Consider the following 123695-nt stretch of genomic DNA (forward strand, 5'->3'; position numbering starts at 1 on the left):
ACTCCAGTCATCCAGACGAGGCCTGTGTCCAAAATCAATCCCAGTCAATCCTCCTGAGGAGGCCCGACCCTGCATGCCTTTACACCCGCCATCAGAGCCGACCTTTCTGCTGGAGGCCAGAGCAGTGAAGCAGGCTGCAGGGTCGGGACACGAGACTGAGTCACATCTTAGCAGGCGGTTTGGTACTGGGTCATGCCCCGATCCCATCCATGATCCCCATAAACACCAGGGCATGACGGTTTCACCTGTAACCTCTCTGTTTGGTTCATATTTGAAAGAGAGTTTATTGCTTCCTGTTTCCTGACAGCATTGAAACCAAACAGACGCCCCATCTCTCAGACTAATTAGTCATTGGTGAGAGTGTGCTGTTGGGATAGAGTGAATGTTTGCGCTTCGAGCAGCAGCTAATCTGGAACTGATTTAAGGAGGTGCGCTGCCTTCAGCATATGTATGAGTCTGAGAGGACTTGCGCACATGTGATTGCATGATCGGGGCGACGTTCTCTCCTTCTCTCTTTCTCGCTCTCCCTGACTCTTTCCACCCCGCTTCTTGGGCAGATATGAAGCAACAAGCATTCTCAGCAGAGCTAGGTAGCCTGTCGCTTCCTCCGAAGTGCCCCAGCTGTGCTAATAAATTCCTTTATGAAGTGGGCGTGTTTGGGTTCATGACAATTTGACAAGCCTTCCCGGCTACAGAGTTATTAGTGGCCAGCCGCTCAACTCTGTTGTCTTTTGGGATTTCCCACTTTTGAAAGAGAGGAGCACTGCTTTTCGTGGGGACTGACGCGAGTGCGTTTGCGAAGGAGGCTTCCAGTGGTATCAGTCATTTAGGTTGTGACACTGTGAGGTCACGCCTTGGCTTTCTCCTGGCCGTGGAGAGTAATCGGGACCAGACTTTGGGGTCTGATAGACAGGCTTAACGGGACGGAGGCACTAATAGAAAACACACATCGCCAGTACCACCAACCACAGGGCCTCCTCAGCGTCACCGATTGCATCCACACACTGAAACGCTTAAGTTGGCGCACTGAAATGTCAAACGATATATGTCCGTCGCAATGACAAATTCCATCTAGTCGTCTCTGACTGACAAAGTCGCATGCCTTCAAACCCGTATGTTGTCGAACCATTCGTGTCTGAATACTCGTGAACACGTTCATCGAAAAAAATCATTTTGTTGCCGCCTTCAAACTTCAGTCGAGATATTTCCGGCTTGGTGGGTCATGTGCTAGAGCTAACTAAGTACCGACAGGACCACAGTGAGTAGGTGTCAGGGTCATACCACAGCCCAGTGCTAGACTAGACCACAGTGACATTTATAGCCACCACCAGCACCTGCTCCAGCTCCCGTCGTCAGGGCCGGCTTCCCAGCCTGGTGGGGCTGGCTCCTCTCTGAGCCTCCCTCGTCATAAACATCAGCCTGCATGACTGAGTGGTACTGCTCACTGGCCTGTCAAACTCTGCAGTCTCACCTCAGCGTGGGACTGGCCGTGCCAGCACACTCACCGGTGCCCTCTCCGACTCCCCGCCTCACAAGCACCGCTCCTCCTCCGGAGTGTTTACAAACACGCGCCACAGGAATCCACCTGGCAGGCCGGACGGCAAGGCAGAGTGGGAGAGATACGCTGCGTTCTGGGCACCGACTACAAACAGCAGGAATTGACGGTGATCTCCACTGTTTGGACCCACATGCTGGAGGCTGGAGGAGAATGCCTTTCGGCTGCTCTGTTGTGTTGGTGTGTTTGTTTGGGTTCTTGTTTGGTACGTAGCCTGACACCGCTGTTGAAATGGGTTGAAACCACAGGATGTAGGGTAGATGAAAGGCCCCAGTGATGATGTGGCCGTGCCCGCCAACGTGATATCACTGGTGCTTAACCTTAAAACCCAGGAACCTGGGTTTTAAATATCTAGGGATATTTTAGTATACAGCTGACTCTGACTCACCCCCTTCTCCTAGACCTCACACACACACACACACACACACACACACACACACTTGGCATACCCCGGTGAATCTACCAGTCTGTCCAGACTCAGAAGTAAACACAAGGCCTGTTTCACTCACCAACATTCTGGACATACCACGGAGGCCTCCGGAGGGCTGGTCTGTTCACACACATTCACACACTCACGCACTCGTACCCATACCCCCATGCTCCTACACACACAATCACACATATAGGCTGTGTGGACAGAAAATATTGGACATTTGTTTGTTTGTATGTTACTCAGTGTGTTCAGTTCAGTTAGTTAGTGGAGGCATCCAGCCACATTCAACATTCTGGCACAATATACTGCTTCCTAAAGACGCAGTAGCTTAAACAGTTAGGACTTTTGACTACATTTGTGTACAGATTGGGAAAGTAAAAGTGTGTTCTTGAGAAAGAAAGTCGCACAAATTCAAGATCTTGATGTTGATAGGTATTGGAGTCAGCAGGTGGGAAATGAGTTTCATTCCAAAGGGTGGAACACAAGAGGGAAAAAAGCATCCTGGCCTAATTTAACCAGCAGCATTGAATTATAGAAATTTAATTTGAGCCATTAATTTAATATTCTAGCAATGTCATTCTCAACAATTCCCTCCCTAACAAAATAGCACAGAGTAGGAGAGACTTAGAGAGGCCTCTAAGTAAACCAAATAGTTTTTGAACGAGCCCATTGGTGACGTAGCGACGCTTGCAGGGCGGTGTTCTCGCGTAAGGAGAAAAAAAAACTCGGGGGTGCCACATCTGGAATAGTGGCTCCGTAGTTAGAGAATCAAGAGCGGGATCTTTGCTGAAGTTCTTCTGCTCTTCACTCGCGACTTCTTACAGAAAACATCTCATCTTGCCTTTTTTGTGAGTTAGAATATTTTGAAATGTTTTTAACGTTTTTCTTATTCCTTTACTGTGTTACTGTGTTGTGTCCTTATGTTTTATTTTATTATTGTACTCTTTCCTCTTACGGATTTGATGTTGGCTACTTGATTCACGAAGTGTATTTTTTATTTTATCTTGGCGTCTATTTAAATATCAACTGAGAACAGTTCGATGATAATTAATTTAATGAGACGAACCTGCACATTATATTCAGACCGAATTTTTAGTATTTCCGTATTTTCCTAGTACTCACGTGTGCTTAGAATAACCGTATCCTAACGGTTAATGCTCAGCACATAGACAGCCTACGGTGGAATGTTTGTTTTACAGATGCAGAGTTGTTTTCACTCTTGTATTAACTTATGATGAACTTATGATGAAGTTAGTCCTTCATCTCGAGCTTTGGTCTCGACTTAACTCTTTATATACCTTTGCATTTATATATATTTTTTTTTTATTTTTTTATTTTTTTAAGTTGGATCATCTGGATATTATCTCCTTAGTTTACATTGATATTTTACTATGCTGAATTCTCTTAAAATCAATTGAACTTATTAGGTTAAAAGATTGCGGGAAGGTTATTGCAAAACGTACGTTTTTTGAGTGAAAAGTCAATCCCCATGCTTTTACGCATGCATGTAAGAGGATACTTTCCGATCTGAAGTAAACATTGTGGTGAGCCGAGGGGAAGATATTGCGCCACCTGGTGTCAAAATGAACATTCTTGGGTTGTGAGATGTATAATAAATTGCTTGACAGTTTTTCATCGATATTGCTAGATCTACCTGAAAATGCGTCAAATCCTTGCCGGTGTGCTTATCTTGCACCTCATCATCCTGATCCTCCTCTTAGTATCAACAGCTGTCAATGTGAGTAAAATACCTCGGATATGATGTCTGTTGGGTGTGAAGTTAAATGTAATGTCGAATTCCAGCTGCATGGTTAATCTGCAGGTGCTATTATTATAATGTTTTTCTGTAATGTTGGGATTTAGGCCTGGACTGTTGGTGCAAGTAGCACGGATCTGTGGTATGCCTGTCGCACAACCAACGGGGGGTACCACTGCATGCCCACCAGCAACGAAGGTTTGTGAAAAGCCTCACTGTTACTGTCACCACTGCCGGTAATCCCCATCACAGTCACCACTGCTGTGGGTCTAATCTGAATGTTTGGTGTCGTGCTAATACGTCTCTCTTCTCTCCCTCCCTCCCTCCCTCCTTCCCTCCACCTCTGGCAGACTGGCTCCAGGCTGTGCAGGCCCTCATGATCCTCTCTGTGCTGTTCTGTTTCTTCTCCCTCGTTGCCTTCATATTCCAACTCTTCAACCTGGTCAAAGATGGCCGCTTCTTCTTTACCGCCGTCTTCCAGATACTGGCCAGTAAGTACCGAATAAGACAGGCGCGCACACACACACATACACCAGCAGAGTAGATCGTTTTTATATGCAGGCAGATGAACAGACGTATATGCAGGCAGGCAAAGCAGTAAGGCAGAAGGTCATGCAGGCACATAGCCAGGCAGATCACACCCTCAGCAGATGTCGTAAATGGAAGCCTCAGTGTTAGGCTGTATATTTAGGAAAGGGTGAAGCTGCTGTCCACTGTCATTAGATGGCAATGGGCACAAAACCATGCATGACGAGTACACCAAAAGTGCCCTTATTGGTATTCCTCCCTTCCCACTCCCACTTCTACTCTACTTTACTCTACTCTACACGTGTCCCTCCCCAGGCCTGTTTGTGATGTGTGGAGCCATCATCTACACAGTGATGAGCCCCCAGTCAGACCAAGAGGAAAACACCTTTGGCTATGCCTATGTGTTGGCCTGGGTGTCCTTCCCTCTGTGCCTGATCAGTGGCCTCATCTACATCATCCTGAGGAAGAGAGAATGAGAGGCCTGTCCAGAGGCCCAGAACACACCAGAACACACCAGAACACACCAGAACACACCAGAACACACCAGAACACAGCGCTGTGGCCACAGACCCGCTGGAACCCTATGTACAGATGGGCCCCTTGGAGAACAACTGTCCTGCCACGATACTGTCCAAAGATGTACATAGTGTCTGTGGTTTTTTAGACATATTTATGACATTTTGACATGCCTTTTGTACATAGTGTTGTTGACTTGTTTCCATGGCAGAGATCATGACTCTTACTACATATTCTTTTTTTTTTTTTTTTTTTTACAATGATGTCACTTTTCAAAGAAGCACATTGGTGTTCTTTGATGAAGGCAACCGTAAATACTCACATTCTAAATTGAACCATTTCTATGTGTTTTTGTGTGTTTACAAGCTAATTGAGACATTACTTTGAAGTATTCTTGTATGTGATATGCCAAATGAAATTGCTGTTTGTTTTATACATCCGATTTTGAAATGAAAATGGTGCTATGTATTTGCCATTGTCTTTTGTGTCATCGTCAAATGATTTTAACAGTGTTAGTGTTTTATGTCTTGTGCTATGCTCTGCCCATTCTGGACACAGGCTTATTGCAACCTTCTGTTTATATTCTTATAAATAAAACTATGGTAAAAACCTTGGATGACTGTAATTGACTGGTAATTCATAATGTTGACTTGATTCACTTCTCTGACCTAGATGCAGTGCTTGATTTCAACCACATGGTGGCATCACAATACTGGCTATTTCTGTCCAGCAAGCAAGAGCACCAATTGATAATGAGCTGGTTGATCAGGTGACTAGTGTTGAATCAGGTTTATTAAATTTAGTCGGAGCAAAAATCAACAGGCAGGTAGTTCTCCAGGATCAGGGTTGGAGACCCCGGATTCATATTATATTTGGGCAAAATCTCAGCCTTCTGGACACCGGCCATTTAATTGATACTATGTCTGGACAAAATGTCAGCCTTCTGGACACTAGCTTTTCATTTGATATTATATCTGGACAAAATGTCAGCTGTCTAGACACTGGCTTTTCATTTCATATTATACCTGGACAAGAAATGTCTGCTGTCTTGACAGTTGATTCTTTTAAATATCAGGGCTCCCCAACCCTGTTCCTGGATACCTACCTGCCAGTCGGTTTTTGCTCCAACACTAATCTAGCACAACTGATTTTACATGTAAGCAATCTGGATTAATTGCTGTAAGCATTTAAGGCTAAATCTAAAGCTATTCATTTATTTGTATTATCTGGGGGGCAAATGTGTTTTTGAAGCTCAGTCAGATGACTTACAGTTAGTGGAGGTGTCTTCATGTAAGTGGTTTACGTTATTCAGGCTGTAAACAATCATACTGAATTGAACAGTCCTGCAGGGCCATGTCGATCACTGGAAACTTGGCAACAGACACATGCATGTTTCACCACAAATCAATGGGTAGGTTAAAATGTGGTGAGGGGAAAAATGGCTGAACTCGCACTTCTAAAAATATAAATCAATAAAACATCTTGTATTAAAAGCAGACTCATTTTGAGCTTATTAGCATAAGCATTTGTGGTACAGTAGAACCTCATCATGGAAATTATGCAGTCACTACTTCCTTCCAGTTTTAATATCCATCAAATCCTGCTCTTAACTGCCTCTGCCAACAGGTTGGATGTAGTGGCCATTCCACAGTGTAAAATCTCCATGTTCAAAAGAAGGCAAGTGATTACATGATATACTTATTTCTGGACTGTGATGATAGGATTCTTGCACGGTGTGGAGGAAGAGATATCGCTGTTACATTCGCTACACTATTAAGGATCTTATTTCCACGTTAAATGATTGAAGCTGATTACCAGGGTTCTGTGGTGCCTGGGCAGCCCATACCCATGACCTACCCTAGCAGGGGATCACAGAGCTGGGTACAGACACCATGGCACTAACACTCTGAATAACGGGAAAACAACAAACAGGCTGATCTGTGTATGACATGAAGAAAGACGTTTTCTTTGAATAGGTGCCCCTAACTGTATGGATGGGAACCACTTAACCAGTCTTACAATCCACATGGTTCCTCCAGCTAACCATCAGCAAAGTGAAGGATGGAGGAGTTTATGTGTTAAAGGATACAGTTCTCTAAAGAACCACTTGGGGGCGGCTGACACCCATTGTTCTGTCACAAACAAGCATTTGGCAGGTTATGACAATTCAGTTGACGATGAATAAACAGATGCAAAGGATTTTAATTAAGTGTGATTTTTGCATTCGACCCATTACGCCGGCACTTTCTCAAAGCTCATCATTTGCGAGGGATGTGTCTAATCTTCTCAGTGTTGAAGTGGCGCCATAAAAATTTGCACCACACTGGATTATTGCCACAAAATTATATGATTCGTCTTTAATCTGACAATTGGAAGTCTCAGATCCACAACTATTGGGAAACATGGTTTAGCACACAGCCTAAGCAAGGAAAATCTCAGCAAGTCTGCATGGAATTATGCTCTATGGTTAGATATTGTTCGAGATTGTTCTTCTTGGTCTAAATTCTTGGTCTAAACAGGACCTCCAAAGCTTTAGGGTGAGTCAGGTGGCGAGCAGAGCATCTCCAGCCAGACATACTTATCCACAAGCGACCTGAGCAGACAGTGCAGAAACAAACTCTCTGATGAAAAGCTCTTTAGCCGGAATTCAGGCATGAATGTGTAATCACCATAAATTGTCATACCAATCAGCACCTGATACACACACAGACGCACACACACACACACACCCACAGACACACATACTGGCTACAGTTTGGTATTAACAGTATACATTACCTTTCCACTTAACAAACACACACAAACACCCACACACACACACACGGCTCAGCCCTCTTGCTCGCACGCAGTTTCTCACTGTTTGTAGGTGTTTACATTAGCTCATATCCTTCACCCTCTGAACCGTCTCTCATTTGATATCCATCCCTCTGGCACGCAGACACACCTACACACACGTACGCACACAAACACACAGCGTCCTATCCGTGGGTTGGAGCCCTTGTCACACATGAAGACAACAAACGAACGCAAGCGTTTGCATCTGATACACACAGTCGGTTCATAGGTTAAAAGGGCTCTGCCTAGCTTTATTAGTCCCTCACACAAGAAGGCTGCAGTGAATGTAGTCCACGCCAGGCCCCTGGGCATACTGCTAACATATTGGGGATGTCAAGAGAACTCTGGAGGCCTGTAATGGACTTGTAGCTCCATTTCAAACGTGGTTAACCTTAAGGGTTATTTATGACTGGGGGTAGGGGGGGGTCACAGGGGGGCAGTTAGTATTTACTGCAGGACAGGGGCCAAGGGAGGGGGGAGGGGGGAGGTGGATGGTCACATCCAGAATATTGTCGTCCTGTCACTAGATACTTTGGCTACATACACTACCAGTCAAAGGTTTGGAAACGTTTTAAATGGGAAAATGAGTTAAAACTTTTGACTGGTACTGTACATGCGTACAAACATTTCGTCACCACCACGGTTGAATTTCCGGAACAGGACACACATCTGACGTGTCTGCTTCCGAATGAAGAGTCCTTCCAATTGTCGAGCAAGCGGGAGAGTTGGATACTCCTGAAACACAAGTGTTCACTTGGTGTCGAAGGAAAACAAGCAAGCGCTCTCCATACATCTGAGGTGAGGGAGTCTCCAGTGAGCTGTAGCCTCCACAATGGTGCCGTCAGGAGGCCTGAACAGGGAATGTGTGAAGACTTCACATACCTCTCCACTTGGCAGCAAAGCTTTCCTCGCTTTCTTCCTTTTCTATTTGCTGCTTTTCCATCCCAGGCGTCTGTCTCCGCGGCAACAAAGGCCGGACCTTTGGATGTGGCTAAACGACAGAGAAAATGGGGGAAACGGAGAGTATTCATCCCTGATTTCATCGCGCCCATAAATCTCCAGGATATCAAAGCCCTCCCAACGGCCGCCCCTCCGCCCCTTCATTGTCTCGCTAACACACATTAGGGTGCGGCCGGCTGCCCACTTTGACGGTCTGGGGGGACTGGATGGAGGCAAAGCTGCAGATGTGGAACCCCCGAAAGAAACGAAGGCCCCTGACCCTGCTGTTGGACCCCCTCCACCAGCATCCGCCTCGGCCCTCCCTCTGCCCCCCATCCCCCGCTGCCAAAGGAATCTCAGCTTCCTACTGCTTTCACAGGCTCACGTAGGTTCAGTGGGCGCCACAAACGAGAGGAAGGGGGACGTTGAACGTTTTTCGACTCCACACATGTACATTGTTTGTGGATCCTCACCTGCATGCACATGTTCACACACAGACATACACATACACGCATGCACGTGTTTGAACATACATACCCACACACACACAGAGTAGGTCTGAAAGGGAATGAATGCATTGAGGTTGACATGAGCATGAGCAAAGGCTTTCAGACATACTGAATGACCCATCTTGCACGCTCTTGGGCGTTCCATAGTTCCCAGGATCTCTCCTGGGATTGGTTCACGTGTAATAAGGATTAAAACAAGGCAAGACAAAGCTTTCTAAAGATGTCATCCACCAGAACCGATTGAGAATATTAACAGCCTCATCCCCTGTGGAAATGATTGGATATGAAAGATTTGTTAAGCACTTTTCACAAACAATATGGATTTAGTTCCTTGGTTGTTAGGCCACAATTACAAACCTCAACTACTTCAGCAGTTGAGGTTATGTTTTCAACTGAGTTACGGTTTTAAAATATAATTCATACTCACAAGAAATTGGATCATCTAAAGACAACAATGTTTCCGTGGCTGACTAAACTCTTTACAAGAGTTCCTGTGCCAAGTTAAGTTTAAAACATTGTTTCAAGTAAGTGTTGATTTTCTGAGAACACACAGAATATGTGATACACAAAGAGTAACTGTGTGAAAATAGTTTACATTTCACCTACTTATCACATAGGAAACACCTTCAGATCAACACCCAGCGATCGTATCCATGCTGTTGAAGAGTCCCGCTGAAGCCCATCTGGTTCAGCATGAGCAGCTAGCTGATCATGTTTTAGTGTGAAGGAAAGTTGAAGTGGAATTCTATAATAGATTTTGTTCTCAAAATGCTGGGCCTCTCTGTCTTTTTGTTGGAGCTTTGCTGCTGCACATTAGCCATTGGAGAGACGGGGAGAGATACGGAACCAGGAGAGACTGAGGGAGAGATACCTGACTGATAGAGGTCGAGGGAGTGACTGAGGGAGTGACTGTGGGAGAGACTGAGGGAGATGAGGTGCGATGGTGGAGAGAAGTCTGACAGACTGAGGGGAGCTAGGGGCTGGAGGCTGGACCGATCCCTTTATGGGCCACACTTGCACTCCTCTTCCCACGGAGGGGAAAGAAACGTAGACATGGATAATAGGAAGTTCTTACTTCATCAGAAGTATTTATCCATGAATTAAATCAGAATGAGCTTTAATCGCCGTGTAAGTTCACACAAACAAGGAATTTACTGACGCAGGAGGATGCATACAATAAACAGATATTAATTGAATCTTAAATATAACATAAAAAAGTGGCAGTTTGACTGCAGCCGTTTCTCAGAGGGATAAGCAGGCTGGGGGGGGGGGGGGGGTGATATGACCTGCAGTGGCTGATTAGATGAGGGATGACTGTTGTGGGCCAATGAAAGGTCAGACTGAAGTGGTTGTGTTATTTCGACCTCAATGACCCCGTCCGGTGGTCCCTCCCTGGTGGAGATGGGAGCTGTCTGTCTGGGGGGTCGTGGGGCTGCGGGCTGGAGGGCTGGGCATGAGGCTGGGTGTGGGTCTGGAAGTCTCTATTTGTGTTCTCCGCCTGGATGCCCTGATCCTGTGACTGATGAGCGGTCGTCTGGTGGCCACTGCTGCTGCGTCTGGGTTAATGAGGTCTAGCCTTACACCCCGAGCAAACACTTTACCCCCCCCCGGCCAGCCTTGGCCTTTGAAGATGGTAGGAGACGTGTCTTTGGACTACACTAAAGAGGAGGACAGACACACACACATACACCTGATGACATACAGTCCACAGTCACAGTGACACAGATCCATCTAGATGCTGGGGCTGGTTATCAGCCAGCTTAAGTCCTGTCGCAGGCCCTGTCCGTGGTCCCTATCTGTGTCCTCCATCTCAGTCAGGTCTGCCTCACCTCCGGAAAGAGACGTTTCCGCAGCTGTAAAACATGCCCACCCGGAGCCCTGTTGTGTTTGGATCTGATCGACGATTGTGGCCCCCCCTGCCCCCCGTCCCTGCCCGCCCCCCCCCCAACCCCCCCGCCCCCACACCCCCGCCCTAGCCCTCCTCCACTGGCCAGTCTCAGTGCCTTTGAATCCATTCATTTGGACTTGCTTGTGGTGGGGAAACAAAGTGAGACGATCAATCTCTGCTCATCTGCAGACGCTTCAAGGTTTCGCGTGGTATAAATTCTAAAGGACGGACCATTTGCTGTTGCTAAGTCTGAAACGAGCGCCATGTTTTATTGATCGCCATGTTTTATCGACCGACAAATCGTCTTTTAACTAGGGTTGAGGTGAGACCGCTGAATAGTCGGGGCCCCAGCCAGACTTCATCCAGCCCACTTTCATTTCGTAGACCTGCAGAGAACGAGACAAAACCAGAAGCACCTAGTCTAAACCCATGATAAGACTGGGTGAACTCTTTCATGAAGAAGTTCAGACCACCAAATGTGTCTGGTTGTTCTGGGCGAGAGAGCGAAAGAGAGACAGATGAAAAGAGAAGGCCGATGGAAGGAGGGAAAGAGAAAGACAGAAAGAGAGAGATAAAGACACATGAATGGAGAGAGAGAGGTTAGCCAGAGAGTTGTTTGCCTTCAGAGCACAGTGGTTCAAACAGGGTTCATGGGTTCTTCTCTGTGTCAGCGATGCAAATATTGACACTGACCGCACCATCTCTCCTAATGACCTGATTCATGTCTGACCTCCCAGCTCTCCAGCCTCCAGCCCCCCAACCCCCCGTTCCTCCAGCCCTCCAGCCGTCCAGCCCCCCATTCTTCCAGCCCCCTAGTCCTCCAGCCCCCCAGTCCTCCAGACCCCCAGCCGTCCAGCCCCCCAGTCCTCCAGCCCCCAGCCCTCCAGCCCCCAGTCCTCCAGCCCTCCAGCCCCCAGTCCTCCAGCCCTCCAGGCCCCCAGCCCTCCAGGCCCCCAGTACTCCAGGCCCTAAGTCCTCCAGCCCCCAGCCTTCCAGGCCCCCAGTCCTCCAGCCCCCAGTCCTCCAGCCCTCCAGGCCCCCAGCCCTCCAGGCCCCCAGTACTCCAGCCCCTAAGTCCTCCAGCCCCCAGCCCTCCAGGCCCCCCAGCCCATCATTTCCCCCAGCACCCCAGCAAGGAGAGCAGACCCAGGGCTGGCACACATTGGCTCACGCTGCCCTGAGGACTCTCCATGATGGGAACAGCCACATCCCTAATGATGGTCTCATGAAGGGGAACCCAGACTGCACATGGAGCAGCACTGAATGGTTGTATGTGTTGAAATGAGTGGACTGGGCCTTTCCAATCGACAGTCCAGCCGTGGAGATCCCTCTCATGTTCAGCATGTCAGGCTTATGACCACCAAGTCCTCAGGGCAAACAGCTCCAGGATTTATGTAACCTGCCTGCACTGCATCTGGGGAACTTGTAGGATTGCATCTGGAGGATGTGTGATATGGTACTTATTAACTACATTATTCCCTGGCATGAAGCATAGATGGATTAGGTTAGAATAATGCAATTATAATAAATATACTGTAATCTGTCATATTATCTCATCGTTCTCTCAGTTAGCCCACTGGCTGGCTTGATAATGACAGAATTAGGAATCTAATTACATCAGATTATTCTTATTGATATGAAACTAGAGATCAATATAATTGTGGAACAGGAATCACAATACCAAATAGAATGTGTTACAGATTCAGTTACTCAGTTGTTCAGCTTCACATTTCCAGGTGAGTTTCAGTCTGCCAAGTTCCATCTTAACATCTTCTAAACCATGACATAATGCCCAACCCGAGTCTTTGTCTCTTCTCCAGATGGAGCTGTACAGTGTCGAAAGACAGCCAGCCGCCCTTTGATGCAGTCCTGAATCAACACAGCAAATCCTACACCCAGATCTACCCTTCAGTTCGCTACAGGGAAACACAAGCCATAATACCCTTAATAGAGACATGCCTTGTTAAAGGCAGAGCTTATGAGTGTTTGTCCCCCACCCCCTCACCCCTTCTTCATTGTGGTGACAAGCAGGGGGCTGCCCAACGCCTCGAGCCCGTACTGCTCTGACGAGGAGGGGAAGAGTGTTTCGGGAAACCATGGGCTGGTGGGCGACATGTGGTTAACCAAGAAAACACTTACGTGCTCAGCTGTCTGTCATTGCTCCAACAAAACATGCCTCACCCAAATATTCCAAACAAATGCACTGTAGCTGGCTGGCACGCACCTTGCTACCCCAAGACTTGCCCACACCTATGGAGAGTATCATGTGAATGTTGGACTCGTGAACTGCGTCAGTCCACAACACACTTTTAAATGTGTTTTGATGTAAACATTTGTAGCCATCCACGATGAGGGGTTAGGCCTGTTTTAAAGCGGGATTAACACAGTTGATGGATAGACTTCAAAGGGACCAGCACATTCTTTATCCATCCTCTAAGAACTCTTAAGTGTCACTGGCCAACAATGGTCTTCACTGGTATTATCGAAACTGGCATCTGCTAATGACCCAGTTAACCTTTGACCCCAGAGTCACAGAGGTGGCAAAGTGGCCGGTGGAGCCCAGCATGAACTCTGGAGACACTTTGGACACACACACATCAGGTGCTGCGAAGTCACTGCCATGGCATGGCAAATACTTGTATTTTTGTGAAGTTGAAATATTTGGCACAGGCCTAGACATAATGTATCTTCATTACAGATAGGGACCAGAGTCAGTTTAAATAGCGCGGCATATACTTTTTTTTATGTCTTGTTGAAAGCTTAACGTCAATTTACTGTAGACTGAACTACATTCGAGATTCTCTTTTTTCTCTTTCAATGAGTGTTTTCATGTTTTTCTGTGCGTGACTCGAAAGAAAAAAAGAAAAAAAGAAAGGAAGAGAAAGAGAGTTCTAGTCATTTAGATAAAAAACATTTCATGCCAAACTGGAAGTTCAAGGCTGGGTAAGCATTACTGAGAAACAGGGAGTAAATGTGAAAATAGATTCCTTCATTTTCTCTACTCTCCATGCCAACACGGTTTTCTCCTACACAATAAGCACTGTGTTTTTGGTTATCATCCCTTCAGGTCGCAGTTCAAATGAATGGATGACACATGGATTGACCCCTTCAGTCGGATGTATCATCTATTCTAGATGTTTCTTAGTCTCCTTCAGGCCAAAGCAGATCACTGGTTATAAACAGATGAGCTTATAAATGAGTCACAGTTTGTTTACACCTTTTCAGACATCTGTATCACCTCAAGGATCTATCTGTGTACCAGGGTAAGGGACTGTAGAAACCAAGTTTGTGTTAATTAAGTGCTAAGCTCACTCCGTGCCATAAATGTTCTGTCAAACTGACGTTTTTCTCTCTTCACACCTGTAACCCCAAACTGTTGACAGATTCAGCAGCTTCTTTGGCACCTTGTTCTCAGTTGTGCCCTTGAGCAGCCAGCCTTTTCCATCTGTCATTTCTAAAAGCCTTTCAACAGGTCCAGAGTTCACACCTTATTTAGTAAGTTGCACCAACCGCCTTCTTTCAGATAAGACCAACAGAGCAAACATGATTATCACCAGCAAACGTCCAACGTCTTCATTTCACGGAAGAAGAAAAAAGAAACTGGATCAATGAGGAGAAGGTCGGGGGTTAGGGGAGGGCGGAGGAGAGAATGTGTGCCTTCCATTTATCAAACCGTGAGGACGGTGAGGGGTCATGGATCTGGCGTCGTCCATCCAGAGTCCTCCTGGCAGGGCTTCAAGTTTCTACGCCTCGTCCACAGTACGACTCCAGCTTCCATGCTTCTGACCTTGCTCTGGCGTGTTCCACCTTTGTGGAAACGAGACAAGAACAACGCCTCTGAAAGCCTGTTCCTCTTCTACTTCTGGGAACAGATTGAAGAGCCTCTCTAAATGGATGGGTGCGACAATAAGCTCCCAGAGTTCATTCCCATTGTGCGGATGTGCCGCGTGCTCTTTAGCACTCGGATTTCATATTGTTCATGTTCACAACAACAACAACCTCCCCACAAAAAAGCGCTCACACATAGCGTGTTGATGGAATGCCAACATTCATCAGGCAGTGCCACCTTAATCAGAGAGGCCATCACAAGGTCCATTGATTCTAAGCGGGGTGATGGGAATGTTATGCAAGGACAGAGCTGTATGTCACACATTCCTACCTCTGGCCCCCATTTCCCATGGGCACATACAGCCTCATAAATCTGATCTGGTCATAAAACTCTGCCCTCAGCACAGACTCTAAACACATCAGAACACAAACAAGAGCGCGTGGACACACAAATGCACACACACACACACACACACACACATACATATGCACATGCACACAAACAGTGTACTTTAGAAATGTGATCTGACCAATAAAACTTTATTCCCATCATAGCCGTGACAAAAACACACTCGCACAAACATGTCAAATTACACTGTAAGATTACAACCACACCATTGACTTTGATTACATTTCTTATCATACACTTTTGGAATAACGGACACAGATACACTTTGTACCCACCATAATCAAGCAATAAATCCTGCTCATGAATAAATAATGGGTAAACAAACACACGCATACACATACAAAACCTGTTTTTTTCCCTGCATGCATTTGGCCTCCAACCTCAGGTCCTCTCACCCTGTCCGGTTTGTGGGGTGGCTGATCTCGGTGTGGCCACCCAGGGAGCATCAGGGCCACAGCAAGACCTACAGGGCCTTCAGACCCACTCACCAACACCACTAACGATGGGTGGTGAGTACCGTAAGCCAAGACTAACGGCTGCGGTTCTCCCTCCGGGTCTGTCAGATCTGGGCACAGCCTCAACCCTTGCCTCTCCCAATGCCTGGGACATCTCTCTCTGGTTCACTGCACTCCTGGGATACACTTTCGTTGAACACTGTATATTTTGTGTGTGGCTGGTGAATCTCCTGTCAGTATTTCTGCATCCATATGTCGACCTGGAAGCATACACTGAGATGTCATGGATTTGACTCGTCCTATGCACTCACTGCGTCAGGAGGAGGAAAGAGAAGGGAGATATGAGAGTCTGTGGTTGTGCAGAATTTGTGATGTGCACTTCACTCTGGTCTTAAGAAGCTTTTTGAAAGATTAATTACGGCAAACCGGGCCCGTGTAATGTAGGTCAGATAGTGGGTTTATTTCAGTCCGTTCATTAGCTGCAGGAGCAGCGAGAAAGAGAAAGAGGAGCTCTCGGTGGAGGACAATGACTTGTTGATGAGTAAAATAAGATCCACTGATGTTCAGCATGTGTGGCAGCCTGCTTCGAATCAGATGTGGCTTTGATCATGTGGTTTGCACAGTTTGTTTCTGATTAACATCCAATTTAGATGTTCCATTTTGTGGTGCTCAACCGACCGTCCCCCCGCCCCCCTCCACCCCGCCCTGCCCCAGCAGCCCAGATGTGAACTGCTTCTCCCTCTGGTTAGACCTGCTCCCACAGAGGAGAGAACATGCAACTCATAGATTTCAGTTTGTTTTATCGTTGAAAAAGAATAAGCCTCTGGCACATAGGTATTTCTCAATAAACCTAAGTAGAATAAGCGTAGTCCTCTGAATAGATTCAGAACAATTCATATCAGAATGGACTTTGAGATGTCTTCATACTTCACCATCCCTGGATGAAAGAGCAATGCTTGTCATAATCACAACTGTGCTAGATTAAATTCCAATTCTTACAAATAAAACCACATGCAGCAATTTCTTTTGCAGCTAGTTTTGAACTCTAAACTATGAAAACAGGAAAAAAAGAATGCACAGTCAAATCCTTTATGGTTACAGAAAAATTTCCTATCTAGCCAGCCACCTCATGAAGGAAAAGTCTCTCATCACCCTTTTTCTTTTGGGGGTTTGTACATCTGTCCTTTGATGTTTTGACATACTATACTTAAAACAAATTCCAGTTAATTACATTTTTTGCTTTACATGTTTTATATTCTATTTTAAAAATGTTATTTTAATGTTATAAGTCATTGTGACAGGGTCGACCACAAAAATGTAAATACTTAGCGGTACCTTGTGTGATCTCTGAAAATTACCAATAAAAACGTGACTTGAGAATTTTGCGAGTTCATATAAATTATAATCTGCTAAATATAAAATGACTGGTATGGCTTTGTTATGCAGCAGCTGGAGTGCATGTCAGAGATAATTCCCATTCTTGACTCATTCCTCCGATAAGAAAAATAATTACAGTAATACAGCCACTGCCTCACTGATAACTCTAGATAACATAATTGAACTGGATGGCCATGTCTTGGTTATAATACAAGCCCTTTACTCATCTTTGACCAGTGCCTTCACTGACAGAGAAATAAGGGAGCTCTCTTGGCAGTCGGTCAGAGTCTTAGACCTTCACACCAACCACTCCTAACCAGCGCCCTTGGATGACTCGAAACTGTTTCAACTTCTTGAGAAGAAGACACACTGAGGACAAATTAAGAGACAGTGTGTGTAGAGAGAGTAATAGAGAGTGTGTTTGTGTGACAGGCAGGCAGGCAGGCAGGCAGGCAGGCAGGCAGGCAGGCAGGCAGGCAGAACAACAACAATCTCCTCATCCCACTGTTGAGGTTTCCTGCTGTGTAGGATATTTCTAGCTTTTCACATCGTGTTCCTCTCAGGCTGACTGTTTGGAAAAGCCAGTGTCATCTTCTCATTCATTCAGCATTCACTAAAAGGTGAGGAAGTTTAAAAGGAAAACACAAGTCAACCTAAAACTATTTTCATACCAACAACAACACAACTCTTTGTTGACATCCGGTTTACATCTACCGTACCTAGAGAGTATCCCAGAAAACAGATTATGAGACATTTCCAGGTAAATGAACTCCTCAGCTCACACCCAGTGTTGTAGCAACATTGTCAGTAAGTTATTGCAACATTGTGTCAGCTGGAGAGTTAATTTTCCCGGTTATGTTGCAGATGTGCCACACCCATAATATGGCTTGAGTTGATTAGTATGTGTTTTGAAGAGCCAGGAAGATTGCCAAAGGATGCCCTTTTGCTGTGAATTCCAAATTCTAACTTCCTTAAGCTTCACACTGTACATCCGGATGTTTCCATTCGAGTGGGGAGTTAGGACCCAGAGGGTAAAACAGTTGCCACACATATGACATCCCCTTGATAAACTCCTGCATATGCAGTATAGCCAGGTCCAGGTGACCAGAACAGAACAGCACTTGTCCTATCCTTTCCTGGCCTCCCTTCTCTCTGTTACAGTATGACTGAAACTATTCACAGCCAGCTTTTGGTCTGAAGTGTGACTTTATCAGCCTGAGGGGTGAGGAAGGGAGGAGGGGGGGTGGTACTTTCTCTAGGACTATGGTTGATGGTTTTTTAAACGAGGTGTGACAGATGTGAAGAGTCCATGTATGTAAGAATCACTGTTACATGGCAGAGGTGTTGTGTTTGGTGTCTCTGTGGATGTAGACCGCATCCTCTGGAACTCGATGCCCTCCAGGACACAGGGTGTTGGGGGCAGAGCGGAGGCAGAGGTGGGGGTGGGGAGTGGGGGAGGCGGATGGGGCACTCAATACTCTGAACAGCGAGAGTAAATAGTGTATAGGAGACATGGAGAGAAAAGCAGTTGAGTTGGCTTGTGGATGCGACATTGTGACCTATTCTGAAGATATCTCCTGTGTCAAAACCTGGAGTGAGTTTCCTTTTGCTGACACTCCTCTATTCCATGTTCCTGAGTTAGAACTTGTCCAAGGACTTATTTCACAGGAACATGGAACGCACACCTGGTGACAGATCATCTCATCACCGTGTTTCAGACTCAATTCCAGAGAAAACGTGAGGACCAGAGGGCGGAGGTCAGAATCATTGAACAGTGGGTTGTGCACACGAAGCAGAACCGCATTTCGGTTGCCGTTCAAATCGAGGTATTGTGATGTTTATCAAAACCCTCTCTGTTTGTTGTGCACCGATGGGCGGGTTGTAAAAACAATCAGGGCTGATCGCTTCCTCATCGTGCGATCTAGTCTACCGAGATCAGAACAGGGAAGATCAGAGCGGCATCGAACATAGATCCCGGCTCCACGTAGGATCCTTCCAGCTGGCGCAGAGGGTGGAAACTGGGCTTCGGGGTTCAGCCTGTTGTCTGACAATGTGACTGCATGGGAGGATTCAAAGAGAACATGGAGGAGAGGCAAGTTTTGAAATAATTAGAGGATAATTGCTCGGGCCTTAGATGTGGCTCGATGCAAAGCAGGCTTGGTTTGGGAGGGAGGTTAGGGAGGGAGGTTAGGGAGGGAGGTTAGTGAGGGAGGGAGGTTAGTGAGGGAGGGAGGTTAGTGAGGGAGGGAGGGAGGGAATGAAAGGGGAAGGGGAAGGGCCAAAGAACACATTTTTGTTAAGTTGGGCGTTGTGTGTAGGATGGTTGCATTGTGATTTTGAAATTGTGGTCATGTTCTTTGTTTCATAATTATTATCAATTACGTGATAATCACATACGATGAGTTATTTAAAAAATCTGAACAAACTGAATTTGTGGCAGAAAGCATTCATTTTGAATGCATGCATGTACCTTTAAAGAGAGAGAAAGGCTGTTTATCAGTCAAAGTACAGTGTGAGACCATAGTAAGAATCAGTAGGTCATATGCATATGTTCCATCCAGAGTGTCAGACTCCAGCTTCCAAACAGCAGCGCGAGTTCGGGGAAGTCACCTCCAAAGAGCCGAGAGAGAAGAAGAAAGAGACCAAACTTGTCAACCCGATGACAATGACTGACAAGGAGCCCAGAAACCATGGTAACTCAAAGAATCCGTCTGCACAAGCCCGTGACAAATCAGGACCTTGATGTTCGCTAGCTGCCTTCAGATGGAAGCAGCCAATAAGGAAGGAGAGAGGGTCGGGAACTTGACGAGGCGAGGAATGCAGATCTCCTTGACGCTGTCTAAGAACATGGTAGAATACCTCTCATGTTCTCAACATGTAACGAGGCCTGATCTGTAGCCATGTTGCACATTCACCTGATTCCCTGTCATTGTGTATTCTACTTTGTTCTGATTTGGAGGTGAGAAAATGTAGTGATAAGAACAGATTGATGAACAGATTTCAGCAAAGATACAGCTAACAGACTGTATTTGCAGAAACATGTATGCAGCTCATTGAATTATGCAGCTCTACTATAGTTATTTATGACCCTGAACACACCTCGTAACATGTGTGATACGTGTTTCCTAGTAGGCAGATGGTTCTTGTTACTCAGGACAAACTCCATTTTACATTCTCTCCTTGCTGAAGCAACTATAGTTTTTGGAACAGCAGGGCATTCTGGGATGCTGACAGGGTTGATGGATTGTTTAAGGTTTGTCCTCTGCTGTGTCATCCCTGAACTGCCATAGATCCCCTGTCAAGTTACTCCAACAATCAACAATCACCCAAGACCAACCAACCTCTGTGAAATATTACATCTACCAAAGTCCAGGCCTTTCAGAAATAGGTGGAGGAAATTTTGGAGGAGAGATAAGCAATTCCACTGTATGGATATGAGATAAACAGAATCTGGTGAAAGTGCTGTCTTGGGAAATTCCCTGCTCTGCTCTGGCATTGCTTTAATTTCCGTTAAATCCCAGGAGTAGGAGTTTAACGAACCAATTAATTGCTAAATCAGATAAAATCCCTGAAAGCCATGAAATTATCTCTGTGTTAAGTGTTTAGGTAGCTCAAGGCATAAATGAATGTGATCGGCGCTGTTCAATTGTTACTTTAAGATATGTCTTCACAGCCACTGTAACATATCCTTGATTTAGGAATTCTGAGTAACTACACTCAGTTCTGTAAATGTCCACACATGATGCGATTTTTGAAATATACAGCTTCATTAAATAAAATGTCTTTGACACTGTAAGGGGCAGAAGGAACATTTCTATTTTCAGAGTAGAGTATCATAGCCATTCCACAACGCCTCCATATTATCATCTCTGACATGTGAACAGATCTGAGTTTTGTCTCGAAGTTAACTTTACATTGCAATCCCAACTCTACAGTACATCAAGCTTCGAACCCGGAAATAATCGTGTCCTCACCAGCTAAATGTCAGGAATGCAGACAGACGACAGACAGGCTAGTCAGTAATCCCATAGGGGACCTCCAGCCCCTAACTCCAGATTATGAAGGTGACTCTGGTCCATAGAGAGTAGGGGGCTATGAAAACTCCATCACAGAGAAAGGAGGATTAGACTGGTAAAGCTGAGGAGTCTGAACCGAGCTGGGAGGAAGAGAGACATTATCCTCGCAGCACTGCTATACATGCAGTACCATAGATATATATTTATAAACACTAGATGTCTTACAGCGGAGTCATGGCGTCCATCTTGCTATGCCACTCCATACTTATGAATAGTTATTTAATAAAAAATAAAATAGAATAGAAGAATGCAGTGGCATAGCTACATCTCTGACGTTGATAACAAACCAAACCGTTTAAAAATCGTTTGAAAATCTAGCAAGTTATGGTTATTTAAAAAGTACATGTAGCACCAACCCAACGTTATGGGTGAGCGAGTTCACTGTAGCAAGATGGCCGCCATGTGCGGACGTTCGACTCCGTTGGCCGGCAACGCGGACGAGACATCTAGTGTTTATATATATATCTATGTGTAGTACCAGGACCCAAATTACCTTCCAGGAGTGCAGCCATCTGATGGTTAGCCTGCCAGGGAGATAATGTTAAAAGGCATGCCACCAAAGGGCCCTTAAAGAGGAACAGCCACTGTTAATGGAGACATCCTGAGAAACAGCCAAGGAACCAGGTAGGCCGATGTGGAGTTTGGAGTCCATAAACCTCAACCAGGGAGCCAGGGAGTCCACTATTGAAAGAACTATTTAGTCTCAGAAGGTTCCTCTGGGAAATCTCTGCTGACCGTTTGTAATATATTCACAGGCTTGACTGTCTGCACAGCGTCACTGATAAGATATCCTTCAATCTAGTGTTTATATTGAATGAAGAAAATCTGCTCATAATAATGTGTATGTGGAAAGCCTACTCTGATCACAGTTGGCAACACACTGATGGAAGAAATCTGCACTACTCTCAAACCTGGATTAAGGGCCATGTTGAGTACCATATGTAAAGTCCTCTAATCTCATTTGGCAAAGCCTGAAGCCCACAGCCCTGGCATGGCTTGCATTAAGAAAATCAGTTGCGTCACCCGGGGTGGAAGAGACTTAACAGTTCACAGACAAAGAACAAAAGAGGAGATTTGTCTTCTGGACAATATGTCGGCCGTGGCACTTAAATGGCATGGACACAAGTGTGTCCTTTCAACTTGTTCTGCATCAGTAAGAACAAAACACCTAGGTTTCATGCAAATTATGTAATGTCTCTTTTCATTTTCTGGTGCAGTAGCTTCCAGATACTGATCAGATGCTAGAATGTGGAGAATCACATCAACGTCTGTGGGAAAGCTAAAAGCTACTAATGGAGAGGCTAATTAAAGTCAAACTCATTTGCTAAATTGGAAAATGTGATTACAGAGTGAGGAGTGAAATCTTTGCAGCCTGCTGTTATGGAGTGAGTCATGGTTGAGACATGCATTTAATGTTCACCAGAAAGACCATGTTCCTTTCATGAGTTCCTCAAAATAATGCATGCCCCATGAACACCAACAAGTGACGTTGGCAGCTGTACCAAGATTATTCAAACACATCCACAGAGGAAGGTCAAGCATCTCACAGTCATTTCGAATATATATCAAAAATCAGGCTAAACTCTAGAAACTATTTGTACCCAAAAGGTTTCTGGGAAAAAACCCTTTCTTGAAATACAACTATTTCACTGTTGAAGCCCAATGGGATTTTGTCCCAGTAAAGATTGAACAGCCGGCTGCAGGTAGAAAGTTCAGGGAGAGTAGAAAAGGTTAATCAAATAATTATGATATTCATGATATTGTTATTTTAAGCATTGGCTTCTTACTGGAGTATCATCATATCGTTGTTTTCATGCCTCATTTCATGCCAAGTTAATATCACATTCAGTGGCATGATGTACTGAAGGAGATCTTATGCTGGGTCTGTGACAGAGATGCTGCTCGATGTTTTCTCCTCATGTCTCCTCCCCAAGCCAGCATATCTACTGTACAAACACCTTGTTCTATTTAGACCGGGCCAAGTCACGATCAGGTATCCTTCATCTTCAATTATTTATACATTTTTCTTTAGCAACAGCGTGTTTCTCTCTGGTGCCTCATGTTTTCACTTGAACAAGTGCATCACCTGTTGGCCTGCTGGGACTAGACAATACCAAGTTAGGCAGCCTGTTGGGACAGGAATTACAGCTGGGATTAGCCATGTCAGCACATATGTGACACCCCCCAGTCTACAGCCCGAGTCAGATTAACACTTGCTTTTCCTCCGACAGCAAATGAGGGATTAGGCTATGAACAATGCACTGACAGAAGATGAAGGCTCCGAGTGGAACGTTTCAAACATTGTACTACTTTACACAACCACCCTGTAAATAGCGAACTTTTCAAGGTTCTTCTTTTCACTGTGATCATTGAAATAAAAACAAGTCGAACTAGAAGGATAAGCATCACAGAACCTTTATTATTAAGCAGAGGTCTTCAACCTTGGTCTTCAAGGACCCCCTGTCCTGCACGTTGTAGATGTTTCCCTGCTCCAACACACCTGATTCACATGAATGGTCGTTAACAGACTTCTGCATAACTAGATAACGACCCATTCATTTGAATCAGGTGTGTTGGAGCAGGGAAACATGTAAAACGTGCAGGACAGGGGGGTGCCCGAGGACCAGGGTTGAAGACCTCTGTTTTAAAGCATATTGAGGTGTGTGGTACAACATGATTTCTTTTTTAAATGACTACAAATGCGAAATACAGTGATCAGTTCTTACTCGGACAACCTATATTCTAGCACACAAAAGTTTTGTTTCTTGCACAGTGCAAGGGTGTGGAGTTCTGCTTGTATAGATGCATGTGCTGTAGCTGGGTGCAGTGTTTATGTGAAGCTTTCCATAACCAGTCACCAGTGAAAGAAAGCATCTGAGTCAACACACGAGCAACAGTACAGAACACACTTCACCTCTCGGGGGTGTACTCGGAGAAGGTGTGCTCTGCTCTTTCAGTGGCAGTATGTTCTGTCACTAGGTTCCCCTAGCACCGACATTGGCACCCTTTCCTTACCTTACCCACACCATTATCTTCCTTTCTGCTGCCGTCAGATTGTTCAACGATCACTGCTGACACTGCTGATGAACCATGTCCATAACCACTTCTATGTGCAATATTTATGTATGCAATTACGTGCAAGGATATTACGTGCAATATTTTTTCTTACGTGCAATAACTTGGCTGTATGTCACTCATTACTTATTCATAGTGGCAGCCACCACACTGAACTCGCACTTAAGTCTCACTTACTTTATATATCATGATATTATTTGACTATTTTATACCCTTAGATCCTTATCTTCATATTTTATATGACTCCCTGTATCTTGTATCTTGTGTATTTTCTATTTTCTATATTTAATTGTACTCTGAGTGCTTTTTTGTACTCTGCTGCTGTTGCAAACTGGAATTTCCCCACTGCGGGACAAATAAAGGATTATCTTATCTTATATCAACATCCAGGATTTCTCCAGTCCATTACTTTATATTGCATATTTTATTTCCGGTTGGCTTACTGTGAATACTTCGATGCCCTAGTAGCATATATTGTTGCCCCGGCTATTGTAACAGGAAAATGTATCCCAAGGGATCAATAGATGTTATTCGGCTCTACTCTACTCATGAGTTCTCTCCTTCTTAGGCAGCGCTCACCTTTCTAAACTGGCTGTGACAGTGCCAAGACCAGACTCTACCTGCTGCATATTTTACAGGTGGACCAAGTGGCATGTCCCCATAGGCCTGTAATCTTGGCAGCTTAATGCACATGGCTTTATTATAGTTTACTTGGCTAACCTGGCTTAGGCTTCCTCACAGATTCCTAAGTCTCTAACTCCATTAGTATTCCTGGGTATTCCACTACTTCCCATAGAATGAGAGCTCATCAGACCGCAGAACAGTGCTGGAGAGGATGAGCAATCAGGCACAAAACAGAAGATACCTGCCTCAATTCTCTCTTCATAGACGGATTCGAGTCCAACTGGAATCCTATCTCCCACTGCAGAATGTGGAAGCTGTCGCAGAACAGAGAACAGTACACTGTAGTAACATCCCTCCAATCCAAAACGCAGAACCCTTTTGTGTTGGAAAGCAAACAGTCTTTCTTCACAATGTGATGTTTTGTTTTCTCTCTGAAGCTCCAGTATGTTCCCTGGAGGAGGCTGCCAAGTGGTTGTGTTAAGTCTTCAGTGCTCAGGACTGCCAGGTGTCTGTTCTCTGCTTTCCCAACCTTCAAACAACACCAGTCAGCTTCATGGCAGCCTGAAGGGATGTGTGCTAACAACAATCCCCCAGCTGGGAGAACGGCAATTACCCAACCCCCTGTAATTGCCGAGTTTCCTGAAAACGCTGGCTGGTAGCCTGCTTCCAGAGAGACTAGCTTTATCACCTGCTCCCAGGTAAATGAGGGTGTTTTGCAATGAGTTAAATAAAGGCTGCATTTAAATAGAGAGAGAGATGATTATAATTTCTTGTTTGCTCTGGGAACTGCACTGTACCCTATACCGTCTCATGGATGGGTTCAACAGGATTAGATGTTCAAGAACATTAAACTTGTTGATCAATTCAGCAGCCCACAGAGCATAGACTTAGTCCTTATATAGAGAAACTGTACCAATATGGTGGCCACACCCACATGTAGGGGTACTTAATAATAAAAATAACCTGTGGATATATCTAGATATCAATGCTGTATAACCTGTTGAGTTTAATGATATGTAAAGGCAAAGCATGCTCAAACGACATGAATATATATAAGATCGCTTGAAGACCCGACCATACTTCACATTCTGAGGACCAGTGTCAGGTGTCACCTGGGTCTTTGAGGAACGTCGCTGCTTTCATCTGTTTTCTCATCAGAGTGGTGAGAAACCTAAGTGCTATGCTGCTGTTGTAGCTGTGGTCATGGTGACAAGCCCAGCCCATTTGAGGCAGCAACGGACGGCTTTGATTCAGCACACATCACTAAAACGATGGGTACTAATTAGCCTGTTTGCGAAAGTATGGACCGCATGGTGCTCATGAAATCCCACAAGGTCCCCTGTAGTCTAGTCACCAGGGACCCCGGGTTCCTTCCAACTTCATCATCAATGATCAGAAATAGCAGTGTGAGAGACGAAAAGCTCTGAGGGGCATGTCCAGATGAAGTCAAACTGGAGAAACGTTTGCATCGTATAACTCCAAATGCACTATAGTTAATACACAGCATTGCTGACAAACCTGAAGGTATTTGTGGTTGAAAATATATTTATTTGACTTCAAAGATATAACAATGTCTGTTCCATACTCCAGTCCCCAGTCACATGACTTTCATTATCATCTTTGTAAAAGAAAACATATGGTAACTTAGCATATGCACTGTATTTACATTTGAAGACTTGCAATACATCATCTGACTTCTGGTGTAAAAAAACATGAACAATGTCTGTGTCAGCACAGCACAGTTGAATAAAACTCAACCATACATCGACCAACCTAAGAATTGAGAGCCCTGAAAGAACTAAGCTTTGGAGATCTCCTTCCACCACAACGTAAGTAGGACTATCACACTGAGTTCCCAAGAAACAAAACAATAACTGGGCTAACTGCATCCTTGACAATCAAATATTCAAAACTATATAACTCATAGTCTGAGGTTCTTTTTGATGTCTTAAAAGACAATTTTGCATGGAGATCCATAGTTAGGGTTGTGGCTATCATTAACTACAAGTGTGACCTTGCCTGTTTCAACAGCTTACTGACAGCTACAGACCACACACAACACAATGTGTCCATCTGTCCATGCAGATAAAGGGGTTGTGAAACTGAAACATAAGCTTGTAAGGATTAAAGCTTTGCCCACCATGTTTTTCAAAAAGGTTTGTAGTTTGTCAAAAACACTTGCTATACTGCATCTTCAAAACCTGGGCAGGCCACAGACCACACGGCTGACAACATGATACTGTATGAGTTTCATCATAAACAACTACTCAACAAGAATGTAAAACCTATCTAATTTACAAATGAATAGATTCTCTTCCATAGGAAATGTCTTCCAGGTTATAACGTGAATGTACAATAGTATGTTAACTGTAATTCACTCTTTGATGGATTTTTATTCTATTGCGTGCATCCCCCCCCAAATCCTGAACTGTGCCATTATTCAGAGCTAAGTGACATGATGAGGACGTGAGAGTATTGATTTACCTGGCAAGTGGTTCTGGATCAGTTTAGGCCTGTATCGACCCCCTTAAGTGGGCCTGTGGACCTTCAGAGGTCAAGCAGATGGGATGGGTGAATCACCATCTATTTGTCTCCTCCAAACTTAGTTAACGTTGAACAAAGCTAGAGCAGCATTGTGAAGTCAAGAGATATGTACAGTATTATTCTGGAAAATACAATATTTGACCCTGCTTGTAATACCCGTAACAGAGTACATTGTGCTTCTTAAAAACATTTGAGAACTCTAATATTTGGAGGGGACGATATCAAGATAACTTAAATGAGTAAATAAGCCTGTGAATAGTTAAAGTGAAATGAACAAAACATATTTGAATAGATCATGAATGTAGGCAGCATAGTGAGTTAATATCATAGAAATAAATTATCATAAAATAGAATTCTGTACTTTTTACACAAACACCGTATACTATACACTGTTCAACGATATCTCCATTGTGTTAAAATGACCGAAAAAACACCATGACAGAAAAAGCTAAAGTTATCTCTCAGTCCCAGCCAAAGTCATGTCCAGTCCTCTGGTAAAACTTCCTATTAAAGGGTCTATAGAAGTCCCTTAGCCTCTGCACTACATCTGGGTCAATGTTGGGGTGGGTCCGGCCTTTGGTTTTGCCCAGGCAGTGAGGCTTGCTATTCCCCTCGGGCCTCTTGAGGCAAGGGAAGCCCTTGGTGGGGTTGAAGTGGAAGTGCTTGTTCGTGACCACCCTCCGTATCCCCAAGAAGTCCTGCACGTGGCCCATCTCACCCGCCGGGTCACTGATCAGACTCTCTCCGCTCACAAACAGCAGCTGCTCCATGGGGAAGTAGCGCAGCCAGCGCTCCAGGTGCTTGGCATACATGCCGATCTGCACGGCGCTCCACGAGGTGTCTATGAGACCCGCCGTCACGTTCTTGAAGGTCAGGCTCTCGAAGGAGGGGATGTCGGGCTTCTTGGAGCGGGTCTGAGTGTAGTCGGAGATGGCCCGTGTGACCGGGTCCCGGACCACCACGATCAACTTGGTGTCCTTTGACATGGCGTGGATCCGAGCGGGAACCTCCTTTGTGACGAAGTAACTGGGGGTTTTCTCCATGGTGATTTGGCCCTCCAGCGTTTTAGGCATCAGATCCCTGCGGGGAGACAAAGAAAAAGAGAGAGGAGGGACAGGGAGACAGGGAGAGAGAGATGGTGGTGAGTCACAGGGAATGCTCCACGATTCATACAGTCACGAGAGACACCAGCAGCAGTACCGCTTTATACATGCCATTGTTCTGTTGATCCAGCACCATCACGATGGATAAGACGGTCAGATTAGCCTGGCCTAGACACAGACAGACCGGAGCGGTGCTCATTGTAACCTGTCACTCACTGGACCAAGCGACGTGTGAGATGTGTATAAACCCAGTGTCCTTGACCAGGACTTACTCATCATGTATTTTTGGTTACATTCGCTTCCTCGAACACCACATAGCACATTGGATGTCTTGTAATGTACTTACACTGGACGGTAGTAAAGTTTACAAACTATATTAGTATTGTGATGATTTACAGCTCCCCTTTCAGACACAGAAAAAGCTCAAGTGTAGACATATGACAGAGATATCCCTAAGATTATTTTCCGACGTGAATCCCATTCCTTGGAGTCATGTGCTAAGGAGCTGCCCGCTCCCACGATGGCATCATTTACTGACCGGGTTTGACTCTTTCAGATCCTAAATGAGCCTGTTAACAGCAGCCCTGATGGACTAATGGCTAAAGTGGGCCGGTAGGGATTAGGACTAACCCAAACACACTGGAGCATTAAAGCTGACTGTCTGTAAAAAGAGAGATGGAGGAATGCAGGGTGGAAGGAATACAGGCGGAGAGAGGACACAGAATACCGAGCACAGACAGTTAAGGGCAAAGAGTGTATCCATACGTATACAAATGAAAGGATGAACAATTGTATGAAGTGCCTTCTTGCCTTTCCTGAACGTGTTTAATTTGCCTGCGGACTCGCCCAACTTCAGTCCTCCCATCAACTTGAGATGAAATGAATGGGAACCTTCATTTAAATGTTATTGCTATGGGATAGGTAAATGTAATTAAAATGACAAATGATTATGTTGTATGGCCATCCATTGATGCAAGAAGCAGAAGCTCTAATAAGAAAAGACCAGAGATAATATCAAACTAATTAGTGCTGCAGGAGCAGGTAGGAGACACCCTGTATATTGCAGGGGAGAGCCTAGGGAGGACTCCTGTGTCTACCGGGAAGACTGCACTGGCTTAATCACCAGTGAACACACAAGGGGCTGTGTTGCAATAAGGTGTTTCTCATGCAATAAACCCACAAACCTCCAACTAAATAAACACTCTCTGCATCCAGTTCACTAGAACTTCACATGCGTTCTCTTCCTTTCTCCCTAGAAGGTTTACTGCTGTAGATTACGTTGACATTTGGTCATTTAGCAGACACACTTATCCGGAGCAAATTACAGTAAGTACAGGAACATTCTCCCCGAGGCAAGTAGGGTGAAGTTGCCTTAGGACACTACGTCATTTGGCACGGCTGGGAATCGAACCAACAATCTTCTGATTAATAGCCCGTCTCCCTTACCGCTCAGCCATCTGACCCCCTCTGTAGCTGGTGTAGAAACCCTTTAGAACCCATCCAGGCAACAGGACTGGAGAGAGAGAGACTAACAACTAACATCAGAAGCGCTGTACTTATCTGCTGTATCTCTTGGATACACAAGCTGAGTGCCTCAAGCTTTTCCCGAAGCCTCGAGGGAGACAGAAACTTACTACCAATCAAACTTTCCACTTAGTCCCCAAGCAAAACAAACCTGTGTGAGAGGTGCATGCATTATTCATTTAAACAGAGATAGCGAGAGAACATCCACTCCAACGGTAGGCGAGAGAGATGCCCTTGGGGGGCAGACGCAGCAAGCTTTCGCAATTTGTTCTGCTTAATAAACAATGTTGCCTTGAACAAACAGGTTTTAAGTGTATCTTCTATCTATCAGACAGTGTTAAAAACGGTCACATCTTCACACGTTTGAAGCAGCTTGAGTGTCCTTTGAAAATGGAAGAGAACATCTTTTCAAACTCTGTCCTTCATGCGGCTTCTTAAGTCACCGAGGAGAAAAGCGGGGCTATGAAGATAGCAATAAGCAGAAGGAGAGAGTGAGTAGAGAAAGAGATTAAGAATGTCAGAGAAATGTTAGTTTAAAGAGGAAAGAGGAGATTAGATGGAATCAGGAAAGAGAGGTGGGTAGTAGATAAACCGAAAGATTGCCGAGGTCAAACTCATGACCCACTGCCAGGTACCAATGCTACATCCCTTTTCTACTCTTCAGATATTGGTCTAAAATGCTGTCTTCCTTTACCACTAGATAACCCCCCCCCCTTCCAAAGACCAACACTCAGACACACACGCACAAACAAAACACACACACTAATCCGATAGGGTCTACTTTGGAGCTTTCCTGTGTTTTGTCTGGTGGCTAGTCAGGTGCGTCCATTAAGCTGGCTCCAGGGCTGTTTGAAGGCTTGTCTGGTGTTTACATACTCTTCTATCAGGAAACAGGTTCAAAGGCAGGAATTTACAACACAGCATGTGACATGCAGTTCGCTGATTTGTATAGTACTTACATCTAAGTTTACAGAACAAGCGTTGCCATTCAGACTTACTGGCTTACAGGCTTAAGGCTGACACTTGCTTCATGCTATATACCTAATATACCTTCTAACTGGCCATCATTTGGTCAACCTGAAATGTAGGTACATCCTGAATGTTTTGGTGTGTAAACAATTAGCGATGCTATTGTGCTACAAATCGAAACACGCTGCTTAGGAACACACTCAGTTTCATGAATCAGCTCAGTGCCACTGTGGGAACACCCCCTCCTCCCTTCTCCAGCCACAACAGAGTGGATGAGAGGTGGTGGTATGCAGACACTTCTAGAATAATCGGAGCGAGCTTCGGTTCGACACAGGTTCTAGCTATGAATCAAAGGGAGAAGGATCTCAGGGCGGGGTCTTCCCAGACTCCAGTCTACCTTATCACACGTGTGAATGTCATCATCTCACATGGCACGCCGGGCCTTATTAAGGAGCTCTTACGTCCAATACTGTATCTCTACGGCATTCCTGCCAGTTAAGATAGCGCATGGAGAGCTTTTTTCCCAGGCTGTTTGTTCATGAGCCAACGTGAGGCTGCAGGAGGATTCAAGGCCACCTGGTTCTCAGTTGGAGGGAGGCCCAGGACTGAAGAGAAGAGGAGGTGGAATTTGTCACCATCCTGGCTTTCTCGGTACAACTGTCATACATACACGCTGCCTGTTTCCTGCGTATAAAAAGCATTAACAAATCGTTCAGTGTACAAGAGCAGAACATCAGAAACCACACAGTTGCTTCAATCAACGGATATCCAAATGTATCTGCTTGACCAAGGAAAGCCTACATTTTCACTCAGATAACCACATCTGTGGCAACATTACTGCGGCATTATACAGCAATGCATTCGTCAATGATCAGGTCATAAAGGTATTGTATGTATGGTTAACTGAATGCTTTAGAATCTTTAAATGTCAATCTCCATGGTTCCGCTTCGTCAGTGGATGACGCACTGGCCCAGGTGATCCCAGGTGATCCTGGGCCAGGGCACGGGAAGCGGAGATGGGCTGGACTGATAGGAATCTGTAGCAACAAACAGACTTCCAAAAAAAGTCCAAGAGACAAAGACAAAAGGATGGCTTGAAAGGAGATGGACTGGAGGATTTCAAAGATACACTGACTAGTTGTCACAGCTCCGGTGAAGAGGAAAGTGAGGGAGGAAACTCTTTCTCTCAGAAGACACTCCACAGAGAACAATGAGGAGTATAACAATTCCTGAGAGGATAGAGGAGTGAACAACAGAAGAAAAAAAAACTCTTAAGGTTTCCATGGACGTCAAAGGGGGCTGAAATGCCTCCCCAAAAAATAGCCTTGGCAATCTATTTTGAAACTAAATGTTTAATTTAGGGATTTGATTGGTGAAAGGTCACATACATTCAAATATTTTCATTTATAAAACAAACATTTCATTGTGTCCATTAGTCAGTTTCCAAGCTGTAACACTGTTACATTGTTTCTAAAACTATTTTAGGAATGCTAAAAGCAAGCAAATTTTAAAACCCTCCTACTCTGGCTACCTGATTTTCAGATTGTTTTCGTTCTTTTTCCCATCAATTTGCTGATGCATTAACTTCTGCTGGGAAGAACCTACATAGAAAGCCTTCCTGACTTCCCTATATCCCCAAGTGACCATGAGAACTACTAAGGATGGTGACTCAGCACAACCCGCTGGTGGACTTACATGAACCTCCTCATGGGAAAAGCAACTTTTCTCTCTGAAATCCCCCGGAGGAGAGTCAACTGTCGGTCTAAAAAGCGGAGGCTTAGTGCCCGAATCTCCTCATGGCCGTGTTCCATTGAAGCCTCTCTGCGATGGCGTCATGCTGTGTTTGTCAAAAAGCACTTTCACCCTCCTGGCCACATTTGCATACAAAGTGAAGGAAGAGAAAACACGTTTCACACAATTGTCTGCTCTTTTATCAAGGGGGTTAATGCAAACCTCAGGGGTTCTCCCACATCTCCTTTCACACAGCTCTATAGAACTTTTGCCCTTTCTAAAGACTCTCTTAAATGTGGTGCCCGCTATCTGCCTCTGGCCCTAGCGAAAAACCCCATGGGGCTCTGTTTTTGTATTGGAACAGTTTTCTGACTGTGTCATTGACTTAGGTGACAAAACACACTTTTTGTTTCAGTAAAACTTGAAGCTGTTAAAAAAAAGAAACTTAAGTAAGGATGGGGGAAACATGTACCTGTATTGGAGAGGCACTGGTTTTGGAATCAAAACGAGGGAAATAAAAGGAGGACACTTTAGCTTCAACTGAAAAAACAAACGCTTTAACATACCTTGAATTTGAAATATACATATACTTTATATACAAAGCCCCTCACATTTCTGTAGATCCTGAAGGTAATCTAGCCAGTAGGGAGAGGAGAGAAAAAAGTGTCTGAAAAGTAGCGATGTGACATAAAAGGGGAAAAACAGCGAGGTGAAGAAAAGGGAAACTGTTCCCACGACTTCTGGAGTCCCCCTCCTGTGCTCTGTATGAAGAAGCGTGCACAACTGCCTGACTGCTTCTCTCTCTCTGTCTATGGGGGAAAGCGGGCAGCGTTCAAGGCCAGGCTCCCCCGCTGAGGGAGGCTTCTCCTGTGTGAGCCTGCAGCAGGAGGCACACGGCTGCCCTCCCCAGTGTTGGTCCAACAGTGTGGGCACGGCTCAAAGCCACCATGGGGGGGGATTGGCCCACCCAGCAACCTGCCCTTCTCTCCTCTCCACGGGCCTTCGACCAACAATTAGTCTGTGGTACAACTGGGGAAGAGCGACAGACAATCAAGCCGTATGTACTCAGCGAGCCCTCCTTCTGTCCTCCATTGATCATTCTGTACAACTCTAGAGGAAATATGCTAAAGTCACTTTAGAATCAGGGTTAACTTCTAGCATCTAGCTACTCTGGTTTGATGGTTGTTTTTTTTGGACACACCAGCCCTGTGACTAACCATTGATACGTTGAACCGTAGATACGCATGTGACTTGATGGTGACTTGAATGAGATGCAGGTGGCTGTGTCTCAGAGAAACTAACACGGTGGTGTTAAAGCTAGCTGGTGCATTGAGACAAAGATAAGCAGGGTTTTCCCCCCCTGCACGAGGTGATCATTAAGGGTTGCTTGTTGTGCTGTTCCACGGTCTAAGGTCAACCACCACTGCTCTAGTCTGACTGGGCTTACTCAAGCCAAGATGTTTTAATTAACCAGATCACCACTCCAGAGAAAGGTTTAATTAACCAAGCCTCTAGGTACAACCACACTGCCTCTAATCACGTAACAGTACATCCATCCAATAACAACAATGTTCAACAGCAGGATGTGCCTTTAGTGCGCTGTCAGAAACGGGATTTTCATATTTGACTTCTTGATTTAAGCCTGATACGTGTGCAAATGACCAAACATCATCGCTATTTGGTGAAAACTGTGGTCCTGCATTCATCTATATTCATTCCTCAGTGAGTGGAGATGCACAAAAGCCATCTCAACACACAGTGTCCTAAACCTGTCCGGAAATTCTTGGAGGAGCTTGAGCGAAAAGTCCTTTGAACAAACGCTTCACTTCCTCCTTTGTGGTGATATGAGGGCGGCTTTGGAGCGGTTGTTGGACCCTTTAAAATTGTCTGCTAATCTCTCTCACTCACTCATTTAATTAAAGTTCAGGTGCGCGTCATTGGTCAAGATGCTTGTCCTGAGATGTCTCATCATCGATCCATATCCTTGAGACAACTTTTGATGCTGTGTCCTCAATAACTAATAATTCATGAAACCTTCTTTTAGTAATGCCCTGTAGGGAAATATAACTGTCATAATAAGGGTCATATCAAATATTAATTTAGCAGATGCTTTTATCCAAAGCAAAACACAGGGTATTTGAACCTGTGACTTCTTAGTCTGCAATATAATAATCCACCCCTGAAATATATGTACAGTATCTTTGTCGAAGACTCACTAATTGTGCATCAATGGTTAGTCACTGTAGGTTCAATCATAGCTAGGCATTTTATTCAACCCCCAAAGGGAAATTTCATAATAGCAACATACCACTGGTGTCACTGACATAGGTCTCAATGCACAAATTGAGTATATGGAGAAATCATTTTAGACAAGTCATCACCGGGGTTGAACCCCCTATCACACACAAACAGCAGGCTCTCTGGCCGTTCAGCTGCAGGAGTTTAAGCAGAAAGTAAGTGATGCATCTTTAGGACTCCACCCAAAATCTGAAGCTTTTTGGAAGTTGCTATACAGTCCCCAGGTTTATGTCTGTCTTTGAAATTGAGCCCCAGCCAAAGCTCAGGTTCTAAAGAGAGTTACTGCAACTGAATCCATATCTAGGATTGGTTGAATCTGACCTGGGACTGCTAAGAAATTATGTCAGGAGCTAGGCTCATGATTTCTGGCCATAAACGAGGCACTGCGTGTTTGAACCCAATAAGAAACTCATGTCAAGCTAAATCGCTAGTAGAATGAAATTGTTCCGTGTGTCATGTTTCCTCTAACTGCTGTAGCCCTCTCCTTTTCATAATACAGTTGCTGGTGGAACCCCAGAGACCAAGCATTGGCAATTCTTGGTACTCACGTTGAAGGTCATACCAAGCTAAATAGACAGTTTTGTGCAAAACTATGTTCACAGCCATTACAAGTGTATGACATGTTTACATTCTCTGTGTTTGCAAAACCAATCATCTTTGTTTGCAATGAATCAAGGCTCAGACTTAAAGCCACATCAATGTCTTCAATATGTTTTGAATACAGGATGCAGTTTCATTATGAGCGGTGTCGCTAGATTATATAGTAATATAGTCCTAAAGTTCAATAGTCAACTGTTTATGGCTCATAAGTTATTTAGGTCACACATCATAATTTAAAGCATTTCCTGATTGCTTGATTGGTCCTATAAAAACGTATTTTGTTTTTATAACGTGATCCTTGAGCAGCAACTATCTGTCCCATTGCACTGTCTGTGTGTGTATGTGTGTTTATGTTTTAATCCTTTTTAATTAGCTAATCAGCTAGTGTGCACTGTGCGACACACCACAAAGACCAGATGTCCATCTTCATTTTCGCATGACCATACTGCATCTGAGATGTAATAGCATACACCCTTATCAAAGCTAGTGTAGGCTATCCCTGCGCTGTGCGTCATCGTTCTTCGGTGAACTGAGGAGACCCCGAGATGCACGGTTCTGAGGGGGTGCTGTCTCAACCACCAACCAAAAATGATATACTCGTATATACTATAATCCTTTCAATCGTAAAAATCCAATCAATAAATCATGGATTGTCTTGGTGGAAATTAAAATGAATTATTACATCAAATGAATCCTATGAGTACAATACAATTCTGAATTTCTTTCTCGTCAAAGTTATATTCTATGTAGTGTGCACTTGCTGTGTCAGTTACCTGTACCACTCCAGTCCCTTGTCGTAGTTCCGGTCAAAGAAGTGAGGCTCGGCTCCCACAGCTCTGATGTCTGGATGCACGCGGAGAAACTCCAGCAGCGCCCGCGTGCCTCCCTTCTTCACCCCGATGATAATTGCCTGGGGCAACTTTTTACTTTCCGACTCATTGAAGATACTTGACATGGCATTATTTTCCACCGTCCTCTGCTCACTTCTAATTTCATCCCAGTCTTCTCCTCTGCTGTCTAAATCATTTTCATTATTCAGTAAGTCTCTGGACATCCCTACATCTTTAAGATCAAATTCCACGTCTACTCCGTTCTCCACTTCGAATTGTTCATGTTTAGTCACAGAACCGACCATTACATTTGGCATTGTTGAACAGTAGCCAACACAGCAGTATATCATGTAAACCCACAGTGACAGCATGATGGATAAAACAAAGAGTTTATTTTTCACGGGGGATGATGACACAACATGTAAATTGTGAAATACAGGACTATATTCCATAAGACTGTCGGTAGAGAAGATTCCGTGGAGGCATTATGGGCAAAGTTGTGCGCTCCTCTTCCATCGCTGTAATCCTGGCGAAACGGACAGATCCAACAACTTCAGTGGGTTGTTAAAAAATATTTGTTGATCATTTCCTCCTCTGTAAACAAATAAATGATACCCTACATTCGGTTTTAGTTGATGCAATGACAAAGGTGAGTCCACTTCTTAGTCCTACGTGCGCGTAGTACTACTCCCATCACAAGCTCTCTCCGCAGCAGCGTGTGAGCGCGCAGAAGTCCTGATCAAATGTGTACGTCTGTGGACTGGAGGGCGTATGACTGACAGTAAAATCGTCCAATCCCAGTAGCCTGAAGACATCGCTGCCTTTTATTTGCCAATTACCAGTATATCCATCATTTATACTACTGAATAGGCCGACTCATCCAAATAAGCGCTATTTACTTATACCAAAGTTTAAAACATTATAGCCTGTCAGCTATTTAAAAGGCTGCCTGTTTTGATTCTAGACGGGATAATAATAAATATCAAAATGTATAGTAACTAACAATAAAACCTATCGCAAAATGGACCGTTTATAATCGGAAATCAAACAAGTAAAATGTGGTGAGCTCTAGGTCGAACGTGAAAGTGGTGGTCAAAAACTTGAAATAATAAGTTAATACTATGATTGCATTTTAAACATTATTTTATAGACCTCTGGCATATGGGAAAACATCGTAGAGTCAGTGCAGCATCTGTTTGCAGGTCCCATACTGCCATTGGAATTAGCATTAGAATATCTAAGACTTAAACGCTGCATAGCTCTTTTCTGCGACGCCTGACGTGACGAAGGAAGTGACAATAGTTTAAACAGCGGGCACGACTCTGAAAACATTTGTCACGATGCCAGCAGATGTCCGCTCATCTCCTGTGGATCCGGTTTGAATGCCCACTACGCATCGCTTGTCAGAAGTAGACCGAATAGCTATTTTGTCCACCCAGTCCAGTAGAGAAGGATGTCATAAAACCTTGGCATAGCTATAGTACAATTAGAGGCTACTGTGGGCCTGTGGTAGCAACAATATATTTATGACCTGAGAGACCATAGAAAGAGACCTTCAAGGGGCTGAGTGTGTGCTTGTATTCGTGCGTGCACGTGTGTGTGTCGGTGTGTCGGTGTGTGTATGTGTGTTGGTACTGAGGGTGGGGTCATGGGGGGGGGCGGACCCCCGGCACCCACTAGGTTCATCAGGCTTAGCAGGATTACTACAGCGCTGCCATGTCAGTCAGAGTTTCACCAGAGCCACCTCTCACTAATCCCCTTATCTGTCTCACACCACTAGAAATGCTGTTTGCATATGGATGCGTGTATGCATAGGGATGTGTGTGTGTGTGTGTGTGCGTGCGTTTGTTTGTGTGTTCTTCATTCTTTCCGTATATCGGTTATATTGTGCGGCAGAGTGTGCCGTGGATACCTGTGTACCTCCTTGTGAAGACCTGTTGAAGACCTCCGGGGTGGAGGGGCGGGGAGCGGAGCTGTGAAGGATGGGTGGAAACAGTCCTCGCTTGTCTTTAACCTTGTATTCCATTTCAAAATCCAACCTGCTCCGTCCCATGTCACTTTGGGAGTCACACGCTCCCTTTGGTTAATCCCATCAGACGTGTTCCCTCTATTACCCTCCACATGTGTTTTACGCAAAATCATGCCAACTACTGCTGGTCTGTTTGTGTCATGATCCCCCCCTGTGTTTTGTGCTTGTGTGTGCAGACGTACAAACACGCACGCATCGAGTTATGAGATAAAAACGACACATACTTGTATATGTCCCATCTCCCGTGGTCTTCCTTTAGTTTGCATGGCTCCCTTCTGGAGAGGATTGACACTTCAAAGCCGAGCAGAGCGGAGAAGGAGGAGACAGAGTGGAAAGGAACAAAAGACACCTGAGGGGAAGAAGCATTCTGAAATACACACACACACACCAACGCACACTCTCTTTATCTCTCTTGCACACAAACACACATACATACACAGTGGCATATACGCAACCCCCCCCCCCCATCTCCCTCTCTCCCTCTCTCTCTCTCTCTCTCTCTTTCTCTCTCTCTCTCTCTTTCTCTCTCTGACATACACACGCAAGTTGTGTCCAGAGTTCCGGAAGGCCATGTGTGCTGATTTGTTCCGTATGTTCTGCTTCATGATGCATGGAGACAATACCTCATACAAACACACACACACATGCATGCTTATACAGACACACACGCGCACACTTACACACACACAAAATCAAACACACAAATGCGCACAAAGGTAGAAACGCACATAAACTTATCCGATGCTTGAGTTCTGACATTCAAGGTGTGTATACAGTATTTATAGTAAACCATGTAGAATGTACATTCCCATTCAACAGGAGAACTGCATCTACAAACATACTGTATAGTATCATCATTATATTCATGGTAGGGAGCATAGAGTGGTAGTACTTTGAAACATATGGACTAGTTTCTGTTAAGATTCTGATCTATTACCTAACGCTGTCAACTCAACTGCCTTGCACAGAGCAGATGTCAACCCCTAACTAACAAAAATATCCCATGAGTGTGAATTTGAGACAATTACCACCTCACTACATACTGTGATTCACATGCTAGGTAAGTAAGTATTCATTCTCCATCGTGTGCGTGCGCACAGACACATGCTCCCTGTAGACCAGATGTCAGTGAGGACAGTTACAGATGACAGGATGATTAGACAAGAGCAAGCCTGTATGACTTCATTCTCATCCACTTCCTCAAGAGCGTAAACAAACCCAAGCAGCTTTGGGAACAAAGCGGGACAAGTGCACGTGTGCAGAGCCGGACCCTCACGGTAATGACGGGATCATTAGCTGGGCCAAGAACCAGATCAAGACACCGTTCCAGCTACTTAAAACCTCCATCAAGGCATTTTGCTCTGACTAAGCCCAATTTAAGATGGCTATAAATTCTCTGGAGGACGGCTAAAGTCCATTTATCTTATCTCCTGTTCAGGAATAGATAAAGCTGGGGCAGATTTCCTTCTAGATCCTGTAGAGAAGAACTGATCCACAGGTCTGTTGTGTGCTGGATCCAAAGCTAGCAGGACTGCAGGTTAGAGGGCTAAAGAAGCTTAGATGTTAGTCAGGTCATGTCCAAACACAAGTAATACCTGACCCTGTCAGTCTTATTGTCACAGCATGGACCATATAAATATACACTTTGTATACATAACTGAATTCATTGATTTAAGAACATATACAAATAAACACACTCATGGCTAGAAGATTATTTGACTGTATAAAGCACGGAATGAATTGTTAATGACAATAAAAATATATAAATAAACATACTAATGGAGAGACTGTAGAATGTGCATTCTATAAGTGTCTGATAAGATCACAAAGTCAATGTATGCAGTACAGAATTTACACTGGTTTGGACAGGCAGGTTTCCACTTCTCATACTAGCAACGACAGGCCATATATTATACATCAACTCAAGCTAAGAGCTTTAATTTGCCAAGACAACTGAAATACTCTGCAGCTTTTCAAAAAACGACTGTTTGTTTTGTATGCGTTTGAGATGCATTTACATCACATCCAATTTGAGTGTGAACATTTGCAAAGTACTGTAGGTCTGGACAAATTGATTTTGTTTTACAGCTTTACGCTACTGCTACAACTTTTTTTTTACCAAATAAGGGAAACTTTAAAAAGAGGAAAACACAATCTTTCATAAACCAGAAGGAACGGTTCCTCTAAGATCTCATGGAGTTTCCAACAACAAATGCAGAAAGAATGTCAAACGGATTGTGAAACAGCAGATGTCAGATGCTTTTTTCTTGATGGTGTGAAATGACCTGAGAAGCAACACCTCCTGATCAAATCCTGATAAGATAGTTGTTCTATCCATCAACAGATGGCTGCTCATTAACCTCAGACTTGAAAGATGAACTTGAGAAAATTGAAAATCACATCCACCAAACGGCTCGGTGCTTCCGACTAACGCTAAGGAGCTGTGATGATACAACACAACAAATCCTGTTAAAGAGACAACACGACAGACTAATCCCAGTAAAGATACAATAAAACGGATTAATACCAGTAAAGACACAACACAACAGATAGATACTAGTTGGTCACAACAAAACACCCCACAAACCCTTTAAAGGTAGGAGTTCAGAGGATGATTTCATGGTGTTCTGGATGCCTGTGCGGTGGGTTCAGGGGCAGCACAGGATACCCTCCAAGTTCAACTGGAAACCAGATGACCCCCTAGGGGGCATAACCCGAACCCGTACTTGATCTGAGAACAGGTGCTTTCAACAAAGACATCTGAACCACTATTCACCTCTTGTTGTCAAAGGGAATTTGACTGTTTAACCTTTTCTATGGAACACTCCACATCGAATCAAGATAAGCTTGAAACTATTACAGTACTTGGGCAACCTTGCCAGAAAAATATGGCCGAAGGAGAGAATACTTTGTTTTATTGATCTAGTTATGAAATGCAAGAAACTGAGCAGCAAATTAATTGCGTAAGACATATTGTACTGTAGATTTTTTTCTGGCACCAACCACATGGACATCATGATTAGTTGTCTGCAATCAAGTTTTGATGACTGATTGCATCCATTATTGTAATTGCCCATTTATTTTCAGAATGTCCGCCTGGTGAGGAAGGTTTGAACCTTTCTTGCACATTCTGATAATAATTCTGTTGACCAAATCAAGTAACCCAGACAGTTGAAATGTATAGCCGATCTCATCCTTGCAATTTTTGAAATATAGATTTTAATTCTGTCTTTTTAATTAGTCAGAAATGCATTTGTGTAGCAGGGAACAAAACATGCCACAGAAATTCCCATAGTAGTTTAGATTGCACAGTTCCTGTTGTAGCAGAAGTGTTCAGAGTTCATGTGCGTAGGAGGCTGAGACAAAGACAAATCTTAGTCTGGATGGAGGAGACATAATCGTCCACACGACTTCTTTCAGACATTCTTCACATGCTTTACCTGTCCCACCACCTCCATTTTCCGATCGGAGACATGAACGTGTACGATTCTAGTCAGACAACGTAACATAAAGTCACCTTCAAATCGCTCTGGACACACCTCTGTCTTCTACACCAACAGGCCTTCAACTTCACTCTTCACCTACGCCAACCCTGAGTAACCTCGCCGACATCCAACCACATGACCCAGCGCTGTGCTCCATTGACAGCCTGACCTTAGTCCTCCCCAGAGGCCTTGACGCCAGAGGGCTGAACTGGGGCCCTTCATCTGGGCTGGGATGACAAGGCTGTGTGGTTCCTCTGGCTTAGCTCCAGGCCTCCTTGGTCCAAAAGCTTTAACAGGGGGAGGGGGATATTTTGTACAGGGAGGAATACTGAAACACCTTTTGTTATCCCTTTATAATTTTATGGTGTTGCTGGAGTACCAAACAGGCCAGAATGAAACAGAAAGACGTCTAATGGTCAGACATACGCCAGTGCAGTACAATACACCACTGACGCATTCTCACTCAAATCGGACAGGCTTATCTGTCATAGTAATTGGTTCTCTTCTTGAGCTCAAGAAGCTCAGTCTGCCAGAAGGGTGGCCGTCACACCACGCATGGTACAGCCAGCCCACCGAGGTGAACTTGGCCGCGAGGTGAGCCGACCGCCCTGAGGAGGAGACAAGCCAGAGAATGATCAGAGGCTCTGGGAAATGACAGGCTGCGGACGTGCCCTAATGGAGTTCAAGGCTGGGCTGTAGGAAATGAGGTCAGCACTGAAACCCCCTCCGCTCTGATGAGTCCTGCATTCCTCCGCACACGTCAACAAGAACAGCAACTGATCATTAGACTGAGTCAAAGGCTTTCAGCGAACAACCTTCCATCCTTTTCTTTGGAAACATCTCGAAGCCGGCAAACACACTGTGGCAAAGTCAGAAATGGAGTAGACAATGTATAATCTTACTGGCTAGGATTTCGATCATTCTAGAGCTAACCAAACATGAATATTTCACAACATTGTTCTCTCAGGTAGGCAGGCTGTATGGGATTGAGGCTGCCCATTAGAATCACAGTTATGAATAGTTCCCTGAGTTCCTAAGGCCAGTTGATTTTGCGCATCTTGCCAAATATGCACTTTACTTTACATCGGGATTTTAGGCATCAAACACATGTGATTTATCCATCCATGCAAGTTCAATTTAGCCAAAACACACATGACTCAAAGATATCAAGTGCAGGATTGCAAAACAAGAGCTGAGGGGGCCATTACTCCTACACTGTAAGTGGAAGCAACCACGGAAGTGGTGCTACTGTGAGTGTTCATCCTGTACAGAACATCCCGTGTTTCCCCTGGTTGCAGAGGAATCAGCTGTGATATCCTGCCGGTAAATCTGCCTATCACCAGTGGCTCCCTGCCCAGAGCAGAGCTGGCCCATCACTTGCTACCGTGCCATAAATTGTAGATTCAAGCTGAATCTGTTTTTCAGAGCAGAGAGATACAAAGGGTGCCTCCACCTACATCCACTGTAGATCCTCCTCTTTCTTCAGTGAACTCTAGGTGCCTCCTGGGTCTTTAAACAGGGATGTGTATTGGGACATCGTGGACTACGCTGGATCTAAGTCAGCGAGTGAATGGTATGGAGTGTCTGTCACGTTTAAGTCGTTCAACCTTCTCAGCACTGAACCAGCACTAATACCTGGTGAAAATCAACCTTCCAATTCATCTTGAACCGTCTTCCACGATATGTTGCATTTCCCAAACACTGCGTTCTGATCCCATCTTGTCGTCGAGGCTCTCTGAATAGTGCTGTTGTTGCCGAATAGCACACAAAAGAGCCTTCAACACGAGCCATCATCTGTCTGCAAGTCAACACAGGGTGGTCGGACGCCTCGCATGCATGGGGCCTGCTTACACGCAATTCTTCTTTATTTGTGCCTCACACGCACCTGAGCACTCAGTCACCCACCAGCACGCCACAGCCATACCCTAGGAACTAATTATCACGAGAGAGCCAGTCAAGGAGGCTTAATGTAGCTGCACAAACTGAGGCTGGTTGAGCCTGCTGGATACAGCGGGCTGTAGGGCACCTAAAATAGGCTGGTTAAACTATTGAGTTGCTCTGACAGGTGAAACCTTGTATGATTCTCAAGATTAAGGATTAAACCTGATTCCAATGTTGCAGGACTAAAGAATAAACAAAAATAGAATGGTTGCTGTTGCAAAGTTACTGTTCAGTAGGATTTGGTTTTGTGGTGCGTTGCTGTTTGAATGGTTTGGCTCCGTATTTGATGAGCTGGACTGAAACATTAGATTTGACTGAACATGTTACGGTCAGTGTAGATGAAGAGTTCAGATGGTCAAATAACTGAGCATTGTGTCAAACATGCTTCCAACACCTTTCAGCGCCCCAACATTAAGCTCAGCATGATTCTCAGTATGCATTCTGTTCCACCTTGCCTGTCCGCTGAACTCAAAATAATACCTAACCTGTTGGCAGTGGAAACTGTCATTTTGGTGCTTTTGCTGACTGTGTAACTATCACAAATAACAATGGGATTGAGTGCTGAGTGCCTCAACTCTGGGTTGCTACCTGGCTATCTTGCAGACCAGTGTTTACTGTGGTGTTACTCGACCCATCATTTTCACCCACTTGGTGCAGGTTGAAACAGCCCTGCAGTTGAGACCTGTAATGTGTCTCAGCCTCAGATGTCCCAACGTTTTCATTAGGTCTGGTGCTTGCGACCATTATGGACCCAGCTCAGCTCCCAGAAACGGAACACCCAGTCTGGCGCTGGCTCTGAGGTTTAGCACCTAGACTGTGTATGATCATTCTCTCGCTCTTTCTCAACCCCCTTGTCGTGCACCTCTTTCTTCCCCTCTCTCCCTCCACCCCCCCCCCATCTCTCTCTCTTTCTTTCTACAATCCTACTGGCCACACCCAGGAGCTCTGGACAAGCGGACAACAATGATCTGAGGCCCCTTAATAAACGTGCTACACTTCCTTAATGACAGACCAAAGACCGCTCCCACCCCAGACCCCATACCGATGGTGTCTGATCTAGGTAATAGGATGCTGTGTGTCTGAAGACTGAACACTGGCACGGTGTAAGGTGATCAACCTGGCCTGACTCTGCTGACCACATGCTTCTTTCAAGCTAGTCTGGGGTCGTGACCCTAGACTGAAGTGTCCTATTGCACTCCTGTCCTGATGTGTTCTGTGCAAACTCCCAACACAAGTCACGGCATCACATTGTTTCTAGTGAAAAGAATAAAGGTTTACGAATCTGCAGAAAACCTAGGAAATAATCCCAGTGGAAATCTCTGAGGTCTCAGAGATGTTTAGCTGGCCTCTGTGAAGATGTGGTGGCAGCAAGGGTCGGCAAGATTAAGGAGAGGTCAGAGGTCACAGGCCTTAGAGAGAGGGCTTCATTAGCCTTCCAGCAGAATGGTTGTAATGAAAGCAAATTAGTCCCCAGCTGTCCTGTAGCAGGACAATATGGTCACATGAACAGCAGGAAGGCAGATGATGAATCATCATTATTATGGTACAGGCTTAACAACAATGTTGTTTTGGAGAGTGTTTGTCAAGTGGGTTTACCTTGACCACATGGAGGGACAGTTAAATTACATGAAGGCCATTTATATCTGGTTCACTACCTATCCGACTTCCTTGAAATATACCCTTGAACCTCTACGGACTTCCTGTTTTTCTATGAGACGGCATTACTTCCTTTGTGGGGGATTATGGGTGAGAGAGTTTCTGTGGCAGGCCTGCGGATGTGAGACATCACCCAGGCTGATTTAGATGTGTCCAGAGACTGTCCAACACAGCAGGTTTGGAGGGTCGGGGAGATGTTAAGAGGTCCCTCTGCGAGGCTTCCAGAAATGCTTTCATGGTAGGGGGTTGGACTGTCTGGGTTAGGACTGGGCGGCTGGTCTGGGATGGGAGGGACTAATGAAAACAAATGAGCCAACCAGGTCAGGGGGTCGAGATCAAGGCTCCAGAATCCGCCTCCATTTCCAGCCACAGAGATTAATGAGGCCTCAGTGATAGGCCCGGGTTGCAGCCATTATTCAGTATCGCTTACCTATAGGCCTCTGAAGGCCTGGGGACACAGTGGGTAGCCCACCTGTTAGCCCATTAAGTCTTAATGGACTGTACGTTGCTAGACATAGGGAGCACTGACTGGGGGGCTGAGTCTAGTCAAGAGAAGTGAATTAACTCCTTACAACACTTTTTTTTTCACTGTATCAACACTGTAAACACTTTTGCAGTTGAGATAACACAGGTGAACACACAGTACCTGTGATGCACGCATGAATGTCTTTGTACTTTTATAACCTTCTTCCTCTTTTTTCAGTGTGCACATTTCTCTCCACCCTTGCACCTATTCACAAACTTCCAAAATCATTTTCTAGGTTTGCATTTGTAATTAACAAGATGCCTCAAGGTAGGACATGACAGTTATGTTTCAGTTTGGACATAAACGTACATTTCCCCCCTTGTGAGGCAGTGAGACAGTATGTGCGTACCACTATGTTGGAAAAATAAATAGCTAGACAGTAGGATCTACTGGAAAACCCAGGGATCACAGAGATGACACAGTGACTCTGAGGTCAGGAGGTATATGGAAGTCTTTGAGACAAGACTGCACCCTGCTGGAGATTGGACTTCAGGATTGGCTACACTGAAACATAGATTCAGGCACATGGAAAATCTAACTTAATTAAAGTTGTGAGAAAAGTAGACTTCATAATTGATTTTAGACCATCCTGTCGTCACTGCTTGAGATTGACAAACTTGAATACTACACACATGCCACAATCACAGATTAATTGTAAAATAAAGAAGTACTGACACAAAGAAACCACTAGATGACAGTAGAAGTTAAATATTGGCCGATGTCATCTTTCAGATACGAAACCGTTCACTTTGCAAATTGAAAGCTGTTAATTAATGATCGAATAAACAACCTACATTTTAAATAGACCTATTAGTGTACGATATCACAACATATAGTTATTTAATAACAACCTACAGTACATCATATGTAGGCCTACATGTAACTTAACAGCATAGCACTATTACTCTAGTATTTGAGGATGCTCGTCCCAAAAAAAACAGACATTGACAGTTAAATATACGACTGAGACAAGAGGGCAGGCATGTCATCGCCGTAGATGTTTCAAAGCCTACATTTCCCATACTGCATTGCTGCGCTGTGGCTCCTTGTCATCACGCTGTCACTCTGCCCAAGTGCCCATAGCGGAGAACTGGTTCAGCATCTCTGCGCAGGGTATGGAACGAAAGTGGATGGGAAAACGCAGTGAACAGTTATCATTTTAAACATTTTAAGGTGTTGACATTTGCGATGATAAAAGAAAAATGTGACGGTGTGGATTTTAACTTGTGCCGCTACGTTGCACGAGCCGTTATGTCAAGAAAAAATGTGGAGTCTTTTTTGGTGTAGGTGTTAATGCAGAAAATACAAGATGAAGAAGCAATTCAATCGAATGCGACAGCTCGCTAACCAAACGGTGGGCAGGTAAGCAAAACCTGCTGTATGTCTATTATCCTGGTGTTTTGCAAGTGAGTGTGAGAGTGTAGAAAGATGGAAAGATCTTGCTAATCTGCTAAGTATCTGAAACATGACCAAGCAAATATGTTTAGAATCTAAATGGTCATATTAATATAATCCCCGCATTTGCTAAGCGTTTGAAAAGGGTTGACGAGTTGAAGATAATAACCAATCCTTGTGTTTAGTTTTGCTTAACGCTTTTGGATTACCGCATAGGTAGCCTTCAAGCGCAATGCCCCGATAATCAGCCCGACAGAATACTATCTAGAAAAATACCCCATGCAACCTAAGGTAATATCATTCAATAAGCACAGGTGAAAACGCATGTTCCAATTTAAATAGGCCATCCTGGTGATTGTTATCTTAACCTATTAGGCTACCAACCGTCCTAATAGCTTATGTGCTGATGCAGACGGATGCAGTCTGCGACGTGAGATGAAAATTGAAAAAGCGCAATGTTTTCATTACGCAGTAGGTAATTTTAGCTGTAGTAAGTAAAGAACATCATCTCGCTGGGTGCATTATAACTGATATATAGACATGGGTAAATGCTAATAATATTTCTGCTTTTAGTAATTGAATTCTACCTGAATCGACTCATCCACATTGGCCAACCTACACCCTTGCAGGTCTCTAATACCTTACGCATTCCCTAGACGCCTCAGTCCTCAAATCATATTGTCAATGTTCTCTATGATCTGATTCTATTTATCTAACTAAATAACGAAAGGCCAGACGATTTTACATATTCACCCTTATTTCCTGTGTCACACGTACGCACAAATGAATCGTTTATTAACACGAATCTCTCTACTTATATTGCACTAATGCAGGCCTATACGAGCTGCTCTCACATCTACAGCAGGAATATGTTGTTTCTGACCTTTAACTCTGCTGGAATGTGTGTATCACTCGGCCCCCGCCCTATCTCGCCCTGGGTTTTTTTCCCACCTGACAGGGAAAGCATCTTGTCATGCAGAAGGCATCCTCCCGCAAGGCCAGAAGGTGCTCTCTGCTCCATGCTGCTCCATTCTGGGAGATTAGGACATGGTGTTGGGTCATTAGCTCCTGTGCTGTGAGCTTGCAGAAAAGGGGAGATGGATCCCCCCCAGCCAGTGTTTGCTTTCAAGCTTTGCTGCCGGTGTTTGGGCAGCATCTGGGAGGTGTCAATCAGCTGGATGTTCTATCAGTGCTCTTTTTTGTGTGTGTGTGTGTGTGTGTGTGTGCGTGAATCATTTAGCGCGTGTGTGGGCGGGAACGTGGATGTAGGTGGATGGATGAGTATAGCAGTGTGAGTGTAGGTGCCTGGGCGTGTGTGTGTCGATGGATGCCTGTTTCTGCGTGTGTGAGGGTGTGTAGCCTGTATTGTATTCTTTTCACACGCTGTGCCACTCTCCAGGCCAGCAGGTAGGCAGGCAGGCAGTCAAGCAAGGAGGGAGACAGGCAGACAGCAGACAGGTAAGAAGGTAGGCAGACATCAGGCTGGCAGGCAGGCATGAAGGGGGAGGGAGGAAGGGAGGCTTGCAGGTAAATAGATACTGGGCTGGATATCACCACCCCAAAGACCAGCAAAATATATCCTAAACAGACAGTCCCTGCTAATGAAGAATAGTTAGGGCCAGGCCAGTCATGAGCATTTCAATCTGCTTTCGAGGGAGTGAAAGGAGAAATAAACCATTGAAGCTGATTTGAAAGCAGGTACCGTACTGCTCACCGTATGATCAGTGCAACAACTTGAAAACGGCCCAGTGCCCCGTTCGAGAGCTGAGTTACCCTGCTTCTGTGTGTTCACCTGCAGGTCTAATCCAAACTAGTGACAGTGAGTCTCCCACAGTGGTTGTGTGTGTGTGTGTGTGTAGGGGGGTTATCTGTGTGTATTTGCACAGTATATGCAAGCTTGCGCACGTGTATTTCTGTGTGTGTGTTTTAAAGGTCACATTGTTCCCGCCTGTTTGCGGTGGTCTTCCTGTTTATTTATAGAACCTATTGGCCTCCCCATTCATGTTTTGGTGGAGGGAGGTGGTGTGGAGAGGCACTGGGTGTGGTTGTAGTGGACTGTGTCTGCTTCACCAGGAAGGGTGGCTGTGTCCCTTTAGCAGGGTACGCCTGTTTATCCACCAGAGAATAAAGACCACGTTCCAAAGACGTCGTTTTTGTGTGTGTTTATGTGTGTGTGTGACGGATGTCCTCGTACCTTCCTGGTCATTCCTTACAGTATGTACAGTGTGCGTGCGTGTGTGTGTGTGTGTTCATTTGCCTATGCTTGTATGTGTGTGTGTGTTTGTGTGTGTGAGTGAGTGAACGTGACTGTGTGTGTGTGTGTGTTATTCACAAGGAGACTGCAGCATCAGCAGAGGAAGCCGGCCAAACGCGTGCATGCATGTTGATTAATGAGGCGTCGTAACCAACGCATTTACACAACAAGGACGCCTGGCATGTTACGACTGCGAGTCCTCGCTCTCTTTCTCTCGCTCCTCACGAACCCAACGAGTCACTGCCCATTCTTGTATGCCCCAGAGAACGTCATCATGCTTTTAATGCATGCTGTACGCGTCCACAGACATCACTGGATACACTTCACACAACTGAATGTCATAGGATGTGTATCAGCATTTCCTGTTGAGCTTCAATTCGCCTGTCATATCTGGGTGACGTGACAGCGTCCGTAAACTGTAAAACACACTGTAAGCTTCACGTCTAAGCGGCGGTTGACGGCTCATCCTTCGCTGTTGTTTCCAATGCCCGGTGTGCGTAACGAGCGTACCCTCCATGCTCAAATCTTCCATTTCACAGATGATACAACTCAAGCTCTCGTGCTAATCGAAGAGAGCACTTTGCCGCTAGCCAAACGAAGTGTTAGGTGGGAGGTGTTTCGGTGCGTTTGATCTTTTGACCCTCTTGACGCTCGGCTGCGTTGCCTCCTGGGAATCACAAGCCCCGGCTATCCGACTCTGCCTCTCTGCTGAACTCAATGTATTTTGCAGATGGGGAATAAGATCTCGTCAGTGGCTTCATGGAGTAAATGGATGCGTCGGACAGACCACCACTCTGTTCTACGAGGTCATCGTTATGGCCAGCGTTATCTCTTCCATGATGGCACCTCCCCTATGCAGTGATGGTCTGTAGTGTGTTAATGGCCAGGGGAGAGTGGGCCGTAGAGGAGGGGGAGGTGGGTGGAAGGGAGGGAGGGGGTAGGGCAGGTGTGCTGTGTCAGCATCTCTCCGGTTCTCTCCTTGAGACAGGCGCTGGGGAGCTGCAGGTCACATGGCCGCTGTCTGGACCAATCCGAGCTCAGCTCTGCAGTGGCTCCTTTGGAGACTGTGCAGCCACGCATATTGTGTAGGTTGAGGGGAAGAAGCCCTACTGGTCGACGCTAAAGCAAACTGGGAGCGCCCAAAGGACACTGCAGCTCCACCACAGGATTGCATCTGGTTCATATTTCATAAAGAGCTATTAACGGAAAAATGAAGCAGCGCTAATCTCATTTGTTTTCACACACTTTGACAGATACACTGGATGGAATGCCATGGGGAAAGATGAATTGAGTTCGGCACCACTCTTCTTCACTCGTGACCCATTTCTCTGTTCCCCATCTCCAGGCCTTATTTGGGTCTAGGGCAATCTTTTAAAAGATGGCACAGCACCCACGCCCACTCAAATAAGTCTGTTCTCTACTGCACAGAGGGCTGCTTCACTGCTTGGAAATAACATGTCCTGTAAAGTATCTATTACGTTGCTATTGTGCAAAAGTACTGTAGTATACGGTATTTGTTCACAGTTTGTTATCAGCTCTTGCGCGATGATTGTAAGCTGTGAAGAATTGGTTTTCCTGCGTAGGGTCACCTTAGCCCCCTCTCTGTAACACACTGCACCAATCTACAACAGCCCATTTGCAAATAATAGTGGTGATTGTGTGAGAAATCAATTCCTTCCCTCCCCACCAGTCAATGCCATCCTCACTCAGCTACGATATGCAATTATGAGTGAATAGCAGCCATTTGCAGACTGGCAGAGAAGCGGTGGTCTCTCCAGCTCTATCTCTTTCGCTCGACACCCCTCTCTCGCTCCGCTCTGACGCATTTTCAGGGTGGAATGTGTTACAGCTGAGTTGGCAGGCTGGCTAGCCTCTCATGACGACTCGCTGACAACAGGCAGGCTTCCACATGGACAAACCCAACACAGGCTGGTATTACAGGGGAGGAGAAGGAGAGACAGAAGGAGATGAGGGGGTGTAGATATGGGACTTTGAGTGTGGCGTGCGTTTGTTTTTATGAACGTGGATCGATCGGGGGTGGGTGTGGGGGTAAGGGTTAATAACGATCCTTGTCCTGCTCGCATCCATCCACTGGCTTTGTTTAGCTACAATGGACAAAGAGATTTTGGATTCTTTGATTTCAATTCAGCAAAACCTGTACAGGGTCCCGCCAATGTTGCACCAGGGTAGCTTTGCCAGTGCATAGCTTTCCCTGTGTGTGCGGGGGGTTATCAGTCCCTGCCATGTTCACTGTGACGACGACGCGTGCTGGGAGAGACTGCTGAGATACTGAAGACCGTAGACCTCCAGAGTTGTTGTGGTGTGCTTTCCCTCTCTCAATGTCAGCAGGCAAGGGCAGCAGTATAGAGATCTCTGGAGGACCAATCGTCCTGGATGTAGTCATCCCACTGGCTCAGTGCTTTATCTTTGAAATACAACATGTGTGGATGGAGCCAGAAGAATGACCACCTTCAAACCCCTACAGACAGAATTGTACATCAATACTATATTAGCTTTATAAAGCATCCTATATGTTTATTTTAAAAGGATGAGCCAATGCTTTTTCCTAACGACTACATCATAAGCTGCAGTCGCCCCCGCGGATGTTTTCCATAGCGTTATGGTGTCATACAATGTTTTGACGTTTCGTAGTTTGACAACATTGTCAAAGTGTTTCAGCCATGTCACTCCCAGTATCACAGTGCTGTGGTGCAGAAAGCCTTCCCAGAACCCCACCATGTCACTCCAGTGAAACTCGAACTAACTAGAGGCCAGCACAAGGGGGTTTGTTCGAAAGAGACTTTGTGAATGGAGCGTTTTGACCATCAAAGGAAGTATGATGTAATGGGAGAGTACGGCTCCCCTTCTGTGGGACTGAGTTTTGTTCATGAAAGTCAGTTCAAGTCAAGTAGGACCCGCACATGTACCGTGAAGTCAACCAATCAAAAGGGTGTGTTTGAGAGGAAATGACACGGTGAAAGAGCAGATGTGAAGGAAAGCGGACAGGGTCCGAGTCTTCGCGCTTTTGTTTTCATTTTCCTCCCATCAACCTGTTTTTAAAGCGGGTCTGTCTATCGCGGCTGCCTCGGTTGGCTGTGGTGTGTCGTCGGTGTTGCTAGGGAGGTTACCCAGTCTGTTCCACATGATCTCAGCTCGTACAGGAAGTGACCTCGGGGCCTGGCTGAGCTGCATCTCATGGATCAGGCACCCAGTGAGTGACTGGTGCAGGCAGCCATTTCTACAACCATAAGTAGCATGGTGACTGACAAGCATGCACGTGACTATGAACGTAAACGTTTCGATAGACAACAGCTCAGCTCTGACTCTGTCAGGTAGACGAGCAGACTAAGCATGTGAAGGTATGGTTTGAATACTCCACTGTAGTTTCCCAGTTGGGGAGACAGCCTTGTATGCCCGCTTCCTTCCGTTGAGTAACGACAAATAAGAAACAAAACAGATGTACAAAAGTGTTCACTTCCCAAAGAATTCTTGCTTTGTTTATTTCTAATTCACCAGATAAGATAAGATTTCGATTTCACTGTAAGGGTAGGGTGCCCACCCTAGATTCGCACTAATCTAAATTGATTCATGTCCCCTTCTTTGGTTGCCTGGTAACAGTCAAATGTTTTAAGTATTCATATCCAGCTCATTTCCATTTGAGGTTTCGCCTATCAGCAACACAGTTATTGTTCAATCATAATTAATGATAGAGCAAAATGTGTGAGGAAAAAAAGATCTGATGACAATTTTAAGATGCATATCTTCTGATAGCAGATATTGACATTTGCTCACAGATATGCAGACAAACATGATAGTCTAGTTAGTGCATTTTGTTGAGTTTATTCATAACGAATAAAGTTATTCGAACAAACTCCTGCTTGTCTTCCCCAAACCGTAAATGCTGGGTCAATTAGCTGCAGGCTCTCTCCGGATGTGTGTCTGTATGTATGTGTGTGCGTGTATATGTAGTGTGTGTGTGTGTGTGTGTGTGCGCTTAACACAGTTATTCTTGCATACTTAACAGAGCTGTGACCTAGTTTACTGGACAACTACAGTAAGTGAGTTCCTCTGTTTCAGCAGCTTCTCCCAGTGTGGGCCCTCCCCTGGCACTCATCATTTGGGAGAAACCATTAGGGTCTTGGATTTTCAGGGCATGAAAACAAACTAAAAACACACAACGTGTCCTTGACGTGGCAGTCAGGGAGAGTTCGCTTGCATGAAAACGTCCGTGTGGCTGCCTGTCGGTCGTACGCCAGCACTGCAGGCCCCTCTGTGCCTGTCCCTCCGCGGCTCCCTGCTACCGTTCTGCTCCGCTACCCTCCCCCGTCAGAGCAGCTAGCGAGGCCCGGCGAGGCCCAGGTCCGCTGGGTAGGCTCGTGGGCAGCTGGGGCAGGACGGCTGGGTCCTGGCTCGGAGGGACCTCCCGACAAAGGCATTCCTCCTGGGCGGGAAGGATCTCAAGATCAGAGCGTAGGCACGGGCACCCATCCAAGATGTTCATCGCGACCGGGGAGGCCGTACCAGTCACATTTTGATGATCTGCACATGAATTATTCATGTTTTCATAAGCCATGCACTGTGCAGGAGGCCCACACACCAGGCTGGCTATATTTGTGCAGCCTGAAATTTACATTTAGTCATTTAGCAGATGCTCTTATCCAGAGCGACTGACAGTAAGTACAGGGACATTCCCCGCGAGGCAAGTAGGGTGAAGTGCGGGAATTGAACCGGCAACTTTCAGATTACTAACCCGATTTCCTAACCGCTCAGCCATCTGACTTCCAGAAATGAGATGCATTTCTCGAAGACACGTGTACTAGACAAGATATCAACGCGTGCGGGGAGTGGCGAACACCAGAATACGCACACATGAGCAATTCTTTCTCTGCTTTTTCCCGTCCTATCCTTCCCCCAAGGGCGGCCAGGAGCAGTTGTCGGCCACAACCACCGAGTCCGAGTCGAAAACCTTCCCATGTCGACCTTCTCTCAACGTGGTTTCCTTCAGACCGCGGACTGAATCAGTCCAACTTCTTTATCCGCATTGGGTCGATGTCACGCACCCCGCTGAGATTCAGAGAGGGAGTTGTCGAAGCCCTGCGATTTCTGTCATATGGTCTTAAGTCATTCACCTCACCCCAGCGTCTCTCTATGTTTGTATTGGACACACTTCGAACACTGCTGAAGCTCTGCTCATTTGAAGTGGGGAATTGTCAGAGTCAAGCAGTTCAGGTGGGCAAAGTACACGTTTCCTATTCCATGCCTGTTTTGGTGTGTTTGTGTGTGTGTCTGCATTGAGTCATCAGAAAGCCCAGGTAGAGGAATGCCTGCCTGAGAACTGACAGATGGTTGGTGCAGTTTTCCCAGCGTCTTATACCATCTCACTGAGCACAGCGCCCACACGACTGCAAACAAACCCCCCTGTTTACCCTTCCTCTCAGTCCTCTATCCACACACCCGCCTACTGATACTGAGTCCCACTCAGAGACTACATATCCCCTACTGTGCATCCGAATCTAGCGGGGGAAGCAGTTCTATATCTTCCTGTTTTTCAGCCTTGCCATGTTATTCTTATTTCAGCGCTAGCCTTGATAGGCCCATTAAGTCAGACACTAATATCCAAAGAGGAAATTCCTCTTTGTGAAAACAAACAAGCTCAAAGAGCTGGATGTCGGACTGTCTTTGAACAGATCTGGGCTGGGCTTTGATGCTTTGGTGGGAATGACCTCATGAAAGGTGGTGGTCACTGGAAAGGCTAGCTTTTGATGTCATCCACTGGGTTAGAGCCCTCACTAGCTAATAGCAGGAGCCAGACTTCCTGCTGCAGCTCTCTCCGCGAGCTGGGTCTTGTGCACTGTTAATACTAGGCCACGCTCTATCTTTCTTTTTCTCCCTCCCTCCCTCCCTCCCTCCCTCCCTCCCTCTCTTTATTTTTCGTCTCTCTCTCTCTCCCCCCTATCTTTCTCTCTCTCTCTCTCTCTCTCTCTCGCTCTCTCTCTCTCTCTCTCTCTCTCTCTCTCTCTCTCTCTCTGTGTCACTCTCTCCACTCCAATCCATCTTTGCCCTTCTCTTTCACAGACGCACACATGCGCACACACAGATCCTCCTCCTTGACACCGCAGACGACATACGCTGCGGCCCTTCTGCCTCGTCGGTCCGCCTCAGTCCATCGTCGAGTCCATCCATCTCTGCTGGCCTTGCAGAGCACCCCCCCCCCCCCCCCCCGCTATTAGCATCTCTGCTGCTGCTGTCCCCATCTGTGCGGCAGAGCTCTGCCCCTCCTCCCGCCGGAGTCCCTCAGCTGGCCAGGTCCCCTGTGGGCTCCCTCCGGCGGCCAATCGTAGGCCAGGAGGCTGGCCGACAACCCCCCCCCCAGCTGCTCAGCACACCTCCAGGTTACACGCGGTGCTCGGGAACGTTTGTCACACCCCGGCCTCCGCAGTCCCTTTCTGCTGGGAGGGAACCGAGTGAGAGGGGGGGGGGGGGGGAGGGGGCGGGGAGGTAGGACATGCGAAGAAGACTGGAGGTTGGCCATGTTTGGAAAGCGGTGGTGGTGTGGGATTATTTCCCATTCCCCGCCGCGTTTGCCATCGTATGCCATCGCACTCCCCGACAACACACCACGACGGTTCGGCGCGCTCTCTTTCCATCTCGCTGCCTTTCGCGCCGTATCTTTGTCCTGCGTACTCGCCCCCTTCCTTTCCCTCCAGCGCTAACAGAGCAGAGCACACTGAGCCCTTTTCCAACAGGCTGGTTCTGATTAGATTGATTCGAACATGGAATGACCCAGTTCCCATGGCTTCACGGTCACATCTTGGCCCTGGAACCGGAGTTATTAATCACTGCCATGATTAAAGCCACTTCTTCCGCTTTGAACGCGTGCAATATCAGAACATGCATGAAGAAATGCAGGATTAATCAGGAGGATTAATCAGTTCCCTGCTCATATTCTACAGTATGTATAACAATGTATCTTTTTTAACAATGCATGAGACAGAATATATGATAATATGAAATACCTAGTTCTGTGTCCACTCACTCTTAAGTGAGTGGTGGATTTTAGGCTCCTGAAAGGAATCTAACAAGGGGATAGGAACAATTGCTTGATGTTTTTCATGTATTTTGGGCTTCTGGTCAAATAATAGGACAAAAACAGTTGGCTGCGTAGGCCCATTCTCTTGTTCAGCGCAGAGATAAAGTCTCATTTTGTTTCTTAAATCAATGACACATAATGGCTATTATGCTGATTTGGCTGCTGATGGCCTGGGTCTGGTTGGGGCACAATACCTGGAAGTAGCTGTGCAGACAGGGAGGGGAAGTGAGGAGAGAGGCTGGCTGGTGGAGGGTGCCGAAGGGGGGCGGAGGGGGGGGGGGGGGGGGGGTTGGGGGGGGGGGGCGGGGGGTGCTGAGGGAGGAGTCTACGAGTCAGCCAGGTCAGACACAGGCTACAGTGCCTATTCAGCCACAATCCGATTTCCAGGATGTTCCCTCTTTCCCCTGGACTCTGATTGGGCCGGGTCATTAGGCTCTTGCATGTCTGGGCAGACTGTGGTGCATGGGAGTGATACAAGGTGGATGGATTGTCAGTGTTTGAATCCATCCCGCTCCAGCTCACGCTGGTTAGGTTTATTGGCTCCCAGCAAGTCGCAACTCACTGTGCCCTGAAATGAATGACTGAAATTCATGGCTCGCGTTAACTGCTCCATAGTGGGCTACCGTGTACGTTTTAAGAGTCCAACATGCAATGTGCAGGCAGCGTGGCCATCCATTCACATCAAATGCAAATGTTCAGACTGCTATTCCAGCTACGTCATGACTATCGGGCTAAATTGAAATTCCTTGTTTTAAACGCCATGGTTCCATTATGGCACCCAGTGGTGTGCTCTGTTCTATCATAATAGTCCATTCACGACTCCGACTGATTCATGTCATCTGGGCCTTGATTGGTGACTGCTCATGCCTAAACCCAACGCCATTGGCTCAACCCGAGCTGGGCTCCAGCGTCCTGGCCGGGGGAGCAGAGCCTCAGCCTGAGAACGCCTCGGAGGTATCTCTAGACCCTGTTCAGCAGTGGCCACACTCGCTCTCCTGGGTGTTTGTCTATGGGAGCTCGTGGCATATTACAGTGTCCCCCTCACTCAAGAATCTGCTCTCAACAGCATGCTGATTGCCGCAGTTATTATTTTATTTATCGACTTGAAACATGAGGCAGTCACGGCCTCGGGGCTTTTAGGGAAATGTGCCAACACACTGTCCCCCACACACACACACACACACAGAAACGATGGCCACTCGTGTCATCCGAGGTCATGATATGATCATTTACGCCGTGTAATCTGGCTCCGTTGGAGCCTTCTCAAGGTGTGGTTGGTCTGTTTCACGCAAATGAAAGCCAGATTATCTAGCCGGCAGTGGTGGTGACGTGACGCTGGCCTGTCATCCACCTCATTACTCGTTATTGCAACCTGTTCAGTTTGATGGTGCAGATTCGCGAACCTCTCAGTCCGAATGGGAGAGGTCTTCTATGCATCTGGGTGAGAGGGTTCAGACAGTGAGTGTTTGGCAGAGGCTGTTTGTAGCTGCGGACATGCGGCTATGAAACCCAGGCAGCCCACCTTGCCAATGAGACACAGTTCCAGCAATGCATATATGTCAGCCTGAGCTCATTGCAAACCGTGCAAATCATGTTATTGAACCCATAGAGCGCCTGTGTATTCCCTGTCTGTCCTATAGGACCGGCGCTATCCTCTACGGTATATTGGATTCACAGGGTTTGATCTGGACGACGGCCCAGTGAGGCTGAGAGCAGTTCTCGATATCGTCATGGCCCCTCTTAGAAATGATGAAGTCATTCGTAATCAGCAGGAGCGAGAGGATGTATCAGAGGCCAAGGGCTTCAGAGGGCGCGCTTGTTGTGAAATGTTGTCAGGGAGGTCGAGAGGGGTCAGTGAGGGAGGGGGGGGGGGGGGTTGCATGGAGGTTGGGGACTAGGGAGTCACTCTTTTGGCCTTGTGAGGTGTTTATCTAAAAAAGTGCCGAAAGAAGATATTTGCGTTGGATTTGTGCCAGTTGAAAGTGCAAATGACTTGGCTGGACTCCAACTCGAAACAAGATACTCATAAGATACTGTCACTGCGTGTCACACTCATTTGCAGATTCCTTTCACGGGTTTTATTCATTGTTCTCTTCTTCTGTCATTTGAACCCTGTTCAACCACTCCATCCTGACCTCATGCACTCTTTTCTCCTTCCAGGGCAGAGAAAACAGAGGTCCTCAGCGACGATCTTTTGCAGGTAAGTGAAGAGTACAAAAGTATTTGTTGCCACGCTCAACTGTCACAGCTCGGTAGATATTCCCGGCGGACCTTTCTTGATGATTCTGGCGTGTTTCTTCCCCCGAAATAGGTGGAAAAACGTCTGGATCTCGTCAAACAGGTGACCCACAGCACCCACAAGAAGCTCACCGCCTGCCTGCAGGGTCAACAGGGCGCAGACGTGGAGAAGAGATCCGTCAAGTCTCCGTCGGTAGGGACCTCTCCGACAGCCGTCCCATCGGGCCGTACCGCAGCAACGTGCCCCCTTCCCTACTGTCATAATGCGTTTAGATGCTGCAAGCTGGTATTATGGAACGGTTTAATAAGGCGATGGGATGGGATTGGATTTCGCTAAATGCTCTGTTTTCTCGTAGAAGAAGCTACCACTTACCATCCTAGCGCAATGTATGGTGGAGGGAGCCTCGGCATTAGGGGATGACTCCTTGCTAGGGTGAGCCCTTTTTATAGAATTACACACACACACACACAAGCCTTTTTCTTCCTTTTTATCTGTTTCATTGGTTGAAAGTTTGTCTTTTTCGCTCTCGCTGACCTTGTCCTTTGTTCGGAAGCGTTCTCATTGGTTGTCCCCGGGCCCCAGCTAACGTTGTGGCTGTGTCCCCATCCCAGGAAGATGCTGACGTTGTGCGGGGAGACGGAGGAGAAGCTGGCCCAGGAGCTGATCCAGTTTGAGTTCCAGATCGAGAGAGATGTTGTGGAGCCTCTCTACGTGCTGGCTGAGGTGAACACACAGACGCTCACCACCGATGTTACAGTAAACACATTAACTGTCAATGCCACTCGAACAAACGAATCAATAAAATCCACATTAATTTGTATAAATGTATTTGTATAAATCAAATCTCTCTGTCTCATGAACTTGTGGTCAAATGATTGGTATACAGTCAATATTTTAGTCTTACATTCATCTCCTGTCATGGTTATTCCAAGGTGGACATCCCTAATATCCAGAAACAGAGAAAGCATCTAGCTAAGCTCGTCTTAGACATGGACTCCGCCAGGACTAGGTGAGTATTGTGCCCCTTTCTCCTGTTCACAGATCGGGAAGGCCTGGATAGGTTAAATCATGGGTTGGCAGAGTTTCTCCAGTGTTCTTACCACCCATCCAGGCCTCCTAGATCTGTGGTCGCTAAGCCTCACAAACTGTGCCGTCTCTCTGTCGTGACTACACCATAGATTCCACCAGTCCTCCAAGTCCTCCAGTAACCCTAGCAACCTGCAGCCGGGCGGGGCCAAGGTCGACGCTCTCCGCGAAGAAATGGAGGAGGCGGCCAATCGGATGGAGATCTGCAGGGTGAGTCATAGATCCAGCACGCAGAGTCCAGTCTGACGGTTTCCAAGCACCAGGAAGGAACAGACATAATGCAAACAGGATTTAATTGAATAATGGTTTTCACAGCCGTATCGAGGACATTTCTGGGTGATGAGATAACGAGATAAGATTTCTGAGGCCTTGTTTTTGCTTTGACATTCTTTCCCCCTAGGATCAGCTGTCAGCAGACATGTACAATTTCGTGGCCAAAGAAATAGACTATGCAAACTACTTTCAGACGGTAAGTATGCGTCAGGAATCGGACAACCCGATTGCATCAGCTGTCATATAGAACTGACCGGGCTGTGTCCCTGAACAGCTGATAGAGATACAGGCAGAGTACCACCGGAAGTCTCTAGAGATCCTTCAGAGTGTCCTCCCCCAGATCAAGGCCCACCAGGGTGAGTCACGTTGATGCGCGCGCTGTGCGCGCGTGTAGGCGTATATACGTGTGTGTGTGAATGTGCACGTGTGTGTGTGTGACTCAAACTGCGGTGCGCTGCTACAGAGGCGTGGGTGGAGAAGCCGTCCTATGGCAAAGCTCTGGAGGACCACCTGAACATCAGTGGCAGAGAGATCGCCTTCCCCATCGAGGCCTGCGTCACCATGCTGCTGGAATGCGGCATGCAGGAAGAGGTCAGTCTCTTGCTCCGCCCCCCGCGCGCGTCGACTCGCCGCGCGTCGACTCGCCGCACGGCGACGCCGTCTGTCGCCGCAGGCCGAGCGCCAGCCGGCTCTGCCCGGTCGAAGCCCGGGCGACGTGACATCCTCTCCCCTTCCTGTTTTGTGTTGTGCGCGCAGGGACTGTTCAGGGTGGCTCCGTCGGCGTCCAAGCTGAAGAAGCTGAAGGCCTCGCTCGACTGCGGCGTCATGGACGTGCAGGAGTACTCTGCCGACCCCCACGCCATCGCAGGTGAACCCCGCCCGCGCACACACGCCTCTTCCTGGGCCTGTTTCCATGACGACGACCCGCAAGACTCTTGTTTTTCCACGTAGGCCTGCTCCGCAATAGAAACAACTCGAAAATTGAAAACAGGGAGGTTTTGTCAACATAATCAAGCCGATTCTTCCTGTTCTCGCAGGTTCCTTTTCCCACGTTGCCATTCTCTGATATCATTACCACATGAGCTAGTACAGACCAGCTCAGCATAGCTGCGTCTGGCATACCATTTGTCAAGTGACCTACTAGAGTTTTGCCCTACATAATTTTTTCCTGAAGGCTCTCTCATAATGTTGCTGCCCACCATCAGTCTTGAGTAACCGCAGGCTGAGAGAATGTTTAGTATTCCTCATCAGATGTAGGTTTTCATCAGTGTTCTGGATAGAGAAAACCACCCCTCCCTTTGGGCCTAATGAGATTCTCGCTTTCGTTCTTCTCTCCCTCTCTCTCTCTCTCTCTCTCTCTCTCTCTCTCTCTCTCTCTCTCTCTCTCTCTCTCTCTCTCTCTCTCTCTCTCTCTCTCTCTCTCTCTCTCTTTCTCTCTCTCTCTCTCCTATCTCTCTCTCTCTCTCTCTCTCTCTCTCTCTCTCCTCTCTCTCTCTCGCTCTCTCCCTCTCTATCTATCTCTCTCCCTCTCTCTCTCTCTCTCTCTCTCTCTCTCTCTCTCTCTCTCTCTCTCTCTTCCTCTCTCTCCCTCTCTCTCTCTCTCTCTCTCCCTCTCTCTCTCTCTCTCTCTCTCTCTCTTTCCCTCCGTCCGTAGGTGCTCTGAAGTCCTACCCTCCGGGAGCTCCCAGAGCCTCTGATGGCCAGTGAACTCTACGAGGAGTGGATCCAGGCCTCCAAGTGAGCCATCATTCCCTAAATAACCACAACATCTCACCACAGACATGCTTCATCAAGGAGTTGGATGAAACATCACAAAGGGCTCAGCAGATCAGTCTGTCAGTGTTACGATTGCGGACCCTGATATAACCTGCCTCTGTCCCTTCCAGTGTTCAGGATATGGACAAGAGATTACAAGCGTTGCTGGTGGCCTGTGAGAAGCTACCAACTGACAATTTAAACAACTTCAGGTTCGTCATACCGGCCTTGTCAATGACAGGTCACATTCATGTCGTAAGCTTCCAGTTATCGTGGGTGAGGCATTCAAAATCGCGGTGACACTGCGGCAGCTCCTTTATTGACCCGACATTGAGAGGCCCGACTTGGTACTCGACATTGTCCAAAAGACTCAGGTTTGACTTGTTTTAAATGCTGTTCATCACTGGCATAAAGGCCGGTGTGTTTTTGGCGGTATCATCTTAGAAAGCACACGTCAGCACACGCACCTAAAATATCTACAAATATCTTAGTCTGAGGACAGAACACAAAGACAGTTGAGGCACATCTCTGTGCGTTTGACCGTGTCCTGCCCCAAATATCACATGCTGTTCTCGACGTCAAATAGAGAGCTCACTTCTGCCCACCTTACACACACAGTCTTGTAGGTCAACTTGAAGATGTTTACATGTGACTCAAACGCTCTCTGGTGTGGGTGGTGTGTTGGTTGTGCATGCTTTTAATGTGTATGCCTTGAACTTCCTATCTGGGTTGGAGCGCCTTTGGCAACTCTCACTGAAATATTGATACCCAACAGAGACCTGCAGGGGTAGGGCATGTGTGGCTTTTCCGTTTTGATTCAGTGCAAATGGCTGTTCTGTGTTGTATGACGTTTGTCTTCCATTTTCAAATCAGATATTTGATCAAGTTCCTATCGAAGCTCACCGATTACCAGGATTCGAACAAGATGACTCCCGGTAACATTGCTATCGTTCTGGGGCCCAACCTGCTATGGACTCACTCTGAGGCGTATGTACCGTAGCGTTTTAGCATTGAGCATGTTTCCCACCATTGAAACGAGCTGCCTGGGACTTCTGTGCTAAGCGCTATGATGCTAGCCTCTGACTAGCGACCGTTGACTCTCCCCAGGAACATGACCGAGATGATGACCACCGTGTCCCTTCAGATCGTGGGTATCATTGAGCCCATCATCCAGCATGCTGACTGGTTCTTCCCTGGAGGTGAGCAAACACACACATACACACACACACAAACACGCATCAACACACGCACACAGAAAAACGCAATGCGCTGCGGTGATGGCAGAGGAAAGTGTCGATTGAACGTGTGCTGCTACTGTGTCTGTGTTCCTCCCACAGAGATTGAGTTCAACCTGACGGGCAGCTACGGCAGCCCCATCCACACCAACCACAACTCCAACTACAGCTCCATGCCCTCGCCCGACATGGACCAATCGGAGCGCAAGCAGCAGCACGACCAGAGCCGACGCCCACTCAGCGTCGCCACTGACAACATGATGCTGGAGTTTTACAAGAAGGACGGGTAGGCAGCCAAGCGCAGGCTAGCGCCCTGTTTCCCTCCAGGGCGCTCTTTGCTACCCTTTCTCCGTTCCCCTGCTTTACACCTATACTCGCTCGCTGGTTTGAAAATGTGACCATAAACCTCGAGGAACACGGCAAAAGGCACAACAGCGTGATATTCAAGCATGCTCATGGTAATGGTGGAACTCGGGAGTCCATGGTCTCAACAGTGGAGAGTTCAAAAGCAGATATTGCTCCTGTCGATCACTCTCCCGTCCACTTCCCCCTGCCATGATTGGTTACTCTGGAGAGGCAGCAATCCTCGGAATGCAAACGCTGCTCATTTGAATAGATGGGAAAGGTCTCTATGGTAACAGGGCCGTGATGGAGCGGTGTTGGTTGCTTGCCACAGACCCTTGTGAGAAAACACCCACGTTCGCACTCTTTCACACACACACACACACACAGATGCACACACACGCACACACATGCACTCAGCTCATTTGGCTCAGCTCAGTCTGGCTGTTTCATCTTCCCTCAGTCGCCTGGACGAAAATCACAATCTGTAAAGGAGGTAGGCAGAAGGGGATGTAGAGCTTTCTAACCCGCCCCATGTTCTCACCTCATGCAACAGCTCTCTCTGTGAAAGACCGATGCCGTAGATGGTAGTTATCCATTTGGACTAATGAGCACTTGTGTAATCGTGGCCTGTGAGAGACAGGCCATTGTTCTCAAGGGGAAAGTTATGGCTGTTGTCTGTGTGTGCATGTGTGCGTGTATGTGTGTATGTGCACCCCAAACTGGCGTAATGAGAACAAACAAGCCCACTAATTGCCCCTCCTTAGGAGAGTGCAGGCTGCTCATTTGTCCTGGCGGGTCCTCACCTCTGCAACCCCCCCTCCTCCCCTCCCTGTCACTATGGATCTCATGCCTCCATCACACACACACACACACACACAAGAAGTTAGCCCTCGGTGGGCCCTCAAGCCAGGGATTGTTAAATGTGGCGGCGCCGATGCGTGGTCAGCTCCTCTCACTCCGTCCTGTCTCTCTGCCTCCTCCATGCAGCATTAGGAAGATCCAGAGGTATCGTATGGTATTCTGTTCCTCCCTCCAGATCCCTCTCTCCTTTTTCTCTTCTCAACTCTGTAACGTGAACTCACGTCTGAGTCATCTGGGTGTGTGTGTGCGTGTGTGTGTATCCCCAGTATGGGCGTGCGAGTGATGGACACCAACTGGGTGTCCCGTAAGGGCTCGTCCACGCTGGTGCGGAAGACGTCGTCGACCCCTCCGGGCCTGCAGGGCCCCGGCTCGGCCGATAACCTCATCCCCGAGCAGCCGGGAGAGCTGGTCACCTCGCCCTCCCCCACCCCTCCGCCCGGGGACAGGGCTGGGTGAGTCACCGCTAGAGGGAGACCCGACCCCCCCCCCCCCCCCGCCCCCCCTCCCCCTTCCTCCTCATCACTCCCTCCATCCATCGTCATCATCATCCTCATCGACGGCGAGTGACTTTGACCCTGGCTTAGGGTCGGCTGATGCCCGTCTCACTTTTCACCTTTTTGTTTTTTTCCACCGCGTGCTTTGGTTTGTTGCACTCTCTCTCTCCCCCTCTCTCGTTCCTCCCCTGACATCTCTCTCTCTCCCTCTGACATGGTCCTCCCGTTGTCACTTTTCACTTTGGCCCCCTCACCCCAGCCTCGTTTCTATTGTTTGGTGGATGTCACTCGAAGGTCATTTCTAAGGGGGGAGTTTTCAACCGCTTTCGTTTTGAAAGGGGGACTGTATATGTTTTATTAGTCGACAATGGAATTTTGCAATCTCTGGGAGCTTTTTTTTTTATGGCACTTACCTTCATACCAATTCCCTTTTAGCATGTTGACATCCAATGTTGCATATTATAAGAAATATCCCATGACTGTGCTGTGGCTTCTCTGCTTTGGCTGTATGGCCTTTCTCTTTCTGTTTACACCAGCCCACTTTTTGACCATTTTAAGTATATCGATAGTTAAATCCAGATTGACACGCAAAAAAGAATCACCTCATCGCGGCTCCGCCTGTGTTGCAAAAACTGTTTGAGCGAACGCTTCTCACTTGACTGGCTTCTTCTCCTGTTCTGTGGCTCTTTCAGCCAATGAAAGGGTTTTGTATCTGTTTCACACTGGCCTGGGCTGACAGGGGCAACTGTAACCAAACCAAACTCTGTATGACGTAGTAGTATCCTACGTAGTAAAGGGGTTAAGGGAGGTTTTCTGCTTAGTCATGTTGTTCAGCTCTGGCCCTGCTATAGGCTGGGTTGATGGACGGCTCATGACAGCTCCATGCAGTGTGCAGACACAAGCTGAACACAGAGGGAGTGAACGTTAGTGGATGTTGTCTTGTTCCTTTGGGAATCTGGATGGTTTTCCTTTGTTCCGCAATTTTTTGTGCTTGGTTATTCTTTTTTCCCCTCACAAAGCTGATTGTGTGCTAAGCTTGGTAGCCACTACCCGCCCTTTCCGCAAAAAAAAAAACAATTGCTTCTCTTTTATTTCTTACATTTTTTGCTCGGGATAGGCAAACTAACAACCTCACACCACAGTAATCCTAAAAAGTTTTTCCCACTATCGCACCAATCCGTCTCCCTGTTCAATGACCAACCAGAGCTATTTCTTTTTTTGTGTGCCGTTTATTCTTTTAATATCTACAGCTCAGACGACGTCTCGCCCAATCGGCCGGACTCCTCTCATGTCTACCCTCCCCCGGGGGAGGACCGGCCGCCCCCTCCTTACCCCACCTCCTCGTGCCACCCCGCTCCCCACCACTTCTACCCCAAACCCCCGCCCTGCGCTCGTCCCGTGGCCCCGGGTCCCGAGTCCCAGCCCCCCGGCTCCCCCCCTCCCCCCCCTGCGCTGGTCCGGCTTCACCCCCCCCCTCCCGCCTCCCTCCTCCTCCTCCTCCTCCTCCTCCTCCTCGCTCGACATCAACTCGAACCCCAAGCCCAGCTGCCTGCACTTCCCCAAGCACGGCCCGCCGGGCGACGTGTCGCATGGCCCCCCGCCCGACCCCACCGCCTCTTCCCTCTACATCAAAACCCCCCTGGTGCTGACGCGCCACGACCTGTCCCTTGGCAACCCCCCTAGCCTCCCCTCGTCCGCGCCCCCGCCGTGGGCTGCCTGTCCCTGTGCCCGAGAGAGAGGACCCAGACTGACTAGGTAACTACCACACACCACCGTGAGGGCCGGGGGCCGCCGAGGCAGCCGCCGGGCCACAGAGACCTGGTCGGGCCCCTTTGTTCCCCTGTAGCTGCACTGGCTCCTGTTTTGTTTTGGCTGTTCTTTCAAAGTCCGATGTCTCAGATTCTGTAACATTCGCGTTGCCGGGGGGGAGACCTCTCGTGGGGGTTGCCTAGCAACTGAGGATGTTACTGGCTTTCCGAGTGCAGAGCCTGGTGTAGAGTAGACTAGAAACACATGATGAGCGCCACATATGGTGGTTGACGGGCATCATTATATTGTTTTTTGGTTGTTGTGGGGGTAGGATAGGTGGTATTGATCTTAGTGGACACAAGTCTTGAACTCAGAACTTAAGAGGGTGGATATGAAATGCGTAGAGTAGGAAACATGTGTTGGTGAAGCCCTCCATCAGCTGTCTACGGAAGAGCTCCTCCTACGGCTCAACGTGTGAGTCATCCTGACACCGTGTACTGTGTGGCCCAAACACGCACACAAACACCTACACACATTCAGACGTGGCTCTCGTTTTCTAAAACTGCGCAGCCCCACGGGCAGGGCCGTTTCTCAGCGACCGCCAGACCGCCCGCCAGACTGCGCCTGTGGAGTTGTTGTCCAGTGTGTGAAGCGTGAGTCGTCAGTGGCAGGGGTAAATGACAAGACAGGACAGCATGAGCCATTAGACCAATTGTGTGTCAGTGTTTCAGAACCAGCCTGCCTGATGACACCCTTCCCCCATCTCCCTCCATGGTCCCTCATCAAGATCCCCTTGTCCCCTGGAGCTTCCTGCTCTGGGCTTGTAGCTCTGGGCTTCCTGCTCTGGGCTTCCTGCTCTGGGCTTGTAGCTCTGGGCTTCCTGCTCTGGGCTTGTAGCTCTGGGCTTGTAGCTCTGGGCTTCCTGCTCTGGGCTTGTAGCTCTGGGCTTCCTGCTCTGGGCTTGTAGCTCTGGGCTTCTAGCTCTGGGTTTGTAGCTCTGGGCTTCCTGCTCTGGGCTTGTAGCTCTGGGCTTCCTGCTCTGGGCTTGTAGCTCTGGGCTTCCTGCTCTGGGCTTGTAGCTCTGGGCTTCTAGCTCTGGGTTTGTAGCTCGGGGCTTCCTGCTCTGGGCTTGTAGCTCTGGGCTTCTAGCTCTGGGCTTCCTGCTCTGGGCTGTAGCTTTGGGCTTCTAGCTCTGGGCTTCTAGCTCTGGGCTTCTAGCTCTGGGCTTGTAGCTCTGGGCTTGTAGCTCTGGGCTTGTAGCTTTGGGCTTCTAGCTCTGGGCTTCCTGCTCTGGGCTGTAGCTTTGGGCTTCTAGCTCTGGGCTTCTAGCTCTGGGCTTCTAGCTCTGGGCTTGTAGCTCTGGGCTTGTAGCTTTGGGCTTCTAGCTCTGGGCTTCTAGCTCTGGGCTTGTAGCTCTGGGCTTGTAGCTTTGGGCTTCTAGCTCTGGGCTTCTAGCTTTGGGCTTCTAGCTCTGGGCTTGTAGCTCTGGGCTTGTAGCTCTGGGCTTCTTCCCTGAGGAGGAGCAGTGTAGGTAGATTGGAGGTTGCAGCTGCAGCTGGACACACCACGGAGAGGGAGAGGCAGCTAGCGATCAGACTTTGAGAGTATGAGTATGCAGCAGGTCCACTGTGGCCACTCAATGCCACAATAAGTGAAAAGTGTTTTATTTGTTTTGAAAGTTACCACTGCTGATTAGGATGATGACGAGGAGGATGACAATGATATTCAGTGAGGAAGATGATGGTGATGGTGATGGTGATAATAGTGATGATGATGACGATGATGATGATGATGATGATTATGATGATGATGATGATGCCGATAGCGGCCCTAAAACGTTTTCCTATTTCAGTGCATGGCAGACCCAGTGCCGCGCGAGCAGTAACACATGTTCTTCTCTTTCAGTACACTGAAAAGTAAAGAGCTCTCGCCTGTGATCGGTCACAAGGCTGTGCAGGTGGCGGGCCCGACGGTGCCCCCCGCGGGTGGGCAGCAGAGCTGCAGCCAGTCGCCCCACTCCACAGAGCACAGCCCGCACACGCTGCGCCAAGGTCAGTGGCCCGGGGGCCTCGTGTTCAGTACTTCCGACGACCCGAAATGAGCCATGCTAGTCTGACGTGTGCATGAGAGTGGTGCTTCTGTGTCGTCTCTCCGCAGGCTCTAAGAAGCTGGCTCCCGTCCCTCCCAAGGTTCCCTACGGCCAGTCGTGCGGGATGTCAGACCAGTCCACAGGTCAGCCGTCGCCGGTCAGCCTGTCCCCCACTCCTCCCAGCACCCCCTCCCCGTACGGACTGGCCTGCCCCCCGGGGCAAGCGCCAGCGTCCTCCCCCGGGCAGACCACCCCCCTCTGCGGGGCCCCCCACTCCCTGTCCTCCCCGCCCCCTCTGAGCGGGACGCTCACCAAGTCGCGGCCCGCCCCCAAGCCCAGGCAGAGACCCAGCCTGCCCCCTCCTCAGCCGCCCGGCGCCCCCCCGGGCCTCTCTGGGCCCCCGGGCCCCCAGCCCCTGGAGCAGGGCCTCCTGGACGGACTGTCCCCCGGGGAGAGCATGTCCACAGGTAAACACCAGCCCGCGGCGACACCCCCCCCACAGGTGGCCCTGCCGAGGCCCTCTCTCAGACTGGCTGTGGCCCTGTCCAATGGGGACGCAGGACGAGTGTAGCACGACCCCCCCCCCCCCCCGACACGCCTCTCTTTCCAATGTTCCCGTAGACCATGTCGAGCGCGGTTCGCCCATGTATCGACAGTCCGCTCCGGGAGAATGTCTCTCCGACGATCGGTCGCCCCTTTGTAGGGCCCCTCCAAACGCCCGAGGACGAAGCGTAGAAGCGAAAGCTCCAGACGTGTCCATCGCTTGTGTTATGTGATGATGTTTTTCTGGGTAATGTCAGGAAACATCGAAGAAGCATAGCGTGTCCTGCTTGTATGACAGTGCCCCCATTTAGATGTCATCACGTGCTCTCTGTTTATCTGTGTTATTCAGTCTCTCATTGTGGCCCGAGGTAGGTAAAAACGCACCCGCGCTCCATTGCCCCCTCCTGTGTTTCTTAGGGGGGTGCAGAAAAAATTTGAGGTGAAGCTAGACATACCGTACACTAACCCCTGTCTATGATGTGATAATATGAGGTGTGCTCTGTCAATACCAGTCCTTCTGTCACTCTTGTTATATTTATGACTCTCTTGTTCCCCCTGCTGCTATTGTGCACCTCGCAGCTGTGTGAGGCCAGGCATTCAGTGTGGGCTAAGTGTGAGGGGGACTTTTAGGGTAAGCGAGACCGCCAGTGCAACGCTTCATCTCACCCGCCTGGCTCTGGTGCTGTGGCTGCCTCTGGGGTCTCCTGCAGCCCGCTTCAAACATGTGTACTTCTAGCCCTTTCTCTCTTCCTCTCTTTCTCTCTTCTTTTTCTTTACTCTCTCTCTCTCTCTCGCTCTCCCTCTCTCTCTCTCTCTCTCTCTCTCTCTCTCTCTCTCTCTCTCTCTCTCCCTCTCTATCTCTCTCTCTTTCCCTCATGCTCTCTCTGTCTTCCTCTTTCGCTCTCTTATTATCTCTCCCTCTCTATCTCTCTCTCTTTCCCTCATGCTCTCTCTGTCTTCCTCTTTCGCTCTCTCTCTCAATGTCGCTCTCTCTCACTCTTACGATCTGTCTTGGTCTTACTCTTTCTTTCTCTCTTTCTCTGTCTCTCTCTTCTTTTTTTCTCAATGTCCCTCTCTTTTTTTCCTCTCTTTCTCTCTCTCTCTCTCTCTCTCTTTCTCTCTCTCTCTCTCCCCCCTCTCAATCCCTCTCTCTCTGTCTTCCCTTTGCTACTCCACTACTCCCGTTGACCGTAGTCTCTGCATGGTATTACTGTACATCAGCGTGCATGGCTTAAGGACTTCCCAGAGCACCACCACACTGAGCTCACATCGCAGACGCCGTCGCTTTCAAAAGGTGCTCCTCCATCGTTAAACCTCCCCCTTCCCCCCACTCCACCCCCGCCCTGGCCCAATGCCAACAAACATCCACTCACTCCCCCCCCTCGTCTACCAGAGTGAGGGGGGTTGGGGGGGGGGGGGGGGGGTGGCACAGGGTAACCTCGCCCCCTTTCAGGCCCATCGCTCTGCTGCCCCTGACAACACTGCGCCGCTCCATCTCATTCTGACACAGGGGTAGTCGTCATTCTCGACTTCTTTGTGCTGTCCGGGTGCCGCCATTTCTCACGCAGGCTCAATTACAGAACAAGGATGTCCCCCTACCCATGAGCTGTGCAGTGTCAACCTCACCTCGGTGTCCCGGTGCCATTTGTCACAGAGTCCCACGCACATGTGGTTGCCTCTGTGGTAAATAGTCTGGTCATTGTCGTCAACGTGTACTGTGTCATTGTGCAGTCGAGTCAAGTACCGTCGTTGAATTCAACCGAACCAAATGAAGTAACAGTTCGTTGTTTCAGGCACTTCTCCAGAACTGTGACACGCTTAAAGCCGTCTCGTGGTTCTCTGATAGAGTTGTATTCTTAGTGGCAACACATGACAACATCCCTGTGTAGAATGTGTCCGAGATAACCGCGCTTTAATCTGCTGCTTCCCTCAAACAGCAACATAACATCTGCCTGGCACCATGGGTTCAAACTCACACAACTGACTTTGATCTCTGCTCTCTTTCTTTCACATCACATCCATGTTCCTAAACACCCTATCTTCCTTCCCATGCTCATGATCACCACCACCGCCATTTCAATCACCCCCACCCCCTCCTCTACCTCCATGCTTACCATTAGATATCTTCAATTATGAAATCCCCACCTTCAATGTCAATCTGGACAGCCTCATCGATGAGTTCAGCGGGGCCCCCTGCAGGAGGTCCCTGGCAGTGGCAGACACTCCAGAGGGGGAAACAGGGCCAGAGGAGGATGGCCAGAGCACCACCCTATGACCTATGACCCTCTGACATCCCAGCTCACCTGGCTGCCACCCCTAGCAGCCGCCCATACTGTCACCCAGCGGGCTCCTCTGGGAACCACAGGCCCCATGTCCCCAGGACATGGGGACGCCTCATCAATGCCCACCTGAAGTCAGGACTCCACCCTCCCTCACATCTGCTAAGGCTGCAAGGAAAACACATTGTTCAAAATAGCTAATAGTACGTCAATGTGACTTCAGTACAAGCGCACCAAAATGCCATAGAGGAGGAACAGTTGCCTTTGGAGGGAAGACTGGACGTATAGAGGAATATTATGCCAAGTTAAGTATTTTCTTTTGCTTTGTTATCTATTATGTTCTTTGGATGCTGCGTATTTTTCGGTGTCGTTGGTTTCCTTCTCTTTGTTCTGGTTTTATGCCTTATTAGGGAATGCAATCAAAGGACAATACACAGAAGGTTCTTACACTACATGGCTGACCTGGAAGGGGAAATTCATACAGCCCGACTGTCTTCTGGCTTAGAGAGAGAGGTCCATTTTTACAGGGTATCCTAGTCTTCTGCACACCGTGGAGCTTGGGTCCGATGGGGGCATGCTTAATGATATGTAATAACCCCTAGTCATTGCACTGAAACCTCCCACAGTACATCCACCCAGCTCTTCTGATCGGCCTCTCTCAAACATTCAGAGCTCACAGATGTCAGGTTACAAACAGTAAGCAAGAGGTTCATACAATTTGGCTAGTCATGGCTTGTCACTTTATTGTTTATTTGAACAGGGTTAAAAGGTCACGCACATATTTTTCACCAGCACAGTATGAGAATGTCTTTCGAAAAGGATGTAATGCGTTCGTCCATTCATTCATACTGTATTGCAGCTATCTCTTTAGACAAAGGTGCACGGCAAATTATGTCATTAAGACTGGCGAATGATTTAGCAATCTGATAAGAAATCCCTGAATTCAAGGTCCAGTGTGCATCTAAATAGAGGAGATTGTGAGTAACATCTATGGTCCTGCCAGATAGACTATTCTTTGAGAAATGTTTGAATCTTTCCACCAGGTTCCACACTGACCATACTGCCTGCAGGTTCATAAGATTCTCTCACCTGACCTCTGACCTTGTTCAAGTGCTTCATTCACAGAAACCTCGGACTGGTTCGTGTAAATACAAAGATTGTACATATATTTATGTATATAAATCTGAGAAGCAACGCAAATGTAAAGGAAAATCTTAACAATACACAATATTAATATATGTGCTTATATTTATCACGTGTAGAAAAATTATATGATAAAAGATGTGATGTTATTTTTGTCCCTGCACACAATTGTCAGTCTCACACTCAAGGTTTCACTGCTATAATGGACATTAAATATGCTGCAGCAATATGAAGGAAGAAAGGTTATTGTACTTAAATAAAGTTTTTGTAGTTACATTTGATGCGTTTTGAATTTAAGTCTTGAAGAGTTACTGACAAGAAACTTTATTGACACAAACAGTTATGGTTGTGCTCAGAAAACCAAATGTCTGAAATGAAATTCCTCTGGGAGTTTTAAACAAACTGCATGTCCCTCTAGAGAGATCTTTGGAGATTGAGCCAAGCTTCAACAGCTGGCATAGTTGATATAGACTGTGTATTTTCTTCATCCTGCTGCAGAGAACAGATGCCGCGATGACATTTTTCTAAATGCACCCAAACTGTCAAAGGACTTTATCAAACAAATCAAAGTGCAATTAAGCTGTTTACTTTTTACCCTAAGTTCCAAATTCTAGTTACCTTTCTTACCCCTCCACATAGAAAGAGCCATCATTTCTATTCCATAGCAATCACAAGGTTTCTCTTGTTTCTTTGTGTTTATTTCAGGGACATTCTAGAACAACCACTCTCCAAATAGTATATTGTATGCCTCAGTGTGTTAATGAAGATTTTGGTGATTGATTTGATTTGATGTTGATAACTGTGGTGATTATATGGAGACAATTGCAAGTGCCCTCAAAGTGTTTGTTGATGTTTTTTAAGCTAATAGCAAATATTGTGTGTATTAGAGGTTTTTATTTTCTGTGCTTGATTCACACCTTTGTTTCGAAGGAAGCAGGGGTGTCCTGGTGTGTTGATTGAATGTGACTCGCCCAAACATCAAACAAGGTCAACCATATAGGAACCGTTGAGAACGCATGATGTTGGTCATCCCAATATGGGAGTCAGCTCCCCCTACTGGCAATATGAATGAGTGCTCGTATAACTTCTGGACATGGACAGGGGGTTTCTAGGCCAGTGTTGATATTGAGGAGTACAAATGCATTTGTGAATCGTAACTTTATTCCCTTTCACCCACAAGCATGCATTCATCAGCTGTTCAACATTTTGACTACAAGCTGCTGGGATAAACACAAGAGTGAATCTCTTTTTTTCCAGAATATGACAACATTCATTTCATTTGGAGGAAGTTTGGAACATGTTCACATGCACATTACGATGAATGATTCTTAGGAGACACATTCACTTTCAGCCATACACACCCAAATCATATACAAACCCAGTTCTCAAAAACACATCACATTTTTAAAACAGAAACTTAAATATGTCAACTACAATTCCACACGCCCCCTCCCAACAAGGCTGTGTAGATCTAAGACAAAGCTCAATTTGTTTACATTTTGTTTGGGTGGGTTTGGAAATGTGACAATGTCATGCATGCACTTAGATAGACTTTTGATAATCCATGATTTGTGTTGATCACCGTCTTATTAGGGATAGTCATGAGCAACTCAAGGGAAACCTAATGCAATGTGTTATACAGTACGGTATGTAAAAACAATGGACGCTGATGTGACTTTGGTCCTAAAGAGGGTGCTGACCATGCAGGCTGGATGTTCACCCTGGATGTGCCGCCTCTCTTCTGCTTTCAGTGTACTGTACACCTGCCGCTTGGCAAGCCCTCCACTCCCACCCCCTCCTCCTCTGCTTAGCATATCAAGTGGAACACAGTGTGTACTGTGAAGCCTACCGCAATCCTTATCAGAATGTCAGAAATAAATATATATATTAAACTCTACATTTTTTATAATCCCGCCTGCTCCATCTGTTCTTTGACTCGGGTGTCGTGATCTGCTGGAATGTGAGGACATTTCTTTTGCCAATGAGTCATGGTTAGGTTCCTCAGGAGGAACTGTGACACAAGGTTTGCCGTGAATGCAGTAATACTGGTTGTGCTGCTATGGGAAGGGCTCTTTAGTCATCGATATCTGTCAACGTCAAAGGTATTGAGAGATAAAAGCACTGGTTTTATACAGTGTAATGTATTATTATGGTGATATACAGTAACATTACCCACTCCTTTTGAAACCCTTTTCATTTTGGGAAGCTGTCTTTTAAGCTTTCAGTCATATAATTCACCTCAGGCTATTTAGTTTCAAGTGGATTTTTTGGGGTTTTGTTTCAAATGAAAATGAACTATGCCTATATAATGAGACCCTGCCCATCAACTCTTATCTACTGTGCCTGTTGGTTCTGTGTCCCAATTATGTCATTAACTTTAAATCACTTTTCACTTAAAATCACTGTCGTTCCCCTCCTTATCCCAACCCAATAGAGAACAAGAGGCGTCTGAGAAGCATGCTGACAAGAGATACAACCAGCAGGACAGGAACTACGAGACAAACACCTGTGACAGGAGAAAACTGAGCCATACCGCACACCTCCCTGTTGTCAGCCACTGCTGACTGTGAACTTTTTTGTTTGTCAAACAATCATGTACATATTTAGCACTGACCCCATGATCTATCATGGATAGGCCTAATAATTCTTAACTTTGTGATATGCTGTACAACAGCACAACTAACATTAAGTATTTGGCCTTAGTGTGCAATCGGATGTAAGTCAATACCACTGGTTACCTGTGTATCTCCTTACAATAAACAATTAACCAGACCAGCTCATCTTTACCTGCTAGTCTTTCTCCTAAACGTCGAGATGCATTAATTATTTGTCAAGGAGACCGGACCGCCTCTCTCTCTCTGAAACCTTGCAAAATGGCTACTCTAGAAACATAGTCTAACAACAAAGAAACTAAATAAACTGCAGTGCAACCAGACTCGCAGTCAGAGAATACACAACAGTTATAGTGCACTCACAAGGTTATATAAACACACATCAGTGACATGTTTCAAAAGGCCACAGCTGACTTCAGATCACCATTTTTCATTTGTTATAAAAATAAAAATATCCAAACATGAGCAAAATCAATGAAGTTTGTTATTTGTTGCAAAAACCATTATGTTCAACTGTGTTTGTTGTGTGTTAAGTGCAATTATTAAAAAATAAATATAGCCTGCCGGCCGGCCTTCTCAGTCGAATGTCCAGGATAGTTTATGCCAGTAAAACCCAAGGAAGTGTCGCTGCTACCAATGCCAACAAGGTAAACAGCAGAAGGAGCACGACCAAACAACGCGAAGTTGTGCAAATTTTTTGTCGGTGCCGCCGCTGCCTGCGGTTAGGTTGAACGGTCACTGTAACAACACTCAGCGCATCTTCCTCCTTCATTGGTCGACCTTGGGCACTAATGATGAAAATCTGAGAATCGATTGGGCTAGGTTTGATCAGTCTGTGTCTGTTTAACCTCTCCACAATTATTCTAAGACGTCGCACAATCCAGTTGAATCCATTTGGTGCAGAATTTCTTGAATCGCGTCGTGCGCTTCGGAACTGTAAGTTTCCAGTAGGTGCGGGGACTGGGACCTCCAGAGTCTGCCCCCCCTCTGCGTCCTTTTCTGTACCTTCTGAAGCCAAGCCCTCCAATTTTTTGAGGAATGTCATGTGTCGGCATATGGGACATATAATCATATCCTTTATTACTCCGCCGTCCTTGTTGACGCTGACCAGGGTTTTGACCAAACAATCATGGCAAAAAACATGTCCGCAACTCAGTGTCCTCTCAATGCCTGATAGACACTCGTAGCACACTGGGCATTCGTTTGAGTCCTCCGGTGCATCTTCCCCCTCAGGTGCCTGCATATTCATCTTAAAGGAACTTACTGCGCTGCGCATTTGAAAATGAGCAGGCCAGACACTTCTTGACAATGTCGCACCAAAGACTTGTTCGTGTTGCCATGGGTCTCGTTTTCACCACTGTCACCTGGACCTACCTGTATGGGTGGAGGCAAGAACGTGTTGAACAAGACAAAGCATTTACTTACGTGAGTAGTTTCGAACCCCTCCCCTACTTGGAGCGTGTTTGGAATGGACCATCACATTCCAATTGAAGAAACGCTCTCTCTCTCTCTCTCTCTCTCTCTCTCTCTCTCTCTCTCTCTCTCTCTCTCTCTCTCTCTCTCTCTCTCTCTCTCTCTCTCTCTCTCTCTCTCTCTCTATCTATCTCTCCTCTCTCTATCTCTCTCTCTCTCTCTCTCTCCCTCTCTCTCTCTAATAGCGAATATACAAAGTAGGACCTATGTATTCGCAGCCTACATGAATAGCCTACAAGTATCCTACTTTAAACATAGCCTTTCTCTATCAGGCCACTTTGTAATAAAAATCCAGGTATGTTCTCAATCTGTTTGTGTGCAGTTAAGGCAACATTCTGTGAAAACAGGGAAATTAGACTGATGAATGATGAATCAGTGAAGTGGCCTCATAGGATCAATCTTGACCTCTAGGTGGAGTCATTGTCTATGAACTTTCTAAACTGGCACCTCAATTAGTCACGTTACGTAATCATTAAATAGGTGGTATAAGAGCATAAATCTAAACCTAAACAGAGGAAATGTTGCCAGCGGATAGTAGGTTAGTACTGCAGTGTTTTCTTTGTGTCGCATACAATAATTTACGAAAAAATTATGAGAGAAAGCAATTGTATGACGTAGTGACGTACATTGACGTCACTGCGCTGTATAGGAAGCTACGTTTCATTTCCGAGACGCGTTGGCAATTTCCTAAACACGGGAAGTCGGTCCCTACATTGACTGTCCAAGGATAAGATGTGGTGAATGCTTTCTAGCTGACAAGCTACCGAAACTGGAGACATTGGAAACAGTCGGACATGCGAAGGTAATGAAATCGACATTTTAACATATCATGAAAGGATTTTTCAAATTTGTATTTTGAGTCCTCCCGACTGTAGCCTACGCTTCCGCCTATAGCTTACTCTTTAAAACCTTTTCAGTGGCCTTTTTCACTGTCATTTCACGTAGGGTTTACATTCGCATTTCACCATACCCTATTAAGTCTTCATTAATGTGATCAGTGCCAAAATTCTCACTGACGTAAAAGTTTATAAATATTCAGTTCATAGGCTATTTAGCCAAGTCGAATAGGCCTATTACGAGAGTAGCACCATTTCAGTGTCTGTATGTTTACTTCAAAAGTAGCCTATGTTCACCTCAAATAGATTTTAGACGATTTAAAATATTAGTGGATTACATCTTGTGACAATGGATAAATCATACAGGGAGGGGAGGTAAACTGATCACTTAAATTCTAGATTGTACTGTCCCCCCAAAGCTTCCAGTGTGTTGCCCAGATTAGTGGTGTAATACCACGTGAGAGGACTGTGGTGGGTTTCCAGTACATCTGACACTGGGAGGAAGTTAACAACGGAGAGGAACGTGAGGGGAGAGAAACAGGCAGTTCTGCCTTTGACCCCTCACGTCCTTCTCACCAGGTCACTTTCCTGAATAAAAACAGAAGTGTCAGCAAGGCCTAAAAAAAACTCAACTTCGGTTTGTCTGCAAGTAGGGAGAAACTGCTGTTAACACTATGGTAGACTTACATGGCTACGGACAAACACGTATGGCTCCACACAGGAATACAAACAATACTATGGTAGTTAAGGAGTGCGCCAACCTGGGTTTTGAAATGACTCCAGTGCACTCGAACATGCTCACAAATGAACATATATTCAATCTGATGATGAGGTGCTTAGGCATTTGAATGAGTAACTCCTTGTTCACTGTAGTGGCCATCCGTTTAGATGACATGTCAACCATGTTTGGCTGGTTCAGTTCATCAAATGATGTTCTTTTTCTTCAAAAGAGGAACTCTGGTTGGGTGAGTCATTCATTAGTGAGTAACTGTCTGGGATATTACCACAATCCTGCAGTGGCAGTTATCCGAAGCAGCACCCCTCCCTCCCCCTCATGAGTCAGGACTACGAGGAATGACAGACTGAATGTCAGGACAGTGAAGGTGACCTGACCTACTCAGACTGAGTAGTAGACTCAGTCGATAATGAAAAGGTTCATTGTGTCGGCCATACTGAACATTTAATGAGGGACTTGTTGTCACACGAAGCTCTTTGGAACCTTGTCAAATGACGCTGGGATAGCATGGTTCGTCAGGTTTGGCACAAACGGGTGGTGTCATTAAAGTGAAAAAAAGGATGTTAAAAAGGATACTAAGATATTTTGGACATTTCTCAAACATTCAGCTTTTGACTCAAATTTTTAAGCTGATAGTATTTATAAAAAATGTGTACCAACATAGAAAAAGCCCATCTGATTAGTGATCTCAGACTTTTGGACCCTTCAGTCTCATTGACCACACTGCAGGTCCAGACTGACTCAAATTCTCAGCTGCAGGATATGTATGTTATCAACTCACCTCTCAGTTATAACCCCACAGGAATTGTTTGTCTGTCCAATACTGATGACTGCGTGCGACTGATGACTGTTTCCTCTCTGCATCCTCAGGTCCCCCTAACATGGAAACAGAGATGATTCCGAAATTTTCATCCAAGGACGAGGAAATCGATTACTGGAAGACCCTTTCCCTGAAGTATAAGGAAAGGTATGGAAGTGCCATGTTTGTTTGAGAAAAGTGGGCCTAGTGCTTTTTCTTATTATAGCTGTCGTTTCCATCCCCTCTGCCCAGGCCTCTGGATCTGCTGCTTGATCCAGTCTTTTGTTGTTGTGGTTAGTTATGGTCGTGCAGGCATCCACACACGTCAAGCTCTCTGCTCTCTGCTCTGTTACGTCATATGAAGCCTTAGTGTTTGCTCAACACTATTTAATCATCTTATATCATCATATCACCTGACTGGCCTTTATGACCTGTGCAGACGGATGTATTGTACTATTTATTTATAGGGCAGTATATCCATTGGCCTAAATTATTAGCATCATTTGAAATGAAAATTGTATTGAATAGTGTCCTAATTACTGCCGGATAGAGCTTAGGCCTACTCCTTTCACTAGCACCAGGGAGCGTGTAACCGGTCCAGGATCTTATGTCATAGACGCTCACTAAGAACCCTGTGGACTTCCACCAACACACAAAGCTTTGAGTAAACCGCTTTGTCATGTCATCAGCCATCTTGACCACAAACCAGCTTTGACCCCACTGTAACACATAAGCTGGAAATATTTGGAAATACAACCGACTATTCTATACTGGAAATACAACCGACTATTCTATACTGGAAATACAACCGACTATTCTATACTGGAAATACATGACTATTGAGGCGATTTGTGTCGATGATTACGACTTGAGGAGTTAGCTGAACTCGGATTTGGTCAGGATCGAACTATCAGGCATGACGTGTTGATGGTTATTGAGTGAAAGTGACTGTCTCATTAAAGTCCACCATTGGTCTGACAGCTGTGTAGGGTTCAGAGGGTCAGTCTGTGTGTGTGTGGGGGGGGGGGGTGCAGAAGGTCACAGGAGGGGGTGAGGTTTAATACCCCCAGTGTGTCCCAGTGTCGTGCAGCTGCTAGCCCGCTCCAGTTGGTCTCAGAGCACTGCTGCAGTGGCACTCAGGCAGTTAAAAACCAGGAGTTTTCTAGAGAATTCCTGCCTCGGAGGAAGGGGGAAAACACGTCATGGAAAAAGAACACTGAGTCCCAGAGTTAGCCAGCCGCCGGTTACCTCACACACATATTTGGGTGTTGACGCTGTCAGAGGAGGCCACTTACAATAAGAGTATACAATGTTTTTGTTGTTTTTTTTACTACAATGTTTTTAGTTTTTTTAACGTTTTAGAGTCTGTATGTTTCTTAGCTGTTTATTGTCACGATGATAAAGTGGGCTGTGCATAGAGGCCATAGAAAACAGCGAGATGTGGGGTGTGAAAGGAAGTCTTTGGTGAACAGACATGCTGTTTGAGCTGCTGATGAGGCGGCCCCCAGAGCAGCTGGAATGTGTGGAATGAACCAATAGGGGGAATACCTTTTAGGCTAAGCTATGAGCAACGTCCCCTGCCTGTGATTAGGAGGCCTCGGCCCGAACGGCTAACCTCAACGCGGTCTGAACCAGAGAGCCTGTCGTCCTCTGTGTGTCCATGACACCGCTCCTGCACAGGGCTCAGCCCTGCCACGGTGCAGTGAGACATCCTGTGTGTGTGTGAGCTCATATCCTGTCTCCCGACCCCCTGGTGTCCAGCTGCCGACCCCTGACCTGAAGCTCCCGATCTTCCACAGCATTTGGGCCAGAAGGCCTGTTTTCTAGCCATCTGTTCTGCCTCTTTTCAGGAGCTAATTAAGAGCGGCCTGTCCCTCCGTTGGGCACAGTCTGGTTGAAGCTCGGCTCAGCCTGGCTCGGACGGTTTCTGTGTCGCTGTGGTCTATTGAAGGGCGACGACGTCGCTAGCAAAAAACGCAGGGCTTTTAGCGACAGACTGCGTTTTGTCCCGTGGCCCCACAATGAAGGGAGCTCCAACAATTAGAAGCTGCACGACTCGCGTATCGCCACAGAGTCGACTGTGTCACTCAGGGCTCAAAGCCTGCCGTTCCAACCCCCCGGATCCACTCCGCAGAAAGAGTGTACCTGTATGGCTCCCATGCATCCTCAGCCATCTCCACGCCCCCTCGCTGTGTTCCCCAGTTACCATGACGCCCAGGAGGAGCTGCAGGAGTTCCAGGAGGGCAGCCGCGAGCTGGAGGCCGAGCTGGAGGCCCAGCTGGGCCAGGCGGAGCACCGGCTCCGAGACCTGCAGACGGAGAACCAGAGGCTAAAGAGCGACGTGGACTCCCTCAAGGTAACTCGAGCCTGACCCACTAGCCCCGGCCTAGCCTGGATGTCACTTAACAGATCCCCCCGCCCCCCCCCCCCACCTGGAAACAAAGACCCAGGTGCCAGCTAGGTGGCTGAGTGAGAGGATGGCCCTCTTGGCTGGCTGTGTGTGTGTGTGTGTTTTGGCGGGCAGGGAGGTGGTGCGGGCCTGCTGAATAGAGAGCCAGAGGTAATCCTGCAGTGCGCCATAATAGGATGTCTGGATCAGAGAGCAGGAAATAGCAGACGGCAGGGACACGGCGGACCTCAGGGCGCTGGCCCCGCGTTGATGCCTGCCCGCTCTTTTATCGTCCCATGTCTAAAAATAGATGCACACGTGTTGCTGTTCATGGAGGGGGGGGTTCCTGTTGTGGTAGTAGGGTGTGACGAGAGCATGTGACATGAAAGGGGGTGAACCCTGCTCCGGTCATGATCCCGGAGGGTCCAGGAACGTTGACCAGCCTTAAGCCGTGCCTCTGACCCCAGAGGACCCCCTCGCTCATCTCTTCCTTTCCTCTTCCTCTCCCCCTCCACTGAGCCAGCTCTCCACAGACAGCCTTAGATGGCACCAGAAGACAGGGATTGAGAGAGAACTGATTCACAATAACAAGACCGTGTTGGCTAGCGCCCTCATACATCGTATCCATGTGTGTCACCTTTGTTTGCTCTTAGACGGGAACATGCCCTCACCAGCTTGTCCCCGTGTGTCAACTTCCTCTCTCTTTGTCTCTCTTTCTCTCTCTCTCTGTCTCTCTGTCTCTCTGTCTCCTCCCCGGTGCAGGAGAAGCTGGAGCAGCATTACTCCCAGAGCTACAAGCAGATCTCCGTGCTGGAGGACGACCTGGGCCAGACGCGCAGCATCAAGGAGCAGCTCCACAAATACGTCCGCGAGCTGGAGCAGGCGAACGACGACCTGGAGAGAGCCAAGAGGTCAGCAGGCCCAGGAAATCCCTCCGGTCATTTAGACTGGCTATCAAGCTCGGGAGCTTGGGCTTCATTCCTGATCGAGCGTCTTTGCATGATTAATGATCCCCGTGTAGCCAGACGCAGGCTGCTTCTTCGGGGGCAGGATCCCCGCAGGTTTTCTCACAGCTCCAACCAGGAAGTGACGTGGTGTTTGACTTGTCTTGTCGTCGTCCCCCCTCTCAGGGCCACCATCGTGTCTCTGGAGGACTTTGAGGGCCGCCTGAACCAGGCCATCGAGAGGAACGCCTTCCTGGAGAGCGAACTGGACGAGAAGGAGTCTCTCCTGGTCTCGGTGCAGAGGCTGAAGGACGAGGCCAGAGGTGCGGTATCCCTCCCTCCCCATACCCTCCCCCCCCCACTCCCTCTCTCTGCTCCCGGCCCGTCTTAATACCTGTGTGGCGTGTGTGTGGTCCAGACCTGAGGCAGGAGCTGGCCGTGAGGGAGCGCAGCACGGACGCGACGTCGGCGCCCGGCTCGCCCACCCCGGAGCTCGACAAGACGGACTCGGCCGTCCAAGCCTCGCTGTCTCTTCCCGCCACCCCCGTGGGAAAGGGCGTGGAGCACCCCTTCGTCAGCTCGAAAGGTCGGCCTCCCCGTCCCCCGTCCCCCGTTCCCCGTTCCCCGAGTCGGTTCCGCAGGGCGTCGTCGGACTGTGTCGAGTCGTGTCTTAACCACCCGTACGTGTCTCCCTCTGCACAGCCCTGACCAACGGCTGCGGCAGCACTTCCTTGACCCCCTCGGCGAGAATCTCTGCTCTCAACATCGTCGGTGACCTGCTGAGAAAAGTCGGGGTAAATATCCTTTATTCCAAAATGCATTCATACCAAATGGGGCAATTGCTGCGACGTGTCTGCTGTGACGCCAACGGTGCCGACAAGATAATGTATTTCGTAAAATGCCTAGAGATGATGAGCAGGCGTTTCTTTTTTTTTGGGGGGGGGGGGGGGGCGAGGTGAATGCACCAGTAAGTGCTGCCTTGGTCACCCACTCAGCATCTGAGAAGCAGCTGTGTGCCCTAAATCAGCGACTCGCCGGCTTGTGATTATGCTCAATGTTGGCCGCGGTTCTGCCTGTCCCCAGGCGCTGGAGTCCAAACTAGCTGCTTGTAGGAACTTCGCCAAGGACCATTCTACCAGGAAGAGCTACTCCACAACCAACGGCACCCTCATCAACAGCAACGCCACCAAGTTCTCCCACTCTCTGCACACCACCTACTTTGACAAGACGTGAGTGTCCCTGGAGTGATCTTCACACACACGCACACATACACATGATCCCCACCTCATTTGACCCTGACAAACACAACTTGCCACTACACACACACACACCCTTCACACATACTCACAATCTGCCCACACACACACACATACAAACACAAACAACAACGTGCACGCTCTGTCTACACTCCTGTGATTCAGACAGAGCCCAGATGCGGCGGAAAATGTGACTCACCGGCAGTTTTCTCCACCTCTTCTGCAGGACTGTGAATGGACTGGACAACAGCAGTCTGACTGCCATGGCTTCGCCCAGGACTGTTTCCCCCCCCGGCATGCTGCCACTCATTGTGTGAGACCCCCCCCCCCCCCCCTCCCCCTCACTCCACCCACTGTGCCCCCACATGCATACCTCCCGAAGCAAGGGAACAGACGCAGCCCTGGAATGACCGTTACGTCGTGTGTGGTGTTTCTCTTTGATTGACAGGGAGAGATGGTGTGTAACGAAAGCATGTGCGCTTGAGTGCAAGAGAGAGGGCGTGTCTCTGTGTGTGTGTGTGTGTGTGTGTGTGTGTGTGTGTGCGCGCGTTTGAGAGAGGAACTTGAATAATACACACGTGACATGCCTCACTGTTTGCAGCTGTGAATGTTCCCGTTTGCGTGTGCACGGGTTGTGAGTGTGTGTGTGTGTGGGTCGACCCCACGCCGACACGTGCCCGTGGCGACGCGGACGCCTGCTAAGCTCCAAGTGGTACCAGGATGGCCCTCCCCCTCCCCCACTTCCACATATTTGCTCAAACCCGCTCCGCCTGACAAGTCTTCAGTGAGACCGCAAAACGGCAAGAAAGATCGTTCCGTCTTATTTACCTCAGTTTATTGCACAACCTGAGATCCTTTCTGTGTAGCATATGTTATATTTAAAAAAAAAAACTACAAAAAAAAAAAAAACACCTAAAAGGGATCCGTTTAAAGTTCCTCAAATTGTGTTGTATGCTTTGATATGGCCTATGTGTTTGCTTGCACAAATGTGCGTGGTGTGGGGTCGGCGGAGGCTGGGTGAGGGGGCCCACGCGCCCAGAAGGACTGAGGTGAATGTTGCCTGTGTTCAGAGCCACGTGTGGGCTAGACCTGCTGCTCCTCCTCTGGATGCAGAGCAGCCGGGGACCCAGGGGGGGTGGGCAAACTCCCAGGATCCTCCACGTGGCCGTCCCCATGGGACTGAACCTACACTGATCCTGGATATCTCCATGTTCAGGCTAGGGAGACGAGCAAGATGGCTGATGACATTTCAGGGACGTTTCTTGCTACCTTTCGTCTCCCCCATAAGGGTTCACAGTATATTCCATTTCATGAAGTAGCAGGCTAACGCCGCTGAACCGAATACAGTATTTATTATTTTGAACGTGGATCCCTTCGCAGGATAGGTCAGTTGGACTACATCAGTTGGTATTAGTGGGTTTTGTCACAAGGCACCCTGTTTGATTGATCCTGTGTTTTTGTGAACCTCTTGATGTGCCTCTTGCTTTTTTTTATTATTGTGGATTTGATATTATTTAGGCTTGTTATTCATCAAACAACCCATTCTGGCAGTTTGAATCCATTAGACTCTACATGACCTGGTCTCCCCATTATCTTTGCAGACTTTTACCATCGTCATTTGGGGCACTTAATCCAAATAGTATGTGTCAACTTTGGCTAACATCTTGTTGCCGTGAGCAACCTGTGGGCTGGTTGCTATGTTCCCATGTATATATTGTAGCCTTATAAGAATTGTAACGTTGCCTACCACGTTTGTACATATTGACATTTGGCATTACAGCTTTATTTATTTAAGATTCTCTATAGCATGTTTTGAAAGAAGAATGTGTGTTTTACAATTGTACAACGGTTAAAAATGATGTTACGTGCAATCAGTTCAGTCTATTAAAAATAAATAAATGAAATAAAGATATGAATTCTGAGCAGATGGTTTGATTTTGCTTGTCACAATTCACAAAACGTTGAAGTGTGAAACTATAATCAGGGAAAGAATTTACGCAATGTAGTAAAAAAGGAACGTTTTAGGGTGGGAACATTGACCAAATTCTTCACATTGTGAGTATAGACAAGCAGGCCCAAACAGATATAGCCTTAAGCAGATCACAGGCCCCAGTCTTCCAGCCTTCCAGCCTTGTGGGTCTGCAGCTTGACCCACTCTCAGATCCTAGGTGTCACAGGCTCAGTTTCTTCTCAAGGGCCTCTCTCAGCTGGTTCTTCTGGATCTAGAAAATACAGAGACGGCAGCAGCCCTCAGTAGGCGCACAGTCCAGTTATCGTCAGTGAGTTCTGCACACCCGGCTCCTTTTAGCCTCGCCATTGACCACATACCTTCCCGGAGGCTGTCAGAGGATATCCATCCACAAACTCCACATACTGGGGGATCTTGAAGTGAGAAATCTGAGAGATGGAGCCAATACACTGTGTTGACATGGAGATATGAAGGGAGTTGGACCATGGATCACAGGTCTTGGTGCCCACCACTATCTCACCTGGCCGCTGCAGAAAGCTTGGATCTCCTCCGCACTACAGGTTTGGCCCTCCTTCAGCTTGATACAAGCACACACCTGTTCTCCCAGCCTCTCATCCTTCACTCCGACCACCTGCCACAGAGAAAAACACGGATCTTTGTTTCGTCAATTCGATTCAGACCCAATTTTCTAGACTGCTCTCTGTGGCCCTCTAGTGACCGCAGTCCTTACTTGCACCTCCTGGACTTTGGGGTGGGCGTGGAGGAACTGCTCGATCTCGGCAGGGTAGATGTTCTCCCCTCCCCGAATGATCATGTCCTTGATGCGGCCCTCGATACGGCAGTATCCTAACCCGTCCAGGCTGGCGATGTCCCTGCGTAGGGGAACCAAACACGCCGGTCAGAGCCAAGCTGCCGTCTCACTCCCCAGCATTCTTCCAGTGTGGTCAGGGGCTGGGCGACACGAACCCGGTCTTGTACCAGCGATCTGTGGACACGCACGCCCTGGTGTTCTCCTGGTCGTCCCAGTACTCTCGCATCACGCAGTAGCCTCTGATGTGAAGCTCTCCAGAGGCTCCAACCGGCACCAAATGTCCACTAGAGGGCTCCACCACTCTGGCCTGGACAACATACACACATGCGTACGTACCCACACACACACACGCACATGCAGAGCTGCGTGTGAGAGCAGAGGCCGGTACACGACGATGCGGTCATCGTCGGTAGACATGGCAACGGATGACACGGACAATTTACCTCTGTGTGATTCAGGATACACCCGACGGTGTTCATCTTCAGTTCCTCGTTGTCCGTTGGGAAACCCAGAAACGTCCCAGGGCTGTTCTCCGTGGTACCGTACGCTATCTGAGGCCAAAACGCAGGAAAGCAATGAAGACACTTGACATGGAGGTTACCTTGACGGGGTTCTTTCCAGGAAGGCGGGAAACTCACCATCATCTCCTTCACGTTCATGTCCCTCCTCAGCTTCTTCATCACCTCCTGAGGACATGGAGATCCACCCATGAGCCCAGCCTCAACAGAGGACAGGTCGTATTTGTCGAAATCAGGCTGCCCGAGCATGTCAATGTACATGGTGGGTGTCCCATAAACAAATGTGCACCTAGAATACCAATGGAAAACAATAAACATACCTTTCTTTCCTCATTTCCTTTAACCTCTCCACCCAGCCAACCCCAATGCTCTCTCTCTCTCTCTCTCTGTCTCTCTCCCTCTCGCACCGTGGCCCAGGGTTCAAAGGCATACCTCTCCTCCTGAATGGCCTGCAAGCTGGCCCAGCCGCTGTAGTCAGTGGAGGGGAAGACCAGCGTGACTCCGTGCACGGCCATGCACATCCCTCCCAGCACGGAGCCAAAGCAGTGGTACATGGGCACCGGAATACACACCCGCACCTGAGGCTGCAGAAAGTCGGCACGACAAAGGCCTCAGTCATCTGCTGTCTCTGCATGTGAACGCACGCGCGAGCGATCATAGACGTATACGCGATGATCGAATACGCGATCGTAGAAGATGTCTGGCACACTGACCCTCCAGCCGAACCCTAGTCTCAGGCCCATGAAATAGGCGTTGTTGACGATGTTGTGATGGGAGAGAGTGACGCCTTTCGGACTTCCGGTCGTGCCCTAGAAACGGGCCCCAAGACACGTCGCTTGATGAGATGCTGACGTGAGATATGAGCGGATGTGTTACGAGCAGCTGTGAGGACGAAGAGATGGGGAGTTACCGATGTGAACTGGATGTTGATGGGGTCGTCGAAGGACAGTGAGCTCTGCAGAGCCTGCACCTCCTGGTGATGCAGTCTGGACGCTGCCTGCATCACATCATCCACGTGGATCATGCCTGGCAGTCTGCTGTCCGTCAAGATCACCATGCACAGGTCTGGCAGTCTGACACACACGCACGCATACATACATGCCCACCAATACAGTCAACTCACGCAAACACACAGGTTGGTTACAGTGCTACATTCAGAGTCAGTTTACGACAGTGTCATATTTCTACTGTTACCAAAATCAACAGTCTACAGTCTACATATGGTTTATGACGACAACAAAATACCTGGCACTCTTGAACGAGCCTGCTGACGCTGAGTCCATCTCTGGACAGATCTCCCTCAATATTTCACAGAACCTCTGGGTTTTAAACTGGGTTGGACACACCACTGCTTTACATTGGACCTGAACAGCACAGGCAATGAAAACAACAGAGATCATGGGTCAACTGTTCAGATTGTGTTTTTGGATGGTGAAGAATTGTCTTTGGTTACTATTAACTATTTTTAAGCAAACGTCTTGGTGTTGTGGAACTATGTTTGAGCTCAACTGGCTTCACGAAAGTGTCTTCTAAATGAATAAAATGAAATGCAACTGTCCACACACCCTCCTCAGGGTGAACTCCACTTCCTTCAGCTGATAGGATGGGTTCAATGATACCTGCGGGACAAGCAGTTCCTTGTTTTCTTTTGTGAAAGTTGACATGATCAAAGCTATTATGTTGAAAAAGAAAGACCATGCTATGTTGCATTTACCGTGCTATATTTGATCACTTTCAATCATCCTTAAAAAGTCAGCACACATGCAGGCATGACACGTGTCATTTCCTTTGAACCCTGTGCCTACCCCAGGTTTTCAATCTGCTTGGCTCACCAGAATGATGCCAGCCTTGGCAGAGGCAAACTGGAAGAGGAGCCATTCATAGGTGTTAGGCCCCCAAACTGCCAGCCTCTCTCCCCTCTTCAGACCCAGGGCCAGCAGGCCTGCAGCTGCCTTGTCAACCTGCAGCACACATTTACATTTAGTCATTTAGCAGACGCTCTTATCCAGAGCGACTTACAGCAAGTACAGGGACATTCCCCCTGAGGCAGGTAGGGTGAAGTGCCTTGCCCAAGGACACAGCGTCATTTGGCACGGCGGGGAATCAATCCGGCAACCTTCTGATTACTAGCCCAACTCCCTCATCGTAGTTTTGTTTGAATGAGCATGCAAAAATCAAGGTGTTTATCAAGAGTGCCCTGGTGGTTCAACAGGTAAGTGTGTGCCACTAAGGCAAAGGTCAGCTTAACACAGTGGCCTGGGTTCAATTCTAGTCTGTAGCCTTTCTGCCCCACTGTTTCCTGTCTCTCTCCAGTACGCTTTCTATAATAATGATGAAAAAATCCCCATAAAATCTTTAAATGATTGAAAAAAATCAAGGTATTCCCCATTCAAGGGAAGACAAATGTGTCTCTTTGTATTGGTGGACTAGTAAGAATTCCAAGAAGAGATTCAACCTCACACCTAGCTATATGAACAGTTAATGTTAATGCATAACCACCACAGGCTGAAGTCCAACACGACCATGAACAGTACACCACAGCTCTCAGTGCTTTTTATCAGAAAACCAGAAAGAAATAACTGATTATTTAAAAGGGATGAAGGTGAGTGAGTAGCGCATGGAAGAGACCGGAGAAACCTGGCTGGGTGTGCTGGAGGGGGGACTCACATCCTGTTTAAACTGGCCGAAGGTCTTGCGTATGCCGTCCTGTAGGAAGACCAGGGCCTCCCGTTGGGGCCAGTGACGGGCTGCGGCGTCCAGGCTCTGGCCCACGGTCAGAGGGAGCAGGGAGACAGAGGAGGTGCCGTGGACATAGCTGCTGGTCAGGGTGGGGACGTGCGGGGGGCTGTCCACATTGAGGGAGCTGGGGGGGAAGAGACATTTTTCAGAGAAATGGACAGTGCAGCGATGGAGAATGAGGGCTCATTCTCATGGGAGTGGACTGTGAGGGAACATGGGGGGTCTGTGAATACAGAGGCATGGGGAGGAGGGAGGGAAGTCCTCTTGGTTCCACAAGGCTCGGATCTCTCTTGTGGTGTTTCACAACCGCTGAGCACTGTGGGACGCTCTCCAATAACACGCTCTCTCCCTACATCCATAGGGGTCACAGGACTGGTGCAGCCTGTCGGAGGGGGAACCTGAAATAACGCATGCGAGGAAAAACACGACCAGTGCCAAGACAACCATTTTGAAACCCCAGATCGAGTGGCAAAGACCAAGCAAAAAATATGGATGGCGTAATCAATCCAAATATTTCTGAAATGGAACTCATGCAGGCATTGTTCCTGTGCAGTGATATGAACGGGCCCTGACAGAGATATACCCTGAAACAACATGGAGTTCATAAACAACGTGGAATGGAAAGGTGGAAGGGCAATGGTATTTCAAAGAGAGTCGAACTTACCGACAACAGAGCCAGTTTGTGTAAATGGGAATCCATGTTTTTTTCCATGTGCGTGCGCTCATGAAGCATGAGTTGTGAGAGTAGGACCTGAGTAGTAACAAGAGAAGTCGAGCAGACATGGTTCCAGGCAGGCTGTGAGAGAGACAGATAGACCAAGGGAAGCCAGAGTCCTGGCCACTCACATCATCTGTAACTCTGCACTCTGGTTGGTTGGAGTGAATTGCACATAACTGTAATGTAGAGCACATGGGCCAACACTAACCAGTTATATGTCAGTGAACCTTTAACTTTCAATAATGTTTGGGTTCTTGACTTCTAGATTGGTTAGACTATCATTGAAATATGATGTAATCCTCACTGTACTTCGCCACCAGGCTCCTGTATGGTCATTGACTTAGTCACTGATCTGCAAATTTGCACTATTGTACTGTACTCCACTTAGGTTAGAATAGGTTATAGGGTTGAAACAGGTTTTATGTGCATTTAGGGTTAGTATAGTGTACTATTTATTGTTATCTGTAATTTAGGAAGTTTTAGTATTAGGGTTAGTATAGTCGATTATTTATTGCTATCTGTATATTTTGGAAGTTTCACTTATTTAAGCTCAGCATAGATGTAAATTATGTTCCGTGTACTTATATGTTATGCCAGGTGCTTGTGTCTTAAGAATTTCAGTGCCCAGTCTAACCTTGTGTTGTTCTGTGTACCTGACAAATACAATACTTGAACTTGAACTAATCAATAGGGAGCAGCTGCCGCCTCAGCCTTTTGCACAGCGCAGAAGTAAAGAGTTCAACTTCTGTTTTTCGCTCACTGCTTTCGAAAAGTCAACAGTGAACTATTTCAGCATTCCCACTAGAGGGTGCCAAAGATTAGAAAAAAAGTAGACCACCAAATTCAGATACAGAATCCGCTTATCATAAAAACAGTTTTAATACTGTGCAAACATTTTAGATGGAACATTGTTAAAGTATTCAAGAATAAGTTATAACTAAGACCAAAAACATTTCTGTCCTTTTCTTTACATAAGGCTACCACTTCATTTATATGAATCCATCTATACAACTTACTGAGGAATACATTCATTAAACATTCTACATTCTATATTCATAGCACAAGGCCATGATTCCAATCATTTTTTCTGAGTGCACTTATACCCTAATACATAGTTTGTAATACTGCAGTGTTCCTAACCGACAACTCATGAATGAACATACTATGAAATGCTTTCAAATGACACATATTCTAACACATATCGACACCATTTCACAGGATATGGCCAACATAAATTAGAAAATCAAATCTAATATTCCCATCAATGTGGATTTTCAGTTCAACATTTTAGATTTAGGGGATTTACTGTCATTTTGACCATCTTAAACAGCATTACTGTCGTGAATAGATAGAGGAATGTTCAGTAGTTCTATGACCTGTGGGCAGAAGCTGAAAAACAACAGGAACAACTCCCTGTCTATAGACAGAAATAGAGAGATAGATAAATATGGGAACACGAGGGGAGGAGCTTTAGGCATGTGACTGAACATGTGCCTTCCAGGTCCACAGTGTAAACCATGCGGTGTGCATGTATGCACACACATACTGTTATCAATGCCTCAACATCTCATACATAATACATCATGTGCTTATATGAAATACAATCAGTTAATTAGCTATGGCCTTATTATCATTGTATCTTATGACTCGTGTGTTCTTACTGTAATCAATATTGGGTATCAATGACAGCCCTGTGCAGCTACTACCAGTAGTCAGGCTTAGCTTCTAGGAGTCCTATGATGCTATGATGATGTTGTATCCGCCTGATTGAATAATGAACAAGTGTTGGCTACGTTATCTTTGTTTTCTCTATTCACTGTAAAATCCGTCCCCTGACTTTGCTAATACAACAGTGTGTCTGAACTGGTCATTATTCTTATAAAGGGGTGGTGAAGGTAACTGAACGTCTGAGGTGTGTCTGGGCTACGAGGCCTTATGTGCCAAAAGTATCTTTGGTACAGCTTAGTACTTAGCCTACTTATTATAACACCACCGTACTTGAAAATACAAAACTATTTTCTTTCTTTTTCCGATTTAATTTTTCCTATATCAGTGCAAGTGAATCAGGAAGTGTCACTCTTTTGTCGGCCTCTATATTAGAAATGTAAAGTATAATTGCGAGGTGATGGATGTTTCATTGCGAAAACAAACTCTGTGGACATCCGTGTTGTGTTGCGTGTATCTTTTGATACTTAAATACTGTTAAATTCCGATACTCAAACACTTATTCAAGCGGTATTGTAATGGGTGACTTGTAACTTAGTTCCCTAGCGACCTAGTAAGGTATCAGAAGGTTGCCGGTTCGATTCTCGGCTGTGCAAAATGACGTTGTGTCCTTGGGCAAGGCACTTCGCCCTACTTGCCTCAGAGAAAATGTCCCTGTACTTACTGTAAGTCGCTCTGGATAAGAGCGTCTGCTAAATGACTAAATATAAATGTAAAATGTAATGTATCTCGACTGTACTTGAATCATACACCACTGAGGTGTTGATACTGTACAGTGTACAGTGTACAGTGTGTGCGTCGGTTTGTCACACATTGGTGACATAAACCGTGTCTGATGCTTTCCCTGCTTGTGAATGTATATGGCTATACTGGCAGTCAGGGGCCAGGATGAGAGCAGGCTTCTGTGGATGAGCAGGGGCCGACAGTTTGGTCTTCTTCTTCTTATCTTGTCTGTCCAGCCAGTAGAAAGAGGCCATGAGAAAGAGACCAGCTGAGGACACACACACACAGCAGGCGTAGAAGACGTACGAGTACTGGCCAGTGCTGTCCACCAAAATGCCTGAAGAGACGACACAAGACAAACGAAACCGTCAAGAAACATGACTGTGATGAGCGAAAGCCTTCGTATCAGCCAAAAGATATATCACTACGCGTTTTTTTTATCCTTTCATGACCACCTGTGGGGCAACAGGCTCTTATTGGAACCCTGTTGTGACGACCCCGTCTGATGTCTGACACCGAGCGTGACATTTGAGTTACCATGGCGCTCGAAACCAGAGACGGGCCTTTTGAATTGCTTCCCCCTACTCTCTCCCCTGCCTGTGGCGCCCACTCCTAGGTGGCGAAAACGCTGACTCATGATGGAGCAACCAGCAGGACTGAGACCACCACCACCACCACCAGCCCAGCCCGGCACAACCCCCCCGTTAGGCTCGTGGAATACCGAGCACATGACCCGCCTCAGCTCCAGCTTTGATGACGTGGGCTTGTGTGCTGGACAGAACATTCCACAGCTGTGTGACAATCCCATACCTTCGGAGCGCACCGAGCCATACTGTGAAATAGGAGATTCGTGTGCCCTTTGCCAGTTTAATGACAAACTCTGAATAAACACTGGGGCTACACAGCCTGGCCGTAGTGTCAATATTTAAACACGCATGTTAAACTAATGGATGACATCCGCTAGCCACAGTACTTGGCGCGACATGCACAAAGCTCCCACAATGAAAACATACATAGGGTGTTCGTGTGTGCATGTGTGTGTGTGTGTGTGTGTACCTGCGAGAGGCGGCCCCACCAGCAGCATGCCGCTCTCCAGCATGCTTATGAGCCCCAGGGCGGAGGGGAAGCGGCTCATCTCCACCGTCTCCATCAGCACGGTGAACAGCAGCGAGCCGATCACGCTCATGGACAGGCCGAAGAGCACCACGTACGCCACGAGCACCGGGAAGCTGGCCGACGCCCCGCACACGGCGTTGCTGAGCCCGTTCACCAGCACGGCCGCGGCAAACACGTACCCGAAGCAGCCGCCGCCCTGGAACCGGGGCAGGCATAGGAGCAGGGCCACCACGGGCCTCACGGCGATGTTGACCAGGCCCAGGATGGACATGAGCAGAGCAGCGCGGTCCTGCGCCATGCCGTGGTCAGTGGCATAGGGGACCAGGAAGATCAGGGGCACCACGAAGCCCAGCATCATCCAGGTCACCCCCAGGGCGTAGGCACGGTAGCGGACGTTGCTGACCAGCAGGTCAAAGGCCATGTGGTGCCTCAGGAAGGCCATGAGGTCAGAGAAGGTGGTCCTCAGCCGAACCTTCAGCCCCTCCCTCTCCCGAAGCTGATTGGCTGGGTCGGCGGGCCACGCGGAGGATTTCCGTTTGGTTGGTCGTGGTCTGGCGGTCAGAGGCCTCATCACAGCCCCGCACACACAGCAGTTGAAAAGCATCCCTCCCAGGACCAGGAAGCTTCCCCGCCAGCCAAACTGGCTGAGCAGATAGTTGGACAGCAGCGGCAGGGTGCTCAGGCCCAGTGCTGTTCCGGTGGACGACAAGGCGTTGGCAAAGACACGGCGGCGCACAAAGTAGTGTCCCATCATCGTCACAGAGGGCTGGAATGACAGGCAGAACCCCAACCCTGCGGATCACATCACGCCAAATGGGATGACAATCAGGACAAAGGATGACTGGCGGGATAGGAGGTTTTCATGGGTGTGACCTTGGAAGCTTAATGTACTTTAGGCTATGACCTCTGACCTGTGATGATGGCAGTGATGTACAACTCTGTGATGGTTCTGGCCAAGGCACTGACCACCATTCCCAGCCCACTCAGTAACCCGCCCACCATCACTGTCGCTCGGCAACCGAAACTTTCCACGAGCACGCTGCAGAGGGGACCTGTACAGACAGAGAAACAAGTTTCAAACATGAGATTCAAATTCAGGGGCAGTGTCCACACACATTGGGGATTTTACACAATGGACGTATTTAGCATGACAGTTATGCATTTGCATCAGGATATGTATTGCTAAACATTGGACAATGGTCTGCAAAACAAAAAACAATCACTATCCACTTATCTGTAATGAATTCCCAGAAACCCAGCTAAACTAGAGACGTGTTTGGGTCCATGCTTTCTACTCTTGCCAGCAACTGGGAATAAGTTGTAGATTTGAATGATCCAAATGAATTTTCCAGCTCTCAAATCTATAACCAAAGACAAATGGACTACATATCAGGCTAATTTAATAAATTGACATGAAATTCAGCTTAGTAAGTCTCTCGGCTCTTTGATGTTATAATAATGGGTGTATTATTGGCCCATCACAGCTTTCAGGATTATGTCTGCTATTGTCATGTGGTCTGGTTGTGAGGTCTTTCAAGGATAAATGACAGTGATATATGTCCCTCCCACTGCCTCAAGCAGACAGACGAACACTGGACGATGAGCTCTTTATTCATCACTCCATGGACAAACTCATGTTAGCCTAAACTGAATGATTGAAAATCCATGCTCTCTTTAGTTGTTGAGCTGGGATTTCTGACAGTGAAGCAGACCAAACTTCCAAAACATGATGAATGAATTCACACAATAATGTCTTTTTTTTTGGCACACCTTTGTTTTGCCCAATGTTCCTCTTAGTTTAGAATTTCCTATTAAAGGGAGTAGAAACAGGCAGACGAAAGATAAATAAACTTCCCAGTGTAAGAACAATGGACTCCTGGCTGTGTCTGACCCTGAACTGAGGCTCAGCAAGAACAACAACCAACGCCTGATTTACTGCTCTCTGTCTGAACCTCTTCCAACCAGGGGTAAAGCAAGCAACATGCCGTGTTTGCAGAACTCTTCATCTTATTTCACAAACTCACAATGATGGGGTGTAATTGTGTGTATGTGTGTGTGTGGGGGGGGGGGGGGGGGGCAAAGAGAAGAGAGCCGACTAGGCAAAAAAACTACTGTCATAAATGGAGGTTGGTTTGAAGTGAGTAACAGGGCAACCCTACCGCCTGCATGCAGCACTGCAGTCATGATAGCTGGCACCCAGGACGTCTCTGTGTTGCTGGTGTTAAACTCGGTCTGCAGCTCAGTGAAGAAGATGCCAAGGCAGGAGGGAAAGGCCAGTGTTAGAGCCAGGACCAAGACGGTACCCACCAGCACCACCCAACCCCAGCCTCCGTCTGGGGCCACCTGTTGGCCGTGCTTAGTCACCCCATCCTCCTGCCCTTCCGGACAGTCCACGGGGAACCCCCTCAGCTCTGCCGGATCCTTCCGCTCATCTGAACCACTGTCGGTGCTCCTCATGGTCCCTTGTTCCTCTCCATCCAGCGTCTGAGAGCACCGGGACTCTGGATCCCTAGGGCCCTGGGCTGCCTCTGTGCTGCCCCGCCTGAGGACAACCGTGTCCCCTGTGCTGGGCCTGTGCTGGGGCCTTTGAGCCGGCATCTGGAGGCCCTCCACCCCCTCAGTCATACTGGACGTCTGGCAGGGGAGTATCTGTTAGGCCAGCTTCCTGTGATGACGATCAGAGGAGGAGATATCTGACTGATGGAGCAAAGTCTACTGCTGCCTTCATTATTACTGGTCATTAATTCATATTGGATCTTTTAAATGCAGCGTACAATTGTGATAATGAGACTGGAAAGTGTACTCTGATAATTACTAGGATAGAGATATATGGCTATAGCCTACAGCCACCACATAGCCATAGTGTGGTGGCCCTAAGAACAAGTTCAATTGGGAGTTGACTTTGACGAGTCAAGTGAATGAGTCAGCTTTAGTAGGCCTAACTCAAAATGGGACTTTGCATTTTGTTATGGAAATAGTTACCTAGATACTTAACTTGCTCCAGCACCTTTATTGTTAAACACCATCAAATCCCTTTGACCCAGCAGTGGCAGCTGCGTGCAATAAAGTTAAGTATTTTCTACCAAACCGAAAGACATTTTCTCGGTGATCTAGTCACATTTGTATTAATTTAAATGAACAGGGTTAGGGTTAGGGTTAGCCATCCCCACAAAACTGCTGCCATGTGAAAGCCTTCTAGTCAAGTTATCTTAGCTTACATAAAGTAATGTTCTTTACTATCGTCAATCCCTAATTATGCTGGCCGTTACAAATTTACCTCCCGTGGTTTTTCTAGAATGATACCCTTCAGTGTGCGATGGTGTCAGGTTACCTCATTCACTATCTTGTTGCGTTCCATCAGCTAAATGTTGCATTATATCCTATTAAATAGCTTGGGAAACTTTCTGCAGCTGTTCTCAACTTTCACTGCCCTCTGAACTACATACACATTGGACAAAAAGCCAACCGGTAGAATCTGGCTTGCGAAATCCAAACCTGAATGGAAGCCTCATGCACGAGGCATCCCCTCTGATCGACATTTGTCCAATGTTCCTTTTTAAATTATTTGTGTATATTTATTTCTTCTAAAAGACCTCAACTGGATGTAATAGTCAGAATGCTGTCAGTGTCTTTGTATGAAACCACCGTTGAGTGGCTCTGCTGGACAAGAATCATTTAGCACATCATGCGCATTTGTCTCCATGGGAACAGCCCGGGCAGGCTTGCACCTGCACGCTCTACAGGATATCGGACTGCAATAAATCCAGATAATTTTTACAAAACAATCATTAACAGCACCTAGAAACAAACATATTAGTACACATGCTTACAGTATGTTTAGAAATCACTAAACACAATAAATGGGCTATGATAAAGCAATTTGTCAGAACAGCCTATAAATGAGTAACCCAATAAAGTTTTTTCCTACAGCGGCGTTTAAGTTAATTACCTGTTTTGACACCAGTTTGAAACACTTAACCTCCTTTTCATCATGTTCTGACACATTCCTGTCTGGTTAACAGCTTTCCTTGACATTAAGTCTTCCACGCGCTTGCCCTGTTTACCGTAACAGAAGCAGCTATGAGCATCGCTGTCAGCTACAGAGTGAAGCTGCGCTCTGAGTTGAACGGGGTGTCGGTAGTGGTCAAAAAAACTCGTGACATGAGGGTCGTACTTACTTACACACATCATCGAGGAAAACCGAGGAGGGGGCTAAATGATTTGCCATCTTTTTTCATATAGAGCGTCGAACTGTAGTCGGATTAAACAGTTTACAGATTAAGTTCACCATCAAGTTTTAAGCAAAGTGTAGAGTAGTATTACCCAACTAACCCAAATGGATGATAATTGATCTTATAAAAACAAAACCTAGGCGGTCCAACACAGGAAAGGAGTTCATTCTGAGTAAAACACAACATGGTTGACCTTGACTTGAGAAATGTAGGCCCTTATGTGCTTTTGTTCTGCCCAGGAAGGAGTCAGTGAGGATCCACCCTGTATTTCTGGCAGAGGTACAAGGGTTTTCAATTGGGCGTGAGATTAACCTCTGGCTCTTAATGTACTGTGGCTTTCTTGTCATTTCCAGTCTGTCCAGACATAAAATCATATTTACTGGATCACAAAAGTGAAAATATGACAAACTGTCGGTGAAGAAAATTTGCCTGGGCAACAAAACATTAATTTACAGTCAAGGATGAAACATTAGATTCTGGAGGGTCGAAAAGTCAGAGCTTGAAATAGTAACCATAACATAATTCTGTCAACTTGTGGCTTTGTGAAAAGTCCAAAACAAAGAATACGCAAATATGTCACTAAAAATGAAGTTTAGAGGTTGATGCTATAGAACTGATCCCCATTACATGTATACATGCTGTAAAAAATGAAATAAAAAAAATTACAGTTTTACTGAGAAACGTGAATCTGTCAAAATGCAACATATATGCCCGGGGTATAGGTTTGTTTTCACATGTGGGAGCAACAGCTTCGTTAAGTAACTGAGGATGTGGCAATTACATAACTTTTTCTTATTAAAAAGTTGGTAGGACAAATTTACCTTTTTCAAAAAGTGTATTATGAAACCTATGCCACTCCTATACCTAGATACAGGAGCTTGCATGAATTTGGCAAGTTTTTCACTTCTGCTCTGTACAGTTCCATCATATCTGGATGCATTTCAGTCAATTAAACAAAATGCTCTTCAAGTGTACTACTGAGTGTAGGTCTCCCTCTTGTGGGTTCTCTACGCACTTAAACAGCTAATATATATTACACAAACAAGGGATGACGCAAAATGTACACTGTATTGGGTTGGAATGAATTGTCCTTCCTCTAGGAAAGATGAGGAGGCGATACTTAGAATAGATATCAGTCACACATTGGTTGTTCCCCACTTTGTTGTTTATACCTAGAGTGAAAGTTTCCCTCTTTAGAGTTGTTCTCTGTTGCCCCTGGGGCATCGATCACATGTCTATTCTGAGGGGCTCCCAAGAGGGTTAAACTTCAGTCCAAGGTCTATGGCAATTGCCTCAGGAAGCGCTAATACTTTCAGTGAGTCCAACACTTGTGTTGGGTAGCTGTGAGCCTTCTTCCTCATCACGTTGTCCTCCAGAGCCGCTTTCCGTTCCTTGGTCAGAAAGGATAGGTCACTGGTCATCGCTTGGATCTGATAATGGCGAGTTGAGGAAGGCTTGGAGCTGGCCACCTTGTGAACCTTGGCTGTGGGGGTTTTCAAAGTCCATGCCACTTGCTCAGACAAACCTAGCTGGTGTAGGATCTTTTTGCGCTTTATGTGAAACTCAAGGTTGTCTCGGATCTCTTTACTGATGAATGGTGTCTCTGAGTCGGAACTATTGAATTCCAAGTGTACATTTGGTGGAGGTGTAGCGTTCTGAGATAAATGCAAGGCTGCTCTAGATATGATCACTTCCAACAGTTCCGTGGAGTCGGTGAAGATAGTGGGTGCGCCAAACAGATTCTCCAAGTGTTTCTTCCTCTGGGTCATTTCAATGAGTTTCACGGCCTCATGGTTCATGAACAAAATGTGTTTTACCCTGGGCAGAGTAATGCATGTGCCTGGCTTAAATAGCTCCCTCATAGACTGTTCCGGAACGGGGGAGAACAACTCACAGTTCTTCGGTTCCTGACTCTCCCTTGTCCACCCACATAGAGTTTGCTCGTTTTGATAATCAGAAGCCTGAGTTGGAAAGACTGGTAGGTTATTTGTCCTCAAGGTGTATTTTAACTTGAATGCTGTCACAGACCGGACAGCAAGCCTGAGCAAATCCCATCGCTGTTGTGTCACTGTGTGCTTGATGTGATTCACCGGTGTGTCCTTGTACTCATGAGGGATGAATTGAGTCTCTGTAGCTTGGAAATTTAACACTTTTTTGACAGATGGTGCGGCCTTGCTCACCTGAGAATCTAAGTTGAGAGGGGCCTTGGAATTTAATGGTCCATCAAACAAGTGCCGAACAGTGTTCTCTCTCCCACTCCTGGAGGTGTCATCGCTAGACACTTGGGACTGCACTCCGATAACTTTGTCGTTTCTATCCGTGTTCTCACAGGGGTGCATAGGCATGCACTTCCTGCAGTCAGATGGGAGCTGGGCATGATGTTGCTGGGGTTGTGAAGCCTTTGTCTCCAAAAGGCATTCGGAGTTAGAGGTGTCAGAGTCATCACACTGACTGATAACTGAGCTGTTTGCAGCATGGGACTTTACTGTGAGTTCCGCAAGCTCTCCCAGTTGGTCTAGGCAGTCAGTGAACAAGGTGACAGTCTGTGATGAAAAGTCCTGCAAAAGTTTCCTTTTAACACAGGATCAGATGTAGAATAAGAAAATTAGAAAAGTTATTGTTCATTTGAATTCTAAATAATTTACAGAATGGCACCCACATATTTTTTTGCCCTTGCCTTCTCGTTCTCTCTCTCACACACACACATTCCCTTTCTCTGACACTTCTCTGACACACACACACACACACACACACACACACACAAATGATAATGCGTTAGGCCTGCTTACAAATCAGATGTTTGATAAAAATCCTCCTCCTGAAAAAGACAGAAAATTGCACAAGTTAACAGGGATTTTTATTACCACAGTCGATTCAAACAATGTCATCGTACCTCATTGTATCTGTTCCATGTCTTGAGTAGCTCAACCAACAACAATATCACCAGGATAATACAAAGTATACACACAGCGCCCTTGAAAAGAATTGTCACATCAAGGCCCAGTGACAGCATGACTCGATAAATGTTCTCTACTCCTGAAATTGTGTTTTGGAGCAGTGAACATAGTGGCGAAGCGAGAAGCATTTCACGCCAATGTTTTTTGAAAGATCGTTTTTACATTCTAATTTCATATAGAATGCACGGTTGAAACACCCTTTATTACACAACAATTAATTGTAGATTCTAAACTGTATTCTTTACACCCATGAAAGACTGACTTCAAGGACTCTGCTGAGTTTGAAACTAGATAAGTAAAAAAACCAGGGCCTGTCCAGAGGATGTACTCTAGACAATACCCAAACAACATGGTCTTTGCATAATGTTTTTAAATAGTATAGGTCTTTTAAACAGAACACATTTACATAATCCTACAGATAGAAAAACACACACAATTCCAGATCATGTAGGCTACTATAAAAAGTAGTCTGAGTGACGATCTGTTTTATTTAATGCCTGTTACACCAACAGGTGGCAGTCTGCACCTATGCTCTGCACACACCAATCCAGTAGCCAGCAACATAGCTCGAATCCCAAAACAACACCTTGCAGTTGCACCCCACCCAAGCTCTTTCCGAAGCATGTATAGTGTATATATAGTGACAAATTGCATTGTACACAGTTAAAGTATATGATGTTCAACATAGTTTGTGAAATGACCAATGATCATGAAAGAACTGATGGATTCATGTATGCAAATAGACATTTGAAGTCATTTGGTATTTGTGAAAAAATTCATGTGGTGATTTTATAAGATGGGAACATTGCTTTGTGTTGATGTAGTAATACAACATAGTCAAGCCATGAAGAACTTCTGTAAGTAAAGTTGCTCTAGAGAGGATCCTTGTCCTCTTGTGGGAACATGTACGGCAGATTTATTACTGGTCTCTTTCCCAGATAGTAATAACATGATCTATAGTACAATATGTGCATGCTAAATTTGGTCTGGAAAGTCATCCAACACTAACTGAAAGAGTAGGGTCTCCCCCCTCGTGGATACACTGATGAGATTTTAAGTACACACTTGGCCAAAGCAGTCCCACCAAGAAGTGGGGGCAAGTTTCATTCGGCTCTGAATTTATTATTTTTAAGAACTATAAATGACTTCTCATGGCCAATCGTCCTTACGGTCATGGGAGAAGCTTTGTTTTGCTGCGTCTGCATGTGTCATCGCGCCTAAAGGTAGTCTTTGGTCTCCCACAGAGCTGAGGCGGGACTTGCCATTTCCTGATTATGATGGGTCGAATTCACTGTTGTGTTTGAGGTCACCGGGCTCATCCATCAGAACGCAGACATCAAGTCCCGGGCTTTTAATGACGGGGTGTCTGTGTGTCGCTCGTGCTTTGTTATGACTGCTTTATAAATCTCCATTTTGCCACGGTTGGAAACACGAGAGGCCCCTGGGGCTCTATCTACGTGACGCTCGCTGTACAGTATGCTGTGTTCTCTCCGTCTATGGGGGTTAGGGTTAGCTGACTGAAATATGACGTGTATGTAATATATCAGGGATTTTATAGGGAGGCTGAAAAGTCAGCTGAATGTCCTGACTTGGTGGATGCAACTGGACGTTCCCTCTGTTCGGTGAACTATGCTGCCTCTGTTGAAAGATATATTTTATAAATCACATTGTGTTGTGTTCTCTTCCATCAAGAACATGAACTTCCTCTGTTCTTTAATACATCAATTTATCAGAGATTGGTTCCAAAGAAATAGCCTACCAGATGTAGGTCTTAGTGTAAGACACCAGAAGGGGGCAGCACCTGTTCTACAAAAGAAGAGTTGTTCCATTTTTACCTTTTAAAAAATTATTGTCATGAAAAAGTCCCAGGAACAGGGCTACATTAAGATATTGAAACATGCACACATTTTGCCTCTTGCTCCATAGAGGGCTGAAATGTTCATATTTTCAATCAGTCCTGGCACTGCAAGTTAGAAGTAGTACATGCATCTAGTTCCAGAAAATGAACTGTTATAAATCATTCATTGAGAAATCCAAAGTGATTTATAGTTACTGCTGCAACGAGGAGTGGTTAAAAAGACTTCTACTGTTTTACTTTCCTCCTGGAGTTGCAGTGGACCAAGTATACTGACAGAGTAAGAATAAAAAACTCCTGGCATTCTTACATGCTTGAGATAGCAGGGTGAGAGGGAATGTCCCCGTCAGCACATTATATAGAGGGGCTCTCTTCCCGCCCTGCTTCTCCTCCTCATCCAAACATTGCATACATTCCATAGTAAAACAGCGATAATCCCCATTAAATCTCAGCATTATGTCATCCTATGCTCGAGCCCTGCCTCACATGTTCACGCTGTTGGGCGAGAGATCAACTCGATCGTTTCACCTCGAGAGAACGTTGCTATCCTTGCTTCGCATTCTTAAAACTCAGCTCTAAATGTGTTAGTCTCTTAAAGTCTGACTAACTGAACAGGTTCTGTTTTGTGTTAGGGTCCTACAGGCCTGCATTGAGGGTGGGAGTAGGGCTGATTAAATAATGACTTTCTTTCCATCTAACATTTGCCAGGCCCCTAAGACCTGGTTGCATTTCATTTCAACACAATCATTATCATTAAAAAACACAGTTGTAGTTTATCTTCAGTTGTTGGTCTACTTTTAGTTCTGTTTAGCTTTGTTGATTACATCCTCTGACCTGACCTAATGGAGTAAAAGGGGATGACCTCCTGTGACCCCTGTCAGGGGCCTGGCTGCCAAAGTAGATGCCAGGCCATCAGATGAGGGTCAGGCAGACTGTCAGCCGGTTGAGCTATAAGTAAAATGTGTCGACCCTTGTGTTTGTTTCGGCGTGTGTGTGTGTGTGATGTGTGTGTGTGTGTGCATTTGTACCTCCCCCATAAGCTCTACTTTCCCTAGGCTCAGCCATTCTTTCCCCAGCTGCTGCCGCAAACACTTGTCGATTCTCTAACTGTTGTCGTGGCACATTGCACCCCACACAACAAACAGTAATGATTTTCATCCTTCTGCACAAACCATTATGCGATGTGTGGTCGGGGGGACCCTGTGACATCAGCATTAAACAAAATCAAATTAAAGTCAATAGGTGGAGTTATGTGCCACTAGGCCGTGTACTGTGCTATGTGCGTGGCAATAATGTGGGAGTGCTCTGAAATTCCATTGATACGTTCCTGAATTTAGACTGCTGTGTTGTCAGCTTGGGTTTCCATTTAAAACAGACTCACAGTGTTCAAAAGGCAAGCTCAAGCTCTTTTATACCCCCGACCAAGCTTCGTAGAGCCTTTTCTCAAAGGTCACCTCACGACACAGACACGGTTGGAAGAAACTGAATTGAGGGTTTGAAATTGGCTGCATTTAACGTGGTGAAATATTTATGGTGACATGCATGGAAAATGGCCACGGATTTACATCCAGCTGAAAACGTTGGGGATTCGTTTTGCAATTCTGTAATGATGTCTGTGGCTATATTTTCATAGCTCACAGAATGAGTCAAACTAATGAAACGTTCTCTGTCAATCTATTCAGCAGTGCAATAATGTATTTGTAACATTGTGTTTTTTTCTGTTATCCAACAGACATCCTCACTTTCTCTCTGGTCTATTTTGTGCAACCCAGTTCAGACACACAGTCCATTGTCCTGTGTGATCTCGCTCGGAAGAGCTCAGATCACATGACAAGGGGATACTGCAGAAAGCTGGTAGGTGATTGGCTATGATCTGATGGTGGATCCTTTCTCCATAGTAACCCGGTTGTCTGTTATGAAAGTACCCCTCGGTTTCTAAGAAGATGGAACTGGAACAACAAGGGGCAATGTCAAAGGGTGGATCTTCCAATCTATATACCGCACACTGTTTGAGGAAACAAAGGTGAACTCAGGTCAGACACAGACATATGTCATTGTGTCTGTGTCATGTGTCATGTGTCATGTGACGTGCACCTTCTGCTGTGTTCCGGTCGTCCCTTGCCTTCCGCCCCCATGAGAATCGATCCATCATTCGTCGACTCAAAGTAAACAGCTCACATCCGCTCCTGTGTGAAAAAAAAAAGTGCTCTCTGTCCTCACTTCCTACCTATCCATCACACCCTCCACCCTGGCCCCTATTTAGACATCCCTCAAACGTCCCTCGTTCAATTAGGCCATCAATCACGCTCTCCACTCGTCATGCCGAGGCTGATGATCATTGTCAGGCAACAATGCCTCAAGATTTGTGAGTTTCTCCTGTGGGCCGGGGGGGGCACACCCTTGTCTACCCCAGCTCGAATGACTGAATTCATCTGAGATCCAGTTTGCCTTTCCTCTTTCCCCTCAGACCAGGGGTCAGCCAGGGTCAGGCTGGTTGCCACAGAGACCTTCCACAGCGCGACAAAGCTACTGGTGCTCATTGGACTGTGCAAACAAGAGATCCTGGGCCCTGACCCTGACAGTGACGTGTCTGGGAGTGGAGGAAGCTGGGAAAATCTCTCGTAGCCAATCGGAGCACAGGGCTGCGATGACTGATGTATTGAGTGCACACAAAACACCTTCATTCAAAGCCGTCATGAAGTTACTGAGCTATGGTGAGATAATTACTATTTTCAGAATCACAATGGGGTTTATTCGCCATGAAAGTTTGCACAGACAAGGAATTTACTTTGGCAGAAAGGTGCCTACCGAGGCAGCCATTATCAGCGCCAACTGATTTTATTTGGATCTTCATCACATCCTCCACAATGGACATCCTCCACAAATCGTTCATCCGCAATTGATCATACTGACCACTGTACTGATAAGATCTAGGATGGTAAGATGAAGTGGGGGATGGATCTGGAGTGACAGGATCATTTTGTCTATGTAGCAGTTGGAACTCGCTCTTCAGTTTAAACACCGCCCACCGCACCATGGAAGAGCTCGCTTCGTAGTAGGGTAGCTGGTTTACACCGAGAGTAAAGTCGGTGCGCAGTGCGGTTTGAATCCCAGTGTAAGAGGACTCAGGAGGAAGGCATGCTGATGGGCGCCAAACACAACTCCTGTTCCACCATACACATGAGGGAAACCAGATCTTGACTTTCATTAGCAGGCAGTATCGGTTCATGGTCAGACATCTCTGCATAATCCAGAGCACTCGTGGACTCCATGAGGGAGTGTTCCGGAGAGGGACCGGTGGAAAACGATGCTATGCATCATTCATCTCATCCCTGGGCGACCGCCAATTGCGAAGCCACGATGACATCATGAGAAACCCCCCCCTCCTCCAAGTTGACATGGCCTGGGCTACCGTTGCCATGGCGCTGTCTAAACTCCCTGCCCATCTCGGTAGATGAGGAGTGTTGCGAGGCAGGAAGAGAGGCCTTGGTACGTATGTAAATAAACGTGTCATTTGCTATGTGTTTGTCTGAGGTCCTCCTCTTGTTGAAGCCAAACACTGCTCTATTATTGGGCTGTTGAGGACCCAGAAGCTTCCAATAGCCAAGTGCAGAGAGAGACTGGAGGACCTCCTTGTTTCAATGTGTTTGCTGTGCGGACCACCTCCCCCCAGCCTTGCCTTCTGCAGTCATGTGACCAGACAGCAGCCCCTTCCATTCACTGTAACCTAACCGGAGGAAGGAGAGGGACAAATGAGAAAGGGGCCAAACTTGTAACAGCAGCAGACCGACTATCTGCTTATGAACAGAGAGAGGGTCACTAAATCAACATTTAATTGACAGACATGCGTTGTCTGACAGGAATAGATACATCGACGCCGTGCCAAGGCGTGTTGGGAACATTTGCTGTTTGAGGTCAGTTTAGACTAGCAAGCATTTGATCAAGAAAACCCCCTTTTAATGTCTTCTGGCCAAATGGAATTTTCACTGTGATCTCAATGGTAAGTGTCAGCTAAAAACCCAAGTAATCCTCAGGTAGAAGAGTTAGATTATGCCAGATCGAGAAGAGCCTCACCTACAAACATCAACCCATTCCACTGTTAAGGCGCACACAATCCCCACTCCCTTTGATACCTGATATTTGGACAGGCCCATAGCATGGCCCCAACACCACTTTCTGCTGGAGACACCCAACACCCTGGCCTTAATCCTGCTCTACCCCTGTGACCCTACAGTGGAGGGCGAGGCGGGGTGAAGGAGGCAGAGAAGGGCTGAGAGGCATTTCATCATGGCAGACTCACGGCCTCCTTGGGGATTAGAGAACGTTCTAGAAGGCGCCTCGTCGGCTCTGCCACTCTCTCTCCCACCTCATCCTGTTGACGTGTTCATCCGTATCTGAGGAACACGGTAAACGTCGAACGTCGAAGCAACAAACAAAGCTCGTGAGCGACCGAAATAACTCAAGAAAGTGTCGAGAAACTTCAAAGCCAACGAGCGATAAACAAATCGGATTTTTCCACGGAGGGCATATGAAGCTGTGTGTTTTTCCTACATGGCCGCGTGTTGTTGAAGCCCCCCACGTTGTGGTGGCCCAGAGAGGTGTCAGCGCAGCTGCTGCTGGGGCTGCAGCTCAGTGTGGGTGGCGGCGGTCCCTCCGCTGGGGCGCAGTGTTTGTGTGTGCTGGAGGCAGGGCCACGTGCACACACACACACACACACCACAGAGTCCCCATTGATTCCCTCTAATCAAGGCAGGGGGCAGGGGGAGGTGGGGGGTGTCAGGGGAAGGGGGGAACCGTTGCACGCGTGTGTGAAGTCAACAGCATTCTCCACATTCCGCCACTTTGCGAAGTGGTGGAAATGTCACCAGTGTCCTGGGCTCGCTGGGCTCTGTTCTGGGGTCTCTCTCCTCTCCGGGGGACCTCTCGTTCTTTCACCGATTCCCTTCTCTCCTGCCAAGTGACGGTGCAATTTGCTGCCGCTGCACATTTGGACAGGGGCTGGCTTTTCCTTCTTTTATTCAGTCCCACGAAATGGGCCGTGCCCAAGACCCATGGAGGACAGGACCGTCATTCATCTGGCGTTGTCCACAGTGATTATCATGGTGTGTGCGGTTCGTTCACTGAGGTCTTGCTGCAGTGAGTAAGCCATCCAACACAAGCCTTATTCAAGGGCCTCGCTTATTGACTCGCGCCAAAAGAAAATCATCAGAGGGAAACTAGCTGCGAAAAGCAATTTCAGATGAATCCCCTTCTCAGTTTTTTTGCAAGTGCAAATCAAGTGCAGGAGGAGCTAGTCATCACCGGTTGATCTAGTGTTTCTAAGGTCTGTGTGAGAAGGACAAGGGTTAGCACCTGAGGAATGGAGACATGTACCCGCCAGACAGCTGCTGAAGGCACACCAGTGACAACAGAGCAAGGTAGGTTGAGAGGAATGACAAGGAGGACAGCTGGGCAGATGAACACCCTGTCAACAGCCACCCTGGCCCCTCCCTCTCCTCCCCCTGCTTCCTCTTCCACCTCCTCCTCCTGCTTGCTCCTCTCCTCTCCGAGGAGAAAGGGTTCACAGCACGGCAGCGTTACCATAGGAACTCTGTTTGCATTTCCCAGTGAGCGATTCCGGGGCTGCTGGCTTTCAAGCTGGAATTCAGACATTCATTCAGCATGCAGGGCTGTCTGGAATAGCAATTGTCTACTTGGGCCAACTTATTGAAAGACGAGTGCGAGGTACATTTCCGTTTAAGTAAAAAGAGAAACAAAGACTTTTTAGTCTCTCAACAAATACTCAGGCAGCAGCATCCACAGTGGCAACACTGAGTCTTTGACTCACAGTTTAACCTGAGGCAGAGCAAATGAAAGGCCTTCTTTTAGAAAGGCATAGTAGAAGAATCCGGAACGCTTATCAAAACCATGACTCTGGTTCCTGGGTGCAGTCGCTCGCCCAGAGACTGGTCACAGAGCTGTATTGAGCGCAGTCCCCTAGGCCTGTCCTCTGACTCCTCATACCAGGCAGCTCCTGAAACAAAGAAGCCTTTCAGATTGACCTTGACGCACTGCCCACCCCCAACACCACAGGAACCATGCCGAGGAATCCACCCAAGTCTCATTCCAACCAGAGATATCAATCTCAACTCTGAGTCTGAGGTGAACCTTGGAAGGAAGGATAATGCATGCTGTATGGAGGGGCATCTGTTCAAACCCCAGACTAGACTTTGGAAAAATAACCAGCTAATGCTGCCGTGCATTTCAGATGGGATCGGTTTATACATGGAGATGGGCCCATGATATCATCTTTCTAGTTGCTTTCCAAAGGGCAGGAAATGCTTTGCTCACAATATGGAATTTAAGGCTTGTTTTTTTTGTTGTGTTTTTTTTCTAAAGCGGGACATGGCCAACTAACCTCCAAGACCACAGAACTTGACTGGGTTGCTTTTGCTAAAGACTAATGCTGTCAGTTTAACGCTTTATTAACAGCGTTAACGCACACCCATTTTAAAGGCGTAAAAAATTTTTTTCGCACGATTAACGTTCTTTTTGGCCTAGCAATCGTTGTAGTTTTTTCACATGATTTTGCAACAACTACTGACGTTAGAAAAAAAACTACAACACCACACCAGATCTAGCTACACCGGAAACAAAATAACAGGCACCGTTCACACTTGTTTGGTCTTGCGAGCCGGCTAAAGAGTATTGGCTAACGTTACATTTTGAGTGGATGGCGAGCGCTAAACGCCGAAATGGATGCCAATAAGATTCTGAATGGAACGTTCACTATTAAAAAGTTGCCAAATGGTCCATTGACAAGAGCAAAGTGATCTGTGTGTTTTGTCGTTGTGAACTGAGCTATCATCGCAGCACGTCCAGTCTGAAATACCACTTGATGGCAAAGCACACAGCTGATGCGAATTCTTCGCCCCCGTGTCAAAGCCAGGCGATTGCAATGTTGTTTTCAATAAAAACATTAAAAAAACATTTGCACCCAGCAATCCGATCCACTTTTCCATGTTGATAAGAGCATTACAATGAGAAAAAATAATTGGACGAAAAGAAATCAAGGGACATTTAGAATAGATAAAAATGTGCAATTAATTGCGATTAATCGCGAGTTAACTATGACATTAATGCGATTAATCGCGATTAAATATTTTAATTGTTTGACAGCACTACTAAAGACGTGATTCCAGGAATTGACACGACAAATCACCTATTTAAATAACTCAACTCATACAAAGAAGTCCAGAAAATACACGTTTATTTGCTGAAAAAAAAAAAGGCAGAGACATCTTTTACACAATTAAACAGCCTGAGGACATGAATTCAGACGGTAAATTGCACATCTAATTTTCTTAAGATCAAAACACAAATAAAAGGCAGGCTTTAACTTTATACATTTCTGTCATAAGAAACATCTTCAAAACTGTACATCAAGCTTTTTACAAAGCACTTGGAGCTTCCATTTTAGAATGTTCTTTCACATTATATACACATTGGCCAAACAGAATCTGCTACATTAGACATAAGGAGTTCCTCCTCCAGGAAAAAAGGTCTTCAGTCTTCAGACATTCCTCAGTGGGTTAAGGTTGGCTTGGAGAACAGAGTCCAACCTCAATGCTGCTTGGCAACCCTGACAAGCACCAGCCTCTGTCTCACAGAGCAATAAGACATCAGGAGAAGGGGGTCACTCTGTCAGTTCGACAACCCCCCCTGCTCTTTCCTCAGTAAGAGTCAGCACTTGGGACAAGGTGTTCCTTTCTGCTCAACCGGGGCTCGTTTTCCCGAATCGTGCCAGGTCGACAACTCAGTCCGTGTCCACGTGACAGGGGTTGGTCCCCTGGTTCTGTGCCTCCAGGTACAGCCGGAGGAAGTCTTTGTACCGCGGGGCACACCCCAACCAGGCCTCCCCGAACTTCACGGTCCCCGTGAGGAGGAAGTCGCCCGGGCCCGGCTTCACCCCACACTGGAGGGGCATCTTGACCCGGCCGGCCCAGCTCCTCGCCCTCGCGCCGCCCGACACAAACACCTTGGTCTTCTGTCGGTACAGGCGGCTGATCGCCACGGTGACCGAGGACTGTTCGTCCTCCCGCTCCACCCTCCGGATGCTGCCCCGCGCCACTGCACAGACACAGAACAGGTGAGTCAAGGGTTAACGCTACAGCAGGGTAGAACTATGGCTTCTTCTCTGGTCAGGAGGATATGAGAGTTAATGAGGAAATGCACACAACGTGTCGTACAAAAAGGAGAATGTGAGGTCACGTGGAAATCGTCTTACCAAAGTCGCTGGTGCAGACTGCTAGGAGCACCTCGGCATCACTGCAAGGCTGGCAGGGAGCTGGGGAGAGAGAGAGAGAGGTCAGATGAGCTTGGGGCCAGACCGTAGCTCAAAAACAGGGAACACGGTGAGGGCCTTTATTGTTTTAACAACTCCCTGCCATACAGTGATAAAAATCTCACAGTCGACCCTACAACTTTCCAGCTAACGACCTCAAACACAAAACACCCGGCCGGACGCAGCCAGCCGTGTAGGGCACGTGCTCCACGCGCACACACACACACACACACAGGATCTCTCCTCTGTGATTCATTTCCCTCCCCCGGATGGTTATTTATTTATGTGGACGGCCGAACGGGAGTCGGCTGTCATGGCTCTGGGTTTTACACCAAACAGAGCAGGGGTACAGGAGGGGGAGGGGGGGGGGGTTAGGACTTTCTCTGCTCATTATACAGGCCACTAGGAGCAGGGAGGGAGTGAGGGGGGGGGGATCATTGCCCCAGGAAGGACCTCTCCCTGCCGCCTCTGCTAGAGCCCCCCCCCCCCCCATCCCTCGCTCTCTCTCTCTCTCCGAAGAGCCTGACACCCCTCCACTAACGAGAAGCAGATGACTCGGGTGGAGCGAGGCGGGGCGGGGCCAAACGGCTACATGTCTGACCTGCACAGAGTCAAGTCAGCGTCTACGAGGTCTGCTGGAGCTGAGGTTCACAACAACAACAACAGCAACAGCAGCAGCAGCAGCAGCACAGCCACGCAGTGGGTCGGGCCCACATGACCCGGGGCCGGCAACGTGACCACACGCGCCATGGCAAATGCCTGAGTAGATATATCGGAAATAGAACCAGAACAGATGTACAAGAAAAAGAACACAGGCGCACGATTGTGCTTGACTTGTGACCTGTAGGAAAGCACAGTCTCCAGTCACAGAGTTTCAAAATCGAAAGTGACCCCTTGAAGTAGCCTCGTCCACCTCCAGCCCAGCCTTTGAAGACGACAGCCCTCAGGCCAAGCTTAACCTCACGCTGGTCATACCCCACCAGGCTCCCCTGCCTTGCCCTGTCCTGTCCTCAGACTGCTTTACGACAGGGGAAAGGCCTCTGAAGGAGAGCCGTCAAGTCAATGATTAGTTGACTCAGGTGGTCCCGTGTCTGGGTCAGCAGCAAACTGCTTTATTAGCCCCCGGACCTGGTGTGGTTATCTGTTTTCCAGAGGAGGCCACAGGGGCAGGTGTGGAGGGGGGGTTGCACAGTCAGCAGTGAGCTGAGGGGGCAGGGGCAGCTTTTAGCCCCAGCCTAGTCTGTCTGTCCAGCCGAGTCTGTCTGTCCAGATGGGGTACACCTACTCGCTCAGCTGAAAAATATCTTCCTTCAGCTGAGGCCGGAAGGGTATGGAAGAGGATTTACGCAAACTGTGTATCACATTCATAGCCGACGAAAGGCTGGTAAAAAAAAGAAAGGCTTATGGTTACAATAGTGTCCAAGACCCTTTGCCATGCTTGGGAGCTGCTTAGATTATATTTAGACAGGTCGCTCTTCAGTTATGAGTGAGCGGGGCGAGGTGGGGCACGTCTCGGGTCAGCTGGCGTTGCAACGCGAGGCTTCGGCACGCCAGCAGTGGGGTCAGGGGTCACCCAGGAACGGGCCCAGGGGCTTAGGAACAGCTGGAGAGCGGGGAGACCTCAGAGTGGTCGACCGCCGGGCCCAGAGCCGGAGCCAGGGACCTTTGATGAAAGCCTGCCTGCCTCCACGAGCCCTGGCTGCCTCCCTGAGCCCTGGCTGCCTCCCTGAGCCCTGGCTGCCTCCCTGAGCCCTGGCCCAAAGGGTTGGTGTTGTTGCTCCACAGCAGAGCAGTGCTGCTCCAGTAAGGGGGCTTGGGAGCTCACATGTCAGACATGAAACACAACCACAGGAATGACCTGGCAGCACAGCGAGCACCCACCCCCCTTCCACCCCCGACCCAAACGCACGCCGCACCGCTCCGATCAGAACCACTTCACAGGGCGGACGGGGGAGGGAGGGAGGGGCGGAGAGGGGGGGTTGGCGGGGGGAAGATAGTGTCCCTGCAACATCTGGTACCAGATGCATTCCATCCTAATAGAGCACGACTCGGTAATACCGCTCCGCCCAGACGAGAACCACTTCAGAGGACAGGGAGGAGAGGGGGGGGAAGACGGATGAAGGGCAGAGGAATGAAAGGGAACAGACAGCGCGGACAAATGGAAGGCAGGAGGACAAATGGAGACGTAGGGGAGAGACGCCGAGACGAGAGGCATTGGGGGAGGGGGGGGGGGGGGAGAGGGAACGGGAGGGGCGCGAAGGCGGAGCGGAGCAGGGCCCCGCGCGGACGGGAGAGGTCCTTCCGGACGTCTGGAGCGAGACGCGTTCCGCCCTGACGGGAGGGCAGCGGCTCCGGCACGGCCCGGCGGGGTCAGAGAGGACCGGGGACAAAATAGGGCCGACGCGGCGGAGGGGAGAGTCCTGCTTGCTAGCGACGCGAGGCCCGCGTCCTAGCTGTGCCATCCCACATCACAACAGCAGCACGCACACACACACACACACACACACAGGTACAGGAAGCCTGCTGGATGAAAACAAGCGTCTGCCCATGGGGTGGACCAGTCCCCCCCCCACCGCCCAGCCCCCCCCCCCCATCCCCGCAGTGCCAGCAGGTTCTGCAGGATGTGGATAAGAGAACTCTGGGACTACAAACAGATGTGGGGAGAGACATCCCTCATATTTGTCTTCGTGTGGAAGAAGAAGAAAAAAAAACACACAAAATAAGAAAATACGCTGAGATTGTGCACATTGGCGCAGCTTGAAGTCATGCAGGTTTGGCAGGTACGCAGCGTGAAAATAAGGCTTTGTTTTGAAAGGCAGGCTCTCTGTTTGGCTGTGCCTCTCTCCACACAGCTCATCTCTTGACAGGTTTACTGGGCGGCAGTGCAAGCCTCTGTCCAACACATGGTCCTCGAGGGGAACTGATAATAAACGAACCGGTGGGAAATCACCTGTGAACTTTTGTCCTCCAAACAAAGTTTGATACAAATATAAAGAGGAAAAAGGGCGGTGGGGGGGGGGGGGTAAGCGATGTTTTGATACCGCAGCGTGGCTTTCAAATGTTTCGAACTACAAAAACAACACTGACTGACAAAGATATAAACGTGAGTGTCTGTGTCAAAAGTGCCAAAGAGGACATGTAGCACGAAAAAGGGGCCTTCAAAATAGATTTCCACCAGCAGGTGGCTACATTTAAGTTTGCCCAAAACACTGAGACTAAGGGACAAAGCAAACCAGCTCGTGGCTGGAATGAGAACCCTAAATGTAGACGAAAGGGTTTGCGATTCCTAAATACCTTCCATCTCGATTCCTAAATTGAAATCTAGGAATCCCCCCCCAAAAAAACGAGCTTTCCAGTCCGCCCACCCTGAGGGAAAACCACCTCAGCAGTCAAAGGAGCACCACTCACCAGCCACAGAGCTCGGCTCGGCTCCCGGCCTCTCGTTGACCAGCTCGTACTGGAAGCCGGTGATCTTGCGGCTGATGTCCACGTGGGGGATGGCCTCGATGAAGAGCGCCCCCTCCTGGATGCTGAAGCAGTGCACCTTGCCCTGGCTCTGGTCCCGCTCGTGGAGCAGCAGACGCAGCTTGCCCGCTCGGTCCAGGTAGATGTTGGTCCCGCTGGACTCCTGCAGGGGCTTGATGCAGACGGAGAGGCGGGGGTGGCGGCGGGCGACGCCGTGTTGGGCCGCAGGTTGACGATGATGGCGCCCGTGGGGTAGAGCCACTCCAGGGAACCCTGGGAGCATCGCAGGTACACCTGTTCCACGTCCCTGGCATGGCCCTCGTGGGTCAGTCCACTAGAGATCAGAGAGACGGGGGGGGAGAGAGAGAGAGAGAGAGAGAGAGAGAGAGAGAGAGAGAGAGAGAGAGAGAGAGAGAGAGAGAGAGAGAGAGAGAGAGCGAGAGAGATAGGGGACAAAAGGGTAAAAAGATGTTTAACTCTAACGCAATTAGAATAAAGCAAGGTTGTTGAACAAACCAAAAAAACAACAGAACGACGACAGAACGACAAGCGATAAAATACAATAACCACCAGCCAGGAGTCTGAAAGCCTGATTAGTATGTTGTTTTTTTTTACTAGACAACCTCCACCACAACCGCCCCCCCACCCCCCTCACCCCCCGCCATTTCCACCACCACTGAAAAGCCCTGAGTAAAACGCCAGGTTCTTCACACTATCTCCAAACAAAGCCGTCAAAGGGTCACTGAGGGCTCAAACCACACTGTGTGTGTGTGTGTGTGTCGGGCCCTGGGCAGAGCGTGGGCCTGGCTCCCGGCTCAGGAGAAGCTTCCTGGCTGATTGGGAGGAATGTGCTTTAATATCCTCCCAGAGAGAGTGTTAGGGCCCCGGGTGCGCGCGAGCCCGGCTGCATGACGAGTCACGAGCCAAAACGCGGCTACGCTGACCTCAGCCCCGATACACTCTCCTTTCTACCACATTGTTTTCCCCCCTCAGGGCTGTGGCCAAACGCACCACTGGCAGTCTGCCTTTGGGAAGCGTTTGGAAACAGAAAGTGGCTGAATGAAGGGGGACACACAGGCTTTGACGCCGACAACAGCACAAACAGTAGCTGGGGCCTGCTGCATGCAAGTGCAAATGCGGGTCACGCACCAAACCTCCCCTTGCTTTCATGGCACCAAAGAGACTGGAAGAGACTTGTCCGGGCAATACTCGGGGACCCTGGCGCCAGCATGACCAACTGAGTCTCTTAATGCCTGCCTGCACAGCGATCCAAACTACCGTCTGTCACTCATGGCAAAGCCATATGCAGGAAACCATCGCCATTCTACCCATGTGGACGCCAAGTTAGCGGTTGTTTTTCCTGAGGAGAAACACCCAGCCTTGGGAATGAGATGCTGAAATTCGAATGTGCCATAGATCTGGAGCGAGCTGGCACATGCTGAACACATGTAGCAAAGCCCCAGAACCAGAATTTCTTAGGCACGCCTTTAATTAAGTCTTTTTTAACTTCATCATCTCTGCATGCAATTATAATACATTAGCTAGGAGCCTTGCTAATGAGCAACAGATCAGTGCAGCATAGAGCTACCCTTCCTGGCTCTGAAGATGAAAGACATGTTAGACCGTTTTGACTAAGCCAGAGGAAAAACGGATTTTACTGGCTGTGGGACGTTTGGAGGTAGAATGTAACACTTCATATACATTCAAAAGAATGAGCTTCTCATTGAAACGTTGATCAGGACCAGCTAGGATTCCAGTGATACTTTGGCGGGGTAGTATAATTAAGCTAGGGATGTTATTACAGTGGCATGAAATCATTTCTATCCCTATGTAGTTTACATATCAATGAAAGGGACCCAAGCACTAATCATTTTTCCTACAAATAAAGATTTAACTGCTCACCTTATGAGGGGTTAGTAAAGAGTCTAAAGGGGAAAATGGTGTATGGACCAGAATAAACAATTATTAAAAAGAATGTGAAGCAGCGCTGCAATTCATAAATAAAAGTATTCTTATCAGTGGTGTCAAAGCTCTGCATGGCAGACGTTTAACAATTTGTAGCATTTTAACGCTGGGATTTAGTAGGCTATGTTAGCTGATCAGACCACAGCCGTTTTAAAACACTTCGCCTCAAAATTACATTAGTGGAAGTAAATTTGATTAATATGAAACATGCTATTAATCTCACCTGCCCCTCCAACTGCACTGGTCGCTTGAGTATTGGCAAAGCACAATTTTACAAAAAAGGAGAAAAGATAGCAAATGCGCCAGGATCGGTGTGACCATGTTTATCCCACACAAGCAGTTGCAAGAAGCGCAACACTGTCCTCTTCTTCTCAAGTGAAATAAGAAAGTCCACCTCCGTAAATCCAACTACATATTGTCTCCATGTGTCCTTAAGGCATAAACGACAGTACACAGAAACAAACTCGGCATTCCGTCGCAAACTACTTCAGACCATATCTACGGACATCGGCAGCTCCAGCGAGTGAAAGCGTATGTGCCGAATTGAGTTCCTTCACTGAAAGTTCAGAAAGTAATCTTGCTCTGATTACTCCCACGTCACACCATAGGAGATATTGCGCTTGCGCTCTGCGGAGCGTGCCTCCAAGATAAAAACTGTGATAGTAAACCCGTAGTAAACCTACCATGTTACACTTGTGTAATTGTTTTTTGGGCTACTATGTAGGCTACAATATATAATATATATATGTATATATAACAATAATAATACATTAAAATATCTTATATTTGTGCTCAAATTTGTTCACATTTGTTAGATAAAAATTTCTAGGCCTACGATGTAAATTCTTCCTAACAATTTCACAACTTTTTCTATAAAGATTTGTGTTTTTCCACTGCAGTGTGTTTCGGCTTGAGACAAAGAGAAAACCCGTTTAACAGGGGAAACGAGTTGTTTGTAACTGTTACTTATCTGGACAAGTAATTGGCTGTGGTTTGTGTGTGTGTGGTGTGTGTGTGTGTGTGTGTGTGTGTGTGTGTGTGTGTGTGTGTGTGTGTGTGTGTGTGTGTGTGTGTGTGCGCGCGCGCGATCCTTGTGTGTGACTATTTCTGCATGTGCGTGCGTGCGCACAAGAGCATGTCGGGTATCTGTTTTCTTCTTGCTACACTCCAGGCTTGCTGTCTAGGTGTTGTAACAAGGCTCTGTGTTGTCATAATCATAGTGCATGTCAGAACACGCTGTCTGAGCATCCATCAAGGACACCTGCGCACGGCTACAGCCACCTAGACCGACAATAACACTTGTACGTGTTTCTCAAATGTGTCTGAAGGTGTGATCCAGAGAGCGGCAGAGAAAGAAGGTGACATGAGGGATGATCTGTTGTGTCAGAATAATATGTGCATTAAACGACTAAAAACTCAATCCATCCTCAAATGTCTGGCGCTATAGCTGCTGTGATAGCAACTCCACAGGAGATGCAGCTCTGCTCCTTTTTTCCAGGCAGATCCGTTGTCGTCTTCTTGTTATTCCAGTTGCTTTATCACTGACTCCAGTGTTTGTTATTTTCCCTCTCATTGCAGCTTAAGGGAAAGCAGGTTTTCTTCTTCTAAACCTCCACCTGTCACACATTTCAGAGGAGGAGGGGAAAGGGGGAACAGGAAAAACCAAAAGCAACAAGGATAACTGAGGGGGGAAAGGAAGGTAATCCCAGTGTGTGTGTGTGTGTGTGTGTGTGTGTGTGTGTGTGTGTGTGTGTGTGTGTGTGTGTGTGTGTGTGTGTTAGTGTGTGTGTGTGTGTTAGTGTGTGTGTGTGTGTGTGCATGTTGGTGGTAAACTTGACAGAGCAGAAAATAATTTTCTATTGAGTAGTGATGCGCGGTGGATGTGAATGGGCTGGACATGTTTGGTAAATATGCTGTGTTTAGCTGGGGCCAACGGGGGTTGAGGCAGGGGTGGGGGTGAGCTCAGGCCAGTGCTGAGGAGCGAGTGAGGTGAAGGGTTTTTGGGGGGAGGGTAGAATGGGTTTTTTTTTTGGGGGGGGGAGGGTAGAAACTAAGAGTAGGGGAGAGTTGTTTTGTCACTGGGGCTGTTGTCCTGATCCCATGCTGAGAGTGACTCACTGTGTCTGACAACAGCCCCCAGGTGGAAAACAGCAATAAAATGGATTGTGCTTCTGTCAGGATAAGACAGTGTGGCTCTGTGCTCTTCTTTGTCGTGTCCTTTAACTTATTTTTCAATTCTGAGAACAACCTGTTTTCTCCCAGTCAAATGAGAAACCCTTTGACCCAGTATAACTATGCTAACCATATTTACAAAGTATGTAAAGACAGGCATTCATAGAAAAAAAAGAATTAAGCCACAAACCTATTGTCTATTGTTAAACCATCTCTGCCGAGTAGAGAAGATAAATACACGCCTTATTGACTCAATAATGTTCAGACAAGGGTTGCTTGTGGTTGTGAACGGGGACTAGTTCATAATTAATTCTGGACACGGCTCTCCCTTCCTGCTCTGAGAATCAGTCTGTTTAATGGCTAAGCCACCGCTCGGTTCTCATTGTTTGTCCCTAGTTTTATTAAGCCTGTTATCTGCTCCAGATAAACTGTAAACGTCAGTCACACAAGCATGTCCAATATCTCAGTGGTATGCACAGGCAGATAGCAAGGTGCTGATAGCATCCAGGGCTCTCTGCCTGTCAACATCCCTCTCCTGGCGTTCTGCCAGCCTGTCATTGAAGCCACAGCCTCTACACGGGTACCATCATTTTTCACATTCTTCTTAATAGGCAGGAAACATGTCATTCAAGTGCCAGTCCTGTGTAAAGACAGACACGGTGTTTGTATTCATCGGCACACCTTTTACGGCGCAGGTCGTTGGTGACAACGTCATGCTACGTTTCGCGTTAATGTCGCTGACAGAGAAGGAGAAGAATCTGACCTCACTGTTGACCTCTTCATTACCATCAGTCAGCAGAGTTCCTTGGGTGTTTTTTTCTTTTTAAATCACAGTAACTCGTTTCAAGATATGTAGAGGGGAGGTGACACATTCGGGGAATGCCCCAGTTACGTCTCCCTCAGAATTCTTCGAAATCCGCACAGTCCCGAAAACACAAAGCGCCGACTTGTTCCGACCGCAATGGGCCCACGAGGAGATCTGTGGCCGTGCATGGGCTCTGTTTGTACGTGTGCGCGTGTGCGTATGTGCTTGCGCCTGTGTACCGAGTGCGCCTAAACGTGTGTACGTGAGAGGCGGGTTGTGTGGGGTGCTGGAGGTTACAGAGGCTCTACAGCGACTTGCCGACGTCCATGCAGTATTAGGTCCTAATGCCTTCAAGCTGTCCCCACCACCCGACCGCCCGCTCGCTCCCAGAGGCCCACATAAATCTGAAGATCTGCAGCTCCAAATCTCCCAGGAGGAATTTAGGTCAGGCTGCTTTCTGACGGGCCACTCACCCTAGCAGGTGGGGGACTTATTGTGTTATGAAAGCAGCGCAATGAAAGTGAATTCAACTGTGCTCTGCCTTCAGATTTCAGAGGGATAAGAACGAGCTTAGGACCAGAAACCCAGGTGGTGCACAGGCTCGTGGAAGGACAGGGTTGAGACGCCAACCATGACGCGAACGTTTCCCCCACAGGAAAGTTCAGGAAGTTGTGATCCAAAGCAAAGCAGTAAAAGCTGGTCATATTTGCAGTTATCTGGGGGTTGCGCTGAGAGTTGTAGTGCATGTGGGAGGAACCCCCCCCCCCCCCCACAGTAGGCAGGGAGAACTTCCGTTCTCCAGATTAGCCACAGTGATCTGATTCTCACGGCTTCCTGCGGAGACGATGCTCTGGCTTGCGTCTCTGCCTCGCCACAGGACTGGGGATCACAGTTTCCTTGTTCGTTCCTCATTCTGCACTGTGCTGGATCCGTCTAGGAGCCTGGCCCCAAAGAACATCAGCCATTGCAATCCATGATGCTGTGTGACAGCCATAACAGGGTCTCTCTGTGTTTGTGTGTGTGTATATGTGTGCCTTGAGAGAGTGTGTCTTTAGAGAGAGAGAGAGAGAGAGAGAGAGAGAGAGAGAGAGAGACAGACAGACAGAGAGAGAGAGGGCAATAGTGTGCGTGTCATTGTGTGAAATCCTGGGCGCTCAGGATGAGATCCTTGTTTCTGCCCGTGTTTTTCGCAACCTTCATGAGCAGCTTGAAAGCTCAAAGCTTTACTGTACAACATTCAATTAAAATGTTTAAATATACAAAACAATGGACAACCCAATCTCTGTTATTCCCAAAATGCAGTTTCACAAAGGCCATGCCAGTCTCTGTATCCTATTCTTTTGTTTGAGTTTTCCTGGGAAAAGAGAAACAGATTTTTACGAGGCGTAAACATTGCAGGGGTACTTGTCTGTGTTCGATCAGAGAGTTACAAGAGTTACTGTATCTTGGTAACCTTTGCCAGACCCTCCCTCTGTAGGGGATGGGAATTTGTGTTAGATTTATTTGAAATGGGCTTGAAACACACATGGGATCTTAGATGTGAAAATCTTTACTTGCAAAAGGTCTGACTATTATTGATAGTTTACACCTTTATACACTCAAGGTCATACATAGTCATGCTTTGGCTGTTTGAGCCTATGCATACATACACACAAACACAAATAAACACACTTTTTCCCTTCTGGACACACAAACAAAGCCCTCACCAGGCTACGCTCTTTCAGTTCAACTGACACTAACTAGCTCATGTGTTTACACAGTAAGAGAGAGGAGAGACAAGAGGGAGAGAGAAACAGGACCGGAGAACAGTTGCTCTATTGTGTCCATCCACGTTTTGCAAGTTTTATATAAGAGCATGGTTTGCTGAAATCATCAACCAACAAACGATTTAAATCTTAACAGAACACCAGAGCTTGGTACAAAACAAAATCCTCCCATCTTCAATGGAAATTCTGCAGTGGCTGTTCTGTTTTTTTTTTGATACAGAGGGCTCTTTAACATCTTATGGCACCCTCTGAATGAATCTCATTCTCCCTGAAACTGGAGCTAGTCGTCGGAAACCCTGAGTTCCGACGGTGGCGTCCACTCTGAAGGTGATACCCTGCTAGCCCAGAGTCTCACACACGGGTGACAGGGCTCAGACTGCACATGACAGGTTGGCAGGAGAGGAAGGGGTCATGAGAAAGGTAAGGGTCAGTGTTTATGTCACTTAGCGCTGTTGCAGCAGTTTAACAAGCAGCACACTCACAACCACACACACACACACACACAGACACGTACACCACACACACCATAGCCGCATAGGGGGTCATTGTGGCTCCTTGACTTTGATGTCTCTGTGTGGGGTCGTTCGAACCTCTCATCTCCTGTTTAACATGTTCTAGAACACTTCTGGCTCTTTACGACCTGCGTAGACGCTACAGGTGGTTAGCCACCTGTCTCATTCAGTCACTTCTGACCGAGGCAGAGAGCAGCCACAAACATGGTGGCGTGAGGTGGACTTTCAGCAGCACGGTACACAGCAATCCAGAGAGGTGTTGCACAATGATTCCGTTTGTCGTGTATAGGCTTAATTGGAATGTGACTGGTTGTGAGATCATCTTGTTCCTGTTGACAGTTGAAATGATGGCGTGTTAGACGAGTCTCCCGAGAGCATGAGCTGTCCTTCGCCGACTGCCTGATATGTTGACGTCATTGTCATGATCATTAGGTTTAATTACACCATTCTGCGTCTGCCTCGTCTTTTTGAGCCCTGGAATAAGGGCGTCCTAGACAGCGTGCTGCACTGCTTCACTAGCATTGATTTGAACGGCTTTCATTGAGTTAATTAGATGCTAACCTCAGTAGAGGACATCAAATAGGACGATATGAACTTTTGGTGTCAATTGTATAAGACATCACCGCCCCAAACCCCCCACCCACACACACACACACATCAAAACTGAAACTTTCATTCACAGACTAAAACAACAAGATTGAAGAAGAGGATGTGAAAGACCCACCCAGCAGTATTATTAGGGAAAACATTCTTTCTAGCTTTGGTGGGCTTTTCTCTGTTTCTGAAAGGGAGCAAGCTGGCTGGCCTTGGGTATAAAATGGCCACATTACAATATCATTTCGTTTTTTGGCTCATTGAAGGAGTATCGCCTTTCTGATGAGGATTGTGTAAAAGTACACTACACAGCTTAGTGACGCTTACTGCCAAGGCCTTGCAAAACACTCTCCGTCTCTCTTGTCTTGTTTCACGGAAAAACAACTTGGACGTGCCAAGACCTGTACTATAACGCTTCTCGGGATTAAAGAGTGACAAACAAATAACCTGTTGGGTCTGTATCTTACTGGATCCATCCTGAGGTAATGATGGGCCCAGAGCCAAGAGAGCCTGGGGGGAAACAGTCAGCCATTTTGGATTGAGAAAAGGAAAATATGGAAGAAAATGGCCTCCCAGTTTGTCTTGGAGGTCTAATCAACAGTCTCAATCTTCCATGCTGACATATCTCTTAAAGAAAGGGTCATTTGCAGAAACAGAGTGAGCCAACAGCGAGAGGGACCGAGAGTGGAGGCCCGAAAACCGAGCCCCGCCCTGGATGAAATCACGTACGGAGACGTTGAGCAACGCTGGCCCCGATGAACTGAAACCGCTTGGATAAAACCATCAGAAGTACATTGTACAACTCTGAAACCGTCT

At 47.2% G+C, this 123695-nt stretch overlaps 8 protein-coding genes across 10 annotated transcripts; 3 read left to right on the plus strand and 5 right to left on the minus strand.

The window, feature by feature from the left end:
- The first annotated feature begins 2704 nt into the window (after nucleotides 1-2704).
- On the plus strand, nucleotides 2705-5402 carry pmp22a (peripheral myelin protein 22a). The gene is made up of 5 exons (XM_047038178.1): nucleotides 2705-2836; nucleotides 3637-3726; nucleotides 3852-3942; nucleotides 4095-4235; nucleotides 4588-5402. Exons 2-5 carry the CDS (start codon nucleotides 3649-3651, stop codon nucleotides 4746-4748), a joined length of 471 nt encoding a protein of 156 aa, XP_046894134.1. The 5' UTR covers nucleotides 2705-2836; nucleotides 3637-3648; the 3' UTR covers nucleotides 4749-5402.
- Nucleotides 5403-26339: 20937 nt separating this feature from the next.
- hs3st3b1a (heparan sulfate (glucosamine) 3-O-sulfotransferase 3B1a) lies at nucleotides 26340-37134 on the minus strand. The gene is made up of 2 exons (XM_047038223.1): nucleotides 36346-37134; nucleotides 26340-28427 (listed from the first exon to the last, which is right to left on the minus strand). Exons 1-2 carry the CDS (start codon nucleotides 36852-36854, stop codon nucleotides 27809-27811), a joined length of 1128 nt encoding a protein of 375 aa, XP_046894179.1. The 5' UTR covers nucleotides 36855-37134; the 3' UTR covers nucleotides 26340-27808.
- Nucleotides 37135-47101: 9967 nt separating this feature from the next.
- Nucleotides 47102-73871, plus strand: arhgap44a (Rho GTPase activating protein 44a). Its single transcript, XM_047038031.1, is given in 24 exon segments — nucleotides 47102-47401; nucleotides 58939-58978; nucleotides 59090-59209; nucleotides 59373-59449; nucleotides 59629-59740; nucleotides 59950-60026; nucleotides 60196-60313; nucleotides 60504-60572; nucleotides 60651-60732; nucleotides 60840-60967; nucleotides 61133-61244; nucleotides 62031-62047; nucleotides 62049-62113; nucleotides 62263-62343; nucleotides 63005-63118; nucleotides 63239-63330; nucleotides 63469-63652; nucleotides 64699-64716; nucleotides 64839-65024; nucleotides 66317-66506; nucleotides 66508-66821; nucleotides 68721-68866; nucleotides 68973-69371; nucleotides 71568-73871. Coding segments are annotated over 24 exon segments (2949 nt in total). The 5' UTR covers nucleotides 47102-47348; the 3' UTR covers nucleotides 71723-73871.
- Nucleotides 73872-74123: 252 nt separating this feature from the next.
- Nucleotides 74124-76757, minus strand: LOC124479318 (RING finger protein 222). Its single transcript, XM_047038032.1, has one exon. It carries the CDS (start codon nucleotides 76755-76757, stop codon nucleotides 76080-76082), a length of 678 nt encoding a protein of 225 aa, XP_046893988.1. The 3' UTR covers nucleotides 74124-76079.
- Nucleotides 76758-77617: 860 nt separating this feature from the next.
- On the plus strand, nucleotides 77618-85328 carry ndel1b (nudE neurodevelopment protein 1-like 1b). The gene is made up of 9 exons (XM_047038256.1): nucleotides 77618-77756; nucleotides 79397-79493; nucleotides 81528-81681; nucleotides 82477-82625; nucleotides 82845-82981; nucleotides 83077-83244; nucleotides 83361-83452; nucleotides 83742-83887; nucleotides 84141-85328. Exons 2-9 carry the CDS (start codon nucleotides 79408-79410, stop codon nucleotides 84229-84231), a joined length of 1023 nt encoding a protein of 340 aa, XP_046894212.1. The 5' UTR covers nucleotides 77618-77756; nucleotides 79397-79407; the 3' UTR covers nucleotides 84232-85328.
- LOC124479490 (medium-chain acyl-CoA ligase ACSF2, mitochondrial-like) lies at nucleotides 84792-90736 on the minus strand. Of its 2 annotated transcripts, XM_047038252.1 has the most exons (15): nucleotides 90616-90736; nucleotides 89880-90075; nucleotides 89045-89173; nucleotides 88778-88831; nucleotides 88458-88576; nucleotides 88123-88285; nucleotides 87926-88021; nucleotides 87645-87796; nucleotides 87333-87501; nucleotides 87138-87245; nucleotides 86850-87001; nucleotides 86614-86755; nucleotides 86404-86514; nucleotides 86243-86311; nucleotides 84792-86136 (listed from the first exon to the last, which is right to left on the minus strand). In XM_047038252.1, exons 1-15 carry the CDS (start codon nucleotides 90732-90734, stop codon nucleotides 86086-86088), a joined length of 1830 nt encoding a protein of 609 aa, XP_046894208.1. In that variant the 5' UTR covers nucleotides 90735-90736; the 3' UTR covers nucleotides 84792-86085. The 2 variants fall into 2 exon arrangements, with proteins under 2 accessions (XP_046894208.1, XP_046894209.1); XM_047038253.1 differs by lacking the exon at nucleotides 88778-88831.
- Nucleotides 90737-91535: 799 nt separating this feature from the next.
- slc16a5b (solute carrier family 16 member 5b) lies at nucleotides 91536-98539 on the minus strand. 2 transcript variants are annotated; one of them, XM_047038255.1, is made up of 5 exons: nucleotides 98412-98539; nucleotides 96393-96898; nucleotides 95145-95285; nucleotides 94174-95025; nucleotides 91536-93454 (listed from the first exon to the last, which is right to left on the minus strand). In XM_047038255.1, the coding sequence occupies exons 2-5, from the start codon at nucleotides 96856-96858 to the stop codon at nucleotides 93201-93203; spliced, it is 1713 nt and encodes a 570-aa protein (XP_046894211.1). In that variant the 5' UTR covers nucleotides 96859-96898; nucleotides 98412-98539; the 3' UTR covers nucleotides 91536-93200. The 2 variants fall into 2 exon arrangements, with proteins under 2 accessions (XP_046894211.1, XP_046894210.1); XM_047038254.1 differs by lacking the exon at nucleotides 98412-98539 and adding an exon at nucleotides 98183-98326.
- An 11970-nt stretch (nucleotides 98540-110509) lies between these two features.
- On the minus strand, nucleotides 110510-117607 carry metrnla (meteorin like, glial cell differentiation regulator a). Its single transcript, XM_047038643.1, is given in 5 exon segments — nucleotides 110510-111386; nucleotides 111544-111603; nucleotides 115009-115258; nucleotides 115261-115399; nucleotides 117254-117607. Coding segments are annotated over 5 exon segments (861 nt in total). The 5' UTR covers nucleotides 117352-117607; the 3' UTR covers nucleotides 110510-111072.
- Between the last annotated feature and the right edge of the window lie 6088 nt (nucleotides 117608-123695).

The sequence above is a fragment of the Hypomesus transpacificus genome, chromosome 17 (genome assembly GCF_021917145.1).
Source record: "Hypomesus transpacificus isolate Combined female chromosome 17, fHypTra1, whole genome shotgun sequence".
Classification (NCBI taxonomy): domain Eukaryota; kingdom Metazoa; phylum Chordata; class Actinopteri; order Osmeriformes; family Osmeridae; genus Hypomesus; species Hypomesus transpacificus.

Excerpts from the sequence above, each read along its gene's own strand:
- pmp22a (XM_047038178.1), top strand. The coding sequence starts at position 3,649 with ATGCGTCAAATCCTTGCCGGTGTGCTTATCTTGCACCTCATCATCCTG. Across the intron at positions 3,727-3,851 it reads TAGTATCAACAGCTGTCAAT|GCCTGGACTGTTGGTGCAAG; the intron begins GTGAGTAAAATA and ends GTTGGGATTTAG. Across the intron at positions 3,943-4,094 it reads CATGCCCACCAGCAACGAAG|ACTGGCTCCAGGCTGTGCAG; the intron begins GTTTGTGAAAAG and ends CACCTCTGGCAG.
- ndel1b (XM_047038256.1), top strand. The coding sequence starts at position 79,408 with ATGGAAACAGAGATGATTCCGAAATTTTCATCCAAGGACGAGGAAATC. Across the intron at positions 82,626-82,844 it reads GACCTGGAGAGAGCCAAGAG|GGCCACCATCGTGTCTCTGG; the intron begins GTCAGCAGGCCC and ends CCCCCCTCTCAG. Across the intron at positions 83,453-83,741 it reads ACCTGCTGAGAAAAGTCGGG|GCGCTGGAGTCCAAACTAGC; the intron begins GTAAATATCCTT and ends GCCTGTCCCCAG.
- LOC124479318 (XM_047038032.1), bottom strand. The coding sequence starts at position 76,757 with ATGCGCAGCGCAGTAAGTTCCTTTAAGATGAATATGCAGGCACCTGAG.
- hs3st3b1a (XM_047038223.1), bottom strand. The coding sequence starts at position 36,854 with ATGGAATATAGTCCTGTATTTCACAATTTACATGTTGTGTCATCATCC. Across the intron at positions 28,428-36,345 it reads AAGGGACTGGAGTGGTACAG|GGATCTGATGCCTAAAACGC; the intron begins GTAACTGACACA and ends GTCTCCCCGCAG.
- LOC124479490 (XM_047038252.1), bottom strand. The coding sequence starts at position 90,734 with ATGTCTGCTCGACTTCTCTTGTTACTACTCAGGTCCTACTCTCACAAC. Across the intron at positions 88,832-89,044 it reads CCAAGGCTGGCATCATTCTG|GTATCATTGAACCCATCCTA; the intron begins GTGAGCCAAGCA and ends CTTGTCCCGCAG. Across the intron at positions 87,246-87,332 it reads TGAACGTGAAGGAGATGATG|ATAGCGTACGGTACCACGGA; the intron begins GTGAGTTTCCCG and ends TTTTGGCCTCAG.
- slc16a5b (XM_047038255.1), bottom strand. The coding sequence starts at position 96,858 with ATGACTGAGGGGGTGGAGGGCCTCCAGATGCCGGCTCAAAGGCCCCAG. Across the intron at positions 95,286-96,392 it reads TGCAGTGCTGCATGCAGGCG|GTCCCCTCTGCAGCGTGCTC; the intron begins GTAGGGTTGCCC and ends CTGTCTGTACAG. Across the intron at positions 95,026-95,144 it reads CATCACTGCCATCATCACAG|GGTTGGGGTTCTGCCTGTCA; the intron begins GTCAGAGGTCAT and ends TGTGATCCGCAG.